The following is a 144,179-nucleotide window of genomic DNA, read 5'->3' on the forward strand; positions in this document are numbered from 1 at the left end:
GCGTGCATCCTAATAAGTCGTTTTTTAAGGTTTTGATTGAAGTTGAAAAAAGCGGTCGGTGTTAAATGTTTCCAATTACTTTTTTTATTCTAAAAATATCAAGCTAAGTAAAATGAGGAGTTTCTAAGCCAGCTTAGAATTTTTTGTTTTTTTTTTTTATATTAATTGATTTAAAAAACTGAGCGAATATCTCAATATATTTCAATATAACGTAAAAATCGTTCATCGAATGCTTCTCAGAATTTCAAATATGTTAACATTAAAAATAAATTAGTCTCAAATAATGGAGAAATTTAATTTTGTTAAGTCCCCGTGGTACGCAAGCAACGTCTCTGCAACTAAACAAAAACGACGGCATCTGTGCGAGTTGTGCGCAGGATAAGCAGATATGTTGGTTAAAACGAGACTGGCATTAACAATCTCGCACCATTTTCTTACATTCCTTTAGTATTTTTCCTAAGTTGTACAGAGGTTTAAGCAGAATTCTTGCCTCTCTCTTCGGTTAATTACAATGATGTGTGTAATTGAAAAACTTTTTGGAAATTTAAATATACAAAGATGAACAAAGAAGAAAGTCTGATAAATAACAAGCGAGCAATGTTTTTTTTTTATCTTGAAGTCCGCAATAATACAATATACCACCCCAGAAGTAAAATGTCATACAAGCGTGAAAAATAACATTTGTAATTTGTAAAAAGAGCAAATTTTTAATTTTTGTGGTCCCCTTTCAAGCAGTCAAGCAAATCTGGTCTGGCCGACTCAAAAAATTTAAAATTCGGCAGTTAAATTTTTAGGAGGATGTAATTTAGTGTAGTGCCTGATACAACGCAGTGCAACATGTTGCTAGTTAATTTATTTTTTTATCTCTACGTATGTCGAAAAAAGAAAATTCTTGCGTGTTTCTCAAACTTTTCGTGTTCATAATAATGTATGTATTACCGTTAGAAAGTTACATGTGGTTATTGAATACATTTTATAGCATATTTAAAAGTTAAAGAAAGCGAATAAAAATTTCTTAACTTATTATGATGAATAACAATTAAAACTCTAGCATAATATCATTAACATGTTTGTTAAAAATAATAATTAATGATCACCATTCATTAATGATATTTTCAGTCTGGTATGTTTTAAATCAATTTTTATTGATTTGACGAAATGTTTCGAGCTTGAAGTCACTTTTATTTCAAACTTCGTTATAAAAGTATTAATGTTTACGCTGGCTTTGTAATTGGCATTTTCTGAATATAAATAAAATTTTCTAGTTTAAATAAACATCTGATAAAGTTGTTTAAACACGATTAAATCACATTTAATTACCTCATCCAGCCATAAAAACTATGCATTCGCATTGAACATTTAAAAATCACCAAATAATTCATCCATTATTTCTAAATGTGCATTTAATTATTTCAACTACATATATAAGGACTATTTGTGCTTGAACGAACCTGGAGTAAGACTAACCTGGTACTATATGATTGATATGTGTGATGGTGATTCTTATGTACATAAATTCTATTAAGGGTCATTACTTGGCTTATCGGCAAATATTAATTTTCTATGCCATTAATATATGAAGCACCAAATAAGGAATGTTCCGTTACATTCTCAGTTGAGTGATCGAACATTTTTTTTTATCAAATTTCAATCTATTTGTCAGTTACAAGTTATTAAAATGTAAAAACATGAATGCAAAAACTGGAAAGAATATCATGGAAGCATACCACTTGGAAGCATGCCACGTTAACCATTACACAGAAGTTTCTCGATGCAGCAAAAGTGATTAAAAAAGCACTTTGATTTATTAAATGCTATGAAAATGTTATAATGTAGCATGAGTGTGAAAAAAAACATTGCCTGAAACGTGTATTAATGAATATTTTTATACAATTTGTTAATCTTACTCACATGCATGCAGATGCATCTATTTCACAACGCGTTGGCTAACATTCAACCTAACATGCCACAACATAGTAAATCCATCCATTTTCATAAGGCCATCATATCTGCGTCATCATCATCACATTGTCTTTATCATTGCAGCCTTGTAGTCAGCATCACCATCATCGTTACACATTATCATCAAATCGTTGTCGTCGTCATCTCCATCATCATATTATTATTAACGTGATGATTCTCGTTGAATATCACAACACCAACTCATCATTTTCAACTTTTTAACTCGTTTTTAAATTAAAATATGAAGCTATCGGTGAATTGAAAAAATGAATAATCAACTGCACTCAGCGGAAGAAACTACTTTCATTAATTCCTAACGATAAACAAGTTAGTCTGCCACATTATTAACAAGCCACATTATTAACAAGCCACATTATTAACATACAAAGAGCTCGCCATCATAATTTTTGTCTAGACGATTTGAAAAATTAACAGAATTAACATAGCGTAGCGTACAAAGTGTAGTGTAAATGAAATTTTAAGAATCTGAAAGTTAAATACTCACGTGATGGCATGCAGCGTAAAAGAAAAATTTGAAAAACGAGTCACCACCATCATCACGAAGTCTACATAACACGTTACGAACGAGTGAAAGTAATTAATGATGATGCACATTTGATATAAACGTATGTAGAGTAGTGATACGTTTGTATGATATGAACGTGTACATGTGTATGTATGTGTATGTAGACATGTATGAATGTGCGTATGTACCATTTTCATCTGAATATATTATGTAAGCAGTTTAAAAATAAACTACTAGTCTAGTGTTAGTTAACGCCAGGCAAGCAGGCAGGCAGCCAGCCAGCAGGTTGGTGGTGATGAATGATAATCAAACGCAGCTTGATCTTCGTCGCATCGTTGCCTTATTAATACTGTAATACTGACTAATGAGTATTTTTGCAGAAAGTTAAAAAATCTCAGGTACTAATAAGTTAAAATTCATAATGGGATTCGCGTTGGTAATGGTAATGAATGGTTGGTTGGTTCGCCACATCAGTAAATATGTTCATAGTGAAAAAACATTTCATGGTTATCATGACATATTTTCCACCTCAGAAATTTGCAAAGGTTATATTGCAGCTGGATCTATGTGCTTCATGCAAACAACCTAGCCTAGCTGACACACATCCTAGGATAATTTATTCGTATTGCCTCCTATAATTGGATTGAAAAAGTGTGTAAATAAACACATAAATTAGGGGAAATAGGGTTAATGGCTAGGCAAAAATAATTTCTCGGTTACCTTTCTTTTTTCTATTTTGTTCAAATGTTTGTGAAATTCAATTTCCTTGAATATTTTAATTTTTGTATATAAAAAGAATTTTTGTGTTCCGTATAAAAGTTTCCGAGGCAAAAATCAATTTGTGTCTAGTAACTTCTGCTTATTTTTATATTTGTCAACACCGTTTAGCGGTGTTTAGCTCTTGAAAAAAGCAGTTTTAAAGACGAGATTCATGCATGTCGATGTTCATTCAGTATAATAAGCTATCATACGTTTTATTCAAACTTGTATCGACTCGCGTTGATCTAAAATGAAAACCATCTCACCTTGACATCAGAACAACTTTTTGTCATTAGACAGAACCATTTTTTCGAAATTCAAATTATCATTGGTAAAAATAAGAAAACAAAACAAAAAATATAAAACGTGAATAGAAATGAAGATGTACGCAATTTTTAACATTGAGATGCCAGCCAGCCAGCCTGAGGCCTGCTTGTTTGGTAGGGACGACAATCCTGCAGACGATCATCTTGAAAATATTTTTTAGGTTCATGGGTTTTGTGAATTTTTTTGTTTGTTTTTTTTATGAAAGTTAATGATATTTTCGTGGTTTCTGGGACAAAAACATTTTTGATGGTTAGTCGAAATTTTTGTGAAAAAAATTGTTCTGTCTAAACTTTTGATAAGCTTGAGGGAATTCACGATAAATGAGTCATAATTTGAAGCGAGTTTCTATCTGTAGATGAAGGATATTTTGTTCAGGATTCTTCTGATAACTTCTGCGTTTGTTTTTTTTGTGAATGACTTGTTATAAATAAAATTTGTTTATGCAAGTTAGAATAATACAATTCTTATTCAGCTACTCAGCATTTTCACATAAGAAACTCGAAAAATTAAATTACTGAAAATTGAATGAAAATTTAATCTTCTTTGATAACTGAACAACACACAAACATTTTATAAACAAAACAAATGATAACACCAAATTTTTAAAACAAACAAAAAGTTGACTAAATTTTTCATTTTAAATCAAATAATATGATAAGTGACTTTGAAGTAACCATCATTAATTATATTGAAAAGACTGGCATACACAATCAATGAAGATTTTTTTAACTGAAAGTTTTAACTTTTAAAGTAATAATCATTGTTGATAAAAAATCTAGCATGAATTAAATCACTATTGATAATTTTTTCATGGTGTTTTTAAACTTGTCAACATATTTGTTACGACACGAATCTTATTTTATTGTATTTAACAAGACCAACATAACCCTGGCTCAGCATGTTCAAAACTTCTCTTGTTATATATTACAATAGTAAGTAGTGAAGCAGTGATTAGTAAACTGTTGAAAAGAGGAAAAAGAAAAAAAAACATCCACGCGTGTTTTCTAATTGTAGTCTGTTGTTTTGAAAAGAAAATCTTTGAAGGATGATAGTTTCATCATCTGAATAATTGATACCGTTACTTTCCGACCTTCTGAAACGTACATTTAAACGAGTGCGGTGCATATTGTATTATAATATTAATATAACTGATTTGTTTAAAAACAACGATATTATTTTGTATTATACATGCATTCCAACGAATGCTTCGTGAAGTAGAAGACAAAAAATAATCTAGAAGAATGCAGTAAAAGATGATAGCAGCACATCCTTTAAATGCTACGAGATTGAAGTGGATAAAAATGCTCTGCACTTTGTTTATTTGGCAAGGTAGGTTGTTTTCACAGAGTCAAAACGTCTTTAAAAATGCGTAACCATGTGCACTGATTGAAGTTGAGGATGTATTAACTTATCCAGCCTCTATTAATATTTGTCTGATATATTACTATGTGGTATTTGTTGTTATCATTATTTCATCTATTCGCTTTTTTAACACTTTATAGAACAGCTGTTCATTTACCCACAGCTGCAAATAATTATTGATTAATTAGTTAACGAGTTAACACATTTTCAGAATAGACAAAAAATTTAATGCTCCGGTGATTTTCAACCTACCTCCACATTTCTTCTTTTAGTACATGGCAAAACCTTGACTATGTCAATATGTCAAACAATTATAGCTAATGACATTGCGTTGAACGTTGTAGCGACTAAAATTCAATTCTCTTCAAATAATCACCGTCGGCCAATCTCTATCAATCAATCTCTAACTTATATGGCGTCATTGATGTTGCTAACACACTGCATATAAAATAAGTTCTCAAGATGAACATTACAGAGATGAACATTAGAAGATGAACATTACAGAGATGAACATCACAGAGATAAACATTACAGAGGTAAACATAGCATCAACAAACATTACAGCAAAAAACCTTGAAAAGCGACATGATGGGTAGCAAACAATTTCGGCAACCGAAACCTTGAAAAAAATTTACAATCTCGAGCTCGAAAGATCGTGGTTTGAAATCTCATTTGGATGTCTGTGCTGTTGTTTTTTTGTTGTTAGTGGGGCAACCGACCAGCATCAACTAAAGCGATGACGACGACGATGTGGACGAGAATGATGGTGATGATTATGACTATGATGAAAATGATGATGGCGATGATGATGGTGAGGATGATGATAATTATATATTTTTTTAGCTTCGCTGTGCACCTGTTTCAGTAATTATGTTTAAATACGTGAATAAAATTGGAGTGATTATGTTTAGTTAGTGGGTCAAAAAAGTTGATTGATAATAATCATTAGAAAAAAATTAATAATTATAACTTTGTTAGATAAATATTAAATTTTTTATAACAGCAACAAACAATTGTTTACTTTGTAACAGCAATAACCACGACCTTGCCAATGAATTATGCTGAAATAACAACATGCATACATACACACACATACAACTCACATATATGTAAATAGGAATAAACAAATTTGTTTTATGTATGCACGCGTGTGTGTGTGTTTTTGTGTGTGTATTTTTTGTGTATGTATGTGTGTGTATGTATGTGTGTGTGGTTGTATCTGTGCATGCATAAGCGGATAAGTTTCTATGCATATTTTTTATTGCAAAGTAAATAAGCGAATCTATCATTATTACAAAACAAATTGTTCGCGATTAGGCGAGCGATGAATGATGAAGGGATGGTTGGTTGGATAGGCTCACTATGTAACAAAGAGTTGTGGTTATTTATATTTCTTTCATTTGTGGCATCATCTGCTCTCTCAACTGAAACTTCTCTGGCAATAGTAAACATGAATCAATTTTTAATTGTAATTTATTGACAAATAAATAATAACATTTGAATTATCGCAAACATTAAAAAAAGCTTTGTTATATGCAATTTTTGTTATTTTTTTGTTTTTGTCTAGACTACAGTATAATGAAATATTCATTGATTGAAGAGAGGTACAAACAAAATTAATTTATATACGTTGTACGTATGTATACTGTTACAACATGATGTGCTTCAAATGCACTTTTGCCAATCAAACAATCACCCACTCATACCAACAGCACATTAAATTTCTGGCGCCATTAACACTTACGCGCCAATTTATTTGTCTTTCATGTTCTACTCGTTTGGCAGGCAATGTTAATCTAGAGTTTTTATTCTTTGTAACAGATACGTCGAAGGAAAGATTGCGCGCTCCATTTGCACATTTGTTTCTTTCTGAGGATGTCTTTCTTTGGTGGGGTTTTTTGTCTTTAGTTCCATTCAAATGCAATTCCCACACTTAATGCAACAGGATGTTTTCAAATTTGAACTGGAATTAAGTTTAAATTGGTGCGTGTGTGTTTTTGTGTGTGTGTTTGTGGTAATGCTAATGTTTGAGATAACAAAGATGGTTATAATATTAATAATGGTTATTAAAGCGGTGATGATGGAGACAGATGATGATTAACAATATCGGTTATAGTGACATTGATGTCACTATATGGTGTAATTATGTTAATGATGATAGCAAACTGTGGACGATACAATGATGATGATGACGATTTAGATGATGCTCAACCACCTGCCAGAAAACGATGACGCAATTGTTGTTAACATGACGATGACCACAATGATGACATGATGATGGTGATGGTTTAAATAATAATGACATTGGCAGTGATGCAGAGGACGATGACGATGACGAATGGAAACCCTACATGGAAGCAATCCATCAAGTAATTTTATTTTAAATTCATTCGTCTCTTAATGAATTCATCTGCTATCTTCAAGTTAATTAAAGTCCTCTCAATTTATCTTCAAATTTAGAAAATTTGTTCAGTTTGTTCATTTTTAAGTTTTTTTAATTAAAACAAATCTTGTTCTATTTTCCTACTGCCGATCCATATATTTATACAATACATCAATTGCAGGGCTGTGTTTGTGTGACAATATAACCGACGATATATAGATTAAATAACATCGTCGACAGCAGATAAATAAAAATAACATAAAAAAAATAAAATTAATTAATCTGCTGTTTTATTCATGACGAATGTGGAAATTGGCGGGGTGAAAATGCAATGCGCTCTCAAGATTTTAATACTTGGAGTTGACAGACAGACGTCATAACCGTCTGCTGTTTATGTAGAATGGTTTCTAAATTTGTTTGAACGTACGTGTGCTTATTCAATAAGATGAAAATCTCAAATTTTTTATTACGTGGAAGTGTAAAAATTTTCTTTTCTATGTTATTAATTATTCTACTCTGAAATACACCATCCTAATACTTATATTTTTTCCTAAATTTTTATCTCCCTCTTCGCATTATCTAACCTTCCTTTAAAACGTTAGCCTATGATTCAGTTAATTTTTAGTTACAGACTTGCAGCTATGTATGCAGCTCTTAGATTTTTGTCTGAGTCCAACTTACACACATGAAAAGTTATGGAAAAAATTGATGTTATTTGCGTCTGAGTAAGATTTCTTAATAAATATTTTCGGTCGTTGTTTTTCTGGTTATATGGGTTTGTTTGAATGATGTTCACTGGTTATATTAAGTACAAATCTCTCCTCCAACTTGAATTAGTTCAAATAAACAATTGAAAAACACTTGAAAAATAATCAAAAGAATAGTAATAATAAGAAGAAAATAACAAAGAAAAAAGGTTTATTTTACGCACGCGCGCCGTTCGTAATGAGCCACACATCTAGTAAAAAGGAGTAAAAAATGTTTAACGTAAACATAATCGTACGGAAAACGATTTAATTGTTAAATTAAAATAAAAATGGAAATGTAATTCTTGTCATATAAATAGCAATATATAACTAAATATAAAAAAATAATGATATAAAAGTGTTAGCATTACCATTATAAATAATGTGTGTAACATAACAACGATAGATATTAACTCTGTTAACAAACGTCGAGTCCTCACTTATATGGATTTTGAAAAGCTAAATAGCATGCAAGTTAAATAGAAATCAACACACAGCCAACCAAAACATCCAAATGTTAATTTGAAACTTAAAAAAATCTGCATTTTCAGGCTATCGAGTAGTTGACGCCAAAAAACATAACAATAACATGAAGCTTAGAATAGAATATAACGCAAGAAAGAAATCGCCAACAAAAACAACAACGACAGTTCTATGCGAACGTTGCAATGCAATGAACAAGTTCTTCATAATTTCAAGAGTAATCGCTACCGTACTTGCGTGTGTATATGCGTCACTGCACTATCTGTAGCTTCGGACTCAAGATGTCTCCTTCGGCCATCAAATTGGCGACAATCATTCATATCAGAGGTATTACTACCTCACTATCTATATACAGTGCTGCCTTTGTTATCTATATTTATTGTATCTATTTATAGATATAGATAAACGCACACATATACACCACACACACATACACGCACACACAAAACACACCCATACATGTTTGCTTGCTTTTCGTTATTTTTTTTCAATTTCATGAAAAAGATACACGATAAATGAACATCGTCTCGTCACGTTTGATATGTCAAAAAAAAAAAAACTCAAACATATTAGTAATTATTTCGTTGAAAGAAAAAATATAGAGTATATTACTCACTAGACGGAATTAGTATCTAGTAGGAACTATTTTTTTCATTTGATTTGTGTTAAAGATGAAAACTGAGAAACTTAATGCACCTACAAGTTTTCAAGTCAAATTTGAAAGAACTAGTTTTTGTGATTGTTGGTAAATATATTCTAAGTTTGGTGGGAGAAGATAATGTCTAGTTGGTCTAATTCGAAGATAACCAGCAGGATTAATAAAAACAAGTATTAACAACCATTCTGCACTGCATAAACTCAGGTTTGATAGGCAGAGTTTTGAATGTGGACAGGAACATCCTGCTAATTTCCTTTGTCCATTTTCCATTAACCATACTGTTTAATGGCGAATTCCTATCTAGCATGCTGTTCAAAAACGTTTCATTTTCTCCAATTTTTTCACAGAGAATCTTATTCCATCTTATTTATCAACATTAAATTTAAAATTACATAAAAATTGAAATAAAATGATAAAAAAATCAAACTAGTTTCAATGTGTAAAAATATCAAACCGTTGTTAGCTAACGAAAAAGGTCTACAATTTACAAAATTTTGTCGTTTAACAAGTTTTTATTCCTGATGAATATTTTTTGTCTCCGGTAGAATCGTTCCCGTTTCTCTATAATATTTCTTACCGAAATGAAAATAAATTCTATTTAGATGTTAATTCTCGTGTCTCATTACCACTCCCCCCTCCGTGTCGTCATTCTCTAGTTCAAGCTAAGCGAATTAAGTTAAATATATAAAACCGCATGTTTTTAACAAATAAATGTTTACAATTCTTTGTTTAACTACAATGAAAGGTTAATAAATGTCTTCATTTTAGTCAAATTTTTTTGTTATCGAGAATTAAGTATCGTGTGAAAACGATAAAGTTCTCTATGTATCATCTAGTTGAGCGGTTTAAACGGCCACTTTTAACGTTGAGTGTTTGCCGTCACAGAACGACTTGTGTAATTAAATTAAAAATACAGACAGGTAGGTATATTCTTTATTTGGTATTCTACGATTCTTCTCGTGCCTCATCCTTTCAGGACATTGGCGACCATTTACCTCCACCAAACACGATCTTTAACACTTTTAGCAGTTGAAATGTGGTGATATTCAACAAGTGACACAAGGACTTCACGAATGTTATTCGTTGTCGACCGCGATCTCTTCTCTCTGCAATCTTTCCAGTAGTTAGATTTTCCATTCCTTCCTTCCGCATGATGTGACCGAAAAACTTTAATTGCCCCGTCGGATTATCTGTAGTAATTTCTTTTTTCATAACCGGACTGTTTTAATACATCCTCATTCGATGTATGAGAGGTTCAACTATTTTTTATAATTCTTCTCAAAAACCACATCTCAGCAGCGTTAATCTTTTTTCAATTTCTTTAGAAATTTTCCAGGACTCAGAGCCGTAAGTTAGCCTAGGAAAAATGTAACACCCTAACAGTTTTAAATTTTTTGATACTCTGATTTTACTGTTGGTGAGGATGTTTTTCATTTTAAAATATGCATCTTTCGCCATAGCAATCCTTCTTTTGATATCCATATCACATTTACAACCTGAGGTAATCAGACTTTTGAGATAATTAAAGCTGTTTACTTGTTTTACCTGTTTACCATTAATGATTATTAAGAAAATTGGAGTGGTTTGGCTTTTATTGATAACCATGACTGTTTTGTTGATGTTAATTTGCAAGCCTTTCATTTCACTTTCCAAAACCAGTTCGGAAACAATTGTTTGCAATTATTCCATTAAATCTGCTATAAGAGCTGTATCATAGGCATATCTTGCATTGTTTATATTAACTCCATCAATGAATATTTCCAATAGATTTTCTATCTTTCTCATGATGAAACCACTTTAGAGATTGTACAAGTCTGGAGAGAATACGCAGCCTTGTCTAACACCTTTCCTTGTTTCGACAAAACTAGTCATTAAAACTGAAACCTGTTACCAACTATCATCGCATTAAGAACTAAAAAATATGATTCGTCTTTCATTTGCAAAACTTTTAAAAACCCTCAACTCCATGGTAGGTAAAACTTGTTTCAAAGAAATTACTCTAACAAATTGCTCAGCTATTTGGAAATTTTGATAGTTGCTTTGAAATTCAACATAATATTTACAAGAATTAACCACCGAATATTCCACATGCCACAGATGGTCAGCAGGTCTTGTTTCTTTAACAAAACACGTTAACGGTTGCCCCAAACTTCAACTGTGAAGTCACAAAATTGCCATCCAATCCAACAATTTTAGAAATAGACTTTTTGTTGAAAGTTTACTAAAAATTTTTCTAAAAAATAGTCATCTGATTATCTTTTATTTACAATTTTATCGTTTTTTTCAATTTTATTTTTATTCACTGTTTTGTATAAACGCTGACGATCATTTTTAAAATCGCATACGTTTATGTGTGTGTGTGTGTTCTACACGCACAAACAAACATATGCATGTGCTAATTAAACGGTGCAATAAAGTGACAGAAGCTGATAAATTCATGATTGTCATATCATATGGTACCAACTGTAACAAAAATGAATTACCTTGCAGTATCTCGCGTACCAGCGTTAACAGTACCAGTAGCTAGTTGTCACCAACCAATTCTTAAGGGCAATCATCATCGTCCAACTACGAAGCATTTTTAAATTAAAACAACAACATTTTTTTTATTAAAATGAACCTTTTTTATATCAATGTACACTCTATAACAGTTGAAAGTAATTAAACATGAATAAAATTGAAACGTGAATGATGAAATAATTAAAAATTAATGTACAATTAACTCCAATTTATAAACAATAAATAAATGAATGAATGTATAAACAAATGATCAAATAGATGAATGAATGAATGAATGAATGAATGAATGAATGAATGAATGAATGAATGAATGAATGAATGAATGAACAAACGAATAATTAAATGAATAGATGATTGAAGGAAAAATAACATCTTAATAATAAACACATAATGGTTTTTTTTTCAAATTATCAGGTGAATGCAGTTTATAATTTGAAGCACCAAAAATGTAGAAATTTCAATTTAATAATAATAATAATAATTAAAAACAATAATAAGAAAAATAACAAAAAAATAATACTAAAAATAATGAAGAAGAAAATCAGTTAGAACTCAAACGAAATAGATTGAAACGTCGTGATGTTGTGTGAATAGATGAAGATTATGTATTATAAAAAACATGATGATGAAAATGATGATGTCAGCTAACTAGAATATAAGCATGCTTATGGCGTGGTGGAGGTAACAAATTGAAGTTAAAACAATCATCATCATCATTCAAAAACAAAAAAAAACACTACGAACTTATTGTTTACTGAAATAAATAATCATAAGAAATTCAGTTAATAGTTAATTTAAGAGCTAACATTAAAATAAATCCGAATAATTTGGTGATGAATAATGAAGATGATGATTAAAGGTAATATTAATTGATGTAGAGAAAATTAATCAGATTAGCGTCTAGACTTTTTTGAGGCTGCAGATGTGGTAGCGACATTGATGTTGTCGCTAGTGTTGTTTGATGATTTTTGTTGCTGTGGTTGCTGCTGTTGTATTGTTGTTTGTCTAGCCATCTGTCTGTCCAGTTCAAACATGGCCTCCTGTATTGCGGCTTCTAACCCAGCGTTCATCTTTCGACCTCTGGTTAAAGTAACAAATGTTTTATGTTGTCACAAATATCACTGAGTTTCCTTCACATTACACTAAAATTTAATGGATATGATGAAATCACAAAATATAGATCTTTGCAGAACTTCTTGGAATTTAATTATAAAAATATCCAATCATTACTTATGAGGAACATTTATTGTCGAGTCTCCCAATTTAGATAAAGGCTTCAGCATTAAAATACAGTGACAAATTTTTTGTCTTGTTTTCAATTTAAAATTTCCTTGAATTAGCAAAAAGAGATTTGATAATAAGACCAAATATAAGAAAATCATAGCAAAATAAATGAAGTGAAGCATTGAAAAAAAGCTATTTTTTAAAAAACCACACAACAATGCTAAAAATGCAAGAAAATAATAAAAATTTTCTAAACTAATGTAAATTTTTGAATGAAACAAACTTTCTGTGCGATTTTCGAGCATTGTGGTGAGTCTCAAGTCCCTCTGATAGCGTCTTCAGTTGGCTGATGTCTGTCTGGGCATACGTGTTGTCTCCGAACCACTTCACCCACACCTGAGATTGTTTGTTATGTTTCGCTGATTGACATTACACATTCATATTATTCACTCTATTTTCTTCCTCTACTACCAACAAAGATAAAAGTAGGACAAAATGAGAACATTTAAGAAATATGATATGCGACACAAAGCATAAACATGGAAGGAAATCAATCAAATCATAAAGACTCATGGAATAAAACTTAGATGATGTTCTGCTGAGATGAATAAGTTTAAAAAATTTCTGACCCACTTAAACAATGTATTGGTGCATTAAATCTCATCTCGCGGCTTAATTGAAATCTAAAATTAATATTAAAAATAGCATATATTTTATTCCATCAACCAAGTCCATGATGACGACAGGAACAAAAACTCGCCCATCCCACCTATGACCTACCTTGCCACATTCGGGCTTGGGGTGGCCCTTGACTTCGACTTCAGACACCAACTTTCCCGGCCAGGATGGAAAGCCTCTGGTTGGTCCCCAGACAAGATCTCCAATGTTGAAGTTGCATGACGATGCCGCGGGTAGAGTTGTCGTTGTTGTCGAGTCTGCGTCATCTGAGTGTCATCGTGGTGTAGTGACGGTTGACTTCTTATTATAATTGTATGGGAGCATTGAGGAATGTGATAATTTAACATTGCTTGCATGCTAATATCTAACACCTTTAAAAAAAATTTGATACCTAATTTAAAATAATATTAAAAATTCACTAAAGTTTTAGATTTTATTTGACTAAAATTTTCGTTTAATTCAAAACAAATGCGTAAAAAATTTCAATGATGAAATTTTTAACTTTAATAACTGTTTAATTCAAATAGTAGAATAAAACAACTGAAAACTGTAAACGCCATAAATGCTTGATTGAATTCATATTACATCAATGAACAACACAAAAATATTTTTTGAAAATTCACAACCCACCAATTGTATCATCCGAACTGATTGGAGATTCGGGCTCCATCTTCCTCATCATCTTCATCCTCATCTCGAGCTCCTTCCTCTGCAGACTCCTCACGTTCCTGACAGACAAGAGTACCGAATTATTATTGTCATCGTAATTTGTCATGCCATCTGCATTGTTGACGTCATTGTGTGACTCGGATGTAGTCACCAGGCAGTCATTATTTGCGCTCATCTTATCACTGAGACTCGTTGCATAGGACGACAACGACGATGATGAAGAAGACGAGGATGATGCTAGCATTGAAACTAACTTGCTGCCATTATTGCTGTCAGTTTTAAGGTTTTTATTGTCACCTTGAGTTAAAAATAATTTTGTCCGAGACAAGGACGAATTTTTAATATTTGAAATTAGATTTGTGAATCTTTTATTTCTTCTTCTTTTAACAGAATGTGCATATTTCAGCAACTTCTTAGATTGCAGTTTACTCTTATCTTTCCACTTGTCATCCACTGCGTCCTCGTTGTCACCATGCCGAGAGAGCACACTCCTGTTGCACCTGGTGTCCTTGTCTCCCACCACCTCAAAGTTCTTCACCAGGGAAGTACCACCACCATCACCACCTCCACAACCACGATGATGATCGAAGGCCTCCGATGCCTGAGAACTGGAATCTTCAACAGATGTCATCTTGTTGCAATGTTCAACATCCGTCATCATCATCATCATCATATCATCATTGTCATCAGTTTCAGATGATGTGCTGTAGTTCATTATGGTTGTCTGTTTATCATCATCGTCAGCAACGACGACGATCGGTGATAATGATTTGTTGCCACCAGTGTTGGTGCTGTTCAAGTTGCTCTCCAGGACATTCATGCTTCGACATTTATCAAACACGGCAGTGCCGCTGGTTGATGTTGGAACATATGATGAAGACGAAGATGACGAGGACGATGATGAAGATGATGAAAAACTTTCATTAACTTTTTCATTTTTGCTGCATTTATTGATAAAATCACCCTCAGCTGTATTATTATTGTTGCCAGAACTGTTTCTGTTACAGTTATTGTTGTCAAGATTACCATTATTATTACTCTTGTTATTGTTATTATTATTATTGTTGTTGTTGTGACCAGACCCGGGTTCGATGACATCTTCTGAATCAACCGTACTATCAGGAGCATCGTGGCAGTACATTGGGGATGTCAACTTCTTGCTCGGTGCTGCCTTCTCACCCCCACCACCACTGGCAGCACCATTAGCGGCACCACCATCCTCACTGACTAGGATGGGACCGGCAGTCATGAAACTGAATGGATTTTGTCCCACAGTGAACAGCGTTGGAGGTCCATTCGGTGTGGCCACCAAGTTGCAAAATGCCATTGAGTTCGGTTGGACTACAGGAACGGGTACTAAGGCAGCTCCAGCAAACGGAGTGAAAGATGAATAGTTAGGGACTAGAATGTGATGTGCTTGTTGAACACCCTGAGATACAACCAACTGGAACAACTGGTTTGCATTGACTGAATTTGTTGCTAGTGACTTGAAATCTGTTGTTTCTGTTGTCGTAGTTGATAAAGTACTATTATTCAGAGTTGCTTTGGATGGATCATTAGGTAGAGAGTTGTTATCAGTAGTTGAATTGTTTTGATCATTATCAGATGAATTGTTGACAATATTTTCAGTACCGCTATTGTTAACATTCAGAGCACCAACGCCATTGAAGTTAATGCTACTAGCATTGTTATTGACATTACCACTGTTGAGAATGTTGACGCCCATTCCAAGAGCCAATCCAAGGCTCTGATTGGATGAAGGCGTGGCTGCAAAGTGCAGAAGACCAACCTGCCCCTGAGCAAATCCGAAACCAAGAGATTGAAGGTAGTTAGCTTGAGCAGTCTGGTACAACTGACTGTCAAAATTTAAATTATTGCATTGTTGTTGGTGCGGTATGAGAATTGCTGTGGATGATTGCTGAGTGGGTACCATAACTACTTGTTGTTGCTGCTGCTGCTGGTTTTGTTGTTTATGTTGCTGCTGCTGAAGTGATGAATCAGCTGTGCTGTTGTTGCTATTGTTGTTGTCAGTATTATTGCTTGTGTGGGAGCTTGTCTCATTATTTGGTGGCGTTACAACTTTGGAAGTTGTTTCTAGAGTTGTTGATGACTTTGTGTTTGGTGATGATGTACTGGCGGTGGATGCTTCAATAACTTTGGTGACTACTGTGCTTGGGACTGCTGACAAGTTTGAAGAGGTCGGTGGTGATGTTGTACTTGTTATTGGAACAGCTGTTGACGTTTTGCTGTTGACAACAACAATTGAACTCATAATGCATTCTGGAGTGTTAACGGATAAAGAAGAATTGGCATAATTTGAAGTGGTACCAGAGGCAATCCCATCAAATGATGTTGAAATGATGTTGAGATTATTTTCAACACTACCACAACAAATTGTTTCTCTAGAGTCACCATCATTATCAACAAATTCCAGTGTCGAGTTAGAAGCAGGAGTGCTTGTTTGTGTTCCTGTTGTCTTGACAACATCATCGACATCCATCTCATCCTTCAGGTCACCACCACTACCACAGCTTGCATTCTTTCCTACATCTTCATCAGCTTTGTTGCACGTTTTGTCATTATTTTCCAGCCAAATGTTGATAATGTTATCTTTGTCGTGGGTGCCACTGTATGCCATGCTAGAACTATCCTCTTCCTCGTCATCTGAAAACATTTCATCGATTGTTGTGGCAGTCGATATTTTGTTGATATCATCTACATTCAACAAAGTAGGCAGTTTGTTACCGACATTTAAAATGTTGCTAAACTTGTCGTTTGTAAAAAAGGATGTTGTGATGGATGTTGTTCTGTTGAAAGACTCTGAATTGCTTGTTGCGGAGCATAACATCGAATTTGTCTTATCAGTTAACTTGCCTGAAGTGAACAGAGAAGTTGTTGTGATTGACGTTGCTGTCTTCAATCCAACAAAAGAAAGTGCACTGGTTAAAGCAGAATTTAATGAAGGCAATGTTGAAAAACTTGATGGACCTGAAGAAAATGTTGCAGCTGATGTAGCTCTGGCAACATTGGTTGATATGTTGTTGTTGTTGTTGTTTGAGGACGAAATACAAATATTGCTCGTTGAAGGAACTGCAGACTTTGCGACATTATAATTGATATTCTTGTTGCTCGCAACTTTGGTGGATGCAATATTTTCAACAGTTACAAAAGATGTTGCAACCCCCCTGTTGCATTCCACATTATGGATATCAGTTACCTTTTTCTTTTTCTCATTCTCCACTTTGCTCATCATCATCATCGTTGCGACTTCTGCCAGAGAATTTTTTGTCGTCATAAGTTCTGAAACCATATTTTCAACAAGCTTAATTGGGCAAGTAGTCTTATGTGATTGGTCTGTGAGATCTGACATTTCCGATTTGGCTTTTAATGACTGGCTCTCTGATTGGTTGTCATTAATGGGTTTACTGGAAGTGCTGAAGTTCTGCTGGCTGTTGATTGACTGTTGACTCTGCTGTGACAATTTGTCAGCAGAGTCAAACTTTGCTCTTTGTAAATTGTGTTTTGATTGTTTTTTAAAATTTTGATAGCAAATTGAATTATCAGTGTTACCATCATAGTCATCATCAATGTGACTATATGACTGAGCATTTCGATCTTGCAAATGCTTTAATTGGGAAGAGTTGTTGTTCGCATTATCAGTGCTATTATTAACAACATTACTTTTAACACTACTGACTTTCATAGTGCAGTTGCTGATTTTATTATTATTTATGTTGTTGTTAGTGAAAAGAAGAAGATCTGATCTGTTAAGTATATCGTCATCATCATCATCTGAGCTGAATGATTCGTTACTGCTGCAGTTGATGTCAGAGGCAGATTTTGTGGCATCGCTGTCATATGGAGACGAGAGACATTGTGTGGATGGTTCTGACGTCATTTGAATTCTGTTGAAGAATGATGATGACGTTGTTGATGACATGTCCTGCATATAATTATGACTGCTGTAAGGTGGGTTGTCATTATTTCTATCGAAGGATGAAATGTTGCTGTTGATGTTGTTGCTGCTGCTGCAAGACATGAATTTATCATTGTTCATGTCATGAGATGGTCTGTAAGTGTCGATGAGTGAACATTCAAGTTTTGATTTTCTCTTCTCTCTACATTTTATGTTGTGCTTGTTTGATGATGAGCAGCTACTGCCAGGTGATCGCTGTCTCCATTGCCTGCTGTTCATATTGCTGATGATGTTGTTGTTGTCGTCCATGTTGGAAATTCCAAAACTGCTGTTGCTGCTGTGGTTGTTAATGTTGTTGATCTGTAGTTTCTTTTGATCGTCTGCAGTTGGAACATTGTTGCTTGAAGCCTCATTTTTGAACTTCATTTTTTTCTTATGATAACAAAGACTAGTTGAATTGCTGGCCTTAATACATGCTTCCTCATTGGTTAGATGCTTCGACTCAACTGTCCAATCAAATATGAACACCTGTTCAATAAAGAGTGGACACAGTAAGCCACATTTGCATGTACCATCAGTCAGCAGGTACTGATAAATTTCTTTCAAAGACTCCAATCTTACTCGACTAGGGCTAAAAAAATACAAAAAGGTTTAAAATTAATATTGAAGTTGATCAGATTTTTTTAACAATTAATGTTGGAATCTTGTTCAAACAAATTATATAATAAACTTTTACAAACTGATTGTAAAAATAAATTGTTTAAGATTTTTTTAACAATTAATGTTGGAATCTTGTTCAAACATATTATATAATAAACTTTTACAAACTGATTGTAAAAATTAATTGTTTAAAATTAATTCTATAATTTCAAATTAAACCATACAAAAATAAACTATATCGTCTATAGGAAAAAATTCGTTTTAAATAATGATAAACTTTTAAACTTAAAATTTTTAGTCTTAGCATATAGAAGTTCTAAGAAAATTGAAACCAATACATTAAAGGGCAAAAACTTTTTAAAGAAATTATGTGATACAAATAAGCAAAAAAGCTACCAGCAAATTAATAACACTGATATTCTTTACTTCCAACTAGAAAAAAGAGCACAATGAACATAAACATTAAAAATAAAAATGGTTTCACTTGGATAAGCTTAAGTGTAACCAACTTTAACCAAAATTAAATTTTTCAGATAATTTGGATGATTGAGTGAGTTAGAGTTATAAATTGAACAAAGAATGAAACATGAATGTTAGCAGCCATCAACATACAAACCTGATATAATAGACAGATTTATTTTCAATGACTCGTTTCCATTTGTAAGGTACGACAATAGTTCGATCATTGTGTTGGTACTCACTTCGAACTGCAACCACATCTGATTTCTTCTTTCTAGGTTTTCTTAGTTGTTTGTTTTTTGTTGTTGTTGTCACTGATGTCGCGGTTGTTGCTATGTTGTAGTTCAAGTTATCGCAGGACCTTGCCATGTTGCTCATGATGGAATTGTTGAATTGGATGTGCTGACTACCGGCTTGAGATTGAGAACAACTAGATTTTGATTGGTTTGACATTTTCATAGTTGAACAAATGCTCTTACTTGCCTGTTGAAACAGGTCTGATGATGAATTTTTAATCTGATAGAAGCTGTCCTTTGATGAACTGCAGCCAGATTCTTTTGCATATGTTGCTAGCATTGTTGTTGTTGCTGTTATAATTGTTGTCGTTGTTGCCATTGTTGTTGTCATTATCATTGCTGTTGTTGTTATCATTGCTGTCGTCATTGATAAGAAAGAAGATGTGCAGTAAAAGCTACTTGACTGAAGAGGATGAAGAGATTTTTGAGGAGAGGCCAAAGATGATGCCGCTGATGGGTGATGTTGTTGATGCAATTGCTGTTGATGCTGTAGTTGATGACGCTGTAGGTGTTGATGTTGCAGTTGTTGATGCTGTAATTGTTGATGTTGTAGTTGCTGATGTTGCTGTGGTTCAACTTTTGATTCAGAAATAGTGGCTAGCATGTGAACATTATGGTCTGGTGCTTGTTTATTATGATCGGCAACAGGTGACTGAATGTTCGGTTTGTTGGATGGTAGTGAATGAGATTGCTGGAGATGGTTTGGACCTGAAAGAAATTTTGAGTGGTCGATGATCTGGTTAGCTGTTGTTGCATTATTTGATGGCTTGCTCCCTTGGTGCTCATGGTGACCACCATGAAGGGTATTATAATACTCCACAGTACCCTTTGCCACAGTTTTATTTTCACTGTCTGGATAATATGAAGATGGTGCAGCACTGCCAGAAAATGTTTGTTGATGTTGAGAGATTGAAAGTTGCTGGCAATCATCCATGTGAGAAAAGTGTTCTAATCTTCGTCCAGGCAAATAAGCTGAAGATTGTTGATGTTGAAAATTTGCAAGTGCTGGCCCTCCAGAATAAAAACTGTCTTCAAAATGCTGTGCAGTTGGTTGCTTCAGCATCTCATTTGAACGTTGTAACATTGGTCTGCTGTTATAAAATCTAGGATCAACTGTTGCTTCTGAGTTTATTTGCTGTTGTGACATAAAATATTTATTGTTGATATGTTGTTGTTGATTGGGAGCATGTGGTTGTTGCGTGTGGTCTGGATACCTCGGAGAGAAGCTATACATATCCACATCTTGTCCATGCTTATGAAAATTTGCATCAAAATTTCCCATCTCCATAGGATTCTTAGCTATTTTCCCACAATAAACGTTTCTTGAAGCATTCCAGTTTGGCTGATCATTTATAAACCTCTGTTCATCAATGTTTGATTCAGGATAAAATCCCATACTTCTTTGATGGTAAAATGCACGCTGTGGAGGCATAGGTTGTTTGTTGTAGCAGTGTAATCCCATTTGTTGGGATGGGTGTGGAATCATGTGCTGTTGATAATAATTATTTGGGGTGTTGTATCGAACCATACCCAGCTGTTCGTTCCGGTAGGGAGCATTATAATAATATCCCTTCTGCATATTATCATTATACATTACGTTCTGACTGACAAAATTTTGTGGCATGTTAGATACTTTTCCATAACAATTTAAAGTTTGCTGTTTAAGTTGTTGGGAATGTTGAAATTGTTGACTGCTGCTATTATTCCTTACTGGGGAAATGAGTGGACCGTTTGCATGCTGTTTACTGTTGCTCATCGGAAGATAACTGTTGCTAGGTATAATCTGCTGATGGTTTGTCATTGGATCATCCATGTTATAATTCATTGGATTCGTTTCGTTTTGCATTTTCAAGCTGAAAGGTTAAAAAAGTGAAAAATGCCATTAATAGGCAAGACACAATTTTGATCCAGTAGTGCAAAAAATAAATCTCTATCTGCATTGCATTCGATTAGGAACTAGTTAAGTTTAAAAATGCGATTTTGTTACACATGATAGATTTTACAGATAATAAATGTAAAGCAAGCACCTGACGATGAAACAACACTACTCTAATTTTCGTTTTTTGTTTTCACTGTTTAAAAAAAACAAAATGTCTTTTAATCTGTAGTCATAAAAAAGCGATAAAATGCATATGTTCATTAATAAGTTTATGAATGTCGATATATACAAAAATTGCAAATATTTAAATCAATACTTAAAATCGATAACGATCGTTTCAGCAACCATCCGATTTTTCATAAATTAAATAAATAAACCATCGCCTCGACTTAAAAATAAAATTCCATGTTGAAATGAAAATTAAAATTAGTTATAATAATTTTTGAAAGGTGAAATTAATTTTTTGTACACCACTAAAATAATAAATTATGTAAACAATTTTTTTAACAAAATTTGTATTTATATAAATTTTTAAATAAAATAAATTATAAATTAATATCTTGCATACGTTTAATATTTTTAATCGAATAAACCATTTTATATGATATACGTTCTTTTGACTTAGGGTATCAAAAAACACCTCGTTGCAATTGAATTGTGCATAGGAATTGAGATACAGTTAACCTAGAAATCGTTTGCGTCATTATACTCTACTTTTTAACTCTTTCTGTCGTTTGGTGTGGATAGAACAGCCTTTGTGGCACAAAAGTTTATTTTAAAGTATAGAATAACAGTAACATGTAATGTAAGCAACTCTGCGTTTCACCGAACCGCAAAATAAAGAAAAAACAATAAGGCAATACCAGTATGAAATACCGTGTGCACTTGCCTATACATTTCTCACAGAACAAATTAAATAATAACAAATGCAAAATGTTTTGAAATGTTTAATAAGTTTTATATTCTTTATATTCATTATCAAATTGCTGCTGAATATTTGCAATGATGTCTGCTGAGTTAAGGTGGTTGGTAAGAGTTAAATCATAGTTAAAGGAAAAATAACGCCAAAGAGCGTTCCTTGTTTCTCATAGACTCATGATTTAGTTCATCACTGCTGTTAAACATACCTTAAAATGGATTAAAAACCATTTAAAACTAAAAACATTTTCATAATCCAAATTGAGGTCGTCTTATCTTAAGCTCAATTTGCCATGTAATCCACATATTTCTAGTTTGCATTGTAAATCGTTCGGGAATATTTAAGAACCTTTTGAAATGTTGCAGGTAGTTTGCTTTGTTAAGTTGAGTTGGTTTATTATCGCACCACAAAAGTGTTTACATTTTCATCCGCATCGGCTCGTGAAAGTTTAATTTTTTGTTATTAGTTTATTAAATTTTTCATGGACGTCTGAAAATAAAATTAAATCAGGCAACATCGAAATCTTAAAATAAGTCAGTGATTGGAAGTGGATTTTTTTCAAAATAGCCGGTCTGTTCTTCTCAGGATCAAATCATCAAATATCAAATTTTTTACGATTAACCCCAGTTTCTTTCTGTGTTGGTATCTTACGTTAATAAACTTCTCAATTAATTTAATATTAAAATTAAATTTTTATTATTCATTTTATATTAATTAAAATGTATTTATGTTTATTTTATTTCATTCTTGTTTTTATTGAAATTAAAAAATCTGTAGGTAAGTGTAGGTTAAATAGTCTACCTACATACAGCAGGGGTGTGCAGCTGCCACATTTAAATGATTTTAAAACTTGAAGCAAGAAATTCAGACCTTTATGGAAAATAAACATCAAGATGTTACATATTTGAACAATGATCATGATTGGCTGAATGATTTTGCATAACTGACTGATGTATAACAAGGCATATCTCAGATTTGAATTCCAGACTCCAAGGCAAAGATCAATTATTTAATCCATAAAATGTTTGAGCAAGTGTGTTCATTTGAAAAAAAGCTAGAATTTTTTCACTCTGTTGTATAGATCTATCGGAAATATTTGTTGTTGACAATGACTAGCCCTGTAGAAGTGGCCCACCATTGAAAAAAGTTGCATGCCTCTTACCTACTTCCTACTCTATTCTACATACACTCTATAACAAGTTTCTTCAAAGTTTAATTTTAAACTAACTACCAACAAAGCAAATAATCATTAACTGATTAACTGTTGACATTGGCCTAACTTTTGAAAGTTTTAAAATATTAAAATTAAACATTTTTCACCAAGACACCATAGCTACCTGAATCTAGCTAAAGCTTCTTTAGCTTCTGCTTTTGATTTATTGATTCAATAAAATTTTTAAATTATTAATAAAATTAAAATATAAATAAAATTAAAGATTTTTGTTTTTTTACACTTTTATGTTATAAATAATCATGCCCTCTTTTATATTTTCAGTTACATGTTGTGTTTTTATATATTTCAGTATCAATAAATACCCAAAGAGATGAGAAAATTAAATGATTCTGAACTGGCCAGAGGTCCCGAAGAAGTGTTTACAATAATTGGCAAAATAGGGAGGGGGTTAGTTTGTCAACTATTTTTTTTAAATTTTTCTTAATTATCATTTATTAATTTTCAGTAATTTTTTTTATTTTGGAAATTTATAACTAAAAAAAATTTTACCTATGCATCCTGGTAAGAAGCAAGTCTTTCTAGTCTATAATTCTAATTGTATTCATGATTTATCTCCTTTTTTAACACATGCCCTATACTACATTATGTTTATGGTTATCTCAAATAGAAAACAATTTTGATTGCAACAAAACCATTAATACCTAATCGACAGCACCATTAGCAACAAACGCCCAAAAAATCTTATAACAAAAACAAACAGTCAAACAATTTCACCACCGCCAACAATAGACACCAAAACAACACCACCACTACTTTATTGAACTCCAACATCGTCGGCACCAGATCGTATGGTAGTGTGTTCAAGGCAGTGCACAAAGAGACGGGCCAGGTTCTTGCCATCAAGCAGGTCCCCGTGGATACCGATTTACAGGAGATCATTAAAGAGATATCTATCATGCAGCAGTGTGACAGTCCTTACATTGTAAAATACTATGGGAGCTACTTCAAAAATTCTGATTTGCTGGTTGGTTGATTGGCTAGGTTGCTCGCCCTTAGTAAATTTAATGATTAATTAGTGATAAATTAATTAATTAATGGTTAGTTAATTAATGATGATTATTAGTGTTGAATCTCCTATATTAGCTTTGAATCTTGCATACTACAACAAAATCATTTTGCTGTCCGCTGTTTTGTTTGACTGCATGCCTTGTTAAAGTAAAGTATTTTATTATCATGGTTTGTACACCTTCCTTAGAGAGGTGCGACATATCATAATAGTGTCACAGGAGTGCACTCACATTATCATTATTTGCTTGTATTTCATATATATCTTTGCTTGTGTGTGTGTGTGTGTGTGTGTGTGTGAGAGAGAGAGAGAGAGCGAGAGAAAGATAGAAGTAGAGTGTATACAATGAATATTTATAGGTTGTAATAGGGTGCGTCTTTAGTGTTGTTTACATTGATTATGAAAATGTGACGCAATAATTACAGATTGTGATGGAGTATTGTGGTGGAGGATCTGTATCCGACATCATGAGAATCAGGAGGAAGACCGTTAGTTGTTGACTACATGCATCTCTTTGCCATTCACCATTTCTTTTATTTTCCATATATTATTTAATTTTAGTTCTATATTAAGATAAATTTATCAAACTAGAATGAATGAGTGAATGAATGAATGAATAAATGAATGAATGAATGAATGAATGAATAAATGAATGAATATTTCAAACTCAATGAATTTTTTCTAATGAATCAGTTAACAGAGGAGCCAATAGCAACAGTTCTGCTGTACACACTAAAGGGCCTGGAGTACTTACACTATCGCAAGAAAATACACAGGTTGGATCAAAATATGAAATTCACACGTCTTCATACAAACAAACATTTTACCAGATTGTTGGCTTTAACCAATTTAAACTTTTCTCATTAGAATATTCTGAAAATTGTTCAATTTATTAACAAATTTCCAGAAATTTCTAGTAAGAAAAATTGAAAAAGACAAACATTAATTGGTTAATGCCAACAATACAGTTGATGAATATTGTATAAAATATACCTTCATATATATTGATACAACATATAACGCATTTCGTTGATGTACTCAAACAATTTATCATTCTATATGATCACACCAGACTAACTCAGATATAGACACCGTTAAATTAAATTAAATGCAATTTACCATGCTCATTAAATTTATCTGTGTCTCAGTTTATAAACAATAATTATGTATTTTCCATAACATTATGTATATTTATATGGGATTATTTGTATATAGTATGTACCTATGTGTATGTGTACGTGCGTGCGTGTGGGTGTATGCATATATTTCTTTCTTTATATACATTTAAATAAATTTCCTTTCTTTTTAAGTAAATTAATTTTAATATGTATATGATATACACTAAGTTGAGCATTGTTTTAACCATTTATATTCTTTCAAAATAATACTTAATAATTGTAATAAATATATGAATAAATGTATAAATATATACAATGATGAGCAATGAACACTGCAGAGATATAAAAGCTGGCAACATACTGTTGAACAACGAAGGGCATGCGAAATTGGCAGATTTTGGGGTGGCTGGTCAGTTGACGGTCAGTATTATTATCATATAGTATTATGTTATTATATTTTTTAATTATATTTTATTATTATTATAATAATTTTCATAATTATTTTATCTTCAGTAGTTTCAATGTAGTTTCTGCTGTTATGTTTTATTATTATCTTTGTAATTATTTTATCTTCTGTCTCACTTCAGTGTTTGTTATCTTAATTATGTTATTATATTTTAATATTATTTTCATAATTATTTCCTCTTCAATTTTCAATATAGTGTTTGTTATCTTATTTCAGCAACATAACATATCACAAAGTGAATGAATGAAAGATCACATTTGTAGATAGCAAGGCATCACATATATAGCTGTTGTTAATTTTTCTTTTTTCTTATAGCTGCTTCATTCATTACAGTATAAGAACAATTAATTATTCAAATGTTTAAGTGGCTTTGTATAAATAAATGAATGAATGATTGAATGAATGAATGATTGCGTAGATGACTGAATGCGTGGAGGTATGTGAATTAACAGGAATGAATAAATGAATGTTGAAATGAGTGACTGACTGACAGAATGTGTGAATGAATAAATGCCATAAAAAATGAATCAATGAATAGATGGATTAATTAATTAATGAATAAACAAGTAAATGCGTCACTGAACAACAAAAACTCCAGGACACCATGGCAAAGAGGAACACAGTGATAGGAACTCCGTACTGGATGGCTCCAGAAGTCATTCAAGAAATTGGCTACGACTGCGCCGCTGACATCTGGAGTCTTGGTTCGTTTTTCTAAATTTTTTTAAGATTATTACAATTTTTTTCTTTAAAATTAATTTATGTACATTTTTTTTAATTTTATTCCTTTCTATTTGAATTGTCTTTCTGATAATATTTATCAAGAATTTTTAATAGAAAAATATTTAAAATGAACCTGTTCTTGTGTAAATTTAAATAGTAATAATAATATTAATAGTAATAATAATAAGAGTAATTTTTGAGTCCGAGAAGAAAAAACGATTTTTATTGAAAAATTGCCAAAAAAAAGTTGAACTGTTGTCTGAGATATTTGTTAACAGAATATGATAGTGGGTTTAATTATCTATCAGAAAACACCCTTGTATCAAAATTAAATTGATAGTTAATTTTTATTTGTATTAAATTAAAAAAACTTAATTTAAGTTTGGACAAACATTCTGGTTTTGATTGTCGCCATGTTCATCGTTTTAAAATTTGCTACTCAAATATTCATGCATGAGAAAAATTTATTATTCATTGATTTGCATTGAGTTGAACGAGTTTTTATTGAAACATTTCGTTACGACACTGTTATGTTATTCATGATGTTGACATTGGAGATGATGATGTTGGTGACGATGACGACGATCTAATGGAAATAACCACACCATATCTCACTGACCAGGAATAACAGCTCTTGAGATGGCAGAGGGCAAGCCTCCTTATGGCGACATCCATCCAATGAGAGTACGTACGCTACATTCTTACCTGTCGTGTCCCTTGTAGGAGCTGTTTGGCTCCTAGATTCATGATTTTATTGGAATTTAAATTCTCTTCAGAATATAGTTTAATCATAAATAAGTAATAGGTGATTAATTTTTTTTGATCATAGCAAAAATGATGATGGTAATGAAAAGTTTATCAATTATTAATTAATTAATCAATCAATCTATCAATCAATCTATCTATCTATCAATCAATCTATCTATTAGTCAAATTAGTTCATAAATATTAATCTCTTAATTTGTATTAAAAATCTGATTGACGGCTGCCCGCTTTCTTCAAGTGAATGTAGAAATGAAATTGAACTACTCCATGATTGGCAGGCCATCTTCATGATTCCCACACGACCGCCTCCGACCTTTCGTGACGTCAGTCGATGGAGTGAGGACTTTGTAGATTTTGTGTCCAAGTGTCTTGTCAAGAACCCCGAACATCGAGTTACTGCTAAGGAGTTATTGCAGGTGAGTTTGTTATGTCGCAGTGATGATGAAGATGATAATGGTAGTGATGGGGGGTTGGATGATGTTGATAATGATTCTTATAGAAAAGTCTCGCATGATAAATGGATGTGATTATGTAACTGTTGATCTCCAACAGCATCCCTTCATCATCTCGAAAGCCAAGTCCAGTTCGATCTTGATGGATATGATTCGAGAGGCCAAGGAGATCCAGGAGGAAAACTTGTCTGGTGGTTCCAGGGACAGTTATCTGGATTCTAATAAGGTAACATTGTTTGGTACTTGCTGGTTGAAATAGTTTATAGAAGATCATTGATATTTAGCTCATATTGTAGTTCTCATTTTCTATTTTCTCTGTGGCTTTTATTTACAATAAATGTGGAATGAAAAGTTGAAAAAGTTATTTGTTTCTTCTGTTATAATCTCAAGTTTTTTCAAGTTCAAGTATTCAAAAGGAATACTTTCTTGCGAAGTGAAGTCTAAGTTTATTTTTGGTTGTGGTGATATTGTTGAATAAATTTTTTTTTCTTATCAGGAGTCAAAAAAGAAATCAAATAAAAACAACAAAAACGAATCTGATTCTGGAACGCTTGTTCGAGGATCAGGTAGGTAGATTGGTTGGCTGGCTGGCTGGCTGGCTGGCTGGCTAATTAGTTGGTTGGCTGGCTGGCTGGCTGGTTATCTGGCTGGTTGGTTGGCTGCCTGGTTGGCCTGTTGATTGGCATGTTCATATACACATGCATTCATGCCTGTTCGTGTACGTAAACCTCTGCAGACACCCTGGTGAGCAAAGGCAGCAACAGCTCTTCAGGAACAATGGTCATCAACAACAGCACATGCAACAGCAACAACAACAACACACTCGTCTCCGGAATGGGAACCATGGTTATCAATGACTCTGACGAGGAGGATGGAGAGGAGGAGGAGGATGCTGCTGATGATGATACAATGAAAAGTACCTATGTTTCCGTGTTATTTCTCTGCTTCTTGACTATAACATTTATTTTGAAACTGCATTCACTCCTCGTGCCAAACATTAAATTACCCAGAGAGCCAAACGATAACATCGAAATCTTTATATGCAACAGCTCAGTCATCATCCTCATCATCTTCGTTATCGTCGCAACAACAAAACAAACCTGCCTTTTTGAATCATTTTGATTTGCCGCCACCACCGCAACCACAACCGCAACAGCAGCCGCAACAACAACAGCATCGACCTCAAATTACAACCCAACAAAATTTTGAATCATCACCTTTCCTACCACAAAATAACTTCGAAAAGGCTGGCCAGTATAACAAATCTTTCCTTGACGGCGATTTTGAATTCGTGAGTGTTGTCCTTTAATGTTTTTATAGTCGACTCATTCAATGACACTTTGACATTTTGAAGTTAGTATGATGATATTGTCACTGAAGAAGATGACATTTTTTACTTATTTCAGCTTCAATTCTAAAATGTGGTATAAAAATTGTTATTTTTATGAATTTGTTTATTGCTTACTTCTAATCTTATATAATTAATTTTTCTATGATATGGATACAAAACAGATCTGTTTAATTCTAATTTCTATAACCTTACGCATACACACAGACACGCACACTTCACTCCAAGACCATCATGACAACAAAACACAAACAGCTGTATAACCTAACATACGAGGAGCTGCAGTCACGCTACTTATCATTGGATCCCGAGATGGAGCAGGAGATAGAGGAACTGCAGAAGAGGTACCAGGCCAAAAGACAGCCGATTCTGGATGCTATTGAGGCCAAGAAAAAGAGGCAGCAGAAACTCTGAATTAGGAGTTGGGATGCGTGTCTTGAGTGAGATTGGGATTTGGAGCGTGTGAATGAATTTTAACAGAAATTGTGAGTGTAGTGTGATATCACGATATAACTGGCGTGATAGCTCAATGGTTAAAGGCGCCTGGTCTTGCTGCTGCAGTGACTGGGTTCGAATACAAAGAGATCCCCGCCTATCATATGCAATATGTATGATGTGGTTTTCGCGCCTATTCATATACGCTGTGTGTGTTTGTCGTTGAAACCTCTGAAGCTAGCGCAAAAGAGAGGGTAGGTAACCTTTTTAACCTTTAACTGATATTGTGAATGGGGAGTGATATCAGGATGTAACAGAGATTGTAAATGTGGAATGATATGATGATGTAACAGAGATTGTAAATATGGAATGATATCATAATGTAACAGAGATTGTAGTAAATGTGGTATGATGTCGTGATAGAGTAGAGTTTGTGAGTTTGATTGCTGTGATAATGTAGATTGTGATGATATCGTAGTGACATGAGTTGTGAGTGTAGTTTGGGAACTTGATTACTTAACACTAGTTGAGATTGAGATGTGTTACTTTATTATTGTAGTATTACAATTTAGTTTTATACTCACGTAAAATCATTCTTATTTTTTGTGAAGAATTTTTAAAATGAATTTATTTTCATAAAATTTTTAAAAAGTTCAGTTTTTTTTTTTATTTAATTATTATTATTTTTGTAAGGGTAAACGGTAATGATGGAGTATGTCTGGGGATGATGTTGATGATGGTGGTGGTGATGATAATGATGACGATGTCAATGATGACGATGATAATGTTGATGTTGGTGATGAAAATTACGAAATTTGTTTATCAACATCATCTGCAATTTGTAAATAACTCTCTGGCATATGATAGAATGTATGTATTCCTATAGTTCATCAATATAATGTTAACAGACGTTCTGACTAGCAGTAAAGTCATTTCTTTTAAAGTTTTTTTTTATTGAAAAATTACCCATAACAATTTTATAAACTTATTGTAATTAGGTAATATAACAAAAATTACATATACTCAATTAATGTAATTTATTATGATTTATCATTTTGATAATTTTAAGTCAACCCAGCCAAATGTTGGCTACTCTGGCATTGACAATTTTTTAATTTTTATTTTCCAAGGCATGCGAAACAATTTGTCGGTAGTTAGTTGAATTGATATTTTTTTGATTGTACATCATGGACATCTAGTAAGAGTTTGTTAGCAGCGAACATTTAATTGTTTGGTCACATATATAATTTATACAATATTGTATGAATTCTACCAAACTGTTATTAACCAATTTAGAGTTTCTGTCAAGAGGATTTCAGTTACTTTTAACTTAACGTTTCGTTTGTTTGCCAACAATTCGGTAGAATTCATACAATGTCGTATAAAATATGGTATCCTTTCGACATTAAATTGTAAATTATATGTATTTGGTAGTTACTATGTTCTTTTCTGTTACATGTTTGAATTGATGTTAATCAAATCTAATCAATGATATACAACTAATATTTTTTGATATAATTTCTTATCGTGTGGTGTGCGTGTATTGAATGGATAATTCAATCGTTTTAAAACAAGAGCTACCATAAGTTATCTTATAAAATTGCCATTTTCAGTTTTAACATAAATTACTGTTTATTGTAAAATGTTAATTTTTTGTTTTTTATCGATTTGTTAATTAATATTTAATTTTTTGATCGAAATATTATTTTTTATCTCATGATTGAATGTTTTTTTTGTGTTAATTAACAGAAATTAATCTAATTATTATTTCATCTTATTCTCACTCTTTCATCACTTCTTCATCTTTTTACCTGTTCTCAGTTGGTTGATAACTTATCTTAATGTGGTACTCTCTTTCAATGTAAACATGTCTCCTCATCTGTATGATATTTATCATAATCCAATTCACATATGTGAATTGTAATACAATTCATATATATGAATTGTAATACAATTCTCATATATAAATTGTAGTACAATTCACATATATAAATTTAACTCACATATGTGAATTATAATATAATTCACACAACTACATATATTTTTATGGATTATAGTTTAATTAAACCATATATATATTCTACTTGTTAAGAGGCTTTCAGTCACTTTTATGTTAATGTTTCGTTTGTTTGCCAACCAATTAAGCTCAATTCTTTTCAATACATTGAGTTTCAAATCAAATTAAATGTTAATGGTGGTATTTAATGGTGGTTTTTTAGTTTTAGAGGCAAATATCTTATAAGTAATTGAACTTTTAAGCAGTTGGTGTTAAAAAGATGCGTTTTTTTGGTGGTTTCGTTAAAATTTTTTATAGCAATAAACATGGACGTCTGATGAATTTGGAGTTATCACTAATGCTACTGTTAAGAATTGATCAATTGAAATCATGAAATCGATTCTGTACAGATTGTGTGCACTTATAAATTTATTTGTTATTTATATTTCATTTTGCATATGACATTTATTACGATATGGACGCGAAAATGAATTCTATTTTGTAAAGTATGTATGTACATCGAATGTCGTTAAACTGACGTTTATACCGAATAAAACGTTTTAAGCTGTTGTTGTTTGGTACTGTGAAAAGAAAAAAAAAGATGCATTAGATTGTTAATTTAATTTTCGTATTCATTTTTACTTTCGGTAAGAAAAACTCAATAGCAGCATGAATCTCTGAAATGACGAAGAATCTAAAATTTAATTTGTTTTCGATTTCAGATGTGTTTGTCGTATTGAATTATTACAAACAATGAAAGACTGAAATGAATAAATTGCATATATGACCATTGTTTAGCTGTTATGTTGTGTTACGTGCTCTGGATAAGTTGTGAGTGCAGACTTGCTTGGCAAACAAACTAAGAACTGCACGGTCTCATGTTGAGTTAATATCTGTGAAATATTAACTCAACGTACAGTTGGCAACCCTATGGTGGAATTGTTGCTGTTTACAAGCTGACAATTAACGCTATAATTGCTCGGAAAGTCAATTATTCGTTCGATCACAGCGATCCGTGCCTGCATATTTAATATTTATCCAAATATAGAAACATTTCTCCTTCAATGTGAATATCTAAATGTGTAATTTTTGCAAGCTTGAATTCTTGCGAGTCTTTGGCCGCTAGATGTCTTTCATAACTTTTTACGACTAAAGTTGCAAAAATAAACCAACTTGACAAAATTATAAAAAAAATTTTTAATTTTCAAAAAATTTTTGAAGCAAAATTTAACAATATAGTATATCTAAGTTTAGTTTTTTATTTTATCCATAGTGTTTATTCAATATCTTTGTCGTTCTCAACTTTTTTTAACTTTCAACTTCAAAATTTTTTTATAATTGATAGAACATTGAAAAATATATATCAACATTGCCACCAATTTATTAACACCTGACGACGAATAAGTTTAGTGAATGGCTGTTCAAACTTGAGATGAGCGTGACCAGCAGGGGATTAATTGACGATAGAACGATAGAATTATTTTTCTTGAATTAATTGCAAATTGATAATAATACTCAAGCAAGGATGACAAGTAGCAATGTACTCCTATATCGTGTCGCATGCACAGTGGCGGATCTAGGGGGTGGGGAGCCGGCCCGCAGTTGGAAGAGTTATTTGTGTTAAAAGTTTGTTAAAGTCCTTGTTTTAACGGAAGAGTAGAATTTTTGAAAGACAGCATAGGCCCAACAAAGATGGTAAGTAAAATTTTGTCCACTTTACCAGAGAAGTTGAGCACCCTGTCAAAATACTGACCACCCTCGGTAAACATTGAAAAATTTTTCTTGAAAAACTCCCCTTTTCGGTCATCAAGTTTGTCTTGAAAATTTTTTCCCCTGCCTAGTGATAACCGTTTTTTTGAAAACTTCCTCCGGTCATCAACTTTTTGTTGAAAACTCTTCAAAATTGTAAATCTTGGCTCCCCCCCCAAAAGTTGTCTAGATCCGGCACTGCGCATGCAAGCTTTGTTAACGTTGTATTTTTAAAAGCTGGTTTTATGAACTTATTGTATCATATATTTAAGCGTTGAATTCATGTCATCATTATACATTACATTTTACAAACCAAATCGTTTATGTGAAAAATATATATGTATGTACCTGACACTTTAACGCATAGTATAAACCGTATTGCCAGCAGGTTGTACCGTACATTCAAGAACATGAGTGTATGTGTTACATTGTTCTCTGTGTGTTATGTGTGTATGTGAGTGTATGTGTTACATTATTTTGCTTGCAGATTAGTTGTTGTCGTATAATGATAAAATGTTCAATCATGCTTTTCAAGCATTCTGCCAATAAGTAGGTGTTATGCCATAAACGAAAAATTTGATAAAACAACTAAAAGAATTTGTTATGGGAACATATGGTTTGACCGTGTTTACTATAGTTGTTTAAATTAGGCTGATCAAATCTTCAGCTGCCGTGTTCTTACAGCAAATATTTGAGTAGCTAACATATTATTTTAATTATATTTTTATAATTCATTAAATGGAGTGACATTTTTTTAATTATATAACAATTAACCTACTAAGCATGCATAACGCGGTGTTGCTGTTTACTTAATATTGCTTAAAATTGATTTTAAAAAAAGAATGAAAGAAATTAAGCTCGACAACAGGAAAGAAATTTTCTAATTTTCTAGAAATTTTGAAATGTTATGAACGCTCTTCATTTTTGCTTCACACACTCTGCCTGCATAATATTCAAAGCAAAGTGGGAAGCATCATGTGTTGTTCCAATGACAGTATGTAATGTTCATAAGCGTTTGCCCAATCACAAGCTGTTTGATATTACAACTAACTACAACATAAATTCCTCTCCTTCTACTTAAATCATCGGTGGCTTCGTTATCGTTGTTGTCATCTTTTTATCTTCATCGTTTCTCATTGTCATTTCATCTTCCTCGTCATATCGTAAACAATCACATCATCACTGACATTGTCACTGACATGACAGTCGCTGACATCATTGAAATTTTTAATCTGCGGAGTGTTACTGCAGATTTGTTACTAAGCCGAAACAAGTTGCCAATTGATAGCGTGCGTGCAATGAAATAAACTTCATTTATTTATACAATCAAACATTCACCATTCAGTAGCTAAGCACATGTTATAATATAGTTCAGGCTTTGTGTAATATTGTATATATATTTTTAACTGCAGCGAAATGAAGTTTTAGTGAATTTTCTGATCATTTGTGACATTAAAAATGTTCTAAATCTGTAATAAAAAATGTTGCTTACTCGGATAATAATTCAATTTTCTTACCTTACTGAACGACTCGAAACAAAGTAAGGATCATCCAGTTTACAGTTATGGCCTCGACTTCTAATAGCAACAACATCAGCAGTAGCAGCAACAACAACATCAACAACAACATAATTAACGATGAAGAACCACATCTTCTGAAAAATTTTGCTTCAACAAATCGTAACTTATTTCCAATTTTATCGAAGGTGATTGATCTTGAGGATATCTCTCAAAATGATGGACGCTTTCTCTACAACCCACTTTCATATCACAAGTAAGTCATTTTTAAAACTTATCAATGTTTATAATTTAACATAACTGTCACGCTACTGACAAAACTAAACTTTTTCAGAGTTCAAACTGGCAGCCTTCTAGTGATGCATGGGTGGACGAGACACCTCAAAGTGCTGGCTAGGACGAGCAACGACAAATATTTCACCATTCCATTAAACTACCAAGGAACTTTTAAAGTGAAATTGAGAGCATGCAACAGCTTAGAAGAATTAATATCCCATTCTAGTATGGTTGAAGGGTGCCAAGATTATTCTAACAAACAAACTTCTAACGTATCCAAAGCAAATAAACCTATTGATAAAGTTAGAGTTGTCGATATTGATAAGAAATTCACTGGGGGACAAATAAAAATAGGCGATATCGTTCGTGTCATTTGTGAGAAAGTTGCCTCCAATGAACAGTTTAAAGCACCTCAAGTTGGAGAAATTGTGTTAGATGACACAAGTCACCAGTCCGATGACGGTGATGATGATTCGGTTCTGATGTTCTACCAAAAATTAGGCAGGGTGAGACTGGAGAAGATGGATTTTGAAAGTGGGAAGGCTATGGAGATAGCTGTTCCTCTGGATTTGAACATAACTTTTGAGGAGGTTAAATTTTTTTTAAAATTTTGTTTACTTTTTCCATTTTTTTAAACAATTATTCAAATTTGTCAAACTATACTATTCTAGGTAATAGAAACGACAAATCCGTCAAAAAGATTGTGGACCATAGGCGAATTGTCAAACCTCATTCAAAGGCATTCGGTGTTTGTGGAAGTTGTGAAAGGAAGTAAAGATCATCAAACATTGCACGAAGATTTGCCTCTGAAAAGCGAAATTGAAATGGTCCAAGTGTTGGCCGAACCTTCGCTGTACGTTAGTGAACTCAATCCTGAAGCTCCTGCTTTCCATGTACCCACAAGAATGAAAATTTATTTAAAGTAAATTTTTTGATTTGTTCAATTTTTAACATTTAACTGAAAAAATGTTTTGATAGTTCAAGTAAGCGATTTATTTTTAAGTCTATTGAAAATTAACGATACAGATCATTTTATGAAAATAATTTTTTTTAATATCAGGTTTCATAAACAACTTTCGAAAAAGAGTAGCCCATTCCTGAGCAAAACATCTCAGCCGCTGATATCGACACTAGATAGATGTGTGGAGCACATTGACTCAACAACCTTCCGAGACCTTCTTCAAAGAAAATTAAATATAGATTCCTTCCTGAAAGTTTCTCAAGCCATCAACAAATCATCGTTAGTGCATGGTTTACTTGTTTTGCTCTAATATAATGAATTATTTAGTCACCCTTCGGTGTTTGCTTTATATTTATATTCATTCAACTATCCGCCACTGATATGTTTGGCCGGTGTACTTATAATCCATCTCAAAGCTGTTAAACTTAGATTAGACAATATATGGCCACGATACTCAATGACAGATGCCAAAATTTAAGAAAATTTGTAGTTACTAGCAGAGTATTATACAAATTATCGTTAATAGTAGAGTATAATACAAGTTAACCGACTCTGTTGAAAATCTTTAAATTTTGCCGCCATTATTATCAGACGGGTTTCCACCTCAAGCAGACAAGACTATAGTGTGGCTCGCAGAGCACTCTCCATTGCCGATTGTTGGTAGTTTTGTAGTGTTGGTAGATCGTATTGTTGGTGGTTTGTATCGTGGGTGGATTGTATTGTTGGTGGTTTGTATCGTCGGTGAATTGTATTACTGGTGGTTTGTATTGTTGGTGTATTGAATTGTTTGTAACCATGGTTAACGTGTCCTAATCTCCAAAATGAATAACCACATATTAGCCAAAAGTAAAACGAAAAGCAAATAATTTTTCAGAACTAGTGAGACACCGCTTGAATTCACAGCATGTCACATACATTTTATTTCACAGTATAATTATTTTTATAATCCTGAAGGATTAACGTAAACTGCATGTGGAAGTAATTTTATCTTGTCTATAGTAAATAGTCTACAGAAACATAATTATAGATTTGTGAGATTAGAGTGTGTCAAAAATATCATCAGCAGTTTTTTTAAGCACTTGACAGATTTTTTCATTTTGTTATAGAATTTTCAAACTATGATTTCTTCTGATCATTGAAAATGAAGAATGAATTGAAATAATCTCGTATTGCAAAGATTATATTATATTACTATACAAAATATTACCAAAGTTATTTTATCAAAAATAAGTTCAAGAAATTAATTATGTGTATATGCTACTACGTATGAACAAATGCGAATCATCTTATGCAGCCAGCAGTAGTTCGAAATCATCGCGGTGGGGGGCGTTAAGTGGATCGTGGAAGAAGCACTTCACGCCATCCCAAAAGCTTCCAAGGTCTCGCTCGTTTACAGGTCATTCAACTTTTGTATGTATTTATTGTTATTTCCTTCGATCTGTCATCATCTAAGGAATTATAGCAGACTCAATCGCGTGCTTGAAATTAGAAATTATTTTTTTGAATATGAAAAAAAAACAAAACTGAATACTTTTGCAAGCAGTAGTTATATTGAAGTTTTACACTGAATGATTTGAAACCAAAATATTGTAAAATGAAGCAGCCGACAGTCGCTCACAGAGATCCTCAATGTCGATGAAGCAGATGATCAGTGCAGTCAGTCAGAACGACGTCCGCTCCATATCCCGCTATCCATCGAGTACGGATCGTAAGAAGAAAGGAAATGTTGTATACCTGGTGTCGGCTTGTTAGTCAGATTTGTAAACATCAAATGTAGTTAAATCATTCAGTTATAACATCGTTAATCATCAATATGATGGATCATACAATAATATTAATAACGATACTAATAATTTACCGTCTGATTACATAACATCCAAATGAACACAGCTTAACGCATAACTCAAAACTTCTTTCAAACTATGCAGTGATTGATTGAGACGCTGTAAAAGAAGGTGCTCGGAAAATATTATAATTAACAAAAGCAAATTTATCATAGCAAGGAATTTGAGTATGATCCGAACGTAAAGAACAGAGATTTTAAATGCTAAAATCATAGATTAAAAATAAAATTTGACAGACCTACATACAGTGCAAGGCGATAATATTATGAAAATAAATTATCTACGTGAGTTTTTTACATGATTTAAAAATATCAGATGCAATATTTTGCAACAATAAATTGATCTGTGAGTGTAAACTTAGAACATTAATTTTTACAATTTTAGATATTTTGACAATCATTGAACAACAAAACTTTGTTATCAAATTAAAGCTAAAGGCCCGTCAAAAGTTTACAAAGTTCAGGCTCCAGACATCACCGTCACCCCTCCAACCCCCCGCATAACAACGAGTCCTTCTTTTGAACACAGAAGCAAACATACGCTCACAAAGCAAAAACACAGAAACTTGCAGACAATCAAACAGCAATCATCCATCCAACTAAAACAGCCAACATATAGACAACAATTCATGAAAGCATCAACAGATTTTAAAGATAAGCAACAATCGCCGCAGAACGCGCAAGAATCTTCAGCCGCAGTCTTAATTGTTGATTCTGACGATGATCGTGATCTCGTTGATAGCAATGCACTGCAAAGTAATTTGTCAATCAACTCACACGCAACCCATCAAGGAAGCAGTCATAATGTCCCATCAAGTAGTTTAGACCTGAGATCGAGCGTTGATGCAATTAATAATTACACCAATAACTATAAAACTGAAATTAATTGCATTAAAAATGAGTTAAACATTGAAGAATACATCAATAAGCAAAATGGCATCCAAAATAACGGCATTCAGAGAATCAGCATTCAAGAAAATAACGTTCAAAAGAGCAACATTCAGAACAACAATAACCTTCAAGAAAACCTCGCACTCAACAATATTCAAATTGACACCGTTATAAAAAGCAACAACCGAATCAGCAACAACCAATCTAACAACAGCATTTCATTGAACAACAACCAATCCAACAAAAACATTCCATTAACCAACAACCAATCCAACAACAGCAACAACCAACAAAACAACAACATCCAAAACAACAGCAATCAAAACATCCACACCCTACCCAACAGCAATCAATTACGAATCAATCAATCAATCCAGCAGTTCACCACTTTACAGAATGGACAGGTCATCTCTCTGAATGATTTCACTTCTCATCATCAACAAACACAACAGCTCCAACAGAGCTACCAACACGCTAGCAATACTAACAACGGCAATTTAATTTTACCAGCAAACTACCATCGTAATAATTCATCTATGCCTTACAATAACTTCGTAAACAGTAGTACACCATATGGGAATGTGATCAACTCAAACTCACCATTTAACCCACACAATCATCATCTCATCGCAAACTCTATCAACGCTCTTAATGACGAACAGTTATTTTCAGCTCGTTACCAGAAACAACAACAACCTCATCAATCATACCAACATCAATTCAGTCCGCATTTTTATGTGCAACAGCCCAACCTGTTTCAATCGCTTAATTCTATAGTAGACAACAGCAATTTGTACAGTTACCACAACTACAACAACATGACCAACAAATTTAACAACATGTATCTGAAACAGAACGAACCTAAAGTAAAACACATAACGGTTATCGATACGTTCGCAGCTAACAACGAATCCACATCTCCGATAGCTGTCCACAGTGCTCCTTCCAACAGAGCCTCGAGACATTTCAACATCACGCACCATGTCGTCACTGATGGAGACTCGGAGTACAACATCAACTACAACAACATCATAAACACTGGCATCAACAACAGTAACATCAATTACAATAACAATAACAGCAGCAACGTCAGCAGCAATGTCATCAGCAAAAACATCAACATGGATGGTAGAGCGAGTGATTGTATGAACGGCACCTCCCAAGTCAATGCAAAACTACAGCAATCAAACTTAGAAAACACTTCTCAACAGCCTTACCAAGGTTGAATTCTTGTTTTTTAAGTTTATATTGTCATCGAAAGTTGTTGAAGCTAAAGTTTAAGTTTTATAATTTCGATAACATTGTTATTTTATTTGGTTTTATTTGGTCATACACATTTTTGAATCAATTAAGTCAATCTAATTACTTATTTAATCAAAATTTAAAAAATTCAGATTTGAATTTCCAAGCAAGCCCAACAACGGCAAAAACAAAACAAGGTTATTATAGCTCAAGATGTTTTTAAAATATGTTAACTTTGAATGTAAGAGCATCAACGTTTATCATACGCGTATGATGCAGTAATCGCACCTACATGCATATTGGTATGTTGTATGGTTACATCATGTGGTATGAATGCACGTTGGGACTTTGGGGCACAAATGTTCAAATGCGATTAAGTAAGGTGTGATATGTCCTGTAAAAAGTTTTGCATTTGTTCCCTTTTAGATAAATATCTTTTTATGAAATTATTTCATTCAGTACATTTTAATGAAAAAGAAACAAACGCGGAATCAGATTCGGAAAATTCTTCGGACTCATGGACAGGTAAATTGGTCATGATTCATGAACCTCAAACAATAACATTTGACCCAACAACGTACCATTTCAGTTGTTTTTGCAGCTTTTAGTAAAATACCCTGTTCTTAGTTTTAAATAATTTATTAAGTAGAAAAATGAATAATAAACAAACTTTTTTCAGATCAATTAACAATACCAAACGACGGCAACTTATACAACTTCGGTGTTGAAAAGTTCTGCACTTTTTTGCAATGTCTGGTGGTTGCCGAAGTAGTTATCGAAAAATGCAGGAAGCAACGTATCAATGGGAGAAAATTTTCCAAATTAACCGACAGCGAAATCGACAGTCTCGGTCTACGTCAGCCCTTGATACAATATTTTAAGAAGAGATCATTTTCCAAATCATCCAGAAAAGACAGGTCTAAGCAAAATGGATATTCGAAGGATAATAAAAATAATACAACAAACGTTCCTCTCAACGCCAGTAACAACAAAATATCGTCTCAAAAGAACGATGAAATGACTAGATTATATAAAATTAATTTGTAGATTTGGCTTATGCCATATTTCCCCGCTTTTGTTACAGATTGTTCAACGTGCATATGTTTTAAATCATGCAAACAGAATAAGGGCAACCAAGTAAAGGCAAACAAATGCTTTGATTCAAATAGAAAATCTGTTTCAACTGATTCTTGATAAAATTTTTATTGTTTTGATCAAATTTTTTTACAAAAAAACTCAAAAACAAATCACATTTTATTTCTTTACTTACTCTTTTTCCTTATTCATGCACGTAAATAAAATCCTGTTCTTTTTCAATTTTTTTACTTTTCTCAACTAGTTTTTCAATTTTCAATTCGTTGTATATGCTTTTGTTTTCTAAGCTGGTTTTGTATTAGTTTGTTTTTTAACTTCTTTCACCAACTAACTCCCAACATATTTTATGGCTTTTCGCTTTACCCTAAATGTTTTCGTTAATTTTTCTCTTTCTGATTGTTCAAATTTTTCATGCATATAATACAGAGAGATCGAACCCTACCACTTGACCTGAAAGCGTATGTGCCATTTTGTTATACTTTATTTTAGTTGTTGTGGATAATTATCTTGAGGTTCCTTGCAACAATTATATGTGACGTCCACGCTGCTCTCACTTACAGAAAATTTCCTGTTCTAATTCTAAGAATATGGGAAGTTCATAATAGGAAGAATACTTTAGAGCTTAAAATAGCATGGGCTTTCCATTGCAAAAATGAAAAGTAGATTTCAATTATTTTTTCTCAGCGGTTTTGCTTACTGTTTATTGAGTCAGTGTTGTGTACTCTCTGCAAAATTAAAATGGCATTGGGGAAGGTTTTTTTTTCATATTTCTTGCATATAATTAATTATTATTAATTATTAATATTTATTAATTGCCAAATTTTGATATTACAAACAAACTTCAATATTACTTTCTATTTAAAAAAATGAAAAACTTAGAAGGTCAAGAACTTTTAAGACCTTCCTTAATTAAGTTTAAATTAAAAACTTACAAAAATTATTAGAGATTAGCATTAGATTTAGTTAGAATATTAATATTAGATTAGTTAGAGATTAGAATTAGATTAGACTTATGAAAAGCTAACAAAGTTCGTTAACTAATGTTCAGTTTTATTTTAAAAGCTATTTCAGAAAAATGAAAAGTATTGTAAATTATAATTTTTATGGAATAGAAAATAATTTTAAATTTGAAATGATATATTTAGTATAAATTTTGGGTTGGCTAGTTAGGGTCAGGATGTGTTAGTTAAACGGATATTTGTTGACTTCAGACAAGTTAAATTAGTAATTGTTAAATTAAATTCTACATAACATGTAGATGAGCTGAGTTGATTGAATTTTCAAAAAGCCAGTAAATTTAGACAGTGAATCTGATGCTGATAATCATAATGCTAAGGTTGGCTCATAAATTTGTAATGAAATGAAAAGTTTTATTTAAAAATAATGCTGTAGTTTATCATTTATTCTAAACTAAACATAGTTTCTGTTAAAATTGTTCAATAAATTTTTAGATCAAATTAAATATTTTACCCAAGGTTAGACCATTGAGGCTGATTTTTTCAAGAATGGCCGGTACTAGCTCCAGCACTTCACCTCCATCAAAACCATCGGCCCAACCTACCAAAGGTAATTTTTATCCACCAACGAAAATTTAATTATTTTGTTTATTCAGATAATAATGTTTTATATTTTAAATTTTCCTAAAGGTTCTTCATCAGATGGTACAGATCCATCTCGTTATAACACTCCTGAATATTTTCAACATAACAAATATTCATTCTATGACATAAGCACTTCCATGTTCAAGCACAGAATTGGTCAACCCAGCAAGTACGACCCTTTGGTGCCCAAAAAATAAACAGTTTTTGATAAATTTTAATTGTAATTGAAAATAGTCAAACATTACGAATGTGAAAATAACATTAAGACTAAAATTGTTGATAACATAATAAACATTATTTCAAAAAATGTGTTGAAGAGTGTGGTTTTGTTTCTTTTAAACTTTTTTATTTTCTTTGCAACATCTAAGATTTTGGCAGGATTTATCGACACCACACTCCATTGAACATTTTTCTAGTAATGTTCCATCGTCTTCCTACGAATAAATTACGTTTTGATCGTTAATCTTATAAATATCGTGCTAAATTGGTTACATACTTCAACAAATTCTGGTTGAATCGTTGTTGAATGAATTCCTTCATCGTGAAAAAAGTCTTTGATTTTAACAGATAATGATTTGTATTCTTCTGCATTCCTGCATTTTACATGTACACTGGCTATTATTCTGTTGCCTACCAGCTGCCAGATGTGCAGTTCATGAATTCCCAAGATGCCATCTATCTGAATTTTTGAATAGTTTTTACGATTATTTTTTAGATTTGTTTGAATAATTATTGCGGAATAACAAACTTCTGAGCATAGTTTTTGTGACAACTCTGCAATTCGTATGTGGTCTGGAACGTGTTGTATCAAAATCAGTGCTGATTGCTTAACTAAATTTAAAAAAATTGTTTTGTTGTGAGCATATTTAAATATAAAGTTTGAATAAGCACGTAATCTCACTTACGTAATGAATATGTCGTCGACAGTATAATTACGACGATGAAGATGCTGAAAAGAAATGTTTCAGGGGGTGTTCATTTATTTGTTGTGAATTGAAATAATTTTGTAAATGTATTAAGAGTTGTATTAAATTACCTTAACACGGGGTCCACGTAAGCCACCCACCCGCCTTCACAAAAAATAACCACAAGAGCACTTGTAATGACCACCAGTGAACCCAGAGCGTCTCCCAGTATATGTAGAAATACTCCTTTGATGTTCATCTGGCTAGCTGTTGGACATTTGTCAAAACTGCACAATGTACGTTTGTGATCGCTAATTCAATGCTACCTGTTTTGATGTTCTGTCCTTTCAAATCGTCCAAATCTGATATTTTCACTTGAGTGTCGTCGTGTACTCTTTCAGTCGTCTTCGATGGCGAGACCATTTGTTCTGTGTAGTTTAATTAGAGTAAAATTAAATTTGGATATAATTTGGGGCCTAGGATGTTAATATTAGGTCTACAGATTTTCTTAATACAGTTATTTACATTTAATATTCTACAATGGACGTTTTCAAAGAGCTTTTAACAACGTAGAAAACGTGAAATATACCTTTGCTTGAAGCGTTACCGGATCGATTTTCAGCAGTCGACACGTTGAAACTTTCAATTTTACCATTTTCTCTTACGTTCTCAGTGACGTTCCCGCTTGTGCTTGGACAGGTTTCCATTTGTAGCTTGATGTGTGTCTCGTTAGCCCGTGTTGTCTCGGTTGAGTTGTTGTTAGAAGTAGCAACGAAATTTTCTTTTTCTTTGATTGGTCTTTCTTGCCTTGCATTCCCTCCATGAGAGTGCCCGTGTGTTTCATTGTAGAAGATAGCGAGACCCAACAGGTTGATGAGGAGACCAACTGATCCGACAATCAACAGCAACTTGGGGTTCTCCAAGTTATTTGGTGTAATGAGCCGCTGGATGGCTTCTATGAAAATGGTGAAGCACAATGCAGCCAAGAACACAGAATTAACGAGTGCTCCAAGGATCTCCGCCCGTGCCCAACCAAATGTATTTTGCTTAGAAGATCTAGTTGATATCTTTATAAAAAAAAATCGAATAACTTTTGCATAAGTCTGAAGATTCATTTTTTTTCATAGTGATGTTACTTATATATGCCAATATTTAATCACTATAAGATGTTAACCGTCATGACGATATGTTCATTACAGTTAAAAGAATTTAACTAATAATAATAATAGTCAAAACAAAAATATTACATCATTCACGTTTCTTAACTATCATCCAATATTCAGAGTAACCATTTATTAAAAGATGTTATCGAGAAGCTTAAATTTTACTATGGCATTGTAAAAAAATCGATCAATTGAAAGTTCTTACCGCTAAACAGGCCAAGCCGATGACAAGAGCCAAGACGTCGGATATCATGTGGTAGGAGTCGCCAATGAGAGCCAGTGAGTTTGTGATGTGTCCCACGACCAACTCGCACAAAAAAAATATGAATGTAAGTCCTATCATGATGGATAGCTTAATGATCTGACGCTTTTGATCCTTCATGGCCATTTTATTTGTGCGCGATGTTATTAAAACTAAAATCTGATAAATATCTTAAATTAAAGTAATTTCTACGGAATTTTAAATTTTCTAAATATTTCCAAGCGTTTGATGTTTGATAAACAACACTTATAAGCCTTTTAGTTCTCCGATCAAATTGATTTTTCAACTAATGAACTTTGATAACTTTATTAAAATTAAGACAATTGGATTTTGCACATAGAAGGATTTGTTTTGTTTTAATACCATATATATTAATTATAATATTATTATAATAAATAATATATGTGACAAATACGTTGAAAACGAAATATAAAAATAAGAAACTAAAGACAAGATTTTTTCGACTTGTTCAATTTTAATATTTTGAATATTTTTATTACAAACAAATGATAGCATTAGCGACGTTCACAACAGCCTATGCAGTACAGGGCAATGAAATATTTTTTTTTAATTTCACCAGATTATGACTTGCTGTATTTCGATGATGTCCAGACATTTGACAAGTGATGTATTTATGTTATGCAGTTTTATAATTAAATACGTATTTTATATTTATTTATACATAAATTTATACTGTACATGATACAAGCATTTCAGTATGGATTTTAAACAATGTATACGCGCATATGTAATTTAAACGCTGAACGAACGTTAGAGTTCAGACCCTATTTTGCATTTATTTAAAGTTTAACTGCGTTAATTTATTGTTAGTATTAAATGTATAAATTAATTGTGTTTTTATTGTTAAATTTTGATGATTGATTGACGTCACCATAATAATTATTCATAATTTTTATAGCGCCTTACTTACATGTTTTTAAAAAACGTAATTTTTTATTACTGGTAAAACTATTCAACCAGTTTCAGCAAGGCGTTAATTTACAAAGATGAACTTTTCAAATGTAATAATAGGCTAATGTGAACATTTCAAAGCAGTTTTTATACGTTAATGAGTTTTTCCACAGGACCATTTGATTTGATTACAAGATCATTGCATTAGTTTTTCCATTTTCTTTTGTACACTCCACCATGAGTCAGATGAAATTTTACGTGTCTCGGTTAAACAGCTTGAAATATTCCTGTTACACGTTTTCACATGTCTGCCTTTAAAATGTTAATGTACATAAAATCAACGTAGTTTTCTTCTTGGATGAACCTGAGAAGTTGTAATTGAATACACGTTATTCACTGCTTGTGTTTTGTTCTTATTAAACGTGTATGTAACATTTTGAATAGCTGTTTCATGACTGATGCAGTTTCTTGTAAGCAGTTTCACTTATCTCAAAGTTCAAAAACTTTTTTATTTAGAACATAATTATGAAAATGACGGCGGCTCTAACTGAAGTGCATGCAGGACTTCAAAAAATACCACAAGGTCTTTCGTCTTTTATTCAAAAATCAACAATTTATACCTATGCGAACAGTGGTTTGCATAGGCCTGCCAGTATATCAATATCATCAAAGTTAATTTAAATAAGTTAACGACGATTTCATTGATAGGGCGTTAGTTAATCTGCATCGAAACTATTCAGATAAATACTTAGCTGTTTAATCATTTCTTCGTAATAAGATTAACTTTAAAAATAATTTTCCCACTTTCGAAAGAGAACATTAAATATATAAAAATAAAATAGTAAAATTTTCTCTTCTCATTTGAGTCGCAACCAATCTCTAATAAATCCATGAAAATAAATCAAAAGTTGAAATATATCTGATAAGAATTATAAACTGAGTAACCTGTCGTTATAATACTCCAAATGATAAAATCAAAATTATACTAATAATTAATGTATATTTTGAGAAACCCATCAAACGGCATGAAATATCGTAAGTAGTTTATCCCCATTCGCAAATGCACGCATTTCATTTTAAACAGTACACGTTTAGAGTAATGAACGGCTTGGATAATAATCAAACTACATGCATAGGCTTCGACATCACGCATACAATCGAAATCTTTGAATTAAAAAAAAACATCAACAAAACTTTAATCTATCTAACCCTTCTTAAATGCACAACATATTTGACAGACACATAAAATGCAAAAATAAGCATTTCATAGAAAGCTTATGTCATTCATTTCGTTATCGCTTGTGAAACATTTAACTAAACATGCCTATAAAACTTACGTCAATTTATTTCCAAACACAACTGGCTATAAAAACGACGTGCAAAATTTTTTTGAGATTAAATTATATGTTTATGCAATTTTTTTGCTTTGATTTTTTTAAAAATGTAATACGTTGCGGTAATGTCAAAACGATTATCTGCAAAGGAGGCTATTGAACAAATTAGTAAATGTGTAACAAACGAAGGCTACGTCGACTCAGAAACTAGTGAAATCTCTAGCATTATTGAGTCAATTAATTCTTATGAAGATATGTCAACTCCTTTACAAGCCGACAGTATTAGTTATGAAGAATATGAGACCGAATCATCAAAATCTAGTGACAATGAGGATGAAGAACAGTCAAAAAAACAGGATCCGCAACCAGGAAATAAACAAAAAGTTCCTGCATCATATATCAGCAAGGATGGTAGTATAATATGGGATGCAAATCCTTCTCTAACCTCTCGAGTGAGAGCCGCAAACATTAGGCATAACAAGGATTAATTAATAATACTATTTCATTCATTTAAGTTAAAGCATGGCGATTTAATTTTTTTTAATATCATTTATTTGAATGTTGTTGAAGTTCTGTTGTGTTGTGTATGTAATATTATGTATATCTAAAAAAATATAAAACATGATATTGAAAACGATTGAAAACGATTGACAACGCAATACCCAACAAAATGCAACTTCATAAATGAAAACATATCACGGTCCACATGCTATGTACTCACCTAACAAGTTTTGAATCATACAATAATTAGCTTATTGATGATCGATACGTTTTGAGCAGTATTTTTATAAAAAACTCAGTTTTTACACACGAAAACAACGTTTTTAAGCTACAAATGGTGCAAAAATTTTGATAGTTTTTGGCTCCCGTCAAATTACAAAATTTTCATGTTAAAATTCTTCTTGTTAAAGTTGTGTAAACCCAACCCTGGTAGTAAAAATAAAAAGTTTAATTTCGTTGCCGCTCCAGTTGTAAAATAATTAAATGTCTATAGTAGCCTCATTAAACCGGGTTGTAAAGTTTAATTAATATTGAAAGCCGATGCTAATTTCAAAACACATTTTTAAATTGCACAATTATAGAATAATATAGGGAACAAAGGAGAATCAAATTCCAACTTCTTAATATTAACATACACTTACTTATCAATTTGTTTATTAATTAAATTTTATGCAAATATTTGCGGTCGCTATTTAATTATTATTCATGAAGTTTGAGATTTCATTTCCAAAAAATGCAAACTGAAGATACAAAATAGTAAGTGTGTCACACACATTCTCAGATAACTAGTTCCTATATCTATGGACGAATCAGAACCCTATATAAGAAAGTGTCCGAACGAGTAGGTCAGTTCGCAATTCGACTTTAGTTCATTTTGGCTATAATTTCGTTATTGAAAAGTTAAATCGAAAAAATGTATAAAACGATGGTTAGTCAGAGTGAAGAGCAATGGATGTGCGCAATGGAAGATGTTAATCTGACTGCTCTTCGACGGTTAGATAACAGCGCTGTTGAGATATTGGATGGACCAGCGTTTGTTGCTGTCTATTATTTCAGCCAAAAATTGTCTAAATGGGTTTGTTTTTTTTATAAAATTATATTACATTATTACCTGTAAAATTTACACCACACACATTTGTAGTTCCGTAGTTATAATTAATAAACATGTTTATTTTTCATTGATTTAATTTCTAGCATATTAAAATGATACATTCTTTACAGGAAAAAAAGAACATTGAAGGAACACTTTTTGTTTATAAAAGGTTAATAACATTTTTTTATACTGATATATTAAATGTGCGCGCGCGCACGCACACGCACACACAGACATGCACACACACTACACACATACATACACGCACGCACACACACATGTATATATATTTATGTTTATATGGATATATGTTTTTGCTCATAGTTAATTTTTTGTTCATCAGATCAGCAGTTCCAGCCAATGGTTTCATGATAATAAATCGCCTGTATTTGCAAGATTTGATTGAACCAATCAATACAAATTTGGAGTTTCAGTTACAAGAACCATTCCTTTTATACAAAGATTCTCGAAATAAATGTAAGCATACAATGCTTTTTGCTTTTAATTTATTCTCTGCAGATCTCTCATCAAATTTTTTTGATTAAATGAAAATACAAATTTATTGTTAGCATTATAATATAACATAGATTGTAATGTTGTATCGAATGTTCACGTTGTAATGCTTTTTAAGTATTTGAAGTTATTATTGGTTGGAAAATTAATTGCATGATAAATTAAGTGCTTGATTTTTTATTTTAAAAATCAATAAAATATAATTTTTTACAATTATTTATAATTAAGTTTAATTTAATTATCTATATTTATTTTCTGTAATTTTAATATTTTCAGCCATCTGCGGTATCTGGTTTTATGATAAAGATGAATGTGCTAGGATTGGTAAGCTCATGAACAGGTTTGGGTGCCTTTTGTTTTATGATTTTTTTCATCTCTCATTTTGTTCAACTAAATGTTGAAATTATTATAGCATCGGTGCTAATTGAGGAAAATTAATTTCGCTTTGTTGTAAATTGAACAGTTTGGTACAAGTAGAGAAGAAGACACATGTTAAAGAACAGTCGAGGCAGAGGAGAGCATCAGAGAGTGACATATATCTGTATAGACGTGACTAAAAAATTAATAGATAATAATAAATTTCAACTTTTTAAATATTAAATGTGTCAACTGTCCTTTTTTTGTTTCATGGTTAAAAAATATGTTTCATTCATTATGTTTTATTTTTCATTAAATGAAAATGATACAAAACTATAATTAAGTTTTTAAGATCATCATGTCTGACAAAATTAAATGAAGAAATTAAATAAAGTTTATTATAAACATTCAAACTGACCATATTATTTCAATGGAAACAAGAATTTTTAAATCGAATAATTTTTCATAATGTTCTGAATTTTTAATTTGTAAGAAGCTGCCGTGAATCGAAGTCACGTCTTGTGGCTTGCTTTTCGTTAGTTAAAATGCGCACCTAAAATATACAATGAAATGTAACGATACAATGTATGGTAACGAACAAACAATTGACAACAAATATCCACAATGTCGACAAAAATAGATGTGATAAAATTAGGCGATAATGTTCTATATTGTTATATTTGTAATATTATGTATATTTTTTAAAATATATAAAAACATGAAATTTTAAAATTGAAAACGATTGAAAACGCAATACCCGCCATCATTCAACTTCTTCATAAATTAGCACATATCTCGTTCCACATGCAATGTATCAATACTTACCTAACAAGTTATGCACCGTACAATTACGATTAGCCTATTGAAGATCGGTACATTGTGGCCTAGTTAGTGAGGGAGTCGGGGCACGTTGTGAGCAGTATTTAAAAAAACTCGATAGAACTCAAATTTGCGCGATAAGCAAGAGAAAAAGGTCGCCGGACAAATATGGGCCACAACAGCACGTAACGTAATTTGGCAGTTTTGCGTTCGTCAAATTTCAAAATTTTAATGGTAGAACCAGTTATTTAGAATCACTATTAAAAATTTTGAAGTATTTTGGTTTGCTAGCATCATTGATATATATATAAATAAATAAACATAAATATACATATACATATAAATACATATATATTTATATATATATGGCTAGCATCTAAATAATGCAGATGATCTGCAATGGTAGAATTAAGATGAAGCTGGCAAATGACGACGGTAAATCTTACATATTGGATGCCAGCGAAATGATGGTTTTGGAAGAAGTGTAGACAGTGCGCAGCTGATCATATGTAACTGATTAAATCGGAAGTGTAGAAGAGGTGGAAAGTCATTATAGTTGGGAACCCTTTTAAGAACAATGACAACGGCTGCCTATGAAAAAATGACAGAAAAATAACTATTCAACAAAGAATGATTGCATTTTTTTTAATTTCTTTTTTTAGATATTTGATATATAAGTTGTATTTTTATTCAAAGTATAAGATATCTCATGAGTGGTAACAAGCCTATAAAACATTAGTTCGCTCTCGTCTCGATTACTGTTCACAGTAATCGAGACGAGAGTGTTCACAGGTTTGGAGTTCAGATCTGCAAAAGGACAAAGACATTCTTGAACGGGTACGACGTAGAGCAACAAAGATGATCGAAGAAGTTGGAAAACTAGAATATAGGGATAGACTGAAAGAATGAGGCTTAACAACACTAGAAAGGAGAAGATGCAGAGGAGATCTGATTCATACATAAAAGTTAATAACTGGAAAAAAAGAAACACCGTTCACCAGGTTCTTTCAACTTGAAAAAGGAAAGAATTAAAAGATCATAGATACAAGCTTTTTCAGCAGCAGTGTGGTAAACGTCCGGAACGAGCTGTGCGATAAAATTTTATCAGTGGATTCAATCAACAATTTAAAAATAAAGCTAGGAAAGCTAGGATACTAGGAAATTTACTTTTTATTGATTCTTACACAGATGCTAGTCTACTGAACTACTTTAAACTTTAAACTTTGTTATGTTAAGCAATGGCAATAAATAATAAAAATGAAAATGCCGATGACTTTCTATATTAAAAAATTTCTTTGCCTTTATTCATTTTTAGTCTGTATTATCATTCATTTGAATTGAGCGTTTATGAGATTTCTTTGTTTACATATTTTTATTCCTAACTGTGAACATTTTAAAGAATAATTTAAGCATGGCAAATTATCCGGTGACAGAATATGATATCAATCTTTCGGTTCTTCAGCAAAAAGACCCATACATTGTAAGCATTGCTGATACAGCTTCTCAAGTTGCAGCATATTCATTCAACAGTTCAACCAATGGATGGGTTAGTAATACTTTTACTATATTAATATTATTATTATTAGTAGTAGTAGTAATTACTATTACTAATAGTAATTAGCTATGATTATTTGTAGTTAGTTTTAGTTTAGAGTTAGGTATTTTAAAATTTAAATTTTAGTTAAAAAAGTTATGTTAGTAATAGTGTGTTTATCTGTTTGTTCACCATGAGTAACATTTAAATTGCAGATTGCTATTTCATTTATTCAATAAATTTTATTGATATCTGAGTTAAATTTGGGTAATGTAAAAAATTTGTTACAAAATTATTTTGAAAATCCTCCACAGGTCATTAAACAAAAATCCTGTCTTGCATTATCTAATAATAATTAATATTAAATTTATTATTGTGCATAATATTAAATGATCATTTTTTAACAACTCAATATTTAAATTAAATTAACTAGGCCTAAAATTATTAATACTTGCCTGCCACGGCTATGCTATACCTAATCATTAGAAACAATAGTTATTTTTTGGTATATCGTTGGTTTGTTGATAGTTGTTTTGTTTACAGCTTAATAATGTTTGTTTATTACTCTTGGGCAAATATTAGTGAAATTAGTGAATTCAGATTTACTTTAATTAAATTCAGCAAACAAGTTCAACAAATTCAACAAGTGTCTCTTAATCCTTTTTTAAACTAATCAACTCACAATTGTTACTAAATTTCATTATAAACTTGGAATTTTTATTTTCTCATAAAATTACTTAATATACTATGTCTGTTATTTTTCCAAAATAGACTAAAACTGAAAGTTTGCTAATGAATGTTTGCTAGCTTTTCCCAAGTGAATTCAGTCAATCCATATTAAAAACAAACTCTAGTCATACATGAGAAATTGAATTTGAATTCTAAAAGCTCTATTTCGTTATTGTGATTAGCACCTTTATTTCGTCAAATCTTCATAAATTCAGTGACATTAATCAGTTGATGTTTTTTAATTTAAACGATTGCTGCGATATAAACCAATAAAAAATTTTCACATTATTTTAAAATTTCATAACATTTTTACACATATTTCTTTCCTTTTTTAAATTTGACTTGATATATTTTGTAAGCATGCATTAAACTTTTGCGTTGACCTTAATTAAAAAGATGATACTTTTTTAACAGGAGAAAACCAACATAGAAGGGACACTTTTTGTTTATACAAGGTTAGTAATATATTTTTATACTTATTATATGCACACACATACACTAGACACATTCATACACGTACATACATGCATACTCATATATATATATATATATATATATATATATATATATATATATATATATATATATATATATATACTCATATATATTTATGCTTATATTGTTATATATGTTTTTGCTCATAATTAGTTAACTTTCTGTTTATTAGATCAGCAATTCCAGTCAATGGTTTCATGATAATAAATCGTCTGCATTTGCAAGATTTGATTGAACCAATCAATAAAAATTTGGAGTTTCAGCTACAAGACCCATTCCTTTTATACAAAGATTCTCGAAATGAATGTTAGCATACGTACAACACAGTTTGTTTTTATTTTATTCTCTGCAGATCTCTCATCAAATTTTTTTGATTAAATTTAAATATTATAATATTATAATGATTATGTAGCATCAAATTGCTAGTGACAAGTTATAATGCTTATTAAGTATTTGAAGTTATTATTAGTTGAAAAATTAATTGTTTGATTTAATCAATTAAAAGTTAATCAAATTATATTTTCAATATTTCATGTGAATCACATTTTGTCTGAGGTAATAAGTTTTTTGAATACTTTTCAGCCATCTGTGGTATCTGGTTTTATGACAGAGATGAGTGTGCTAGGATTGGTCAACTCATGAACAGGTTGTGTGTGGTAAATTTTGTTTTATGATTTTTTCATCTTTCATTTTATTCATTTCAATATTGGAATTTATATAGCATCGGTGTTAAATGATGAAAATTAATTTCGCTTTGTTGTAAACTGAACAGTTTGGTACAAGTAGCGAGGGAGACACACGATGAAGAACAGTCGAGGCAGAGGAGAGCATCAGAGAGTGACACTAGCGTGGTCGAGAGGTTTTCTGGGGACAGCTTCAGTTCAATTCATGCTGCATCATCTCAAAAACAAAACATTGACATTTTACAGTTGCTGTCGAAGGCTCAAGATGAATACGACAAGGTAAATTCATATGGATCAGTGCGATTCAACATAAGTTATACTTTTTTTTATTTCAAATTGGCATTTAAAATGGTAGCATTAATAAGAGGTGTTATTTTATAATATAATCTCATTGCTCCTAACCTTCTGATGTTAAATAAATTTTTCTTGACGCTAATAAATTGCATCAGATGTTATCAGCCAGAGGTACTTACCAGCACCAATCAACAAATGGTGATGCAACCTTGTTGTCACATGTGAAATCATTGAGGCACGAGTCATCTTCAAACAAATCACAACTCATTGGCAACATTGTCAGTTCTTCTAAATCTGATGCATTTGAAACTCTTGCATTTAGTAAGCTGAAAATGTTTTTTAGTTTTTTGTGTTGATTTCTGCATTTTTTTGTTTTGTTTATCCATGGTTAAAATAGATATAAAACTGCAATGTGCATGTTGCATGACAGGTCAAACCCAACCAGCCAGCAATGTCCAGCACCCTACTGCAACACATATAAGCTTGGAGACTTTGTTCAAGAGGGCAAGTCTACAAAACAGAGATAACAAACTCGCTGATCAAAAGTATTTCATTTTGTTTCAATTTTTTCTCGTTTGTTTATGCCACCTCTCCTAACTTAATTTGCGTTTAAAGGAAATGTTATTTTGTTTTTGTTGACTCACCAAATGCATGCAAGCAATAGAATTATCGCATTGAATGCACTTGTCTCATGTACTGTTATACGTCGGCCTGGATTAAATAATGTCACTTTTAATTTCATGTTTTATATCATGTATGGGCTACATACATCTTTTATAGAGGCACATATATGCAAACGCCCGCATCACAGACACACACAAGCAATTTTCTGCTAAAACTTTTAATTTTTTTTTATCTTTTATTAAAAAAATATAAATATTTTGTTTTTTGAAGCTTTCTACAAACCTCTTTCCAAATAATTTTAAAATCTAGATTCGCTAACGTTGGAGGACCTAACAGTGCTTTCCACCTACCTCCTCCTCCCCTTCCCACCTTGGCAACCCCGACAGTCGAAGAAATTGAAAAAGCCCACCGTGAAAATATTCTTGTGAATAGTGCAAGCAGTGGGAAGCTCGGCAGTGGTGGCAGTGCAGTGGTGGGGAGTGGCGGCAGTAGTAGGAACGATATGGTCATTAGGTGTGGTAGTGACAGCAGCTTCTCCGAAATCAGTTGTGAAGGATCATCTCTAAATGCTTCAAGGGCTAAAGGCAAGAGTGAAAGTGAGTTGGATTTGAAGGAGTTGCACATGCAGCTCATGGGCCAAGGACATCATAAAATTCTGGAAAGTCCAAATACTGCTTTGAAAAGAACGTTGAACATAGCCCCGTTGCCTTCAACTTCAAGCAAACAGCTCCCTGATTTTTCTCAGGTTTGTCATAGCGTGAAACCTTTGCTGCAGCAGCCACTTGTTAAGGAAATGAGTACAACGAACAAGCAAACCACTACAAACACTCTGGTGCAAGCATTGTTTCTGAGAGAACAGCAACAGCGGCTATTGGCTCAACAGGCAGCAACATCACAATGTCAAACAATTTCCTCATCTGAACAGTTCAATGTATGGAACAACAAAACTAATTTTCCATCTGCTCCTAAAACATTCAGTGATGTTCTTTCTTCCACAACACCTGCTATATCGAAGTTGATCTCACAAATTGATAATGAGCCACAAGTTAGCCTTCCCGTGAAAGCCATTCCAAAAACTAGTTCTCCAAGGTTATCAACTCATTCGTCACAACCATCGTCTCAAAATACTGACATGATCATCACCTCTGTAGGTATAAGTACTGCACCTCAACTGATAAATAAACAAAGACAAATCTCTAGACCAGTTGCTGATATGCTATCGAAACCTAATAATTTCTTATCAGTCACCAAGGTAACTTACACTTTTTTAACTCTATATTCTTATGTTTGTATCGGTTACTAATCATTTCGGTACTATTTAATTTCCAATGTTAAAAAATAATTTTTATAAGTCTACTGGACCCTCCCCAGTCCCTGCCACCACTCTTCTGTCTCCCATGGTTTTTCAAACTGCTCGAAACAATGTCATTAGTCAGAAACGTGGGTATTATTTAACTTTCAACTAAGCTTATATACACAAATGTTGATGAAATTGTAGCACCTTAACTTGTTAATAAAATGAGCAAATTGCAAATTATAAGCGTTTTAATGATCTGAGATTAATCACAGTAATTTTAGTTTTCTCAAAACTTAATTTTACATTCAACAAGTGTCTGCAAGCCAGCAGAGCACGCCAGTTTCAACGCAGAACGGCACATTGGTAAGCACTCTTCTTGCACCACTGACCACTCATCAACTGCACACTTCAGCCAATAACAACCACATGCAAAAATCAAATGAAAATGATGATCCAGATAAAAAAGATGCCGAAGTCAAACTGACACCACTCACAAAGGAACAGCTGAAACAAGCACTGATATCACTACTCAAGGTGGGCAAATTTTAATCAATAGATTTATCCAATTGCATAAATATAGTCATAGCTAAAATAAAACACGTTGCTTTTCATTCAGTTATACCACCGTAAAACATGTAAACTTAAACGTTTCTTTCAGAATGATGTTCAATTCTTGACTGCCATCCATGAAGCGTACACAACCAGCCTCAACAGAGGACTAGCATCTCATAATTAACTCGATATGAATATAAATTAATTATTTGTTCATCTAATGGCAGTCAATTTTAATAGTTTTCAATGAAAATTGTACCTGATCTAAGATTTTAACATTTTGATAAGTGCAAAAATTTGTTTTTGATTTTTGAACAGTTTATAAAACAACATTTCAAATCAAGATGACTTTATTTAATTGAAGCAAAATGTGTTGATATTGCTAATGTACTGCATCTACAACATGGTCAATTGTTTCACTTTTTGTTCTCCTTGTCACCACCAAGAAGATGAGAGTGTTTCTTGTTGTGCTTCTTGGCAAACCTCAAATTTTTCAAAAATTTTGGATCAACCTGATGGAAACATTATGAAATAAAATAAAGTAAAAAGATAATTAACAAATAATTTTGGTAGTTTAAGAAGTTAAACACTAATGTACTAATGAATAAAAATTTTACTAGAATTTTAAAATTTTACTAGTAAAAGAACATTTATCCATTAAGTTTGATCTTGCACTATAAATATCCCCCTGAATGACCAACAAGATTTGATCATTCAGGTCTACTAAAAGTGCTTATAAATTTATTAATTATACAAATAAAAAATATTTATTAATTAGACATTAAAGGTAAAACATGAGATCGATACTCTTATGGTATCGTCCATGTTTATAAACTATCGCAATGTACTTTTAATAAATTGACTCCATCCGTGTTGAATTGTCTAGCGCTTGACTATTTATTTATATCAAATTGAATATAATTTAGATCATTACTTGTTAAATATCAATGGCTTATGAAGTGGTTAACAGGGTTAGGGCCTCCATTTTAAACAAAATTTTTAATCATTTCACAAATGATTGAAATTTTAACCACTCCATATTTGTGAAATGATTGGAAATTTTGTTTAAAAGAGAGGCCCTAACCCTGTTAACCACTCCATAAGCTATTGATTGTTATCAAAACAAAAATTTACTCATATTTTAACTTTTTTTATTTAATGTTCACTATTTCAACTATTTGACAAGTAATGATCTAAAAAACTTACCTAATTAAATTATTTTCAATTCAACACAGGCAGAGTCAATTAATTAAAAGTTATTACGATAGTTTGTAAACATGGACGATACCATAGGATAGGAGTACCGATCTCACGTTTTACCAATATTAAAACTAAAAAGTTCACAAGCTAAAAATAAAAACAGTACCCCTTTCAAAGATGGATATCTGTTGGATTTGGGTTTTTTGATACCATTTCTATGTTGCTTCTTATCTGACAAAAATTAAAATTTAATTTTTTATATATAATTAATAAATAATAAATATTTAGTTACATTTCAAAGGACAAAACAAAAATTTAGCTGAAGAAAAGAGTATCAAATTAATTAATGTTAAAAAAATGGAAAAGCTTGAATCACAACTAAAATATTTATATTTTATAACGACAGTATTATTAACGAAAATATGATTTATTCATTTATTGACATAACACATAATTAACAAATTGAAATAAAATATAAATAAATGTTCAAAAATTACTTTGATTGTGATTAGTATGGTTTTTTGACTTGGCCATCGCAGCGATAAATTTATATGCCTTGAAACAAAATAGATATTAATTATTTAAACAAATAAGATCGATGCGACGAGATCTCACGAAAAATTACAAACCCGCAGCAAGACAACGATCCAAAAAGAAAAGACGGAAGTCGAGTTTGTTTACATTTTCTCTTAAAACAAAAATCCTAAATAATAAATATAATTTAAAATTATTAAATGTATAGAATGTTTAACATATACATATGTACATATTACATCTACATGGTTTTAAAAATATACATTAAAGGATAACGCAGATAAAAGTTGTTAAGCACAGAAAGGATTAAAAAATGCAAACATTCACTCATTCTAATTGGCGCAGAGAAACATTAAATGTTTCCAGGCTTTATGCTCATTAGTCAATAACATTAGTTTAAAACCAGTTGATTGGATTTAAAAAGGACGTTTGTCAGAACAGCATAATGAAAAATCATTCGATTATGTCTTGGGACAAGCAGACCTGACCTGGTTTCAAGGTAATCTCTTCACTCCGGTGAAAATTACCCATTTAGTGCTTTACGAGTTTTTATCTTGACGGTAATAAAATGTGACTAAAACAATTTTTTATATTCTAAAACATCAACATGAAAAATAATACTGACAATCGTTAGTAAAGCAGTTATGTAGGTATAATAAATATCAGAAACGAATAAACGTGTAACAAACGTATCATGATCGCACATGTGTTGTCAAGTTTTGATTATCAATGTCTAAACATCTATGAATAAATAAATAAGTAACAAAGATTTGAAATAATTCAAATTGAAATATATTTCAAAATAATTTGGCCACGATAAATAAATAAATATATATATATATATATATATATATATATATATATATATATATATACACACACATACATATATATTAAAACAAAATTGTCTGAGAAACTGTACGTAACAAAACCAACACAACTTGAAATTTAATCATTTAAATAACCGAGTCAACTTACAAAACAATTCGATATTTACTCAAATCAATCTATTTAATTTCTATCAGTGAGGCACATTAAGATAGAAAGACAATATGATATAATTAATATTTATAATAAATTTGATCATCATCTTCATCGCCATGGTTTAAAGTCCGCTTAACAACAATCTTGTGCGCGATTATTGCTGATAAGCAGCCAAGTTTCAAACTTCTCCAGGCATTTGGTGTAACCAGTAAAGAACATTTCAACCAAATTAGACACGAAAACACACTAAATTAGAAAGATTATCAATACCTTAATTGTTGATGAATACAAAATTTAACGTTCGACTAATAACGACGCTGAAGTTAATAACGAATTGAAAAATATAAAAAAAGCTGCGTTGAAAATACTGATGAGTCGTTTGAATGTAACAAAATAAACAAATAAGTAAATCAATAAATAAATAGCTTTTAGTAATTTATATCGAAAAAAAAAAATATATTATGTTTGACTTTACTGACACGTTTCAAGTGACTAGCAACGTCAAATAGCCCTATAAACTTATAAACCACGTTTCTTATTTGTATAAATAAATAAATAAAAACACAATTTTTATAAAAAGTTCGTAGTATCGAAATTTTACGTAAAAAACTTTCGAGTTTGTTCGTTATAAAAATGAGATAATTATTTCGTATAACAATCTTTAATCTAACTATAAATCCAACATCGAATCAATAACAATGAAACAACAAACGAAAATTACAGTGAATGAAATGAACGAATAAATGAATGAATGAAACAATCAATGAATGAATCAATTGATCTAGTAATTAATAATTTAGCAATTAATTAACCGACAGACAAGTTAATAAATTGAATCAAATATATTTCACAAGTCATCTGCTTCAGATAAATTGGCAAAACGTCGGATGGTAAGATGGAGAACGGCTTGTGTTGATTGGACGATATTTATAGCATCACGGTGAGTCATGCCTTGCGTCATTGCATCATTTATCTTCAAAATTTCATCGCCGACCTTTTGACAAAAATTTAAAAATGAAAGACATGATCGTAAAATTAACAACATAACCATATGAAGCAAACAATTAGCTCAAGGAAAAAATTATATCACAAATGATACAACACGAACATCACATCATTAAAATGCGAGCAACTACAACGAAAGAAATTGAAATATTTTGAATGGACCTGCAGACGACCGTCCAACTTGGCGGCACCATCATCGGCGATCTTCAGGACATAAAGTGGCATGAGGTTGAACTCTTGACCGCCACGAATCGAAAAACCAAATCCCTTGTTGCTCCTGTGCAGGTCGATATCAATGATGGCTACTTCGCTATCCGCGGTACCTTCGTCTACGCGGAAATTTTTTTGATTTAATTTTTTTAAATTTCCTCCCCGCTTTTTGAGAAATAAATATTTTAAAAATATTCATAAAAAATCTAAACAAAAACAAGTGGCGCAAATAAAAAAAATTATAAGAGGTTTACTTAAATTTAAGAATGAATATCAGCTAGGTGATACCGAAATTAGGCAGTCATAAAAACAAAATGGGACAAACTCTTGAATTCAGTAGCTTGCATGATCATGCGATCGATGGAAGGTGCGCTCGGAGTAGCATCTGTCAGTGTCAGCTTGATGCTGGTTCCAGAGGATTTAATTATGTCAACAATTTGATTGTGGGACATGTTGTTCAGGATGAGATTGTTGTTGATGGCAATTATCTGCGAACCAATTTTCAAGTTGGCCGCACGACTGGCTGGACTGTTCTCAACAATTTGTCCTGTCCGGTGAGGATCATTTAAAACGATGTTGTCATGAATGGAATAAATTTATAAAATAGAGGTTAAATGTAATGTTTGAAGGAAGCAGAGGTGTTTGACGTATGTGAAGATTGATTGCCTACCGATGACTGGTGAAGATTTGATGGCAGACGATAAGATGTAGAAGCCGAATCCTTCATTCTCGTTCCTAGTGAGTACAACGTCATGTAGTTGCTGTGACAGGTGCATACTTTCCATTTGATTGTTGTTTAGGAAATCTTTATTTAAATTTTTTTTTAAATTTTCTCATTATAATTGCCGTTGTTGAATATCTTTAATATTAATCAATTAAGTTTTCACAAAAAAATTAAAGCCTGAAAATTTGTCTAAATGTTCAAAATTTTAAATAAGTGAACGAGAACCTGTTGGATCTCTCACGCTCAACATGACCTCCCCCTTCTGAGCAGCCATGTTGATGAGGTCAACGACATCTTTGTGCCACGCCCCTTCCACATTCAACCCATCAATTAACACAATCTCCTGGCCCACACACAGGTTGCCATCCAGGTAGGCGGGGCCTCCAGGAACAATGTGGCCAATAGTTGCCTTCAAGTTTTAAATACGCAACAATAATAATAATAAATAATAAATTCAATTAAACTTCACAAAATTAGAATTTAAAAAAGTTAAAAATATAAGCAAACACGGAAAAGCAAAGAATTCTCTTTAAACACATTAACATCATCTGTATCCAAGGATTTACGGAGTGCCCTTATTGAATAGCTTCAGAAAAAAGCCAGCTTCACTTGAGAATGTCAAAACAAATGACATGTCATGAAATGTCAAACGTTTCTTGAAAACACGTCGGCTCATGTTGTTGAATATCTTCAAATCTACAGGTAGTGACTTCCAGATTTTTTGCAGATGAAACAGAAAATCTTCTCTTTCAAAAAAAAAAACGAATTGAATTTAGAAAGCACAATTATCGGAGAATCTCAGTCGACTCCGATTAACAATTTCTGAAACTAATTGAAGTTGTTCTTTCAAATAAGGGAGCGTCTCCAGCAAGATAATTTCTGACAAGAAGAGCTAGTTTGAAAATGATTCTTTCTGGCATGCGGAGCCAGTGTAGATCATCCCTGATGTACAATGATATGGAATCGAATTTCAAATGACAAGCAACAAATCTCACTGCAGTGTTCTGAACAGACTGCAAATCATCACAAAGGGATAAGTTGACCCATACTCATTATTATTATCAACAGAAACATCAGCATTAGCAACATCACCACAAACAACATCACCAACATCGCGATCAAGGACACCAAAGACGACATCACCTCATAAACACCATCTCCAACAACTTGTAAACTAACTTGTGAGCCTTCTTCTTTGCCACCAACAACTCGAAAGCCGAAGCCAGTAGGACTTTTCTTTAAGAAGACAGTCTTGATGACCATGTTGTTGTTGGCACCAGCGTTGATGTTGGCATTAACAATGTTGTTGTTGTTGTTGATGCTGTCTAAGTAGAGATTATCGGCGTAACAGCTACTGCAGAATTCATTAAAGCAATGATGAAGGTTGTGGGGTTCGACAGCAGAACAATAACGATAAGTTTGTGGCTTGGATGTTGATGATACACTTCCAACATAACCACTTTCGTTTGCTGTCAACTTGGACTCTGAAGAAGTGGATGAACTGGTGAAGACGTTGGCGGGAATGAAGTCTGGAGTTTGCTGTGGATAAGTGAGTGAATCGATGATGAGCGTAGACGCCGACGATGGAGAAGAGAGTTGCTTCCTCAAATGTTCATGAACCATGCAGGGAGACTGCTTGAACGATCTGTTGTTAGATTCGTATTCTTTTTGAAGAGGCAGGTACAGATTGTGTTCCTGATGTTTCATGAGTTGCTTGCTGTTTGTTAAAAAGTGTTGCTGATGTTGCATCTGAGAACCGGCCGAGTACGGCCTGAAATAGTAAGGACTGTTAGGCATGCAGCTGCCACCATTCAAGGTGCATAACTGCAAACTGCTTATGCTGCTGCTGTTCACGTCGTTCACGTTCAAACATTTACTCTGCAATACTGAAATTTTTAAATTAATGATTGGAAAAGCAAAATTCACCAGAAGATGATAATAATTCTCAGTGAATAATAAGATCAAACTTTGCAACGATAAAAAACGCGATACCAATTAAATTTATAAAGCATGCTTACATGTAATTAAAATCCCATAGAATTATAGATACCATTATAGGTACAAACGGTCAGTTCTAGCATTTCAAAATCATGGATATAAGAAGGGGCATTAAAATTCTTTCAGAAAGAATCATACACATAGATGAATGTTTGATTATGTATTGTAAGCTTATTACTCTTGGTTTAAAATTCTAAATCTACATCCCCTACAGAATACAAGGTATCAATTTAAACTATTTTATATTATAAATATTTGAAAAAATTCTAAAAAATATCAGAAATATAAAAGTAAATACTTGTAAAAAAAATTTAATGGATAATGCCATGAAAGATAAATGGAGTTAAAAATAATCATCTCTCTCTACTAATATTTATAAGTCCTCAGGGCACTCCAACTGATATGCAGACAGACTATATTTCTATTTTTCAAAACAACATGACTATTCATGTTGCTATTTATTAGAACAAAATTGCACAGGCAAGTTGAAATAAAAGAATGTTCACAGCAACAAACAAGTGAATAATTTAGAAACAAATAGTTTCCAACAGCAACATTCACCTTTCCTCTCCACGAGAAAGAGAGCAGGCTGGTTGGTTGGACACAACTTCAGCATTTGCACGACCTCAAGATGGCTGAAGTTTCTGATGGACTGATTGTTGATCTCCAGTAAAAGATCATCTTCCGACAATCCCCGACATCTGTTCATGTCCACGAGTTGTTTCACCTGAATAATTCATTCATTGTAACGATGTAACGATAATATAAGGAACTGAACATAAATTCAAATGTAAAATAAAATTACATAGAGCTGAGCTAACCTTTTGTCCTTCTGGTCGATCGGCCAGAGTAAATCCAAAACCTGTCGGCCCTTTCACGATGATCAGTTCAATCTTTTTCACTCCTACCAGGCCCTGGTACTCATAATAGGGACAAACCCCTCCGATATCTTGAGGTCCTCCGGAAAAAATGCTTCCATTATTGTACGTCATGCATTTGTGGTAGTCGTAGACAACTCTTGCATTGCCAACATCTTCACTGTAGTAACTGCTCTCACTGTCGTCACCATCAGCGTTACCTACCGCCACTGTGGTTAGAACTTCTACTGATGGATCGTTCACTTCTCCGTCGTACAAGTCAAAGTTCAAGGTCGAATGATGGCCACGGATGACCTCAATTTTCACCTCTTGGTTGATTTCCAGCTGGCGAAACATGTTGACCACATCGAAATGCGTCAAGCCACACACATCATGGTCGTTGACGCTCACCAGCACGTCACCTAAAAGCAAACACGTCGCATAAATGTAATAACCCTATAACAGAATATAATCAAATTAATATGAAATAAATAAACAAATGAATGAATAAATAAATAAATATAAAAAATAAATAAATATAATGTGCATATTTGGATGTGAAGCATAGTAGAAAAGTAAAGGATAATGGTTGCATGCAACATGGATTCGTCGTTAAAATATGAAATAATGTGAAAGGAAAATCAGGCAGCATGGCAAGGAGGAAATCATTAAACTCATTTATCTGGATAGACTGAACGTGAACCTGTTTCGCAACTATGCTTCTGCAGATTTCGAGATTGCTTCTATCTTCTAGATTGGCTATTGATATACACTTTAGAGTATCTTAATATATATCCATTTCTATTTTTAGAGGCAACTTAATGTAATGGAAGTTCATTGAAAGATACAAAGCACAAATGTAATAGTGCCCAAATAAATATCCAACTGTAGATAGCAGCCGCAAATACACTTGTTGACGCTGACACCAACACATTTGGTCCTCATGGAAGCATCACAAAAACTATTAATGACAACATTATGACGACCTGGCTCTATTCAAGGTACTGGATGTCATTGTGTGCATGGAGTAGAGAGGTGCAGCATGATATAAATTAGACATATCATTCGCTATTTGCCAGTTTTTCAGTTAATTGTATGTTAATTAATATATACTGCGCGCATTTCAGGCATAACATTTTTTTTTATTCGCAATAGTGAAAATTGGACAATGTGAAAAAAGCTTGAAAGATGATTCTACAACTACATAAAACAAACAAGTAAAATAAATTCTTTCACGAGGAAAAGCACCATAGCATGGCGAATGTATTCAATAACACCAATGCATAGCCTTAATCAGAGCCACAATAAACATCGTGAATGCATACAGCATGAAATATCAAACACACGCTTTTCTGTATAGGAGCTGTGTGATCGGGATGATAATTAATAATCAATCCTGTCATTCATGTACATCAGGGCCATTTTAATTATTGCATATATAGGAGCACAACACGCTGGAATGCACATGCGTTGGAATAAACATTGGCAAGCAAGCAGACAGGCAGGCAGGCTACATGTTGGAGAATGCAACATAGCACGCGCCGTACGTATACAACAAAATGACGTCATTATCGTCATCAATATCAGAATGATTGTGATAATGAAAATCGTCATAGTCATCGTCGAAATGATTATTACAATGATCATCGTGAACACATCGTCATTATCATTGTCGTGGAACGTGCTGTTCGTGGCTTCACACCAATGTTTTCCACTGCATGCAATCAAAAGCATGATATTCATACGCAATATCTACTACATCGGCATTTACTTTTTATTCATTTTTTGTTGAAATAAAAAAATTAATCAAAAATTTAAACTACAAAAAATGTTGAAAAATCGAACAAAGAACGGAATAAATTCTAAATGAAAAACTGACCACATGTTGAAAAACTCATTAAAACACAATCATTGAAAGTTTCCATTCAAAGACGAACAGCACAACAACAAATGAGCATTGAGATTGGCTAGATATTGAACATGCAGAAAGAAAACAGATGAATACCTCTTTGTAACTTTCCATCCATTTCAGCTGGTCCAGCAGGCAGGATAGATTTGATGACCAGCCACACGCCTCCACCATCCTCGTCTTCCAATCCTCTTATGGTGAAGCCCAAGCCTCTCGAGGTCTTCTTCAACATCGTCGTAATCAACTGTTGCAGTGGCTGTTGCGGTTGAGGTAGTAGCAGTTGTTGTTGTCGATGCTGATGCATTTGTTGCTGATTTATTGCTAGAATTTCGTTGTTAGTTTGATTGGAACTGTTCATGAGTTGGTTGTTGTTGAGTGAGTTGCTTGAATTGTTGTTGATGTAGTTGTTGTACAGGTCACTACTGATGCTGTTGGCATTAGTGACGACACTAATCTCATGGTTTGGATCATTTGTTGTCGGAGTTGTTGAGTACGCCCTCTTTTGCTGAGCAGCCATGTTGCCTTTGTTGTTGGCTGAAAAATTAAATATAAAAGAATATGTAAAAAAAATTGCATAATCATTTAATCTCATTTAATACATATGGAATTAAGTGGGAAAATGAATTAGCAATCGCATCAGCCTTCCTTTATGTAATTAGAAATAAGCCTTTAGAACAAACGCTTGAACATTTATCATCTGTCAGAGAAATAATAATTCATCTGCCATCGCGCCATTCAACAAGGGGATTTATTACATATCAAAATAAAAAGCACATGAAAATAAAAAAAATCATGCTTACACTGCAAACAGCAACTTAAGAAAGCCCAGAAATACAAAACAAATAAACATAGAGCAATGACATGTTTTCTACATTAATTATTTTTGATTTAAACAATCTGCATAAAAATTACCTATAGATAAAACATCAAATTTGTAGTAAAATACATAAAAGTAAATGCACTTGTAACATAAACGCACGCACACACACACAGAGACACAGACACACACAGACACACACACCGACAGAAACTGCACTGCACACCAACAAGCTCTCTTCACATGATAACCTTTGCTCCAACAATTTTTCAACACACATTCAATGGAAATAAATCTTACCAACAACAGAAATTAGAAATTCAATTTTTTCAGTGCAGCAACATGTCTCTGTGGAATGAAGTTACAGCATGCACAAAAAACATTCATGCTACATCAATTCTTTTGTTGGTCTTCTTCTTTATCATAAATCTAATACCCAAATCCAATATTTCTAAATTTCTATACACAGTTCTTCAAATGAATCTTATTAAAGCAACCTGCTTACAATGGTGTCAATCGTTACAAAATTACTATCACACTTTCATCACATTCGTTATATATTGGCACTATCATCTTAAAAATGTTCAATGTCATTTTATTGTAATCTAAACCGCCATAGGTCACGTCATCATCATCATCATTATCATCATCATCATCATAACACACACACACGCACGCATGCACACACACACAAACAAACAAAAAACACACAACACCACCAGCAGGAACGTAAATTATTTTTTTATTAGATATTTTTAGAGAGGGAGGAACAAGGGACCCCAGAGCAACTAGCACATGAATGAATGAATGAATGAATGCAGTGAAAGAGAGCGGGCAGAGGCACAAAGCAAGCAGAAATAAAAGTTGCAAATCAATGGAACTCTCACGAAACATCGGAACTAGACGGAGAAAGGAAAAGGAAACGTGGGCACACACACGTTACATGTAAACACATACACATGAAAAAGTACCATCACACATACACGTGAACAAACACACACACACACACACACCAACAAACACACACACAGAAAAACACGCACACAAACACGCTCATCACAACGAACGTATGGAATGCAGGCTGGCTGGCTCGGAAAATTGCGGCACGTAAAAAAAATTATTAAAAGTCGAGCAATCAACAAAATGCAACTCATTGAGAATCATTCATGCGAATGAGCCATAAACCAAATCATGATGAAAAACTAGCGGCAACATACAACGAGATGTAATAACTCTAATACATAATAAAAATATTTCTCACCATTCATTCTTCCATCACAATGGGCAGACCACATAAACTCACTACTACTACTACTGCTGCTGCTACTACTACTACTACTACTACAACTAATAATAATAATAATAATACTATCATTCTTACTACTGAAGATGCTACTGCAACTATCATTACTACTATAATGATAACAAAAAAACCACCACCACAACTACTACATCAACACTCAACAACAACTACAACTACAACGACTACAACTACTGCAACTACTACCTCTGCTATTTCTGCCATTGGTGCTTCGACGACACTCATTCTAGCAAATTGATGGGGTGACAGAAACAAATATATTCCATGCGAAACGTAAGGGGAGGAAAAGAAAGTGAAAAAAAGAGAGAAAAAGAGAGAAACGGAAAAAGAGAGAGACAAAAAAGTAAGAGTGAGAGAGGCTGGACAGAAAAAAAATGAAGAAGATGAAAGAAAAAAGTAGTGAGATAACAAAAGCATAAAAGTGAGAGAAGCTAATTTGAAGCAGCACTATAAAGATGATACTTTATTTGAGAATAACAACGCGGAAAATGTTTATTGCCACTGATAAACATCGCCAACATCATCATCCTTGTCTTGTCTACAGTTAATAACATACAACTAGATCAATAAAATTATCATCAACATGAAATTCAAGACCACACACCTCCATCATCATCATCATCATCATTATCATCATCATCTCATCATCTTGGTTATTATCATTATGGTCATCATCGTAAACCTAATCACCTTTATTAATATTTATGTTTAAAACATAAATAACTATCATTACCCAGAGCCCTAGCCATTAAAAGGAACATAATTTTCACCACAATCGTCACCATTACCTCCATAACGACCATCACAATCATCACCACCACGATCATCACAATCATCACCATCATAGTCATCCCAATCATCACTATCATGACCACCACCACAATCACCATTTTCAATAGTGGATTCCTTTCTGAATAGACATAGATTGGATGATTCCACAAAAGAATTCCTCATCCCTCATATCATCAACTGATTTTTTTCATTCAATTTGTCTCCTCCATCAAGAAATAATTTAGAAATTTTTTCCACTGTTACAAGATAAGATGAATGATCAAACTAATGACAATTTCACCATCATTAATTTGAAGCATACCAGCCAGTCAGCCAGCCATCCACTCATTCATTCATTACACCAGATGAAAAGTCGTTAAAATTAATACTGCCACTAGAAAAAAAATAGAAATTATTAAAACCGTAATCTCATTTGCGTTCCTCATCACCATGTTCAATTTTACTCCATCACTGTTATACTTTTTTCCACTAGGCGGTTAATGAATGTTTAACCAAAAAACTTCTTTTTCAATCTGCATCATTATCGTCAGATCATATCAAGAAATTTTTCATCGATCCATTCATTTATTTTGATTGTATCAAGAGTTTGTTTGTTTGTTTGTTTGTGAGAGAGTGTGTGTCAGTGTGCGTGCGTGCGTGTTTGAATAAATGCGAATTACTTCAATCATTGTAAAAGCAGATTATTTTTCATGTAAAATTATTTACGTATACCATTTTTCATAATTTACGTATTGTAGTAGATAATTTTTTCCACTGTAAATATTTTCATCTCACTAACTCGGCAACAAAAACCTAAATCAGTTGACAGAGCATGAAATACACATTGAATCAAATCAGCGAGGAAAAAATAGTGGAAAGAAAATAGTGGAAAGCAATGAAGTAACGCAGCACAGATAAACAAACAGCAAAAAAGCACCAGCAAACAAACGATAAACAAACAAACAAATGATAAACGAACATACAAAAAACAAACGAACGTACGAGCGAACAAACAAATGAATGAAAAACCAAAACAAACAATGAACACTAACTAAGGTGTTTGTCGATAACAGATGATGGCCTCTCAATGGGAGATTCTCTACATTCCCTGCAATGAAAAAAATTTAGATAACATGAGAAAATTTTTTAAAAAACCTTAAATTTTTTTTCAAATAAGAACCCAAGGACGAAGAACGTTTGTAACACAGATGCAACAGAAACTAACGGCATGGCAATAAAAAGAACTGCAGCAGAAAAGAACGTAAAACATTTATAATTAATCATCAGTACAGAGGAGGGAGGCATGTTAATGGAAAAGTTTTAGTTTTATTTCATACTTAAATGCGTGCTGTGCGCAAATAAAAGCCAAATAATTCAGCCGTCAATCTCTAAACCACAGCCTTCCCTGCTTTTAAGTAACAAAAAAAAAAAAAAAAAATAAAAATTCAAACCAACATAAAGAACGTTTATATTAATAAACTTTAATTACGTTGTAGTATTCTTCAGTTTAACACGTGACAAATGAAATTTGCATCAAGCCAATGTTGTAACTTGTATGGCAAGTAAATGATAAAACGACGACACTCTTGTCATAAACCACGCCATAAATGGGAAATATGCATGTCGAGGATACCTGCTGCTGTGTTGCATGCAACGACAAGATGATTAGTTGAAGGGGATCAGAATGATGTGACGTGTAATGCCTGAACTGTAATGCTCAATCGAAAATTATGTCAAACAAGAAATCATTTGTGGAATCATATCACATTCTACTCTACCTATATTACAATTTCATATGTCACCACATCACAAATTATATCACATTACAATACATTAAAGATCACGTCAAATCACATCACATAAGGTGGAAAGCCATTTAACAGTACCAGAATACAAAAACTCAAAGGACATAAGAGAATAATAAGCCCGTATTGTAAATAAGCATGAAACAAGAAGCCAGATCAAAGTTGCAACAACGGTCCACTATTTAAATTATAGTATTTAAACAGAGGAAAAACAAACAAATAGGCAGCATTACTCACTCACTAGATGGTCATGTTATCAGTCAGATAGAAGAAAGAAGGTAATTAGAGTTAAACAAGGTAAGTAACCTGCCATTAACATCTTGATAAATTCACTATCTCTTTAGAAATTAATGAATCAAACAAGAATAAAAACAACTTTACAACCATGCAGGTGATGATATAAATGATGGTAGAGGTGATTATGATGTGATGAAAAAAATATACGATGAAATAAGTAATGATTAAAACTGACATAAGCCAAACTGATGATGAAGATGATAATATCAATATTTTTTAAAACGAATATAATATAATATAATATAATACTGTACGTTTGTTAGGAACTACAATATTTATACAGCCGTTTAGAATTAAATAAATAAAATATATTTTCCATTAGTTTACAACGTATTCGAGTAGAATTTTATTTCCTTGGTAAAATTATTCTTGTTAAATTTTTAATGTAGATTTTATTTTGTAACTGGCTTCATTGCAATCTAAGGGAACCCGTGCAATGGAATTTTTCGTTTCATCATTATTTCATAAACTTTTATGAACAGATAAAAAATTAAATGAATAAAAAATAATTAAACTGTTCACAGAATGAAGGATTAATAGAAATAACGGAAGTAAAAACGCATTCATCTTTTATTCTATGCTACGAAGAAAGAATTCGTTGCAGGTGTGTAGTAAATGAGTAACTGAAATATTAACATTGAATTGAAGTTGACTAAATTAGTTGCCCGAATGGATATAATTGAATAACAAATAGATGAGCCAACATTCTGTTAATTAAAAAAGCTTATATATTCTATATTTAAAAATAAAACAAAAATTAGAATGGATTTTTTGAAAGGTAAATAAACAACTAAAGCATAATTTTGAGAGCATTGCTAGAAAATGTGATGAATAAAAAAAATATATATTAAAAAATTTCAATGTAACGAGAAAAACCTGTAGTTGTCATAGTGTATGACAGTGTTGAGAGATGTGGATGAGTAGGGAGAGGAGGACGTGGTAGATGACGGTGTTGAACTGTTGGATGCCTGTGCAACTGACGATCCTCTGCTTACATCAACTTTGAAATTTCTCGATTCAACACTTTTAATGGCGTTGCTGTTGTTGACGCTGTCGTTTTTAACACTTGTTTTGTTGTTATTGTTGTTGATGTTATTTTTGATGCACGTTTTGAAATTGTTGTTGTTGCTGTTTGCGGATGAGAAGAGTTTGGAAGTGGTAGAAGTGTTGATTGGGAATGATGGATGCTTAATGTTGATGCTCACGTTAGTACTCGATGCTGATGACGACGACGACGTTGTTGTTGCTGTTGAAACTGTTGCCGTCGTTGAAGTCGAAGTTGAAGAAGCATTGGTTTTGTTGACAAATGAATACAACTGCTCGGGCAGGCCGGCCCACGGAATTACATAGTTGGCTGATATTGTTGAGGTCGACGGCGATGCTGTTGACTCGGGTTTGGGCGTGCCATAAAAATTGCCTGAGTGAAAACAATAAAGAAAAGAGATTTTCACTATGTGATAATGAATCACTGAAGTTGATTAAGATGAATGGAAGTTGTTTATTTTTAGGCAGTAGCTATGATAACCTCCTCAACATTCCCGGTCCAGCCTTCATCATTCTCCTTACCAAACATCCATCTTCCCTAACAACTCCCATTTAAATCTCTAGGGCGATTTTTTCAAAGCATCAGTAATTTATAGCTAAATTAAATTTTTCTTGCATGTTCAACGATACTACTTGTAATGAAATTCTAACAGTAAAAAATATGCATAGAGAATTCGTTATATACATAAACTATCGACAAAAGAAACAAAAAGAGGAAAAGTAATTTAATTACATTTCAACTGAAAAGTCATCCCCTCTTAGTCCTGATCAGTTTATAGCACATCTCCAACACTGCTCATTTACTATTATTGCCATTTGCTGTGTTACCCATGCATGCTGCACCACATAGATTCACTTGATCAATCAATCATTTACTCATCCATTTCGCCCATCCATCTATTATGCATCCATGTATGCATCCATCATTCAACGGATGAATGCATGTTGAGAATCTAAATAGACAGCAATTGTGATGCTGACAGCTCTCTAATTGATTTTAATTGATGGAGATAGCCGGCAAGCGAACTGCAAAAGTGGCCAGAGCTCGCCCCATGTTGTCATCACGTGATCACCATTACTACGTGCGGATATCAATGAGTATAACAGTAACGATGATGATGATGATGATCTCGGGTATAATGACCACGAATACAATAAGTTCGATGGTGATGTTAATAGGCAAAGTTTAATAATGATTATTTTGATGATTACAATAACCACAATGAGTAAAGCAATGATGATGATGATAAGCATAATAATATGTACAATGATAGAGGCACAATGGAAGCGGAAAGATGAGCTAGATGAAGATGATGTTCCCATTAGTAAAGAATGGCACGTAACGGGAATAATCAGACAATGAGCTCCGAGTTGCGTGTAGATCAAATGTAGAAGAGTGCCTGTATTAATTTAATGGAAACCATTACAAATTAAAAGAAGGTGGGAAGAAAAATGAGGAAAAAATATTGACAATGATGGCGATCGATGTTTTGTGACGCCATAAACAAAACTTGTACACGGAAATAACAAAATTTCGCAAATGAATGAAAAAAAATTTCGCAAGATTATTAATTCTCCCCAAACATTGCAGATTAGTAACACGTTAGTGAACGCTGCTCCATGGTAATGCAAACAAATTGATTGATCACAATGGATACCAGTTATTATTGCCTATCTACACCGTACTGTTCGCATAAGCACCAAGAAAACTAAGAACAATGCTTTCAAAGAAGCAATGAAAAACTAGGCATACATCAACACAGCGTGTTTCTGTATTTCTGTGAAAAGCAGGATTTTTGTCAGAGTTGGAATTTTATAAGCGACCGGAATCGGATTTTTTTGGACTTGAATTTTTTTTGAGGGTCCGGAGTGGGATATTTTTCATCCGACTTAGCCATCCGATGCAATATTAGCCAGCTAACTAACTATAAAGATACCTGCCAACAAAGTGAACAGATATAACGAGTAATGACAAGGCTAACTAAATAATGAAACATTGTCATTTAAGAATAGACGTATATACATTTGTAGTTACAGCATGAAAGTAGTAAAAGCAATTATATTAGTTAGCTACATGAATGAAAATAATTATCTTCACTTCAAAATAGTTACCTACATATCACACTTATAGAAACACACACTCAAGCAAGTACACGGAAACACTCCTACACAAACACGCGCGCACAAATTAGTCTATTAAGCCAGCAACATGAAAAGTGAGGAAACAGGCAAATACTTGCAATGCAAGTTAATCAATAGAAACACTGACGAGGCGTATAATGTAGATGAATGATATAAATATGATTGTAAGCACTCAACTCATGCAAAGCACAAGTACGGTGACATCATCAATATATTGCTCCCGGAGGTCCTGTTATTAAATGTAAATATTGACTCTGTAAATAACTCGGCACGGCAGGCGACGCTATTTGTAGCTCTATAATCTGATGATAACCGTAATAATAGTAATAACGATGGCAAAAATAATGGTATTAATAGTAATAATGCTGATAATAAAAATTATGCCAACTTTTATTCAAGTATGATGCAATTTAAAGGCAGTATGACCAGTGATGATTGATTGTAGCATCAACATCCAGCTTATTGTCGTCCTCACCATCATTGCCACTCGAACACATCATAATTAAAGTCTAAATGCTCAACATTGCCAATGTGACCGCGCCAGTAGAAAAATGGCCAAATTTATATCAAATTATCTTTTGGATTCTATGTTCGCGTAAATCACGTTCATCTTTTAGATATGTGTAATCAATGGAAAGATGAGCGCATAAGAATACTTGTGAAATTATGAAATCCTACATAGCAAACAACCAGTACAAAAGAATTAAATACAACATACATTGAATTTATTACAAGGAAGAGTAAACAAAATCCATGTAAATAAGCATTGATGACGTTTTTAAGCATAACATGCAACAGATGATGGTGGGTTACAGATCTTTATAAATAACAATAAGAATAAACGTAGAAATAGTTCAAACAGGCAACTTTCAAATGTTAAAAGTTATCAACTCGCTAAACGAACTTAATTTTCTAGTGACCGATTAGATCGTATTCCATGAGTGCAGTTTGATTCTACCATAGAACACCGTAACATTTAGTAACCACATACGACACCGTATGTAGCTAATGTTGAGTGGAGCACACGAAGCATCAACTGATCAATAGCAGGATGAACCTTGTTTATATACTTCATCAACCTAATCTTCCTAAGGACGCCCCATTAGGATAATTGGTTAAAACGAGCCGATGATGAGCATACAGGTTGAGGATATAATTCACATCAACCATGAGCCGATCGACGATGGTGACGATGATGAAGTTACTAGTTCATACCGGTATAATGGTACAAATGATGACGATGGTACTATTTTTATGGTACAAACAAAAATAAGAGTGTACTGGCAAAAAGTTTTGGACTTGAATAGAAAAGTGCATGTCGCTGTCGAAACACGGTGAACAGGCAAAGCAGGCAAGGCGTCATTTTAACAAAGACCGATTGTTAGAAATGTTTAAAGTGTTTAGTATGGTGCCTCAAAATCCATCCATCATTGCATTTAAAGAACCAGACAGAACATCTGCACGTTTCGTAGTAGCAATTACAAAAGAAAAAAAAGAAGCAAAACAACACAAAACAAAATAGTATTGTATGTGTAGGAATAAATATGCAATAGAAAAAAAATGATATCTTGTGCATGAAAGTTTTTGTTCAATTTATCATCCCACTTACAATAACTACAAAGTAATAATGAAAGATTCCGTCTGGCAGGCAGAGGCAACCAAAACATCACAACAACAACAACATGTAACCACAACAGGCCACACACAGCCACTGGAAACCACGCAAGACCACAGCTGGACCAACACCACCAGTCAGCCAGAGCAACCCAGCCACATGCTATCTCATCATTACCTCCCATGTGGTTTTGAAAATGATGAATGGGTAGATATTCCACCAATAGTAATTAAATTATAACAGCGTAAGAATAATAATGAATTTAATAATAATAATAACGATAATGAAAGAAAGTTGCAAAATACAATAAAAAAGATAAAAATAACAAGAGAAATAATTAAAAATTATTATGAAATTGTGACAATCAAAGTTTTTCAGTCATTGCAAATGATAACACCGGTTCCCTCCCGCAGGCAATGAATATAACTAAGGCTATTTTTCATTGAAACAACAATAATATTATTATTATTAAAAACAAAACATTATCTCACATCACTTGTCCTAACCACCTGTGCAATTCTAGCCATGACAACTGCTTTCATTGTTGTTATCATCCTTAATCAGGTTAATAAGCACGTCATCATCATGACGTCATCATCCTTATTATAACAACTGTAACCATCATCTTATTATTGCAATCATCACCTTATCATCACCACCACCATCATAATCATCATCGTCCTATCAGTTACTATCACTCCGCATTATTGGTTCCATCATTAACAACTAATAAAATTTATGCTTAAGGCCATGCAATTTATCAACTCCATCCAACTGCATGTTTTAAATTATTTCGTAGTTTAAAAATATTTAAACGTTTCGAAATTTCATTTCGATGCATTTTTGTATTTTTTGTGAATCAATGACTTTCTATAGCAGAACAGCAAAAATTGATAATTCCCATTTACGAGAAAGTGAAAAAACAAAAACGAAACTGCCTAAGATAAAAAACAAAACCAAAAGCAGCCCCAATTGTTTGTGTGAGGTTTGTTGTAAGCATGATACACTGCTGAATTGAAAAAAAAGTGGTGTTGTGTTAAGTTATAGATACCCCAGTTTGCTATGAAAATCTCTATCTGCACTCAACTCAACTCACAAATCTAAAACCTGCCGAACCATAGTAGCGATAACTTTAGCTTTCTCATAAGATTCTGCAGTTGGTGTGCGTATATTGTCGGCAGCAGATGTTGTATTATGGTTTCGTTTATATGAATTATAAAATGAAATAAACATTAAAATGTAATGAAAGAGTAATAAAATAATGTTATGAATGAACAGGAACAGGCAACCATAAATTCAACTAATATGAGAACGGAAATGCTCAAAAGCACGATGCGTAAAACAAACAGGTCAACCCTTGCGTGAAAAATGCGCCTACAATCTGTGATAATGTACATACATAATCTACTTTCTCATCATTCAGATTAATGTTCTGTCGGAATATCATTCCATAAATTTCGTTAGATCTCATTTGTTATCATTATAGTTACTGAAAAATGAAGACCTAGATATAGAAAAAATGTAAAAAAGTAAAAGAACATAACAAAAGGGATGTACCGAAATGGATGATGGGAGCAAGAAAGAGGCAGGCAGGCCCAGACTAAACGCCAATAAAGTTGTACTTATTCATTTTATTCCATGCGTTAAGCTGTAAAAACAGCATATAATGGATGACCGCAGATCATTCTGCTGACGTTATAAACATTCTTACATTCATTCATTCATTTTCATTCATTTATTTTCATTCATTCATTCATTCATTCATTCATTCATTCATTCATTCATTCATTCATTCTTCCACTCAACTCGTTACACAATAACTCAATGCGTAACTATTCAAATACCAAATTGGATAATAAATTAATTCCTAATATTTTTATCAGAGCATGTAGTGAGTCAATATTATTAAATCCTTGATTATCTTAACCAAATTAACCACATTAACTTTTATTACCACCACTTGCCAAACATCATACTCATTCTCATCTCTAATATCGTCTTCATCATCGGCGTCGTCGTCATCATCGTCAGGAATAAATGACTGAAAAAATAAAAAAAGAAAGAAGTAAGGACAATAAGGACAATTACGCAAGAAACAGTAGTACATATGTCCTTAGGTCATATGTTAGATCATTGTTATGTTCATCTCATCCTACTAGCAACGTCATCGTCGTCGTCTTCGTCGACATCATCCCAATCATCATTACCATGAGTCATTATCATCACCATTTTCATCCTTATAATCACCATCGCTAACATCATCATTACCCTCATCATCGTTTTCATCATCATGACCAACCACTTTCATCATCATAAGGCTGCTAACAAAGCAGTTATAGAAACTAATCACTTATCTTTTATAACCATCATTGTTATTATCAAAGAATTTTAACAATAAGAAATAATAATAAAAATAATATTAATATTATTATATAATAATAATATTATTATTATTATATTATTAAAATTATTATAGTCATAACAAAAAATATATAGGATACAAGCAACACTATTAAAATAAAACAACGATGGATAACCATCAAAAAAAGATTATTCCCATCCATTGCCAGACTAATGGTACCATAAAATAACCCACAGGCATCATCCTAACAGTATTAACTGTGGACTGAAACACCTGGTACGACAGAAAAAAAATCAAATTTGGCAAATCACTTAATTCAATTAAAACGTGTCTTAATTGTTATCAGCATGAAAAAAATAATGATAATTATTATTACGTTATATAATAATTATTATTATTATTATTACAATATTAACTCATTACATTATTACCATCATCATTATGCTTTACCGCATTACTATTACAAACCATCATTATCATTCTCCTCTTCTTAATCATCCTCATCATCATCATCATCCCACCCATGACCATCTTTGAAACGCAATCATCAACATCGTCGTTGTCATCATCGTCATCCTTATCATCATTGTACTCACTACAATAGTGTTAATCTTCCTCACCAATACTATCTCTGTTGTCATCATCATTGTTGCATGCATCATCATCAATATAACGGCATGATCATCACATTAACATCACCATCATCATCGTAAATGAGATCACGAAACATAAGTTTCACCCCCGACCAAGAAAGAACATAACAAGGCCAATCATCATGCAAAAAAATCATCTTACTCCTTATTGGATTCAACAACCGACTTCCTCTTCTCTCTCCTCCTCATCATCATCAGCATTCTCATCATCGACATCAGCTTTATTTATTTTCCAAATCTATCATCATTGTACTCAATATAATAGTGTTAATCATAATCAAACTAAATCACCATCAACAAAATCATCATCACCATCATCTCATCTGTATTAGCATCTTCCTCTCTATCTACATCACCACGGTCTTCCAGAAATGATAATTACGTAAGTAATCATCATCACCATCATTATCAAATTATCACCACAATCATCATCGTCATAATCGTCATCACAACCATAATTTATACCATTAAATCATCACCATCTCAACACTATTACACCCGTCAATATGTTATGGCCCATAAAAAGAGACAAAGCATCACAACAAACAAACAACAAACAAACAAACAACAACAATAATAATAATAATATAATTAGAGCCTGTCTGCCTGCCATGTTGGACCGGCCACATTCTAACTGACTGACAGGCATTCATTCCCTCTCACAGATCTGTTATTAAGAAAACTGTCATCCAGCCACAACCTTGATATTAATATGAGAGTGCTGCTACTACTTGTCATAACACCAGCATAGTCATTGTCATCCTTCTTCTCAATATCACCGTCAACAATGATTATCATTTTCATTGCTATCATACGGAGGAATTGGTTCAAGTAGTGAGTCAGTAGCCTGCCTTCTACTGTTGCTGAACGGAAAATAATAGCGCAATGATCAGTTTCAAACGCAATCTACCTAAAACAGTAATTATATTATTAAAATATTGAGAATTATTAAAATATATTGTAATATAGGCTTCAAGAGTTGATGAAGCATAAGCAGGTACACCTTAATGTGTATGTAGCCCTTATAGAAAATGAAATGGGACAAATTTACCAGAGAATAAACAGATTTTGTACTATTTCACAAAAAGACACGAACAAAAATCATCAGTAGGATTTCCATTTTAATATCATCGTCATAAGCAGTAGCAGCAACAGCACATCCTCTCCATCAGGAACGCCATCATCCTCATCATCAGCATGAGGCAATACAAAAGATAGCAGAAAGCAGAGAAGGATGAATAAATGATTTAAAGAACTGATGATGATGATGTGCTGGCTGGCTGGCTGTGGGTCCCAGCTCTTATTTGATTCTGTTAATTAAAAATCTCCCATATTTAAGATTGCTGTCTTTTGAGCTGGTTCCTCTCCTCCCAATGTAAAGTGCTACTACAATTCTGATTACTTCAGTTGCTATCATGATACGTGAATAGTATATTTAGCTACTATCGTTGATACTACATCCATCGCAAATAATCCGTCACTACGCAATCATTTTATAATGATATAAATTACACATTTTTGCAAAATTTCATTAGAAGTAGCAAATAAAAATATTTCGCGTCAGTGTTTACAGCAAATCAACAAAATGCAGCATTAAAACTGAAATAATGGCAAAAACGCAATAACATAAAATATAACATTAATAATGAAAGAGTCATGAAATGATCTTTATTGCCTCATCAATTTAATATCTTTCCCCACATCCATCATAGAGGTCTCATCACCATCATCATCGTCGTCATTACACCAGCATCATCATCATCGTTGTCATCGTCATCATGGTCATAATGACGTCATGGATATCTTACAATGTGTATGCAATTCTAAAGACATAATTTTTTTGGCTTAATACATTTTCTTTAGTGTAATTCCATAGACCACCAGCAACAAATCATTTTATATTCAAGTTCTTCACAATAATAATTTAAAATCATTATAAATGATTATCAGTTGATAAGTTTAATACAAATGCACACTCATCATTCAACTTCACTGGTAGTAGGATTTAAATTTAATATTTACGAAAAATTTTCTTTAAAAAATATGAACATGGAGCCTGCAAAAATACATGAGCCTAACGACACATTAAAATGAAAATAACTACAATCTCTACACGACACCTCTTTTATAGAGCTTTTAAAAATTTCATTATTGGCGTAAAAAGGTATTTTTGGAACAACATAACAACAAACAACAACACACATTTAGACGACATTTTCCCCGAGATCGGGGGTTGCCGTTTGGCTACTTATGATGAATCCGAAATACCCCTCGACGCCATTCACATCTGTCACTCGCCTCGGTATCACGCAACCCCGCTTTCACTCTGTCCTTCTCCACCTGCTCTCTCCATCCCAATCGCGGACGACCCCTTCCTATCACTCCTTCAACCTCGAACTCAAAACGCTCGCCTAATCCCGACCCTTTCATTCCTTCTCAACACATGTCCATACCACCGCAATCTCGATCTCCTTATCAATGTCACAATGTCCTCATTCAGTCCCATCATCGACATCAGCTCTGTACTACTTCTCCAAACCCACACATCATCCTCACCATAGCTCTTTCAGCCCTCTGCAGTACACTTTCTTCCTCTCTTCTCAACACCCAAATTTCACCACCATATATTCACCACTGTATTTTTTGAACAACATCTATAATAATAATAATAATAATAATAACAAAAGCAACAATGAAAAACCAAATAATAACAATAAATAACATCAGCAGTAGAAACAAAGTAATTCTGAGATTTTTCAATCAGTCCAATCAAATGAAATAATTTTTTACCACATTCATCCATTATCTGTCATCTCGAAGCAATCACTCACCTTCATACAATCCCCTCTCCAGAAGCTTTCCGGATCTCTCCAGTTCCAGAAACTCATCCACAGTTAGAAACTTGTAATCCACTCCATCCACTTCATCATCTCTAGGTGGGCGTGTTGTGTCTGTTGGTGGTGACATCAATGTGGATGATGACGTCAATGTAGATGATGACGTCACAATTGATATTAATGATGTGAGATTGACGATGATGTTATAATGATGCTAATAAGATGACGTTGCTGAAAATATCATTACTTGAATATATCGTCAATAACAATAATGATAATAATAAATGTTAATGATTAAAAAATGTTATAGAGGAAAACACAATTTGAAATAATGATAATATAGTTTGACTAATAAAGATGATGAAGTGATAATGAAGTGATAGGATATTGATAAAAACATTAAGACCGTCTACAAAAAAAAAATAAAATTTATAACGATAACCTCATTATATTTATAGCAATAAAAATAGAAATAATCAACAATTTACAGGCTAAAAACAACCATAAATAACACAATTTTCAAAATTAAAGCAGTCTAAATCAGTTAAGTGACAATCTGTGTCATGAAGCAATACATCAAACTATGAGATTCAGATAAGAATAAAATTGTTGCGTCATAAATAAAACAGAAAACAACATTGCACAGTGGTTTTTTGATAAAGAAAAACAATTTTGTAAAAAATAAACTCATATCAAGAAGTATCCATGCATAAGAAATTGTTTGCATGAAGATGCACAGTATTAATGTTTGCACACTTCACACCTTACAGGAATATCTGTGCGAGTGTGTGTGTGTGCGTGTGTGTGTGTGTGTGTGTGTGTGTGTGTACATAACTCGTACAGTACATAGTGTGATGCAGACACAAGTGCATGGCGATCATGATGTACAGACAAGCAAACTCAAAAGCGAGAGTTATTCATTTTCTACTTTTAATTCTTCTTGCAGAAGCAATACTATGCGAAACCATTTAACTTTATAATTCTCAAATAAATCGAAAAAAATAATTTATAACTAAGTGAAACATTAATAATATTAAGTATACATACAGCACATGAAGTAATGAAAATTTAAACGTCCCAAATTATAAAGCATTATACGCAATAAGTTTGTTAATCACTAAATAATTAAAATAAATAATTGATATTTTTATCAGCACTTGAGCAGATCTATTATGCTCATGCAGCATGTCATGGCTTGATTAACTCTCCTTCTATATGCAAGTATGCAATTTTTACTGGAACTGGCATTTTAAACATAAATATTTCATCGTTCAGATAAAAAAGACACTCAAGTAGAGAACCTTAACCATTATCTGACACGTTTTTTATACACTTTGGAGAATTCATATAATTGTTGCATAATATTTCATTTGCTAACCAACGTTAATACATGCTGAAATTTCAATTGCTAACCAATGTTGGTGAACAACGTTTTAAATGCAAGTCCTAGGTTTTTAATTATTATTACGATGTGAAAATATAGAAGAAACTTCCTAAGGTCAATGAATAAAATTAAATAAAAAATAGCAAGATCTGTAAAATGATCTTAAAAATAAAAAAGCTAATCAAGTTGATAATTTATAAAAGTTTTTGAAGCTACTATAATGATGACATTGGACAACTTTTAAAAGAAAGCAAATAATGACTCTATATTGATAAGTTACTAAAAAATTTCAACATATATTTTAATAAAAGCACCTCATTCATTTACTTTTTACATTCAAATGAAATATAAAAAGAAGCGGGCAAGTTGATTCTGAAAATGGCACATGCAATCAAAAAACTAATTAAAAACAATCAAGTTCAGAAATAACAAGTGCACTGGCAAGCTTTTTGATCAAAACATCGTGCACTCATGTAGAAATATAATCTCTTTGAAGAGCAACAATTTAATTTCATCAAATCAACATCACACAAAATACAACAACTTGAAAATTTTGCAAAAAAGAGTGTGAGTTGTGTTTCTACAAGTCTAAAGATCATCTGGAGAACTTCATAGCGACTTCCATGCTACTGTTTCAGCTGAAAAACACTCAAAGTATATTAGAAAAAAATAACAAAAAAACAAATTATTTTTTAAAAATTTACCGAGTTGAGAACAGAAATTGTTAGACATGTCAAGACAAAACAAGTGCATTTGTTTACACTAGCAACTAACCAACTAACTAACAACAACAACAATACCAAACAACCAACAGTAATAACAGGTAAAAACAAGTTAGGAAGTATGCTAAAAATAAGTTTCAATAAAATTATGCCAACATCTATCAACTTTTAAAAGAGAAAACCGAAATTTGAAGAAACAAATTCTAATTATGACCAGGAAAAACTTGTCACTTACTGCTATCAATGAACATTTAGATAAACTAAGTTTAATGGCAAGTACTTTCAATGTTGAACATTTCAGCATTTAAAGATTTAAATAGCTTGCGACAGATGCATAAATTCGGATGCTTAATAATTTTTATTTATATGAATGAAAATTTTAAAAAAATATAAAATTAAAATCACAAATTGCCACTAATTAAAAAAGATACTTATAAAAAACACAAAAGCAATCTTCCACATTTTCGCAATAGCTTTTTAGTTGTGCGAAACTGCTAAAAAATTTAAAAGTCTCACTCGCACTTTCACACATTTGAGAACAAAACAAAACAGTTGAGAACGCCACTCAGAGAATTTCACAACAAATAAAAAAAAACATTAATTAAACGCGTAGGAGCTTAAATTGTCAACAAGCTGGCTACATTATAAAAATTTCCAATATAATTTCTAAAATTATTCCAGAAAAAAAAAACATTGGTCGTGCATTAATGCTGTTTTCGTGTAAAATTTTGCCATATAAATAATTCTCACAGAAAACAACATCGAAAAAAGGTCAAATTCGTAATAAAGAAAAATAACTTACCTACTTTACACAGACATGATAACAAATGTTTATGTAACATATTTACGCTCACAAATCATCAAACAGCAAAGTTTGAATTTGTTTGATGAAACTGAAGTAGTTAATAAATTAATAAATTATAAATAAGCAATAGTTTGAAAAACAAAAAAACAATTATAATAACCTTTTTGCTTATATCTCTCTCTGATGAGCATATAAACGTGCCTCATTGTCGATTCTTTGTTTGTTTGTTTACTTGTTTGTTTGTTATATTTATTCTTTATTGTACACGCATCAGTTAAGCATTAAATAAACAGGTGAACAACAACAGTAACCCCTATAACTGAAGGAGAACACACACAACAACAGCATCGATCAAAACAGACCATAATTAATAATTATTATCATCACTTAAATAGCAATATAGGAGAGTGTATTAATAGAAAATTAAATACATAAAAATGACTAATTGTTTGAAATGAAGTATAAAAAATTTGATGGAAAATATATGCAATGCAAACACACTCCAGCATGCACCTGCAGTTGGTTTATATTTCCATGAAGTCTCAAAGCATGCATGCAAATGTACGTACAACATACCAATGTAGGTATAAAAGACTATACATCAGGCCTATCTACTTTGGACGTATTTATCTAAATCTATTAACATTATATATATAAATGCAATACATATATATATATACTTGAAAATGGCAGTGAATTTAGTGCTCCACGAACTTTTGCCATAAATGTTTGATTGTGAACCAAATATAGGTAGTATTCACTATCAAAACCAAACCTAAAGGCGATTCAAGTAAGATATTAGACCAAAAAAGAATTTTTCAGATCGGCAATATGACCAAGTGTTTTACGGCGAATGTAGTAGTTGAGCTTCTCAAATCGAGGGGATATCGTATATAAAATCATCAAAAACGTGAGAGCGCCTGTGAGAACGTTTCAACAGGCAATATATAAAATTTTCTAATTATATATATATATATATATATATATATATATATGCATAGATAAATCATATATATATACATGAAATGGGTGCGTGCATACATGCAATGAGATTTTTTTAAATAATTGGCGCTATAAAACATATAGATAAATAATATAGTTAAATTATCAAATATATATCGATTTATATATTTATAATTATATATACATATATATGCGTGCGTGAATGTGTGCTGCGCGATAAACAAAACACTACCACTGGTTAGCTAGCAGCAAAAGCAACAGCAATAACAAAAAACAACAATGACTACTCCGCAGTCATTGTTGATGCCATAAATCTGACTAACCCTTAAACAGTCAGTTTGCCTGCATTCCATTTTAACATGGATTCTTCCAGCATTGTAATAGTTCAGCAATGAAAAATAAAATTTTTAAGTTATTGGACTGGAGTTTTTAACAATACGATTTAAAAATATAAAAGATAAAAAACAGGTATGCACCCAACATACATATTTCAGAGACAATTTTTTTCGAAATGAATAAATGAATTTGTCTAGTCTAGTATGGGTGTCAAGCAATCAACTGACAAAAAAGTTCACGAGATTTGAGAAGGATGGTGTGACGAATTTGCCCTGTAGAGAACTTCTCACAGTGTATCACTATTATAGTTAAAGACATTTTTATAGTGCTAATGATGCTAAGGTAATATAATGCTATAATGTATATGGTAACGTCCTACCTCAGGGGAACTGGGTCTCTGGACGCTAAACAAAGATTGATTGACATTTTTATAGTGCTAATGAAAACAGAAATTTCTGCAAAGTGCTAGTCAGGAGTCATTGCAATACATCACTATAAACTAACTAGAAAGAAATGGCTCAAGGTTGTAACTCAGTATTACAATGCTCCTTAGTTAAAAACACGGGAGTGCAACTGGTGGCAGCCTAAGAATGTCCGGCTACACAAAAGAAATATACATGCTCATTAAGTAAATCTGCATAATTTGCCAAATAGTTCATTTAACAGGAGCCATGTGAGAAGTAAAAAAATGGATAAATGATAAGGTTGTATATTATGCTTGGCCAACTTGAAATGTATCCATTCTGATCTACAACTATGATTCACATCTGCCTTTTCAAAAACGACAAAAACGTAAAAACACAAAAATATTAAAAAAGAAGACGTTAGAAAGATAGCTTTGTTTAAAAATTTTGTGTTCATCCAACGGGAATAAAACACATTACCATATTGAAAATGAGGTTTGCATGGTTTTTCTTTTAAAAGTTCTCCTCCCACCATCTATCCATCCACCCATTTATCAACTTGCACCAACACATAGAACGTGGATGACTTTCAAATTATGAACATTTAATGAAAAAATTATAAATAATATCTCAATAGAGACGAAATATCGCGATTGCACATGCTCACGTGCATAAGAACACACAAAATGACATTTTATTTTGAGATTTCATTCCTAAGAACATAACATAAACTTATAACAACACACAGACAGAACATGAATTCATGATTTTCAAATGTGTAAATATATATATATATATATATATATATATATATATATATATTTTTATATATATATATATATATATATATATATGTATCCAATCTATAAATTTATAAAGGTATGTAGATGAATGAATGAATGTTAAAATTGTTTAATGCAGAAATAATGAGAGGATAATTAATTTTCGCAAATGGGAGGGTTGTTTGCTGAAGCAAGCATAGGTAGGGATTCTAGGAATGAATTAGAGAAAAACAAACCATTGAAACATTTTCCAGGAAAAATTATAACAACGACAATAATATAAAAAATAACAACAACAACAATAACGATAACAAAAACTACAACAACAAGGATTTAGGAACCACAGTCTTAATCAAATAATAACTCAGTGCCACAACTCAACAACTCTAATTCTATCCTGACTATTGCAGCTTTTATGATTTAATAAAATATTAAGTTAAAATACATCAATGTAATTATTACTTGTTAATATTTGCCATATAATTCATTATTCATCAACCAAAAATATTGACATATGGAAATTAGTTTATGCTATGACAGTTTTTCAACCAGGCAAAAACAAAATCAAAGGACATTTTTCTGAAGGTAGTTATAGCCTAAAAAGCTCATAAACTCTCACACAGGCATGATTTACCTAAGAAAAAAAAGATGTTGCAAGTGCAGAAAAAAAATCGTTGCAATACCAGTGCTCTGGAGATTGCTGCAATGAATCAGAAATAAATTGAGAAAATATCAGCTATCCATTTAATATTGATAGGAATATTTTTTAGCTAATACCCTGAATTTTTCAACAATTCAAAAACAAAATAATGGATTAATAATAAAGTTAGCGTCTGGTGAAAATTTAATGAAAAGTGCAAATATTTATGAAGCTAATTGAATGCTCTTTTTTCTTGAAAATGAAGTAACCTCCTAACAAAAGTGAACTTTCATGTTGTTAAAAACTCACCTTGGTCAAAATAATTAGTCAAAGTTTTGTTTTCAATATTGATATCTACAGCAACAACATCTGTTATAAATATTATTCAACATCTTAAGGGCTGCAAAAATCATACCACATAATAATCATCATCACCAATGTCATCATCGTCGGCGTCATCATCATCATAATCATCACCGTCATCAAGATAAAAGTCATTTATTGAATGTTCATCAATTACACAAATGCATCCCAGCTGGAGAGTTAGACAGTCTTTGCACTACTGTAATGAAGTTCCTCTCCGTTTTGATCTATCTCCTGGAAACCTGGTGAGAATTCTGCCATCATGCACCGTTATTAGAGATACCAAACTTAGTAGAAATGCATTTCACACAAAATCTTCATTCATTTGTCCACCCCACCAAATGAAGCAACAAACTGAGATGCAATCATATTCACAACTTAAACTGTTGTTCTTATTTGCGAAAACAAAAAAAACTCTGAATTATAAAACAACAAAAAAAAAGTAACTGAAAAAATATTGTAAAAGTTTTTAATAACTACTGAAAGTGTTTTCATAAAATTTTTCAATCAAGTCATGACAGGCTTCACATTTTTAAAAGAAAATTGAGTTGAAGAAAAAAAACCAACTCATTAAAAATGAAGAATATTCTTGACCGATGTCATTGAAGATTGTCATGAAAGTGCAGATACCTTTGATGTGCACTTTTGGCTGCCGTGGTTGGTGCGCATGAGATAAGACTAGAGAGGCAATTGGCTAATTATCCAATGAAGGATCATGTAGCAGAAACTTTTTCGTTAATTGTAAGAAAAGGTGACCAACATCAAATAAAAAAATTACTTTACTATGGCGAGTATATTGATGATAATGATGGTGTTGACGATGATAATATGATGATAATATGATAATGACTATGATAAATTCAACAATTTTTAACCAAAGAATATGAAAAATGTAGGAATTAAAAATGACTGCCATGTCATGCTCTACACATAATGAAATGAACAAAATGCCTAATTAATAATTTACTTGTTAGATGCAGGTGCTGGTTGAATGAGTGAAAAAAAAATGAATTCAAACAATTTTTCTACTCTTCCGCACACATTAGTTTCATATGTTTTAAACAAATAAAAATTATAATGAACGTTTGTTTGAGAATTAGCAAAAGGCATGGGATTAATAAAATTTCCATGAGAATTTGAAACTGTAAATAAAGCAATAAATGAAAATATCAAGTCAGACAGTGTACATCTCAAAAAAATATTTAAATTTTTGCAAAAAAACAAAAGTTTTTTTAACATTAAAAATAGTAAGCCACTTCAACAAAGTACTTCAAAACTTCTAACATAAAAAAAAATCTCACAATGTTTCAGTTCTTATTCTTTCCTGCATTAAATATGTAAGTTTTAAAACAAGCGTCTTCATCAGGAATGCGAAAATAGATTGGAACAAACAAACTCTGCAAAGAATAACTTTATTAAGCTCCTCATAAAACATAACAATACCCAGACATAAGAAAATTTAAAAAGCATTCTTAAGACTCTTTTTGTGTTTTTTATTTTTCAAAATTTTAAGAATTTTTATTGTCTTTCTAAAATGTTTGCATTATTTTTGGAGCAGAATTTTAAAAACAACAAATGCTTTAATGTGTAATATCCCTGCTTTTCTAAAATACAAAAACAAAATCACATAGAAACATGATAAGTTCTCTGTAGCACTGCAGAACAGAGCATACACATAATGTCTCCCTATGTTTTATAGAGATAAAAACTTAACAATCAAAAAATAGAAAGAAAAAACATCTAAAAGCGAAAATCACATAAAAAGTTTTATGGCATATTGAATAAAAGAAAACATTTTAATATCTCTATTCTGATAATTTTATTCAATTTTTATGTGGATAAACTAAATAAAAATAATAATTACAAAATGAATGACAAGCAAGAACTAACATGGCAGAGACGTTTTGTAAATATTCCTCCGAATAATTTGCTGATGTTGATGGTCCACTGAATCTTTTGCAAATCTTTTATTTAAATATTCTGAAAGGCTAAGCTGTAAGGCACCTGATTCAGTAGAGAAAAATTGAAATACATCCTTACAATTTAGAACTAACGTATATATAAAACTACATTCATAGCTAACAAAGTTATGTAGCGAAAAAAAACCAAGTTCTTAAACTTGAATGTAAAATAGATCCACACAATAATAATAAAGAAAGTGAAAAAGTAGCAAAAGTTTTATACTTTGTATTATATTTAAAACAACAATAAATTTGATAAAAAATAAAATTATTTTGAGTTATTAAACTACATGGACACTTTAATAATTTTGCCCTATGTAACATGTCACCGACCCTTATAGGTACCAATGAAATTAATTAATGTTGTTAATTTATTTGCCATTTTAATCTTATAACATTATTCAATTAAATGCAGGCTGAAATCCTGTCAATATAAAATTTTTGACGAATTTGAAATGATGTTTGAAAAGTGTTTCATGAATATAGATGGAACTGAAAAACAAATACGAGTAAAAAAAAACAGTTCAACATGACAAAATGACAAAAAAGTTATACCTTTTTTGACAGCTTTGAAAATAATTGGCTTGTTATCCTTGGCTAAGTCTGCCAACTTGTCAAGGAAAGATTTCAGGATGTAGCCCGAGACTTTTTCACCTTCAACTTCGAGGATGATGTCTCCTTCTTCCAAGTATCCACTTTTGTAACTTTATAATTTTTATATTAGATTATATCAAACAAATTTTAATGTTTAAATAAAACAGATTTAACTGATATACATGTAGGTCAATAATCATTAAGATAATTAAGAGTAAATAAAATATGTAATAAGGATGTCACAACACTGTCTCATTTTCAAAATTTCTTAGGTGAAAAAACATTTTACATGTTTATTGATAATTATTTTTTGTTCAAAATAGAAATATGCTAATTATAACTTACAAGATTTTATTTAAATCGTAAGAAACAAGTTTATTAATTCATATTTTTTTAATACAATCTGCCATGGAATGTATCTGTTCTTTAGAAATATTTTAAATAAAATACATGCATGAAAGTCAATGCAAATACGTTAGCAACATATAAAAGATGCTTATATAAATTTGAAAAAAATGGTTTTGACAGTCACATTATGAAAAAATTTATAAACTTTTATTGGTTCTTTTAATTAATTTGAACAATATTATTTTTGATTTGATTTTATTTACATTTTGAAATATGACATCTCATGTCTAATACTTCTTGTAACAATGCCATAGTGAACATCTATTTACATTGAAATTGACTTTCTAAAATTCCATCTTTTATCATTAACTCACAACACTAACGACTAACATTGAAAGTTTCAGGACCCATCACAAAACATGATTAAAAATTAAATTAATCTTCAAATTATGATAAAATGATTGAAAGCAATGATGAATTAAAAATCAAATGCAACTCATCAGCTATTTTAATTTTAATGGCGATTATAAGTTATTTTAATTAATTAAATTAATTAATTAATAATAAATAATAAATAAAACATTTCAGTTAACAAAGTAATGGTAATCAATAGAAAGATGTAAGACTAAGAGAGAGTAAGTAATGCAAGTACTGTTATAAAAATTATCTGTTATTTTAATTTATAAATAATAGTAAAAATAAAAAGTAAAGTAATGTAATAAAAAAATTAAATAAATTTAATTAAATTACTTGACGTTCTTGTGATCGATGGATGCAACATAAATGAAGCTGGCGTCACAACTGCCACCAAGAAAAATGACGTTCAACAATTTGTTGGACCCAAACGCCACGGACACTTCCTTAATTGAAGATGACCAGTGATGTAGCTGATGATGTTGTTGATACTGCTCATTGTTTCTGCTCTGATTTTTGTACATCCGATTTGGATTTACTCCTCTATTAATTGCGGCTTGATTGCTTTTGAATGTTGACAGATATTCATTCGAACTGTCATCCCCATCCATCCCCCAGGAAAAGAAGGCACTTTTGACTTTGATGATTAAAATTCTAACTTTTACGATCTACTCATATTATCGCTCATAAACAATGACAACAAAAATGTTTATATAAAATAATGTAGACAAAATCTGTTCATAGATATAATGTTAGAAATTAAACTAGACAAGGATTATTATTTTACCAAATGCATATAATTATAATATATTTGCTTAATTATTTTGCCAATTTTTTCACTTTTAGCAATGACATTCACACTTCCCTTTTCTATTCTCATACTGTGAGATTAAAAGCTTTTCACTCAAGCATCAAACTTAATGGTCCGAGGGTATGGGATACTGTATTGCCACATGAAATTAAAACAATCAACTCATTACACTTATTTAAAAACAAGCTAAAACTTTTTTAGTTAAAAAAAAACACTTATTTTAAATAGTTTTACACTATTTTACAACTTATTTAATTTTGATGTTCTTAGTAAGCGAATTTTCAGTCTCAGTTGTGACTATACTGTCACCTTTAGGTACTATATGAAACATGACAGTATTCATAGAATGATGTACGTGTGAGCATGTGTTTGTGTATATGTATTTATTTGACATTTCTATTACATTTACAGTAAGAATTTGTGTGTATGTATTTATTTTACATTTCTGTTACATTTATAGTAAGAATTTGTGTGTATGTATTTATTGACATTTCTGTTACATTTATAGAAAGAATTTGTGTGTAAGTATTTATTTTACATTTCTGTTACATTTATAGTAAGAATTTGTGTGTATGTATTTATTGACATTTCTGTTACATTTATAGTAAGAATTTGTGTATATGTATTTATTTGACATTTCTGTTACATTTACAGTTGGAATTCTTAGTTAAGGGTGGCCTATCCACAATTTTATCTTTTTTTGGTTATCCTTTAAATAAATAAATAAAATAAAAAAAATAAATATATAGAGCTAATGTAATAAACAGTTGTATCGCATTTTGTTAAATTGGGAACAATGTACAAAATCAAATATTTTAAAATATTCGTTAGATGGGATGAAAATGTCTATAAATCTCTAGATGCATCTGCAAATTATATTATTTCGTGTTACAATAATGGTCGTTATCGTCATTACCCAATCACTTAATTAATTGATCAAGATTTTCTGGATGATTGATACTTTAATCATTTTACACCATATGATGTATAACACTGCACCACAAACGTATTGATCGAATCGCATGAAACTCTCTGCCTCGGGCAATAAGAAGAACTCTGGCCCAACTCCGATCTGGCCACAGTATCATCTTAGGCAGTTTCAGGGAAGTTATTGATGGCGGTACAGATAATATGTGTCCTCACTGTCACACGCACGTGGACGACGTGGCTCATCTCTTCTCTTGTCCTGCCAATCCTACGAATCTCAAGACAATAGACCTGTGGCAAAACCCAACCGCGGTTGCTGATTGGCTCAGGCTTCGCCTGTCCAATAGATAGGTGGTCGTGAAGGGGCAACAACAACAACAACAATCGCATGAAACAGCAGCATTGTGTTAGGCGTTACTTGAGGGCATCTGATCTGATAAGATCATTCGATGATTGATCGTTGCACATGGATAGTTAAAAGTGACGAATGATCGAATGCAGAGAATTTCTTTCGCTGCCTCAATTTTTATCCGAACTTCAACGATATGTTCAGTGATTTGTTATTAATTAATTATATTCAGAATGATATTCTTGATAGGTTTACTAATTATTCAATGAAAATGACAAAAGCACTATTTTTAGTGCTAATTCACTAACTAAACAAGTATCATATTAATTTGTAATTAGTTATTAATTAGGTTGATCGTTTAATAGAAAATTTTTTAAATTGCTAAACAATGGTTTAATTTTCATTATACTGTTAAAGATAATTAGTTTCAAATGAATTCAGTTGAGTTTGTCAGGTGAGCATTCTTTATTGTATTTCATTGTTGATGATTCGTTTCGCCAACTGATTCGGTATGGAATCGAAATTTCATCGAATTAAATGTAGGGTGTTGTAATCAAATGCTGTTATGAAGTCTACACGACAGTATGTAAGGCTGCAATGTTTGTCAGAGCCATGTCTCCGGAAAAACAATGTTAGACCACTTTGAATGATTTATTAATATCTTAAAAATTCGCGGGAAACATGTCCCGTTACGAAAGCCGTTTTAGAACTAAAAAAGTAAATGTGAAATTGTAACTTCTTTTCATGAAATTAGATAAGTATGATAATAGTGGTGGTAGTATTTGTAGTATTAATTTTGGTACTAGTAGTAGTATCAGCTGTATTAGTAGAAGTAGTAGTAATAGTAGTAATACTAGTATGAGTAGTAGCAAAAGTAGGTAATAATAATATTATTATTGTTGAAGATGATTATTACCGTAGGTGATAACAACGGTTGTAAAGTTCTACGCTGAGAAAAGTGGTTGAGATGGCAAAATCAATCTATATATTAGTTTTGTTTAGTTAGGACAAATATCATTTCACACACCACACACACACACAAACACACACACAATTATATATTATCTGCAATGTAATCGTCCGTTGTGTGTTCACCGACAAGTGAAGGAGGGATGAAAGAGATAGATGAAGGATGATAGACAGATGAATTCATTACAAAAGTGTTGATCTGTCTACTGTCTACTTATCCATCTATTTATCCCACTTATGTAAATTATTCTAGCTTCAATGAAATTTAAACTGTGTGTGCATCCAACTTTAAGTCTACTTTTATCTCACTTGTAGGACGTAATCTATCTAATCTCACTTTGTATATGTTTGAAACCAATCATGTTCAAATACACAAATGCACAAATGCATCCTCCTCCTCCTTATCACCATAATCTCTCTCTCTCTTTCTCTTTCTTTTTCACTCATTTTTTGTTTCTGAATTTGATTGTTTTTTTCTAGTGTTTTTTCTGTTTCGAATTCATGCTGAAACAAAGTGAACACACCATATATAGGCAGTACAAATCCGCGTTATTGAGTATATCATATGATGGAATGTGTAGCGCGCAGTTTACTTCGTTTGAACAACAGTTTAAAGAAGATTCAAGTATGAAAGGTGGGGAAGATAAGAAGGAAGCATGTAAATGAAGCAGACGAGATGATGTATTAGTATTAGAAGTCCGTATTATACATGTTATATATTTATTCATATTCTTCGTTTCTTTTTGTTGTTGTTTGACATCAAAAACAACCGAACGTATTTAAGCGGCTCTGAATGCAATGAACAAAATGTAAATTTGGTTCAAGTATAAGACGACAAAATTACACTAACTAAATAGTTAAGAAAAATACCTGATTATAGAAACAACTTTATTGTTTAAATTTTTGCGTTAACAATTTCATTTTGCTGGTTCACTCATGAACCTAACTCATTTCAATTGAAGAAAGAATAAGAAAGAATGGTGACATTGGTGTTTCCTATTTTTTTTTTTTTATCTCTTCCGAACCTGAGCCAGAAAGACGAAAGATACAAAATAAGGTAATAAAATATCGAGATCGCCGTGTATTAGATTTAAACTGGTGAAAGAAATTATTGATTTTTTCTGTGCAGATTGTTGAAAGATGGCAAATGATGGAAAATATTTTGTCATTGATCCTCTTACTTGTGTTTGTTTTGAGTTTTTTTCAATATAGAACAACATACAAACATTAACTCTTGCAAGTCAATCTTACAAAAAACACAATGCCACATTGCAATTTTATATCTAAACTCAATCAAATATTAAAACTAACTCGTTAATGTGGCTAATTAATTAATAAAAAACAATAATAACAATTAAATAATAGTAAAATAATAATAATAATAATAATAATAAATATCTTATATATTAATAATGCCACGTATAACCAATATGATCAGTAAATGTTTATCTTCTTGCATTGATGTCATCTGATATAACATGACAAGCTTTGACTGACATTTAATAACATGGGAATATTTTCGAAACGAAAAAATTTAAATGAAAATGATCTCACGAATAAATGATGCCATTTTCTTTTCATAAACATTTCAACCAGTCATCTAGACGTATGCATATTATAAAATTCACATTCGAAAATACACACACGTACTGGCACATATTTAGAAAGAAACAAGCATTAAGACAAAGACTACTAAATATGTAGCACGCGGACACCATACACACACCACACACATACACAGACACAAACACGCATATTCACGGTAACACGGTGCGACAGTTTGAACGACAGACGAAGGAACATTAGTTTTATATAATCATCCTCCCATTCTTTATTACATCGCATCTCATCTCATCTTTTGTCATCATCACTCATCAGCGTTATGTCCTTCATACCGTACGAGACATACCAACACACACACATAAAAACACACCCACACACACACACACACACAAACATCATACCACACAAACACACACACACACGTCACACACGTACATGTATATACAGCACATATAGCTGTATATTGATAGCTAGTCTTCAAACTATTTTCATGACCGGATAACTAATCCCCTGTCGATGAATACAGAATACAATACAATACTTTTTAAGTTTTGTTAGCTCCTATCCTTAACATCATATATTTATCGATTGACTGATAGGCGTTTTTTGAAATTTCATTTCATTCTAATTTGAAACAGATTTTATATTGTTATTTATTTGAGTATAAAAATATTAATAATGAGATTAATAATACTGAAAAAGGATAATAGTAACAACAATAATAGTAGGTAATTTTAAAAATATTAATAATAATATTTTTATTTGATTGATACTAAATCAGAATAAATCTAGGTAATGGATGGGATGCCTTGATTCGAAATGAGAAAATGTGTGTGAATTCTTTAAAAAATTAAAAACTGTTTCAAAAAAACATACGATGAATGAATGAATTAATGAATTAGTGAATTAGTGAATGAATGACTAAGTGGATAGATGGATGAAAAATTAATAGTTGAATGATTGATTAATTGAATGTATGAATGAATAAATGAAGTTTTGAATGAATGAATAAGTAAATGAATGACTGAACGTATGAACGAACAAACAAATAAAGAGATGAACGAACAAACAAAGCAAACATTGAATTAAAATAAATAAATAAACAAAACAACAACCTAAGAAGGAAGTGTAATGAATGGAAATTAATGTCAATCTCTTCACTATACTTTGAAAAAGTTACATCACACACACGTTCACATGAATTTCATCGGTAATAAAAAATAATCTTTCTCATCATATTTTGCCAATTACAATCCTTTTCATCATCATCGTCATCATCATCACCATCATCATTGTCGTCGTCGTCATCATCATTATTATAATCAGCATCAACGTCACCCTCTGCATTGTCATCGTCACCACTATTAACATCATCATCGTCGTAGTCATCTTCATCATCATTATTGTGCAGTTGTTGCAAGATTTTTCTATAAGGATAAAAATAGTCACTATAGTTGAAATTCAGTAGTAGAATGGATTTCCTGTTTTGTTTAAGAATAGAATTTTTCATTAAAATTTGCCGGATGTTCTGAAAATTTTTTCAAGTCTACGAATGCTGATACCACCAAATAATTCATTTCATTGGTCGCAATAAAATATATCTCATTAATGATAACATGAATAGCAAGGATTTGAATAAAATAGAAGAGCATGTTTATAACCACACGGGATCAACAAACAGCCAATACACGTTCATCCACATCATCATCGTTACGGACAACACGGACACCATCCACATTATAACGTCATCATCATCATCATCCACTGTTTGACATCATCATCATCTTGACGGACAGTATTTTATCGTCACCAAGCGGAAGCAGATGCAACGTGTCACATTAGTCACATGACTTACGATTATCTTGCTGATAATATGAGCTGTATATATATATATATATATATATATATATATATATATGTGTGTGTGTGTGTGTGTGTGTAATGTAAGGATTCATACAACCAGGAAATGCACATTTGTATGTGTGTGTATGTGTGTTAATGTGCATGTATGTGTGTTTGTCTATGTATGTGTGTATGTGTATATGCTTCTGGGAGTGTATTTATAAATCATAAATCTACGCAGTACGCAAAAACACATTCACACGTTCGTTTATAAATTTTTACTATATATACTAACATGAAAAGAAAATTTTAAAAAGTTTATTTGCCAAATGAAAGACGATCCTGTAGAATTATTTTGAATTATGGACTCTCCTGCCACCTATCCATCATTATTATTTTTGTGCTTCGTGCCGCTTATAATTGTAACATGACATTTGTCGGCGTTCAATAGTTTTCAATTTAGCCATTGTTTATGTTACATACATTAATGGTGTTATCATTTTATATCATTCTGTGAAAATGTCGAAAAATAATACTAAATTGTTTTGAGCTCGTTTATAAATTAAAGTAAAAATTAAACTAATTAAATTAAATATTTAGATTTTAATTGGAATAAATTCCTCTGAATAAACATTGGGTTGTCCAACACAATTGCATGCTGCTCTTAGAAAAATGCCTGAAACCAAAGCCAGTATTGAACACGTCTACTTGGTTAAATTTCTCCATATGAGAAGTACATGCGTTTCGTTGAGTAGTTAGTGTCTGCTGTTCTTAGAGAATGACGGGTTTCCAAATACATTTCCATGCAGCAATCGTCCATGTTAAATTACCAATTAACCAATTTTTCAAATAAATCAAAATCATTGCTCCTGAAATATGCTGAAATCGATATCTCAAAAACTGACGTAAAATAATCAGAGTGGATAAAAGATTGGATGCGTACTATCTTTTATCAGGTCATTATTAAGATATTCATTTTAAAAAATAAATTATGATATGAAAATCATGAGCCGGGAAAAGGCAAAATTAAGACTGGTGATAGGCAATGACTATTTGCATATATGTATTACATATATATATATATATATATATATAACTAATGTATATATATATATGTATATAATATATATATATAATATACATATACATTTATGAACCATATGTGTGTGCGTTCAATCAGTTGAAGTGAAGCGCCTTTAAAGAAGCCTTTGTACGATTTCAATTAAATTATTTTTCGAATCTATTGCTTTTTTTATAATTTTGATATTTGATTTGGATTACATTTTAATTTACTGTAAATTTAAAAATTGTTGTGTTATTATTAATTAACTACCAATATTTTTAAGATATTATATTATAACAACTGATATTCATTCCACAAATATGCATCTACCAAAATCATTGTTGGATTAGAGATAATTTTTCAAATAAAATTAAGCAACAACATTAACATAACACATCAATCTGAACAGTGGCAACCAGAACAACTACAGCAGTAGCAACCACAACTACTACACTACAGCACCGTCCTACGACAACAAATTTTCTTTTTCATCAAATAATTGCAATCAAATAAATTTTAATTACTACAATTCTTAAACTGTTGTTGTTGAAAAATCTCTCGAATAAACAAAACTGTAAGTTTATTTTAGAGAAAATTGTGGAATTTTTGCATTAGAGAGGCATCATCATCATATCATATCCATATCAAGACGTTTAATCTTCAAAGAATCATTTCGAATTCGTCAAATTGAAATATATTAATATAAATCGAACCATTCTAAACAAACTAATGTTGTTTTTATTTCAAAAATTTGCAATTTGATGGTATTTAGAAGGCATTTGTGATAATTTGATGGGGCGGCATAATGTATTACTGCCAGGCTGCTCTGCAACCAGCCAATGAGCATCGCCCACCAGATGCTTTCATCCTGTCTTGCATGTTTTAGTGAGGATTAAATCGAAAAATAGAAATAATTCTAAACAAAATTATTTAAATTTATTTTAAATAATTTTCCGCACTGTTAGAGCGTATATAGCTCAACAGAATTTTTTGGATAATTTCCAAACTTCTACTCCCCATACATTGATACTTTGCCTTGGTTAGGAAATATTTTATATATTTTAAAATAATTTTGCGTAAAATTAAATCATATAAAATACGTTTTTAAATATTAATTTAATTTTCATTTGTTGAAAATGTTGCTGGCATGTTGGTTGCTTGTATGCATGCATGTATGCAGTGAATGCTGGCGAACGATGATTGAATCTTTTGATGAATTTTAAATTAATACACTCGCTTTGATCATTTCGGTCTGCTGATCTCATCCGTCTAGAGTTCTTTTACTTGATTGAAATCTTATTCTTCATTTTTACTGCAAACATAATTCATGTGAATTAATGTGTTGTGTATAATTATATAATTCAATATACTATTATGTAGATAATAATTTAGGTTAGGTGGTATAAACAAATATGGGCGGTTGTATATAGATATATGTTAAAGTAGGTAAGCAATTAAAATGATAGTTCAGTTATAAAAGTAGTTCACGACGGGACATCAAATTTACAGACATAAAGAATCTTTTAATATAAGAAAATATAACGTATAATTAATCAGAGCTTATAATACTTTGTATAATAAGAATGAGATGACATACAATAGGAAGAAGTTAGACTACTAGTTAAGCTCTAGGGAGCAAGGTCTCTTAGTATATACGTGAGCACATAAGTTAAAGATAAAGCTGAGAGTTATCTTAGTTATTTAAGAGTTATCGCAGTTATCTCTTAAACACTTTTCAAGACTTAACAAACTCTAACACCTTTGAACACTTTTTGATAATCTAAAACTTAATTTTACAATTTAAGTTTTGTTATAATATTAAACAGTAAAAAATATTATTAGCAATATTGTGTGAGTCGTTTCTCGTTCGATTTCGATCATTAAACTTTAAATCTTTTTAAACACTGACTAATACTCAACACACGTAAGTCGCCAATTAAAGCCAACTCTCGTTATTTCATGTACATGAACAACATCGAGTTATTTAACGTTGAGCGAGCGAGTTTACAGAAACAGAAAGAATTTCCCCAAGAATAAGCTATGTTATGTTGTTCGTTCGGTAACCGAAGAATGGTGAAAAGCGACCAGTATAACAATATGTAGAAATGTATGACCTTATTTTATGTCCAGTGACGCCAATTACTTGATCTAAATCACATTACGACCAGATTTATTACATTTTTAGCATAAGTCTTGCACATTTTGGCCGATTTTGATGTTATGTGCAAATTTATAATTTTGAAAAAGCCGTCTGTAACAAGTAAATTTGTTACATCTTTAAGCTTGAAATTAACAAATTTGTAAATTTTTCTTCCGCAAGAAAAAAATTGAATTTGTCATTCACCGAACATGTAGAAATATTTTTAATGCTAATAACGCAAATGCAAATTGCCGTAAAACTCTGCCCAAGTAACTGATGCATGTGCTGTACACTCGACGATATGCAAAATTTTGATGGCTTGCATAGCTATATAGCTGTGCAATATTAACAATCCATCCTGTTATTAAATGTTAACAAGTGAAGACAGAGAAACACACATGCATACAAGCAAGCATATGCTTACATACAGATGAATATCAATAATTACTCATTCGTTCGTATGCATAGAATGATATAAACTTGTACAGCACCACATGTTATTATTGTTCATGGTGCACCATTATCGAACGAACTATAAAATGAAAGGACTGAAAATGTTTTTGCTTTGATGCGATCGATTGATTAACTCAGGAAGTTGTTTTGTATTTGCCTCTCAATGCTAGCTGTTGCTTACACACAAGTACATACATCTACACATACAGATATTCATACATACATGCACACAAATGTACATACTGAACTTGTATAGTAGTTGTAATGTTTGCACAGTAGTTCATGTAGGGATGCACTTGTATATAAGAGTGGTGTGCCTTGTTTTCATATACAAGTATGTTCAATGTTTCTAGTAAAAATATAAAACGCTGGTATCAAACATTGCGGTAGTTTTTTTCACCCATATAATCCATATAATACTGGTTGGATTGTTCAACATTTCCATAAAACTTGAGCGTTGTACAATGATTAAATATTATTTCTTTGATGTATAAGGAGATCTATTGACAACTGAATTTAAATGAAATTATTGTCGTTGAATAAATGGAAAAAATAATTTTTTAGTGGTGCTACAAACAACATTTTTCTGTCAATTTGAATGAATGTATGATATTTTAAAATTTTATTCTACTTTAAATTAACTATATATTTGTAGGTGTCTGTGCTCACGAAATAAGAGCTAAAAAACATTCATTTATCATTCATTTCTGCAGTCCTTACAAAAAACTTCAAATCGAACATATCTTCAAAAACGCTTATATGATGATATGCATACCAACCACACGGACACAAAATAGATCGGTTCCAATACGAAACGAAATTAGAGAAATGGAGAGAACAAATTCAATAAAGTTCCCCGAGGCACCTCTGTAAACATCCACGAGCACCATGCTCTTTAATTCTCTGTTCACATTTGCACGGACCGCTGGGATTAATGTACCGTCAATTCATTCATTCATTCAACTGTTTTCCATCCATCTATCCACATTCCACCTCTATTTATCGATCTATCTATCGCCCTACATTTATATGTTTATATAAAATAAAAGAACAAAAGTTTACACATTCCTTTCTTCAATCATATATACTCATTCTTTTGTTCAATTATTCACTAAAAATACCGCACATCTACTTAATTAAATGTTCATCTCCTGTTACCCATCAGTTCTTCAATCAAAACAGCATCTTCCTTCTTCATACCTTCCATCCATCCATCTTTATATTAGTCAAGAGTTAACTCCTCTATTAAATTATGTACGTGCTGTATCGTGTTATCAATTTATCTACTTTCGTTTAATATATTTTATCTCTTTCTTTATGTTTCTCTCTTTTTATATATATCTCTCTCTTTTCTGCTCTCTCTCTCCGTATATATATATATTAGTTCAACACAAATGTAACCATTAATTATATAGCCCGACTCGATGATAATGATGGTAATTGTGATGATGAGGATGATAATGATAATAATAATTATTATATTAATTAATATTGTGAATAAACATAACACAAGATAACGATGATAATAAAAATAATCGTTGTGAGGTCGTTGATATGATACTCTGACGGTGGACGATGTTAAGTCATATTTTTCGACATGTTTGTGGTGATGACGCTGGCGATGATTAAGAGATAAAGTGACATTGGTGATGAAATGAGCAAGACATTGAAATAAGATTACTACATAAGATGAAAATATTATGATTAATTTTTACAATTTAAAATTGGCAATAAATTTTGTTTTGCCAAAATCATTTAGCGCAATAATGATAATAGTGATTAAAATGATGATGAGAATAATGATGATGGTGGCTGTGATGATATCGTTAAGACGTTGAAAATAATGATGATGGTGAGTGTGATGATGAAAATTATCGCCGAGATTGCTGTCATTAGATGGTATAATGATTTTCATGTACCGACCAACCGCCATTGTTCAGTCTAATGACGACGATTATGTTGAGGATATCAGTGATGATGGAGATGAAGATGACAATAATGAGAAGGATGATGATGATGATGATGTTTATACTGTAGATAAAGATGATCAAGATGCTGTTATTGTCCAAATGAGAGTAATGTGAAGATGTTAATAATGACATTCTAAGTTCTGATTTAAATTTTAATAGAAACAATGAAAGGTTTTAAACGAAACTTTACAGTAAATCTATGCAAAAATTAAAAATAAAATAAATGAGGATGATAAAATGGATATTTTTTTACGCTAAATTCACGATACGTTTAATCTTCTTGCTGAAATAAATTAATGTCACATGATGCTGTGAGATTAATTATAAGATAGGTCTGCCTGTGCGATTCATCCAAGCTTATGCAATCATTCATTCATTCTCTCATTCATTTATTCGTTCATTCGTTCGTTCATCTCTTTATTTATTTATATCTTTTCGTTATTTCTAATTTCGATCGTTTGTCTCATTAACATAAATTCACTTTTTATTCGGTAAGTTATTTTAAAATTTATTTATTGATCTTCTTCCTTTTTTCAAATATCCATTTTAATAATTTTATTATTCACTGCATTCTGTTTGTTTTTCATAAAATAGATTGCATATTTCTGCTAGCATTTACAAACCATTAAAACATTCAAAACAACATTTTAAATACACTATTCTTTTGATGAATAAAAACACAAGAAAGACCAGAAGTTTATACAAAGAAATTTATATAAAACAGAAAAAGATGGCAAGTGGGATGAAGGAGAGAAAGAGAGAGACAAAGAGAAAGAGTTAGGTAGAAGAAAAATAGTAATAATGAGAGGGAGGATATGTCTGTGTGCCCTTTCTTATCTCATATTCATCAATTCAATCGTTCGTGCGCGCGTGCAAGCCTGGCTGCCTGGCTTGTTTGTTGTTGGCACGTGTGTGTGTGTGTGTGTGACTGTGTTTTTTTTTTTCTCATCTCATGTGGTTTGCTGATGTGATGATGATGAAGTTCGAATGTTGTTCATGTTTGAAAGCAATTACACGTAACATATTTTTTTAATTGCTGCACTTCTAATCTAATATGAATAAATATCTTCACATCTTATTGATAGAGTGTACTGTACAACCATACTTCATAGCTCACTGAAATGAAATTCGACTTTGTCTAATTAGAAAAATGGCTTTTGATTTTATAGTTTTAAATAAATCCCATTTGTCAGCTTATTTTTTTTTATTAATAATTAACTAAAAAGAATATAAATAGTGAATAAACATTTAAAAATTTTAAATATTCTTTGATAGATGTTGTAAGACATATGATTTAATTCCAGATGAAAAGCAAGATGAAATAAGATGTATTGAAACATGACGCCGTACATTATTCACCAATCCATTATACTGTTCGGTCTTAAATTATGTTTTTGATGTTAATAATTTTATTTAATAATTTTAATACATTTGTTTCCGACTTTTGAATTTAAAATGAATAAATAAGAGGCCTGTTGGATAAAATAATTAATTTGTTTACGCTAGAGAGGAAGGCTGTTTGATTCGTTTGAGAGATAATAATTTAATTGGGATCAATTAGGTTGATGGATGTGTGTGTGTTTGTTTATTCTGTGCTGTAGTCGACGATGCTTTCGTTGAGAGTTTGTCTGTTTGTGTGTTCGTTCAGTTCTGAATTTTAGGAATTAAATTTTACTTTAATTTTGTCTCGAGAGGAAAGTTACTGATTCTGTCGTCACTAAATTTTAATCAGTGGCTGTTGAGAAATTTATAATTTTCTTTTTATTTTATGATTGATTAAATAAGGAAATATTTACAATATGAAAAACAATAACAATTTCATACTAACGAAACAATATTTAAACAGAAAAGAAGAGTTAGACTCAGAAAGGACAGCATCATCGAAGCCATCTGTTATCGGTCATTGATCAGAAACTATCTTCAGACATCAAACACACATAAAAAATTAAATCCAGTAAAAAGTTGTTACACTAACTGTTGAAGAATGTCTCGAGCAAAAACAGTAGATTTTGAGGAAGCCATTTTGAACTGGGCAGAGCGGGAATACGACAGGACTGCAACTAGGAATGAGAGGAAGTTGAAGGAGAAGCAGCGCAAAACGTCGACAAAGTACATCAACATTGTGATGGATTGGTCCAAGGTGCGAATCATCGATGAAACTAAGTGGCCGACGTTGAAGGATCTCACCGTTGAAGCCTCTGCGTCAGCTGCAACTTCGCTCTTACAAGAAACAGCAGACGATAGTAAAAAGCCAACCATGTCTGTGCTCTTCCACACCTGGTATGCTTCGTGCTCTTTCTTTTATTTTATAACATGTTAGTTATAAATGATTGCGTGATTGTAAATATATATTTTAAATAATTTGTTTATTAAAACTTTTAGGAATATTAAATTATTTAAAAGTTAACAATTCACAAATTTTTTCAAAAACGTTTCCAAAGTATCAGCTTCTTTAACAATTAGCCTATTGATTTTCTAATTACTTCCAAAACTTTTTGAAACACCAGCTTCACGAACAACACAGACGACAACCAAGAGTACACGATGAGAACAGAGAAAACAACCCGCAGCAGTTTGTGCACCGAAGTTGAAACAGGATACACGAAAGGAATTGAAATGGCGGTGAAGTTGACGACGCCCTGTCAGATCTTCGAGTCCAACGTTGGCTTCAAACGTGAGTTCAGCCTGAACAAAGTTGAAGGCGACACATTCGAGGAGGAGATCACGTGGGGAGTGGAGTCGGTCATCCAAGTGAAGCCGAAGCATGTAGCTGAAGCCTTCCTTGTCATCAATGAGAAGAAATTAAGCGGAGAGTGAGTTGCATTATTTCAATTTCAGTGCTCTCTAGCGAACATTTCTAAATTCTCTTTCAAAAGCTTAGAAACATATTTTTGATATTTATTCTTATACTCTGTCCTCTATAACGAAATTATATAAATAATTTTCAAATAATATTTTAAAATTAAATGACTTGATAAAAATTGACGTAATGAAGGTTCGAAATAGTATCTCGGATGAAAGGTTTCATATACGTGACGTACCACAACATAAAGGACAACAACAGCATGATCAAGGCCACGGGACATGAGGTGAATTACAAACTGTCTTGAATTTTAAATTAAGTAAAAACTTGATAAAACGTTTAGATTAAAAAACATTTGTCAGTTTTTTCAAAATTTACGCAATTGAATTTTTGACAAACAGAACACAATTTCTCTCAAATAAACCAACATTGAACGAGTATTTTAAAAGTTGGATCACTTGAATTTAAATAACGTTTCATACAAATAAACCAAACATCGCAGCTGGGTGCGATAGTTAAAGAGCACTTGGATCGCGAGAAGAGGAAGGGCCGGGATTTTACAGGGATCGTGGAGGTGGAAGATGATGGGACCGTTGTAACTAGGACGACTGGAACATGCAACTTCCGGTATGGAGTCAAGCAGGAAACTATCGTCAGCCAGAAACCGCTATAGGAAATAACTATTTTTAGATTTTTTCATTTTTAGATTTGAATTTTTTTAATTATTAGCTGATAAATTTATTATTGAAGTTATTTCACGTCGTAAAAGTTGGCTTATTTAGTTAATACTAAGTCATCGTCATTGATCAGCAAAAGAATTAAAATTAATACAGTGGAAACATTTACTTAATAATAACATTTTTTATTTGCAAATAATTTTATTTTTCTACTTTCGACCAAAACATTTCGCTAGTTGTCTCAACAGCTTCTCTATTTTGTAAACTATTCACTAGAAGAATAACGATTCAAACAGTTTCACCGTTTTTTATCGAAAAGTACTGAGTAAATAATAAACTGCTTACTAATAATTATTAAGTACTAACAAATAATATTTTTTTCAACTTCAATCGTTCAGCTTTAGTTAACAGTTGAAAACAAATATTTAGAATTTGTTTTCAATTTGGAGCATAATACTGTTGTAGCCCTTGACATTGTAACTACCAGCACCAATGTCATAACTTTAAAGATCTCTATATTTCCAGCACCAGTCTTGTAGCTTCCAACGATCGTCAAGTTTTCGTTATTCCGTAGATTCACGATTTCCGATATATGAACACAACTGCTTCAACCCTCTTTAGTTTACGATCCAAAGATTAAAAATCTAGCAAAAATAACAATAATCAAATAATGAATAATATATCGCAATTTGATCATTTCTGTGGTTATAACAATACATTAAAGCAATTAGAAACGTGTGGTATTACGACGATTTAAAAAATCGGAAAAACTATGCATTTGCAACCAAGAAATATTTTTCGCTTGAGCTACCTCGAAGACAGTGGGCAAAGTAACTCACAGACCTAAGCGAGTAACCAAATCCATAACAAAATTAAGAACATAAGTTTCGTTTGTTTGCAATAGACGCATTTTAAAGTGTTTTAAATTTAGTAACAACTAGCGAGTGAAAAAAATTTATTTGATGTAATGCTTTGTTATTTTCAAGATAAAAGTTAAAGCAAACATTAAAGGAGTTGCACACTCTTGCTAGGTTCAATGGAATCAACAACACACAAACATTGTATATGAATGCATGCTTAACGATGCATCACACACGAAGCATGTCATAGGAGGCAGGCATCTATCTTTTTGCCGCATTCGAACCCGGCACTGCATTCACTGCGAAACAGCATCTTGTGAAAATAATTTTAATGGCCCTGCAGGCAATTTGCTCCTTAGTCCCTTCCTCTGGGTGATACCTTGATAGTTGATGTATATTTAACAGTTGGGCAAACTAAAACATTGCAGGTGTGAGTTTTAACGAAAAAATTTCGCATCAGGTTAAAAAGAAAGAACGAATTTTTTTGAAGCAGTAAGTCTTTTGTTGGTAATATATATGTTTATGAATTTTCGCTGCTAAATAAAAAAATACCAACGAACGTTGATTGTTCAAAACATCTCTCATTGATGCGGCGCTATGAAGTTATTGCTGCTTGGAAGTATTGGCTATTTTGTGCGTCTTTTAATGTCATTCCGAAATGTTAAAATTTTTATCAAGAATATCTCATATGTTTCTGTTCTGTCACTACCTTGAAACGATAATCAACGTCTTTGCAAAGCGTCAAAATGCATCAACACACATACACACACACACACACACATACACCCTCACAATGCATTGACTTCAACGAAATAATTGTATGCAAAATAATTGTGACACTAAAGCAGTTAGAAACATAACACATAAACGTCTCAGAAAGTACAGCACTTATACAATAAATAATTGCGTAACCAAGATGCGAATGCACATAATAAATGTGAATCTCAAGCAAGCGATTGTAGCGATGAATCAATTGTCGAAATAATTGCAATCTCAAACAATAAGTATAACAGGATGACGATAATGATGGGTGAATAACAGTTCATCATCATCGTACCGATTTTAAAACCGCTATTGCAACTATTCAAGTATATAACGAAAGACCCAATGACTTAGCAAATGCGAGCGGTCATTAATAAAGCGAGGATAATGTTATAAATGCTGTTTGTCCAAACTTATATTAACAGTTCAGGCATTTGGTTTTATAAAACATGAACAATACGCCACAAATGTGAATTCATAAATCATTTTATATTGTATTTCAATATTTTATTGAAATAATTCTTGTTTTGAAAATAAATAATTTGGTACTACTGAACCTTGTCTATACGATGGTTTTGTAAAATAATTTCTTCATGCTTTGTATCCAATTGTTACCCAAGTTTTTAACAAATTTGTTGATTTACGAAATAAAATAACCGAGTAAAAATTAAATGAACCTGGGAGTCGTAAATACGATCACGTAATATGATAGAATACCTGAGCGATGCTCGCATAAAGCGAACCAATGGAGAAACTGAATGAAAGCCGATGGAACAACTGCACATCGTACGGAAGGATGCAAGTCTCTGTTCTTACTGCTGCTGTTGGCAATGTATCTAACATTTGACTTTCTAGAAATCTCAATTGTCTTCATGCCCATCACAAACGACATGAAACGTTTTTAAGGTCACATGATATTTCAAAAATGTTGTTTTGCAGCTTTTTTGGCACTGGTAATATTCTTAAAAATTTTGTCTATATGAGATTCACTAAAGTTTTAATCAAATTGAATGGTTCTTAAGAAAAAACAACATTTTAAAATTAAAATCTGGCAAAGTATTTTTAATTTTTTTGCAAAAATAACAAATGATTAAAGTTAACCAAATGATTGAATCACGTTATTTGCAGATGATAAAAATATATCTGACACGTACGAACATGTCGGGTTTCATAGAACGACACCAGCAGAACCAAAAAAATAAACGTGTTACACACATGGAAAAGTAATAACAAAATTTCCTTCTCTTCAAAATGAACTGAGATGCAAATAGATGAATGTTTACTCAGCAGGAGTTTTGAGAAGAATGAAAAGGAAAGATGAAGTGGATGGTGACTGTTTTGAAGAGATGCCAGGAAGTAATGCATCAGGTATGCATGCTGCAAGATGACATTTCAAAACGAATGCATGCAATTTCCTTTATATAATTTTTTTTAAAGTAAAAAAGTTAGATTTTATTTCATGTAACTGCTGAGAAAAATGTTTACGTCATTTTAGATAATCAAAAATTAATAAATATTTAATTGAAATAAAAAATAATAATTACGATTTATCTTGAGGTTTTCATATCATTGCATCAAATTCGAGATTGTAAAAGTTCATTGTTCTGTCTAGTAAGCAAAATTTGTTTGGCATGCGGTCCTAATTCAGCAACTGTTCACGACGAACATGCTTAAATTTTAAATTTACACGAATGCATGCACTTAGAAGTGTTTGCTTGTCAACATGTATGTTTACTTGTGTATCTGTCTGTAGGTAGGTCTGTGTGTTTGTTTGCATGTAGGTCTGTGTGTTTGTTTGCATGTGTGTGTGTGTGTGTCTACGTGTGTATGTATGTATGTATGTACGTAAGTATGTATTTTTCAATTTTGAGAAACAAATAAAATTTCGTTTCGTATGTATGTATGTATGTATGTATGTATGTATTATTATTATTATTATAACTAATGAAAAATTTAATAAAGCGCTAATTCAAAGGATCTCAAAAGCGCTATCAAAAAAAATATCATGGCATAATCAACGAAAATAAAGGGTTATCAGTTCATTTCAACGAAAAAATTATAAGGAAAAAAACACAGTCTTCATTATTTCCTTAATCTAACATGGCACAATAAACAAAATAAATCACTCCGTTATAACTAAAACAAATAAGTTCAATGAATTACGACGAAAATAAGTAACTTTTCAGTTTTCTTTTGAAATCAGGCAGGTTCAACTCCGGATCTCTTAGAAAGGCAGGCAAATTGTTCCAAACAGACGGTCCAAAGACGGCGATGTTACGAGACCCCATATGAAGACACGAAACTGGGACTAGCAGCAGGTTCAGATCATGAGACCTCAGATGCGTTCCAGAAGGAGGTGCCAATTTCTTTGCAAATATTTCGTAAAATAAGATGGTGCAAGACGACAAGATGTATGTATGTATGTATGTATGTATGTATGTATGTATGTATGTATGTATGTGTGTGTGTGTGTGTGTGTGTGTGTGTCTGTGCAATGTGCGTGTGAGTGTGTGTGTGTGTAAGTGTGTGTGTGTACACACACAATTTGTCATTCGGGCGGACACTCATAAATTGTTTTTGAACGATCAATCCATCAAACATATTGAATCCTTTGTTAGTTCTTTGGAAAGGATGTCGATCTAAAGATGGAAGGATGAATGAATGAAAGAATAAATAAATAGATGAATGGATGAATGTATGAATGGATGAATGAATAAATTAATACGTGAATGTGTAAATGGATGAATGAATGGATAGATGGACGAATGAGTAGCTGGAATTAAAATACGAAGCAATTTGTTTTTGTGACTTAACCAACCTGAAACGAATATATCAAACATGCTTAAGCAGCACATCAAAATGTAAAATGTTAACACAATAACCATAGCAGCAACAATGAGAATTATGATGTGTAACAATACTGATAACAATGAACAGCGATGACGATGATGCGAGATCATTCTTCAATCTTATTTCCTGAACGATTTTTTTTTCTGGTCACGTACTTTAAACATTACAGGAACGGTATTTTTCATTGAGAATGTGTGCATACTCAGTTCATTATTGCGAAAACGTGCCAAAAAATTGTTTTCTTTCATATTTGTTTTTATTTTTTTTTATGTTGTTTGTTAACAACCATAAGAATTAACAGAAAGTAGAGTATAATTTTAGTTGTTTACAATTTAAAAGCAGTTTATGATTTCAAATTGTCTTTTTTTAATGAAAATTTTGAGTAAAATAATCGTCAATCAAGTCATTTCGTTAATTAATCTCATGAAAATGATCATCTCAGCTTATTTTTCACACTTAGACAGCCTTGCTTTTTATCACTGTCACTGCAAATGTAATTACTGTTAATGAAAGTTTAGTGGCCGGTTGATGTCATTGCAATTGATGGTGGGTCTGTCATTTGGTGTTGTTGTTGTTGACGTTGTTGATGTTATTGATGTTGATTATGTTGATGTAGTTGTTTGTGATGCTACTACTATTGTTAAGGTTGATTTGGCACCTGTATTTTTGTTTTCAATGTCCTCCGTACGCAATGGCGGCAGCAATATGTATTTATTAGATTTGGTAATATTGAAAATAACCTTTTCGATAATCAAAATTTCAATGAATGTGTTGATGTTATCTGCTTTCGAGTTTAGAAAAATAATAAAAAAAAATGATTGACTATGTTGCCAATGAATATTTTCTATCTATTTTTACGATAGAGACAGCAACGGACTATTACTTTCAACTATTGTTTTTCTTCCTCTTAAGACTGCATCTCTCGTTGTTCTGTGCTTTCACCTCAAGTGATAAGAAATTCTTTTCAAATGGCAATATATCTAAAATAATTATTTCAAAAACTGGATGTCAAATTATTTTTATCTAAAAATATTTTAATAAATATGGCGATGCGGGAAAAAAATTCGCATTTGCAGAATGGCACGGACAGGCCACAAAAGCGTTTGCTTGAGTCGCGAAGCAAACCAATATTGATGGACTAATCAACTTTACCCTTTTAGCACACATTTTAAGAAGGCAACCAATAAAGAACAAGCTACCATATTATTTTTATCATGGAAAACCTTCGAGCACTTTCATAACGTCTCATAAAATAATAACGTGAAATTGAAAAATATATTTTCTAGTTTACTTCCATATTAAAAATGGAAATCTCATTTCTTACCTGAATACAAAATTAATTATGTTGAGTTGAATCACCAACATCTAATTGTTCCTCAGCCTACAACAAACCAATAAACTGCTTGTAAATTGAATCGTTTGGTCGCAGAAAGTTTGCATGCTTCTGAAGGCTGACGACGTTAAGATAGCCAGCCATTCATTTGATAAACTCAAGTTTATAAAACTAAAAAAAAATAAGTTGAACATTTCAAAAGCACGACAGTTTATAAAAGTTTTTTCAATTAAATCAAAATTTTGTTCAATTAGTTTCTATTACTAAGCATACATCAATAACATTTCTTTTTTAATATATTTAATTAAAAAGAATTTTATGAAACAATGTATAAATATCATTATATGTTCAGATCAACTGCCTATGATTGAAGCAGGTATTAATCTGTAATGTTACACGACTCTATGAAAATCGAGTGTATGTATACGTATATATTAAATGCATTCCATGTTTTTTATATAAAATTTATGGTACCTAATGTAAATCTATTGCGATGCGGAATGATAACCACGTAAAGGAAAACAGAAAGCAATCAATCAATTCATAACAGCAAAGAACACTTAGCAATCAGAATGAACGATAAGAAAGAACGATCGAGCGGTGGGTACTCAACGCATACGCAGACGAATTCATGAAACTATTTTTCATGGCAAACAAAAGCTTAATGCACTAAGCTCAGCTATAAATAAGAACTATATTTTTTAAAATTTTTATTGAGAAGAATTCTGATCTGAATTCTGAGAATCACTGATTATTATTTTTGTGTATTTTTCTGCAATTTGAGTTAAATTATTTATAGAAAATAAACCCCTTAAACTTGTTGCCGATGCAATAAATTATATGAAATTACCCAGTACACAAGGAAATTTTAAATGAAAAACAAAAACAGCACAGAAAACTCACCACATACGGTGTACAACACAAAAAATATACGGTCTGATACTATTCCACTTTTAAATATTCAAGACGATGTGTAGAAAGTTGTATACCTCTCATCTTAGCGGGAATATTTTTCCAAGTGCAAAGCAGTAAAATCTGGAATGCTACACTACACAACAACACTAAAACAACAAAATCATTCCAAACGTGATAACAAAAAATGGCAATAGTGTTAAACATTTAATTTATTTTGCGAATCTGCACTTTTTCTGAATGTACATGTTTTTAGAATGCTTCAACATTCTTCTAAAGATTGGAGAGATGTTTAAAAAAGCATTAAAAATCAAGTGGAAATTGGTGATTGTTAAGAGATGCTGTTTAAGCTAAGCGATGGAAATACAAACACTTCAAACTAATATGTAATATTATTAATAACAACGGTATTTAAAGTGTATAATTTAAGTCTCGAAATTAGCTCATCGTATAATTAAAAATAATATTTTATACTAATCTTTCTCATTCATGCATATACGAGATATACATATAACATACATACAAGATACATGCAAGATACAAACAACATACATGTGGCTTGTGTCTTATGTCTCACTAGTCTGGCTTGTAGCAGCATTGAGTTATAGAATAGAATGAGCCCTCTTTTTAGGAGTCAACGAAATATCATACGTGTTAATATTAACGTGATATAATTTACAACATTATCAATATTGTTGTTAATAGTTGAGTGGAAACGTTATATTCATGTAGAAATATTTTGAATTAGTAGTGGTGGATTTAGGGAAAATCGTTTTAAATAAAAAAAAAGATTGGCGTGATAAACAAAAAAGAGAACATAAATTTTTGTAAATTTTTTTGGCCTAACTCATCAAATTTCAGCATCTTTCAAACTTTGGCACCCGTCAAAGCTGTTTAGACCCCTAAAGTTTTGAATAAGGCAAAATTGCGTTGAAACCAAACTTTTAAAGTAATGAAAACACACAAACTAGAAGAGAGATATCAATATGATGATTGTTTTATGAGCACATTCCATCAAAAACATGAAAACACAGCAACAGCGTGGAAAGTTTAAACAACTGCACGTTTAAGAGCAAACTCCAACAAACTCATTTAATCTTATGCAAATAGTTTATCGAACAAACAAAACTAACGAACAATATATATTTCTGCATGAATATAATTATAAAACAAACGACTGCAAATACTAAAACACACACAAACACACACACAAAACTGCAGGGGTTGAGAAAAAGAAAAATTGTTAACTGTTCACACGAAGAAGAGTTGAAATTGAGACGAATGCACGCTGAGAGGAAGTGAAGAGGCCATTAATTCCAGGCGCGTAACGATTATATCATGCAATCTGACATCAACCATTGTTTAACGCCTCCTACCCATTCAAGTTGTTGTTTTTTATTTTTTGCTTTTTCAATTTTTCCACTTAGCTTCGCGTTTTTATAATGTTTGCAAACTAGTTTATCTGATGTATGGCATTTCTTCTTATCAGAAAATGCCTCTCATTATTTGAAGTGTTTACAACAACACCATGAATGAATCAACATGCATGCAATAAAAAAGTTGTTTTAGTGGGATCAAAACTTATGTTTTCATTTGTTTTTATTTTCCATAACACGCGTACTGTACATGTACACACACAGGCAGTGCAGAATTGTGACGTTGTATGAACGCATGCATGATGTATATCTCCCTCATCGTCATCTCCATGAACCAGATGTTCGGTGGTGGGTGTTCAGCCAGCACCTGGTTCACCACCTCCTTTCACGCACCTCCTTGTTGTGGGAGGAGGGTGTGGAGTGCATGGATAGGACATAGGCAGGCATTGTATCACGGCTTCCTATGCTAATGTTCCATTCTCGTTTGCTTTAATTTGTACGAGCGCGTTTAGAAGTTAAAAAAATCATAGGTTATCAACCAAATCAACTAAATTTTTATTTTATGGTGGTACAATTGTTATCAAATAATTTGAAACAGTGCACACACACTAAGGTATATGAACACTTAATTCTACAAACATTCATAAACAAACGAATGTACGCACATGCTCAAACATATGTACAAACACGATAAACATCCAAACAAATGTATGAACGAACATATACAGCAAACATTAAATTATCTGACAGTTTATTGTTGCAATCGGAGCAGACGCAGATGAGTTTGTGAACATTTCGTTTACAATTGCGCTATATGTGCGCAGAATTGGGTGTACGTTTTGTATGCGCCCGCCCGTGCGTACGCCTACATTTTGGTACATCTGAATCATTGGCAAAATTTGTGAATGTTTGCAAATATTTACATTTTAATTTAATTTGTGCAATTTAAAATATGTTGAAAAACTTCATTCACTGCATAGCCCAGAATAATTCAAATTTCAAAAACGAAGAGATGTAAACTTTAAAAAATTTTAAAATTCAGTTTTCAACGCTCTGAAAGTTTTTTTACGATACGTCGATATCTTTTATTTAATTTTTTCAATTGCACTAACAAATTTTTAAGTTTTCAGTTGTTGTTGAAAAATTTATTTAAAACCCGTCCATATGAATAGATGGATGTTGTTATGACGTACACTTCTTTGCAAGTAACAAATTTAAATTTTCTCAGGCACCTTCTCACGCCATCCGCACATCAGTTAACTTTTTTTTAATTTTCCCATCACGCATTTTTTGCTGGCCTGCTATTGGAAAATGAAAACAAAATTTGTTACCGTCTGTAGGTTTGTTATTCATTTTGTTGTTGGTTCACATTTCGGTAATTTTCTTGGAGGGATGACGACGCAAGAGGAGTTGCAATTTGTTTTGCTTAAAAAAGGACCCGCCAGACAGTGTTTACGTATTTAATTTATTGCTTAAATTACGAGGCACGTAGACGGAATGCGTCATTGCAAAAACAAAAAACGGAATTTATATCGTCCAGATGAAAAAAAAATTTTTTTAAAGTTTCAACTTAAAATAAATTTATATCGTTTGTAATATACGATGACAAATATGAAAACCTAATATTTACAAACAGATGAAATTTTTTAAAATGTTCAAGTGACCTTATGAAAACTTGACCTTTTGGTCTGAATCAACAATTTTGAGATGTGAATTTATGGCGATGCAAATTGATGAAATGCACTAGTGAGTTTTCAAAGCACGGTTTGGCTTTTTAAAACATCAAAATTGAGTTAATGTAATGTAATGTAATGTAATGGGTGTTTCAGATTTCCATATATTTATTTTATTTACGCGTGTGCTCCAAACAATTTTCTACAAAGATTGTTTTTTCTATATATGAAAGTACATTTGCTTATATCGTTATAAAAATTGAGTTAATCATCTGCTTCATTGCGTCAACTAACAACAATGGCTGTGGCTCTACGTGTTATTGCATCGATTGCAACATGCATTACGCTCTCACTAGTATACTACATTCAATGGATGCGCTTGTTGTAATAATAATAATAATAAATAAATAAAAAAATATCAATAATAATAATAATAATACGTCCTATGTAGATGTTGTGCTTCATGGATTGCATCAGATTATAATGTGCGTTATGTAATTTTCTATGCATCAGAAGACTGCACGTCGCCTGCAAAAGCTTGCCGTCGTCACTCAACCAACATAACATTTGCAAAAATTGCAAAGTAGGAGCACATAGTGTATCGTGAGATCAGGAACATGTTTGTATATAAATTTGAAAACTTAATTTGCAATCAAATGTGCTATTCATTACGCAGATTACTTATATTTCTATATGAACGAAACAAACTGTAGAAAAAAAATAAATTAAAAAACCGTAAAAGCACTAAGTTGTAATGGATATGTACGATCTTGAAAATAATTTTTAAATTTGAAAAAAAAATTTTAGCAAAAACGAAGTTTTTAAATTTATTTTATTTAAAACATCATATGATCTTTACATCAGCATAGGTTTTTCAAATAAAAAAATACTCCGATGGATGCGGTGAATTTAAAAATTTTTGTTCTGTAAAGCAAATGTGTTTGTTGAGTAAACAAGCTGTTTTTTCATGCCACACTGCTGGCAAACACTCATTCCAGCTTCTTTTTATATTCAAGTATTTGACGTTGAAAGTTTTTTCAGTAAGGAAAAACATTCACCCTTGGGTTTTTTTATTGAATTTTTATTCAGTGCGAAAACTCATACCAGAATTTTTTAAAAAATATAACTTTGGAAAGAAATTAAAAAATAAAGGCAATTAAATTGTAAGATACAAAATCGATTGCAGTTCATAAATTAGACTATGAAGCATTTTTTCTTAAATTTTATATTTTTCAACTTTTGTCAACCCACTTTAGAAGTTGCAAATCGGAACTAACGCTTTACATAAATCAAACAACGCAAAACATCACACAAACATCACATTGGAAAGATTTAAACACACACACACACCACACACACACACACACACACACAGTGTAAATCAATCAATGATGATACATATTTTCAAATTTATCGTGTGAATAATATTGTTGACGCTATATACTTGTTTTGTTGTTTCTATATTAGACACTATATATATATATATATATATATATATATATATATATATATAGTGTTATATATATATATATTCGACATAGTATTATATATATATATGCTTATATATATATAGATGTGTGGATATGTATATATTGTATATATATATATATTATATATATATACAGATATATATGAACGTATGCATTATAACAAGCGCATTGAGAAAAGCTGCACTGTGGTATGGAATGAATGGATGGTTCGACACGATGTGTTTCTACATTTTTTTTCCAGAAAATCGAACTAATGAAATGTAATGATGATGTGATGATTTGATGATGCGACGGTAGTGATATGTATGATGATATTATGATGTGGTAATGTTATACGGTTATAACTTGGGTTGTCCATTTCGGGAAGACGTTATTTAAACTTTATATTAATGATGAAGTTATTACAGCGAATAATCAAATAGGATAACTAAAATGATTAGGAATGTGTATAATATACCCACTGAAAAGATGATTCAACAGTTTTATAAGTATACCAGTGTAATGCAACGTAATGTGAACATTCTGAATGGCGTAATTTAACGTTCAATCGATCTTATAATTACGTTGACCAATCGATGCTAGCGATATAATCGGCTGCATGAAATAAATGCGAAAACATCAAAATGTATCACATCTACAGTTAGTACGGCGCAGCTACTAAGAGGTTGGTGATTGACTTGTTACATTTTATTACAATCATATTTTGGTTACTATGTGATTGTTTTATTCAAATTTTTCATTATCATGTTACTATTTGAATATTTTAATCCATATTATTATTATTATCAACTCTAGCGTAAAGGATTAGCTTAATACAATTTAGACGTTTTTCTGTCATTCGTGATTACTGCACTTGAAGATTCATTGCAGTTTATAATGGAAATTTTTTTATTAAGAACTTTAATTAATACTTGCAAAGAAACAGCATCATTGTTATTGTTAACTGTGTCTTTGTCAACAAAGTTAACTAACATTATAGAGAATAGCAACCATACATTAGAAAATAGCATTTTAAATAGCATCACACATACGCGCACGTATGCACACACACACGCACACAAACACACACACACGCACACTTTACAACGTTTAATATTAATCATCTTCTCCAATTAATCATTGTCCCCACCCAACCAGTACGCCACTTTCTACGCAATCTTCTACTACAAACATTCACTTTCTCACTCACTTTCACTCACAACACACACACAAACACACACAAACACACACACAAACACACACAGCAATTAACACACACTCATACACGTGTAACACACACACCCACTTTTCTCCGTTCCAACGTAATGCAAGCATGTAGTAGGGGCAAAATAGAAAAGTGTTCTGGGCATATAGTTTGGTTGGCCTAAGTATTTGCTATCTCGCTTCTTTCTAATTCATAAATCACAATTTTCTTAGAAAATTAAACCACTTTTTGGTAGTTACAATCATTGAAATGAAATGCATTCCTTATAATACATGCATACAATTGTTGCTTTTTATTTGCATGACTGAATTTTTTTTTTAAAAACATTTGTATGTTTGTGTATCAATTTTAAATAGAAACTTCCTTATATAGTCGTTTGCCAAAACGTAACCTTGTAAAAAACTCATTTATGATAATTTTGAATACAATATAATTGTTAAGAACGGATCTTATGAAAAAATCATCTCAATAACATAATTCAAGTTTACAAATTTTTAACTCACGAATATTTCTCATGGTCAAAATTCTCATATTCATCGTCATCATAAGCGATCATCATTTTTTTGTGTTTGTCTGGGATCGGATTTTGTTACAGAACGACATGATCCGTACAAAAATAACAAGTTTTGGAGAGATAACTTTACAGAAACGTGCTTAAGCCTTGTTAATACACACAAAATTATAATATTTTAGTATACCTATAAGATATTATAGATGAATATCATATTATATAATTTATACCACATAGTATCGTGATATATACCAGTACAAACAAATCATTTTCAACTCGATCAATGATAAACACCATCCTAATACCCAGATAAACAACAAAAATATTTTTATACAAATATCGTCAAAGAAAGACTATTCAAGCAAATTGTTGCTTTTACATAATATACAAACATAATTAAAATGTACAAGCACATACATTGTATAGAAACAAATATAATGTACAAACAATTACAAAATATACAAATTTACAAATTTACAATTTAAAAATTTACAGAATATACAAACATGATCATTATAAGCAAAGATAATTCAACAATATACAAACATATAAATAATAAACAAACACAATCAATTAAAATATACAAATATAATCATTGAGTGCAAACATGTACAAACATATACAAAAAATACAAACATATACATATTATACAAACATGTACAAATATACAAACATATACATAATCTACGAAATATACAAAATATGCAAACATTTACAAAATATACAAACATATACATAATCTACAAACATATACAAAATATACAAACACGATCATTATAAGCAAACATAATCATTATAAGCAAACAAACACAGCATTAAACGCATTAAGGCCGATGTTATAATCAAAAGCTTCAACAAAACCACATCAATACCGTTATCATTACATCATCACAAACATCAAAAAACTGGAAAACGTTTCCACCATCACGGTCGTCATCACTATAGCAATATATCTGTTTCGTTATCATTCTTCTTCTTACTCTCATTTTCATCATCGCATACATCATCGAGGCCATCTTCAGCGTCGTAAAAACATTACGATCGTCATTTCCTTACTAAGTAGAAACATTAATGTACACCGACGTTTCTGTGAACTAGACCTCAACAAATGTATGAATAACTACGAAAATAAATATATAAATATAATTGAATAAAATAAATAAATATATATATATACATATATAAATTTAAACAAATTCTAAAGTCTTAATTAGTAATATTTATATATATTACTTCGATATATCGTAAAATGTTTTAAAATGTAGTTATGTAAAAGGTATTTTTTTGTGAAATTTAACGTAAAGTGATGAAGATGCAAATAGTGTCGAGTGCAGTTCTGAGTGCATGCACATAACATTTTTTTTATATTTAAACATGTCCATTAGTAAAGATTATGATGTTAGTATAGTTGTTTGTGTTGTTGATGTTGGCTACGGCAGTTGTAAATGGGGGAGGACCAAGTGTTTTTTCGCTGTGAGCCATATTTGTATCATAACATATTGTTAAAAGTCATTGTTTGAAAAAAGTATTGCTTTGGTACCAAAATAGACATTTTAAGGCGAAAAACCCGGAAAAAAGTCACCAGTCTAGTTGTGATTACAAAAGGACAAATTTTGGCAATGCCGTGAAAATTTTGGCTTCTCCCGGTAAAAAATATATTTGAACAACAATACTAAAATTTTTCATGAAATTTTTCTTGAAAAATTTCCCTCTCTCTGGTTAAAAGATTTCAAAAGTTTCAGGTTCCCTTCCCCCGTAAAACTTGGTGCTGTCATTGCTTAAATGTTCGTCTTCAATTAGACAATGGCTTTATTGCATCATTTATTCATCATTTATTTCTCAAATCATTTATATCAATTTTTTGTCAAAAATTTTCAGAAGTTATTAAATGGTTTGGCAGAATATTTAAAAATATAATTTTGAATAGTTTCTTATCTGTGGCTTTCATCAGATGATTTGAAACATCACGGTACGGCAACTGCGTTCCATTCCAAATATGCTATCGTTCTCCTACCTCATCCATTTTATATTATTATTATTATTACTCTTATTATTCGTTATCAATTGTTTGAGTAATGCCAAGACTGTTTATATCGCAGAAAGTAAGATAAAAATGTTAAGTGTGATATAAATAAATTAATTAGACGGAACATACATGAAGACTGAATGTACAGATTCTTTATAAATATACAATCAATTTTTTTCTGCACAGCTATCAAAATGAAGTTATTTCCATTGCTTAGAAAAAACTTGGGAGCAATAGAGTTATTTGTCGTTGTAATATTTCAATAAAATTGAAATGGATTTGTTATTCAAATGAAGAAAGACTCGTTGATATGAGAATGAAAAAAAAAATAAAAAAAGATTATTTTCACGACAGAGTTTAAATTTTAATAATGATTAATTAAAATATGTCTGATATTTTATTACATCTATTTATCATGTTGTTTGAAAAATGAACGAACGAATGAACAAATAAAGGAAGGAATGAATAAAAGAATGAATGAATGCATATTCTGATTTGTTTGTTCACTGGTTAATAGCATTGCTTTGTTTGTTTGGTTTGGATGAGTTGACGTTATGTTGATTTATTGAGAAGAAATATTGGGTTGCAAACGTGTTTTATTAAAAACTTTTGGACTGATAGAGGAAGGTTTTCATTTTCAAAGTCTTTTTTAAGTTGGAAAGAAAGAATAAATTCTTCAGGAAGTCATGTGTGACTAAATAAGTATTAACTTGGTTGAGTTTCATAACTTTTACAATGTAAATAAAATATGCAAAAAGCGGTTATTGTGTATTAAGTTTAGCGTTATCTGTTTGTTGCTGATACCTTTGAGAAATATTAAACGGAGAATTGTTAAAAAAAATGAAAGCAGAAAAAAATTGATGTGTTTTTGAGTGCAGTCGGTACTTAAAATTCTTTTAGCTACGTAAATCAATTAGTGGTATGATAACGTGATACAATACGGTAGAATGTGATTCTGTTTCCATCATGTAGAGGAACAAAACCATTTGTAAACAACCAGAACAGATCGTGAGAAAAACAAAATAAGAAAAATTTTGTTTCAAAAAAATAAAAAACTATTTGTAAAGGCTCTCGATAGAAAACAGTTTTTGTGTGCGTGTACGCGTGGAACCTTGGTCGGAGCAAGAATGGAACAAATCGATAAACAAGTCTATGTGGAATCATCGTTCACGAAATAAAAACAACTTCTTCCTACCTCACTTCTCTTACTTTAACTCTCGCATTCGTGTTTTTGTATGTGTCTGTATGAGTGTGCATATGTATATGTATGTGTGTAGGTGTGTGCATGCATTGAAAGTATGTATGTATCATGTCTATCGTACAAGAGTGTATGCTTTCATCTGTTTATTGTTTATTTATTGGCTAACATTCCATCCATTGTTGTTATTTTACATTTTATAACCGTTTGAAGTAAAACGTTTTTCAGATTTGCTTTATGCTGGTGGTTATTTTAAACAGAATAAATAGATTATCTAAATTTAACTGAAACTACTTCATTTTTTACGCTTCACTTAATTTTCTATTAATAAACTCTTTAATGTTTAACATATTGTTTATAATATAGATGCCTATAATGTATATTTTCAGAGTCAATTACAAAATTAATAAATTTTCATTGTTTAATATATTAAATGAAAATATTTTTTGGCAGACATTTTATTTAGATATAAAGATGACATGCATTGAAGTTCTCGAAAGGTTTTATCAAGCGCTGAATAAATTTTATCCTCGGTAGATAGGGAATAATCTTCACAGCAAGAATGTTCCTTCTGTTTCGGCGGTATGAATAAACACTTTAGATTAACGCATTCTTTATATCTTTATATCTTTATATGTTAGGTTTTCATTGTTTTAAAGTCAATCATTCCATCATGACTATCCAATCAAAAGTTCACAATTTCAAAGCACGGTCGTATAAAATCTCCAATGTGGGAAAGCATAGGTCTGCTAGTTAATGCTTTCTGCAATCGCATGCCCTGCCTTCTTTCAGCCTCCCATTGAAGTGAACTTTTTGAAATATTTTTCCCAACTGAAGCTAACGCACAACGATAATCATTCACTTTCTCTTTCGAGCCTACATTTTAAACTTGAGATTATTTATTGGAGACGACAAGATGATCATTTATTGAAATTAACTTTGAAAATATCATTTTTTGTCTTCAAAACATTTCGATCCACAAAATATTTATTAGAATTCAGCAGGGGGTATATAACAAGCAGCAGGGGGCATTTCGTTTTGTCCTCGTTGTCATCACGACTAACTCTGTTGAACGCAAACTCATTTCCACTGGCAAATGACTAGATGAAGGCGTTCTTTGCATGGAAAGAACTGGAGTTCGCGTTGGCATCGATTAAATATACAATAAGTTGAGCTATTCCGCGACCGCGTAGGATGCGTGCACGAACATTGGAGTAGTAATGACAACAATATGAATGTAATAAAAAAAATCTAATGATGTAACGCTTAGTGTTAACGAAAATTGTAGTTAAAAGAACTTTATGTCGAATGCGGCTCATGAATAATTAATGAGAATCTTGCTATTGTGGGACCTACGTGCGATCGTGCCTCCAAGTATGTACAATATAGATGCGTGCATGGATCGCGCGCTCATTCAGTGCTCTCCACTGCCTTTAATCACTCTGATGTCATTAATTCTTTAATTGTTCAGTAACTTGATTGATTGCATGTTGTTGGCGTTCTCTTGCATAATGTCTGCTCATCTCATCAATGTGTTCTTCGTTTTCATTCTTTGTTGCTTTCCATTCTGCTTTCAGTTTTTTCATTTCAGTTTTTTTAATTATATTGCTATGTTTTTTAACATCCTTTGTCTCTAAGTTTTAAAGTTAAATCCAGCATTAATTTTTTCTAAATAACAAATGTTTGTGCTATTTTAGATAAAAAATGTTTACGTTACTAACTGTAACAAAAGATTTTTTAAAATACTTAAAGAATTGATAAAAAAGTAAAAATTGTACTTCGATAAAATTTTTAGTTTTGAAAAAAATTGAATTCTATTTTATTTTTCATTTGACGCTGTAAATTTTTGTATGAAACTCTTTAATATTTGTTTTTTCAAATTTTAATATCTAACATTTACCAAAATAGCTCGTCAATGTCATAGAACCAACAGAAATGACAAACATCAAAGATGAATAAACAACAAAATTCAACATATTCAAATTAGAAACAACTTAGAAAAGCATGAAAAACAAGCCAGCAGCAGCAGCAACAGCAGCAGCAACAGTAGCTGCAGCAATCACAACCACACGTCAGACATGAACCTTAATTGCAATGGTTAGCCATGCAGTCAACGGGATATAAATCTTCCTAACAAGACCATTAATGACAATATGGCTAAACACGTTTGCACACAAAAAGCATTTGCTTAAAGTTAACGACTGTTCAGCGAAAAAACTGACAAATGCATCTCCACGGCATTGCGAACTGAAAAGTTTCTGATTTATAGACAACATTTAGACAGAACGTTCGTGAACATTTTTATACATAACATTTTTCAAGAAACCAAAGTGAAAAAATTCAATCTTATGAAAAGTTTCTGATTTATCGACAACATTTAGACAGAACGTTCGTGAACATTTTTATATATAACATTTTTCAAGAAACCAAAGTGAAAAAATTCAATCTTATAATAGAAATTAAACAAGTAACTTCCACCCTGTCGACATGGCAAACATGGCAAGTGCATGCGCCCTCATCCTGTCAAACAGCAGTGACTACCAGCGTAACATCTTCTACTACATGCGCTCCTGGCGAACGAAGGATGCTGTGAGCACCTGCGTGTTGGTGACTGTCAGTGCCATATCCATCTGCGTCATGGTCGTCTGCGGGGTCTACATTGGCAGGGAGTATGCGCTCTCCACAGCCTACGAACCAACCAACTGTCGGGTGATCAACGTCAGCATGATCGGCAACGAACCTTGCAACTATTGCAACAACCCAAAAGAAGTAAACCGACCAAGTTACAATCAGATTCATCCTCCCAAGAACGATAACGTAAACAACGTCCTTCCTAACAAACCAGCATGCGACGAACGGAACAATTCGGATCACAATAGGAACGCAACGAATAAAAACATCCACACAGTTCACCAGCAACCAGCATCAACATTAACATCGTCGTTGTCATTGTCGTCAGTCTGCAGCATTTCCTACTACCCTTGCTACCAGGTTATGGTTAGCTACAGGGCCCACAATGCCTCCCACGAAAGTGTAGCCCTCATGCATCTAACCAGTCTCGATTCATTGGGAAATCACAAAAAGGTTGAAACGTTTTTATTGTTTTTTTTTTTTGTTTCAATTAATTTATTTCAACTTGAAAAATAATTTAAAAATTTATTTGTAAAAATTAATATAATTTGTAATTGTAAATAAAGAACAATTACTAAAGAGTGCAGGTTTGTGAAATGTGGTTCATAAAACATTGAAAATTAGAACTAAATAAAAGCAATAACAACAAAAACCATACCATAAAATCAACAATAATAATAGAATCGGCATCACAAAAAAAAAAATAAAACAAATCATAAAAACCAACCACGCAGTGTTCCTTCTATTCGTGTCACAAAGAAAGTGAAAAAAACAAAAAAGAAATCGATACATCTGCGTTGGAATATCAAAATATGCTGCTGCCACAACACGATCAAAAACATCGACAACACGAACAGCAACAACAACAACAACAGCTCTACAATGAACGCCATCATCAACAAAACATACAGCAGCAACAACAACAACATCAACAACAACCTCATCAAAAACATCATGACAGTAACAGTTACAACAGCAATTTCAAGCAGCAACAGCATGAAAACCGATCAAGAAAAACTTCCACTGAAACAAACAGTGAGATGTTACATGATGTAGGCAAGGACGTGAGTGACGCGATGACGAGTAGCACCTTCATTACAGGTCATGACGACCAGCATGTCATTCCATTAATCTCAACGCCATCTTTCTTTCCGTCATCATCCTTGTTGTCATCATCTTCATCTTCATTGTCATCTTCCACATCGTCGCCGTTTTCTTCCTCATCGCCATCGCTCTCTGCGACTTATTTGTCGTCGTCAGAGCCACAGCAGCAGCACACATTCCCATGTTATTACAACAAGGTCAACAGAGATGACGTCATCAGAACAAAGGTCATTCGGTTGTTTGTCTGTTTCTTTAATAATTTCAATAAAATTTTTTGTATTACTCTTTATATGTTTCTCTATTTGCTTTTACTACTGTTGGTAATTCTACTAGGAATGTTTATTGGGTTCGGAAATGATCATTTATTTGCATTTGGAAAATTATACTTTATTTGCTGCAATTCTATCTTTAATGTTCTTATTATTTTTTCTCACGTTTTTCCAAATTTGTTTCTGCTCTTAACCACATTCTTTCTTTTTACTCTGACTATCTCAATTTTTATCTCGATATTTCTCGCTACATATCAGTTTCCAGAACGCAAACATTACAAAGTTGTTGTGTCGATTTTTTGAAATTTTATCCATGACATAAAACTTGCTAATAACTATTTTCATTCTTATTAAAATGAAAATTTTTATACAAACACAAAATTTGGTAAAGAGACAAACAAATTTTGTAAGATCAAAATGTGTACAACATTTTTGCGTATTAATTCAATATAAATGACCCGGATGAAGGAAAGTGTACAAATGTGTGCTTACAATAGAAGAAAAAAATATACACCCACTTCTGATGTCCACTTAATCATTGTTATGTCTGTACACTTTGTTGACCGCTCATTCCTGCTTGTATGCTTGTGCGTGCGTGCGTGCGTTTTGATGCGTCTACAAAATCTTTTGATATGTATAAATGTATATTTTGTCAGATATTTTTGTTTTTCCAATATTAGTTTTGTTTGTATGTATGCAACTTTTAACGTACAACCGGCGTGTGTGTTTGTTTGTTTGTTCATATACTTGTACGTGTTTGCGTTTGCGTGGGAAGTATATTGCATACGTACGCATGGATGTTTGTATACAATCTGATGAGTCAAAAAAATTGCGAATGAATCCTCGCTTCATGATGACTCATTGATGAACCTTTAAATTTAAATTTTACTTACTATCTAGAGGGTTCTTAAAGTATTCCTGCGATCCCAACTAATACAAAATTTATGAATTTTTGCAAAACTATAAATAACAACATTAATAAAAGCAACAACTTATAGTTGCAAATGTTACATTATCTGAATTTCTATGATTTCATTATTTTATCCACACGTATGAACGCATACAAATGCATGAATGTATCACACGTATGACTGTAACCACGTGTATGAAAGTATCCAAATGTATGAAAGTATCCAGTGTATGAAGCTAGCAAACCCTGATTTAGAGAGACTCTGTAGTTTAACATATTTCATCTTGTTAATCAAACACGCTCAAGTGAAACTTATTAGAAAGACGGGTGTGCTCTGCTGTACGTACGTGTGTGGCTAATGGTAGCTGCGTGTACGTCGGTCGTTCGAACACATGGCATCATTAGCTGTAACATTCATGCGTCGATATCATACCAACTAACACAGTCGATGAATGAATGAATGAATGAATAAAGAAAGGAATGAATGATGGAATGAATGAAAAAATTATTAAATGAATGAATGGAAAAGGAATGAATGAATGAATGGCAGACAGGTGAAGCAGCCATCTCAGTTTAAGATCACATCAGGTGCATATATGCGTCTATGTTTGTACAGAATATTTTATGTATAAAGTATAAGGATGTTTGCGTATGTATCTTTGTATTATGTAAGCATGTATGTAGTTATATATATATATATATATATATATATATATATATATATCTATATTTTATGGTATGTATGTATGGTGATAAGTAAGTATGCATGCATGTATGTATGTATGTATGTATGTATGTATGTATGTATGTATGGATGGATGTATGTATGTATGTATGTATGTATGTATGTATGTATGTATGTATGTATGTATGTATGTATGTATGTATGTATGTATGTTAAAACCAAAACATGATGAGTGACACTGAACCGTCAAACATAAAGTAACAAATGGATTAACACTTTGATTTGTCGTTAATTGCACATGTCGGCATTCAGCTGGATATTTTCAAGCACACAGACACGCAGGAACCGCTGCAACAAGCACGAAATGTGGTTAGTTGCGAAAAACAGTTCCCTGCTGTCGCCTGATCTGACGCTGATCATTTTACATATTGCCTTAAAAAATTTAAGGGTGTTGGGGTCCATCGGGCCAAGAACTCGATACATATTGGCAAGAATTCCATCGAGGGGAGGGCGTTCCCATATTTTTTCATTTTTTCGTCCGCTGTCCTGGCCGCGGCCAAACCGCATTCTTTACTTGTTAGATTTACATATCCTTCGGCAAGGGTGCCAGAGACCGTAACATCCCACGCCATACATCTACCGGTTCTCCAAGGTATGTATGTATGTATGTATGTATGTATGTATGTATGTATGTATGCATGTATGTATGTATGTATGTATGTATGTATTGCTGATTGCTCTAAACATATCAATCTTGAACTCCAAAAATACTCTAACTGGTTATCCAATAACAAACTAATCATAAATTATTCGAAATGTGCATACATTATTTTTGGCCCAAAAATACTCACCAACCAAGCTCCTAACCTAAACCTATTAGTTAATGGTGTTCCTATAAGCCGCACCCTGTCTACCAAATTTCTTGGAATCACCATCACATAAAATCTTTCATGGAATTCTCACCTACAAACTACCTCAGACAAAATCAACAAACTCACAGGCATCTTCTACAAAATCAAATATAAACTCTCTCTTTCTGCTCTTCGCACGCTTTATTACACATTCATCTACCCTTATCTAACCTACTGCATCACACTATGGGGAAATAGTTCAAAAAGCCACCTGAATAACCTAATACTTTCCCAAAAAAGATCAATACGTTTAATTTTTAACCTCAAACCCGATTCTCATACTAAACCCTTCTTCCTAGCAAAAAAAATTTTACCACTTAACTTCATCTGTCTTTACTACTCTGCTTTATTCGTTTTTAAATTTATCAACAATCTTCTTGCACCTCACTTTATCAACTTCTGCGCATTAAGTAACTCCGTTCAATCTACAACCACTAGACACACCCCTCTCTTCTATATCTACAAAACTCGCCTCAAATTAATCCAGACAAGCATAAAAATAACAGGTCCTAAAATTTGGACAGAACTTGTACCTCCCCATCTAAGAGCCATCATAAACCTACAACATTTCGAGTCAAAATTCCGTGCTTTTTTATTGACACTGGATCTCGACTCCACCACCTAATATTATATTAAGAATACGTTAGAACAAATGATGCGGATGAATGGTCTTTATGAATGGTTAAACATTTATGTGTTTATATATGTACTGAGCAAACATTTACATAGTTATATGTCTATATATGTATGACACGAACGCCTCAAATTTGACAAACATAAATGCCAACTAAAGTGCCTGTCTTCATAACAATTGCACAAGAAAACGTACAATTAAACGATGAAAAATAATTTTCCAAGATTAAATGATGAACAGACTGTTGAAACGATCCTAGCGTTGGCAAATTTTTAACATGCATTGGTAAAATATTCCATAACCGACTTGATACATGAAAAACAGAATTAATTATGAAATTTGTACGAGGTTTCGGTAAGTAAAAATCCGGGTTATTTCTTAAAACTATGGAACGGTGATTTAATAAATGATTGATCTGACGGTTTAATGAGGGGCAGTAATTTAATTTAAATAATTTATAAAAAAAAACAATAAAGTAAATAGAATGTGTTATTGACAAATTTTAAAAATTTTTGATGACGCATAAAAATGACTAATGTGATCAGATTTAGTTAAACCAAACAGTATACGAAGAAAAAAATTTTGACAAACGTTTAAAATATGGATATTTGTCTTTGTACTAAAACCCCAAATAGATATGCAATATGTAATATATGGCAAAACCATTGAATAATACAATGGTCTCGGTGCAGAGCATACAAAGTTATCTTCCACGTTGTCGCGTTGAAGCGTACAGATAGAGTCAAAAAAATGTACAAACAAACAAACACACACACACACAAACATCGGTGTATTTTAATAATTATATACATGTGTGTGTGTGTTTGTGTGTGTATGTTTGTGTATCTGACACAGGTGTACGTTTTCTTGTGCAATTGTTATGAAGATGGGCACTTTAGTTGGCATTTATGTTTGTAAAAATTCAACGTTAACACGTAAAATGAAAAACAAACTAACAAGTCGTGGTTGATTGGAGTGTGAAAAATGTTCTCCATCCTTCATACACACTTTTTCCACCACAATTATTTCTTATTTTTCACATCATAAAAAATATAATAAGCTGATAAGCACACATTGATTTACATGGAAAAAAATCAATTCTACAGTTGCGTTTTTTGAAAAAAATAGAATATGCTTAATTGGTTTTCAACTCCTCAACATTTATATTAAGCACATCTAGTGTCATTGAACAATTAAAAACTTTTTATTGCAAAACCATTTTTTCACAAGCATTCACCTAATATGAAACAAACAAATTCTGCTAACGTAAGCTGGTTTGCTTTCAAAGTTTCAACTTTTGTGTTCAATGAACCGGTGTCTGATGTCCAGTATAGCTAATGATGACAAACGCTGTACACTGCTTTCTCGGTTAGCTAGTTCTAGTAGAGGCCTAACCCAGGTGACTATTGTTTTGACACTTTGACTAGAAGAAAAATACGAAAAACAAATTTTTTATGTTTTACGTCAAAAGCTTTTAGTCGAGACGCTCTTCACCATACAACAAATTGGAAAGAAACTAACTACCAGTAGGTGAGTTGACCTTCAGATGGAGTCACTTGCAATGAGTTTCATACATCATTCACAGCGACGATTACGATGAGCCTCTTTATTAGACAACGTGCTAATAAATCCCGACACCCGCAAAAAGCAGTTTTCATCACCTATATATACATTTATACACACATATTTATATACACACATACTTGTAAGTACATACACAATCACGAGTACGTGCATTCATACATTCATACATACAATCATGCGTACATATATTCATTAGAAACGAAACGAACTTTCATTTGCTTATCATAGAAATAATTATGAAGAGGCAGGATGACAGCGATCGAGCTCAAAAATGTGCTCATCTAGCTCAATCACCTTGTTACATGTGTTCAATATTCAATTAAAATTAATTAGTTCATACATACATACATACATACATACATACATACATACATACATACATACATACATACATACATACATACATACATACATACATACATACATACATACATACATACATACATACATACATACATACATACATACATACATACATACATACATACATACATACATACATACATACATACATACATACATACATACATACATACATACATACATACATACATACATACATACATACATACATACATACATACATACATACATACATACATACATACATACATACATACATACATACATACATACATACATACATACATACATACATACATACATACATACATACATACATACATACATACATACATACATACATACATACATACATACATACATACATACATACATACATACATTTTAATTTTTCATTTCAAAGTTTTATTCATAATCAACAACATATCAAATAAGTGAATAAAAGTTATGAAGTTGAATAAGCGGAGACCGAATAAGAATGTTTGTCTTGTGGTGGCCACCGCTGGTAGATACATGAATAGTTAATGAAATAAAATAAGGAAAATAACTGAAGCAGAAAGCTAATTGAAGATAAATAAGTAAATGTTCGTGTCATACATATATAGACATATAACTATGTAAATGTTCGCTCACTACATATATAAACACATAAATGTTTAACCATTCATAAAGACCATTCATCCGCATCATTTGTTCTAACGTATTCTTAATATAATATTAGGTGGTGGAGTCGAGATCCAGTGTCAATAAAAAAGCACGGAATTTTGACTCGAAATGTTGTAGGTTTATGATGGCTCTTAGATGGGGAGGTACAAGTTCTGTCCAAATTTTAGGACCTGTTATTTTTATGCTTGTCTGGATTAATTTGAGGCGAGTTTTGTAGATATAGAAGAGAGGGGTGTGTCTAGTGGTTGTAGATTGAACGGAGTTACTTAATGCGCAGAAGTTGATGAAGTGAGGTGCAAGAAGATTGTTGATAAATTTAAAAACGAATAAAGCAGAGTAGTAAAGACAGATGAAGTTAAGTGGTAAAATTTTTTTTGCTAGGAAGAAGGGTTTAGTATGAGAATCGGGTTTGAGGTTAAAAATTAAACGTATTGATCTTTTTTGGGAAAGTATTAGGTTATTCAGGTGGCTTTTTGGACTATTTCCCCATAGTGTGATGCAGTAGGTTAGATAAGGGTAGATGAATGTGTAATAAAGCGTGTGTAGAGCAGAAAGAGAGAGTTTATATTTGATTTTGTAGAAGATGCCTGTGAGTTTGTTGATTTTGTCTGAGGTAGTTTGTAGGTGAGAATTCCATGAAAGATTTTCTGTGATGGTGATTCCAAGAAATTTGGTAGACAGGGTGCGGCTTACTCACTCACTCACTCACTCACTCACTCACTCACTCACTCACTCACTCACTCACTCACTCACTCACTCACTCACTCACTCACTCACTCACTCACTCACTCACTCACTCACTCACTCACTCACTCACTCACTCACTCACTCACTCACTCACTCACTCACTCACTCACTCACTCACTCACTCACTCACTCACTCACTCACTCACTCACTCACTCACTCACTCACTCACTCACTCACTCACTCACTCACTCACTCACTCACTCACTCACTCACTCACTCACTCACTCACTCACTCACTCACTCACTCACTCACTCACTCACTCACTCACTCACTCACTCACTCACTCACTACTCAATTACTCAATCATTCATTTTTCTCTTCATTTATTCGTCCTTCTCTTTACTCACTTTTTTTCCTATCTTGGATAAATATACGGATATAAACAAGAAGATATCATAAATAGAAAGTATTGTATATGTAGATTGTACACTGGAAGTGATTGTGATGCTGTCATGTGCGATGATATTTCTTTCCGTGTTATTGTGAGCGAGCACCGCAGTGAGCCATGCACGGCGATGTACACTACCCATCCAGCCTATTTGATCTCTCTTTCATCTTACGATGCACACGTGTTTGTTTGTTCAAGACTTCAGTATGCTTTCTTCCTACGTGAGAATATTTTGTAGAAAAAATAAACCCGCAACAAATTATGACGTGATTTCTGCTAAGAGTTGAATAAGAGTTGTTGTAATGATAATAATGAAAAGCACTCACAGCCATTCTAAAATCAACATATTAAATGCATCTAGTTAACCTTATGACCCCCCCCCCCTGTTAACGCAGCATATGCTTGCGCGTAAGCTTGAAAATTTACATGCGTTTTTAAGGCTTACATTCTAACATGTTTATGTGTCTCCTATCTTATGTTCAAACATATTTTTTAGTTAGGTCAACATTTGTGTGTGTGTTTGTGTGTTTGTTTTTGTGTGGATCATTCTTTGTTCATATCCGACATTAACTATGTCGTTTGGCGTTTATTATTATATTCGTTCGGAGACATTTCATAGGGTTTTGTTATTATAGGCTCGCATACATTCATACATTATAAATACTTTATTCAAAACATCTTTTTTATGTTTGTAAACAATATTTTTATATTATGGGCTAAAATTTGGAAAAAATTTATAATGTATATTTATTTTATTCAAGTAAATTTTGGTAAAAGACCATAATTTTTACAATGTCTTATAAATTCTACCGAATGTTTGGCGTTAATAGTTTTTTGTTTTAATTTAATAGTTAGTTAATAGGCGTTAATAGTTAAATGTTTGTACTTCGTTTTAGAATATTATATTTATTCATATATGTTCATAAATGCTTGTACATTTATAATGAATGAATTTATTTACCTTTATTTGTCTTATAATCAGTCAGCTGTATCTTCATACCTTCATGCATTCCATATTTGTAACATGTATTTAGGTACTTCGGTAGGTTTGATTAATGTTCGTTGAGGTAAACTTGTTCGCACGTTGGTTTGTATTTTTTTATGTTTGTTTGCATGTTTGTTCGTATGTTTGTTTTCATGTTTGTTCTAATGTTTTTTATGATGCGAATTAATTAACGTTCCCACCTCTGTCTAGTCTGACAATGTTTGCTGCTAATTTTTGCACTTCTTGATTTCATATTGTGCCGATAGAGACACACCTACACATACTATTAACACACATAAGTTTAAACTGATAATTATACACAATACCGACGACAAATTTTACAAACAATAAAAAAATGAAGACAAAAATGAATCAACAATAAAATCAATTGCAAAAAGGAAAAAAGATAGATTGGTATGTTTATGTCTCGGAGGGTCAGACATTCATATTTATTTTTTGTGCAAAATGCGCAGACAAAACATTTTAAAAAGTCTCAAAGATAAGCACATGACTTATTGGCAAATGATGTAACATCTGATGTATGTACGTTTGTATGTATGGTATGCATGCATGTTTATTTGTCTGTATGCTTGTATATTTGTACATATGTATGTATGTATGCATGTATGTATGTATGCATTATTATTATTATAATTACGGAAATTTATATACAGCACTTTTTAATTGTTGAAACTCAAAAGCGCTACTGAATCATACACAAATAAGACGGACGTTTATCGTGCAAATAAATAAGTTTTAAGCTGACTTCGAAATTGTAAATATGATAGGTTAGGGTCACGTAAGTAAGGAGGTAAACCATTCCAAACAACTGAGCCAAGAACCGCAAAGTTGCGGGAACCCGTCACTAACTTTGTAGTCGGGGATAAAAAATAAATTGCGCTCGGTTGATCGGAAGGAATATTTTGAAAAATAAGATTTGTATGATTCCAATCTATCAATGAGATAGGTAGGTGCTGCATTATTGACACATTTAAACATCAAAACAGCTAACTTGAAAGAAACACGTTTCTCAACCCTCAACCAGTGCAACTTATTAAAAATAGGCGTAATGTGATCGAACCACGAACCACCCAAAACCAGCTTGGCCGCACGATTCTGTATTGACTGAAGCTTAGAAAAAGACCTTTTGGTGCCACCATAAAAAAGACCATTGCAATAGTCCAGTCTGGAAAAAACGAAAGAGGAAATCAAACTTTGAAGACCTGTTTAGTGATTTTTTGAAATTGCGTAATATGCATTTATGCATATATGTATGCATATATGTATGCATGCATGTATGCATGCATGTATGTATGTATGTATGTATGTATGTATGTATGCATGTATGCATGTATGCATGTATGTATGTATGTATGTATGTATGTATGCATGTATGCATGTATGTATGTATGTATGTATGTATGTATGTATGTATGTATGTATGTATGTATGTATGTATGTATGTATGTATGTATGTATGTATGTATGTATGTATTTATGTATGTATGTATGAACACGTTTTGATGAACAAGCCATGGTTAGGCATGCAATCGTTTCCGAGTTCAACTTTTATCTATGTCCCTGGTCTCGCACAGTCAGGTATCTAGCAGCTCCATCCAGAATGCAAAAGGAATTAAATTTTTGTAATAAAAGTGAAAGAGTTTGTTTTAAGTAATTGCCTTCGTTAGGATCACCCGTTATATTAACTATTTTTCTTGTTAATTCGTTAATAAATAATGATGTGTGCTTATCTGTTGGTCCGAACGTTTCAATGCAAATGGGTTGAAATATTTTGCTTAAATTGTTTAATGAAACGTATGTATTTTTCATTTTTGAAATCGGACGCTTTAAGGGCAGCAGTGCCCGCCTCCACTGAAATGTAGCCGATATATCGGTCAGCCATAGTGTGGGGTAAGGTAACGTCCCAAGCCAGGGACCGTCCCTGAGCCCATGGGGTGATAGTGTAACCATCAGGCCTAAAGGCTCCTTTCTCTATCAAACCCATGGGTTCTTTTATAACCGGGATACCAGCCTTTTGAAAACATCGTACCAGGTATTCGTTGACAGCCGTATGTCTGGCTTTTCTTCCAGGACCTAGACGACTAGAAAGGCTATGGTATCCAAGTTCATCAACCCTTGCTCCACATGCGCATTCGTATTCGGTGACGATCTGGGCTCCGAGTCTCAAACCAAGGCTCACGCGAACACAGGAGTCATCCAATCTAGTGCCGCAGGAGGTGTTGGGTAGCGCTCTCAACCAGGAGGAGCCCAACTCACTTTTGACAGCCATAATTCTAGTCTTGTCAAAAGTGGAGCCATTCAGTTGCAGCCATCGATCAACTGATCTATTAAGACAGGGAGCGATCCAGTGTTTTTGCGAGGGGTTTTCGAGCGCAACCACATCTCCGTTGGTGGTGCGCCACATGTCGTATACTTGCATTCTGAAGTTATCGACATAAATCCCATCCCTTGGCAACATCAGATTCTGGAGGGCCACCGTGGCAGCAGCAGAAGCCAAAAAGGCAGAAGGTGCCAGCTTAGCCGCGGAACCGAAACCCAGGCCACCAACACATATAGGCAGCGTCCCCTGCAACCAATAAATGTATGTATGTATGTATGTATGTATGTATGTATGTACGTAAATTTTATAATAATAAAATTTAAAATGGGGCGATTTTATAATAATAATAAAAATGAGGAGTAGGATTTTTTTTAAAGGATGACAAAGCCCCAAGTTGGGCGCTAATTGTCGGAAAATTTATAAAATGAAAACAATTAAAACAGCTGGTGGTGTGAGGTAATCTCCTCCTCTATCTTTCTCAGGGAATTTTTGTATGGTCCGACAATAATTTTTGTGTATATTTTTATCGTGAGTTCGACCAGTCCTGTGTGGCACTGGGCTTTTTCGAATTATATGATTTTACTGAGTAACACACGAACGCGTAAAAATATTCGATAACAATTTTATTAATCGACGGAAATAAATAAAGGAATTGAACTAATGAACTCAATAATAATGTAAATGTCAATGAACAAACTGGAATACAGGAATTAGAACTCTTCTTGTTGGGGTCTTCAACTTGGGAAATGTTTCTTGCCGTTTAATCGTACAACCTCGACGTGTGTATCCGATGGTGATGTCGATACAACCCCAAGAAATAAATAAAAAAATGAATAACAAAAATCGAAGCCTATGGAAATTCCAAGCTGCGTGTGAAACTATACCAATGAGTATAGAACCCAGCAAAGAACCCTAGGTCGACAAATAGCACAAGAAAGAAAAGAAGGAGGCGGATTGGTTTTCACAGAACCCAAGGCCTGTTTTCACTGGGCCTGTCAGTCAGTCGGTCGGCTTTCGCACAACCCCGGCCTGTTTTTACTGGGCCGTCAAGTCTGATCGGCTTTCGCACGACCAACACAAGACAACAAGAGTCAGAACAACACTGGTAACAAATTGTGTGTCTTCAGTACGCGTGCGAAACTATGCCAATGAGCATAGAGTCTCGTACTGAATCCACTTTTGAGAACTTAAGGCGTTTCTGAAACTATGCCAATGAGCATAGAATCACGCGTTAAGTCTCTTAGATACCAGAACAGGCACTGATTACTCGAAGCTGCCTAACTGGTGAACCCAAGGCTGACTCTTTGAGAACTTAAGACGTTTCTGAAACTATGCCAATGAGCATAGAATCACGCGTTAAGTCTCTTAGGGACCAGAAGAGGCACTGATTATTCGAAGCTGCCTCACTAGTCAACCCCCGTTTTTCTTTTTCACACCCTTCGTTATCAAGGCAAAATTAGATTTTGTTTCGGGTGTTTTAAAATATAAAAATTTACAAGGCATGTCCAATTAATCAGAAAAAGTATTAATTAAATTTTAAAATAATTTGTAATAATTTATGACGTCATCTAAATTGCAAAACAAAGAAAATCGTCATCACCTATCGAGTAAATTAACTTGCACCATGCCCCCTATCGAGTGAATAAATTTCGCGTTGAAAATTTTGCAGTATTTTTAGTCAGCATTATTTCATAATTCTGACAGTATGTATGTATGTATGTATGTATGTATGTATGTATGTATAAATGTATGTATGTATGTATTTATGTATATATGTAAAGATGTAAATATGAACAAACTTTTTGTCCGCACAAACAACACCATAAAACACCAATATTAAAGCATGTATAAATTTTATAACCGGATTTTCAGTTTCTTCTGAATTACAAAAATTTTGCAGAAACAAAAAAATTCAATTTCCTTTCTGAATGTTCAGTAAAATGTTTAAGGAGAAACTTATGAAGCAGTATTTGAATTTTAATTTTTTTAATTTTGTATAATGTGAAGTCGCAATGATTTGATTATGAAAACAGACTCAATATGATTCACAACAGCGTGTTCATCTTCTTAATGAAGTGATTTAGTGTTGTTATGTACTTGAGATGATAACATGCTGAAGAGATTAATTACCTGGTTATTCATTATCGGCCCGTGAATGATGGCAGGCAAGAAATTCGGAGACACGCTTAATGTTTGTGATACATCTGTCAGTTGGAGTTTATGTGTGTGTGTTTGTGTGTGTATGTGTGTCTGTGTGTGTGTGCATTTGTGTGTGAGTTTGTGTGTGTGTCGCTATTAAAGAAGTCCCGGTTTTGCGAAATTGGTGAATAAGAAAAATATAATTGTAACATTATTATTAGATCAAGATAGTTAGATGTTTCATGTTCGTCAATAAAAAGTATGAGAATATAAATGGTTTTTTATTTATGGTTTTTTGTCTCCACAATAAATTCCTATTTATCAGCTACAAATATTGTTAAAATTTGCTTATGGACAAAATTTTGATTTAGTTTTTAAATGTATGTGTGGCCACGGTAATCAACTTCTTGGTTTATATTTTCAGCTTGAACAATGGTAAAAGCTTTTATTGCAACCTTGTTCTACTATTTCGAAAGTAAATTTATTCATGTTGTGCACGATTTAATGTATTACAATTTGCTTTAATGGGTGCTTTCAAATTGTTGTTTTCTAAAATGTAAGTCAAGGTTCATATCATTTATGCTGTTAAACACTGACGAAATGGAAAAATATAATTAGTTCTTTTTAAATGTGTCGACTTTTACGTGTCAAACCATTTACAAGATGATTGGATTGTTGAATTGTACACTTAGAGTTTTCCATGTTTAAATCAATATCTTTCAGTACATTCTTTTAACTTTTGGAAGATGCCTTTCTATTTCTTGTTGACTTTGATAACAGAAATAAATAAATTAATAAATAAATAAAGTAAATCTTTCAATCTTAAAAATATGGCTTTAAAATACTCTGAAACTGAAATATTTTGAATCTTGAACATTAAACCAATAAAATATTGAAATAGTTTGGTTGTGGATGAGCGCTATTTCATTCATTCATGTACGCATTTCAAAATTTTTCAAACACTTTTGAGTATTTTTTTATTCTGAACAACATAAAAAATGTGATTAATTTTGTTAAATTTAAATATTTGTTGTTGAAAAACGCTCAGTGTCTCGGAAACAATCTTTCAACCGCCTCTTCACTGACACGTGTTCAAATCGATATTTGTATAAGATATTTTGTATCGCCTGCTTCTAACAGCTGAAAACAACAACTTCAATCAGCCTAAATGACAGCAAAAATAAATAACAACAACAAAACTAACAACTAATTAAATTACACGTTTACGTTAGAATCAACTCAGTGGTGAAATTGTTGAAAAACTTACATTGACGAAATGAATTCAGTTCAATGAATTCATTGATTTGCAGAATGAAGTGCGAATTTGAACTATATTTTTGAAGAATTATCCATTTTACACAATATTCATGTGCATTTCCGAATCAAAATTAAAAAAATTTGTTGATCATGCTGATTTTGAATTGTAAATAATTGCATCTAATTTCAAAAACCCAAAATAGATAGAACTTAGGTATATCAAAATGTTACTGATTGATTTTTTTAAATGAATGTTTTATTGAAAATGAGCAAACTTGTCATTAACCACTAACAGTTGTACAGTTTGTCAGACGTCGTTCACAGCATGTTGTGGCCTGGTCTCGTCGTCTTTATCTGTTGCGCTGTCTTCCTCCACCTTGAAACAAAACGTCGCCACCTAACATTCTGCGGTCGTAAGTCGGAAGCAGATGACGTTCAGGAAGTTGAGGTGGTCACTAACAGTAATCGCCACCATTCCACTCATCGAGAAAGTCACGTGTATCCGGTTTCGACGACATTGACGTTACTGGATCAAGCGCGTGGGGGCTACGGAAGCATCCTCTGCAACGTTTCACACCAGTCTCAACTGCCAAAACTGCTGCATAAAAACGCGAACCACGAGACCAGTCAACAAATGTTGATGCGCTATCACAGGCCTCGGTGTAGTTTGAATCTCGCAACGACGACAAAGATAGACAGTGATATACATTGCTACAACGATAGAGAATGCATTAGAAAGTTGACCCAACCGAACTGTCGTTTCGATCTTCAAGAAGATGGCACAGTTTACAACAAAACTAATTTGCCGAAAGATCATTCATTACCCGTTGCGTTCGTTTACATTTCAACCGACAACATCAGAAACGATAACATCAGAAACTCTAATAATGACATCTCGAACAGACAGCAAATCATTTCCAATTTACAGCAAACAAAATTGACGAACGATCAAAACCAGTTTTCTAGCAACCAATTTAATTACCACCAACATCACCACCTACGTCAGCACCATCAACAAAACTACGATCTTCAACACCATCATCTGCAACAAGACCAGCCGCATAAACATCTTCATCACTCCTCACTTTGGAACATCCAAACAAACCCTCTTTACTTAACAACAACACAACCAGCCAACAAACCAACAACAGCACAACTAGTCAACAAACCTACAACAACACAACCAAACAACAAACACATAAAAACGATATCAGAGTCACACAACAAGCAAGCACCACCACCAACAACAACATTAACAAAAAAAATACAGTTGGAAGCGACTACACTTCACAGAAACTATCCATCTGCTGACAATATTTTTTGGCCACCAGTCGAACAAAGCGGAAAACCACATAATGACATATTCATGAACCGTCAAACTCAAACAAACCTCTGCACGAAAGAAAACAAAAAATAAAACCGAGTGATGAAAGAAAAGTGTGTGTACGTGTGCACCTGTGTGCGTGCGTGCGTGCATGTGTATTGGTGTGTGGATTAGTGATGAGTGTTGGGGCGAGTTAAGAGCGAACACTGTTTTTCTGTTTGTCCATGCCGTCATTCAATATTTATATATTCTTTAAACACTTTGAATGAATGAATGAATGAATGAACGAACGAACGAACGAATGAATGAATGAACGAACGAACGAACGAATGAATGAATGAATGAATGAATGAATGAATGAATGAATGAATGAATGAATGAATGAATGAGTGAATGAATGAATGAATGAATGAATGAATGAACGAACGAACGAATGAATGAATGAATAAATAAATTACAGTATAAATTAAGAAATAAGTGAATGAATGAATAAATGAATCAGATATATGTTTATTATCATTTATATATTTTTAGCCAAGTACCTATCCATCTTTAATTTTTAAAATATCCGATAATAAATATATTTTGGTTTGAAATTTTGAGGCATTTTATTATGCGCACAACTTTTAGTTTTTATTAATACATAAATCAATCATTCAATTAATACATATAAACAAACAAATATTTCAAAATATATATTTTAAAATTGTAAATACATTTTGAATTATTAATATTTATAAGTGGCTTCCCTTTAAAATTTTATTTTTATAAAAGAATTTCCTATAAAAAATCTATATCTATATTTTCTAGACAACTATTTCAAATCAACTTTTTTTAATTTTAAATGCTGTTGAGTGTAGACCTTTAAAAATATAGAGGTTAATTTATTTTTCTCTTTATATAATTAATTTTTTAAATATAAAAATGAATTTAATGTATATTTCAATTTTCTTATCATTTCATTCGTTTTGCCATATTTCTCAATCAATAAATTATTCTTTATTCCTCACTAGTCGTTTACAATCTTTAAAATTATGAAAAGTTAGAAATATACAAAAAAATTTCACGTCTGAATACAATTTTTATTAAAAATCTATATCCGTCTTTGAATTTTTTTTATGTTTAAATCGATTCGTTCAACTAAAGGACCTTAGCATCATCCTACCTTCTATTTACTAATCTATCAGCAATAGTTAGATTAGAAATTTTTATAAACTTTATTTCAATACTTCCTATATAGGTAGCCATTAAAAAAAGATATAATATTTTTTAATTAATTCTTGAGAACAATACTCTATTTTTATTCTTGTAAATTACCTTGACAAACAATTCCAACAAATGTCGGTTTTTTATGTTTTTTATTTTCCAACTATATATATTTGTAAACTATAATTTGAATTTTTTCTGACGAACCAGAAGTTTCATTAATGTTAAATGTTAGTGTTTTTCATATTTATTCTGATAA

At 32.1% G+C, this 144,179-nt stretch overlaps 18 protein-coding genes across 18 annotated transcripts; 9 read left to right on the top strand and 9 right to left on the bottom strand.

The window, feature by feature from the left end:
• Window positions 1-7,596: 7,596 nt before the first annotated feature.
• Window positions 7,597-10,358, bottom strand: HELRODRAFT_160628 (hypothetical protein; the record flags this gene model as incomplete). The annotated part of the gene is made up of 4 exons (XM_009017576.1): window positions 7,597-7,706; window positions 7,953-8,082; window positions 9,388-9,568; window positions 10,186-10,358. The coding sequence occupies 4 exons, from the start codon at window positions 10,356-10,358 to the stop codon at window positions 7,597-7,599; spliced, it is 594 nt and encodes a 197-aa protein (XP_009015824.1).
• Window positions 10,359-12,619: 2,261 nt separating this feature from the next.
• HELRODRAFT_160629 (hypothetical protein) lies at window positions 12,620-21,441 on the bottom strand (the record flags this gene model as incomplete). The annotated part of the gene is made up of 5 exons (XM_009017577.1): window positions 12,620-12,806; window positions 13,234-13,346; window positions 13,731-13,894; window positions 14,259-18,844; window positions 19,490-21,441. The coding sequence occupies 5 exons, from the start codon at window positions 21,439-21,441 to the stop codon at window positions 12,620-12,622; spliced, it is 7,002 nt and encodes a 2,333-aa protein (XP_009015825.1).
• Window positions 21,442-23,967: 2,526 nt separating this feature from the next.
• HELRODRAFT_64347 (hypothetical protein) lies at window positions 23,968-28,449 on the top strand (the record flags this gene model as incomplete). Its single annotated transcript, XM_009017578.1, has 9 exons — window positions 23,968-24,047; window positions 24,444-24,624; window positions 25,092-25,154; window positions 25,360-25,442; window positions 26,123-26,204; window positions 26,849-26,954; window positions 27,596-27,657; window positions 28,017-28,154; window positions 28,291-28,449. Coding segments are annotated over 9 exons (954 nt in total), but the record flags the coding sequence as incomplete, so codon positions are not given.
• A 6,833-nt stretch (window positions 28,450-35,282) lies between these two features.
• HELRODRAFT_160631 (hypothetical protein) lies at window positions 35,283-40,432 on the top strand (the record flags this gene model as incomplete). The annotated part of the gene is made up of 8 exons (XM_009017579.1): window positions 35,283-35,491; window positions 35,570-36,101; window positions 36,183-36,433; window positions 36,572-36,751; window positions 37,064-37,128; window positions 37,767-37,868; window positions 38,076-38,219; window positions 38,748-40,432. The coding sequence occupies 8 exons, from the start codon at window positions 35,283-35,285 to the stop codon at window positions 40,430-40,432; spliced, it is 3,168 nt and encodes a 1,055-aa protein (XP_009015827.1).
• Window positions 40,433-40,740: 308 nt separating this feature from the next.
• Window positions 40,741-41,495, top strand: HELRODRAFT_160632 (hypothetical protein; the record flags this gene model as incomplete). The annotated part of the gene is made up of 3 exons (XM_009017580.1): window positions 40,741-40,825; window positions 40,908-40,973; window positions 41,128-41,495. 3 exons carry the CDS (start codon window positions 40,741-40,743, stop codon window positions 41,493-41,495), a joined length of 519 nt encoding a protein of 172 aa, XP_009015828.1.
• Window positions 41,496-43,589: 2,094 nt separating this feature from the next.
• HELRODRAFT_155708 (hypothetical protein) lies at window positions 43,590-45,600 on the bottom strand (the record flags this gene model as incomplete). Its single annotated transcript, XM_009017581.1, has 7 exons — window positions 43,590-43,823; window positions 43,893-43,975; window positions 44,050-44,093; window positions 44,181-44,316; window positions 44,639-44,762; window positions 44,823-45,116; window positions 45,418-45,600. The coding sequence occupies 7 exons, from the start codon at window positions 45,598-45,600 to the stop codon at window positions 43,590-43,592; spliced, it is 1,098 nt and encodes a 365-aa protein (XP_009015829.1).
• A 2,245-nt stretch (window positions 45,601-47,845) lies between these two features.
• Window positions 47,846-48,208, top strand: HELRODRAFT_160634 (hypothetical protein; the record flags this gene model as incomplete). The annotated part of the gene is made up of 1 exon (XM_009017582.1): window positions 47,846-48,208. One exon carries the CDS (start codon window positions 47,846-47,848, stop codon window positions 48,206-48,208), a length of 363 nt encoding a protein of 120 aa, XP_009015830.1.
• Window positions 48,209-49,182: 974 nt separating this feature from the next.
• On the top strand, window positions 49,183-50,384 carry HELRODRAFT_160635 (hypothetical protein; the record flags this gene model as incomplete). Its single annotated transcript, XM_009017583.1, has 5 exons — window positions 49,183-49,296; window positions 49,443-49,483; window positions 49,658-49,791; window positions 50,104-50,167; window positions 50,291-50,384. 5 exons carry the CDS (start codon window positions 49,183-49,185, stop codon window positions 50,382-50,384), a joined length of 447 nt encoding a protein of 148 aa, XP_009015831.1.
• A 2,030-nt stretch (window positions 50,385-52,414) lies between these two features.
• On the top strand, window positions 52,415-54,825 carry HELRODRAFT_64880 (hypothetical protein; the record flags this gene model as incomplete). The annotated part of the gene is made up of 5 exons (XM_009017584.1): window positions 52,415-52,549; window positions 53,681-53,721; window positions 53,934-54,067; window positions 54,317-54,417; window positions 54,583-54,825. 5 exons carry the CDS (start codon window positions 52,415-52,417, stop codon window positions 54,823-54,825), a joined length of 654 nt encoding a protein of 217 aa, XP_009015832.1.
• Window positions 54,826-57,627: 2,802 nt separating this feature from the next.
• Window positions 57,628-58,945, bottom strand: HELRODRAFT_64261 (hypothetical protein; the record flags this gene model as incomplete). Its single annotated transcript, XM_009017585.1, has 3 exons — window positions 57,628-57,723; window positions 58,578-58,642; window positions 58,909-58,945. 3 exons carry the CDS (start codon window positions 58,943-58,945, stop codon window positions 57,628-57,630), a joined length of 198 nt encoding a protein of 65 aa, XP_009015833.1.
• A 564-nt stretch (window positions 58,946-59,509) lies between these two features.
• On the bottom strand, window positions 59,510-67,149 carry HELRODRAFT_188365 (hypothetical protein; the record flags this gene model as incomplete). The annotated part of the gene is made up of 9 exons (XM_009017586.1): window positions 59,510-60,923; window positions 61,097-61,263; window positions 61,470-61,691; window positions 61,815-61,949; window positions 62,094-62,277; window positions 63,048-63,754; window positions 64,428-64,593; window positions 64,688-65,145; window positions 66,729-67,149. 9 exons carry the CDS (start codon window positions 67,147-67,149, stop codon window positions 60,777-60,779), a joined length of 2,607 nt encoding a protein of 868 aa, XP_009015834.1. The 3' UTR covers window positions 59,510-60,776.
• Window positions 67,150-70,915: 3,766 nt separating this feature from the next.
• HELRODRAFT_160638 (hypothetical protein) lies at window positions 70,916-73,239 on the bottom strand (the record flags this gene model as incomplete). The annotated part of the gene is made up of 3 exons (XM_009017587.1): window positions 70,916-70,946; window positions 72,520-73,060; window positions 73,215-73,239. The coding sequence occupies 3 exons, from the start codon at window positions 73,237-73,239 to the stop codon at window positions 70,916-70,918; spliced, it is 597 nt and encodes a 198-aa protein (XP_009015835.1).
• A 5,084-nt stretch (window positions 73,240-78,323) lies between these two features.
• HELRODRAFT_160639 (hypothetical protein) lies at window positions 78,324-83,177 on the bottom strand (the record flags this gene model as incomplete). The annotated part of the gene is made up of 5 exons (XM_009017588.1): window positions 78,324-78,485; window positions 80,099-80,322; window positions 82,291-82,391; window positions 83,060-83,072; window positions 83,138-83,177. The coding sequence occupies 5 exons, from the start codon at window positions 83,175-83,177 to the stop codon at window positions 78,324-78,326; spliced, it is 540 nt and encodes a 179-aa protein (XP_009015836.1).
• A 7,880-nt stretch (window positions 83,178-91,057) lies between these two features.
• Window positions 91,058-92,623, bottom strand: HELRODRAFT_160640 (hypothetical protein; the record flags this gene model as incomplete). The annotated part of the gene is made up of 3 exons (XM_009017589.1): window positions 91,058-91,080; window positions 91,212-91,360; window positions 92,349-92,623. 3 exons carry the CDS (start codon window positions 92,621-92,623, stop codon window positions 91,058-91,060), a joined length of 447 nt encoding a protein of 148 aa, XP_009015837.1.
• Window positions 92,624-99,723: 7,100 nt separating this feature from the next.
• Window positions 99,724-107,967, top strand: HELRODRAFT_184932 (hypothetical protein). The gene is made up of 5 exons (XM_009017590.1): window positions 99,724-100,113; window positions 105,947-106,378; window positions 106,606-106,912; window positions 107,095-107,188; window positions 107,405-107,967. Exons 2-5 carry the CDS (start codon window positions 106,084-106,086, stop codon window positions 107,573-107,575), a joined length of 867 nt encoding a protein of 288 aa, XP_009015838.1. The 5' UTR covers window positions 99,724-100,113; window positions 105,947-106,083; the 3' UTR covers window positions 107,576-107,967.
• An 18,294-nt stretch (window positions 107,968-126,261) lies between these two features.
• Window positions 126,262-127,720, top strand: HELRODRAFT_160642 (hypothetical protein; the record flags this gene model as incomplete). Its single annotated transcript, XM_009017591.1, has 3 exons — window positions 126,262-126,858; window positions 127,140-127,440; window positions 127,521-127,720. 3 exons carry the CDS (start codon window positions 126,262-126,264, stop codon window positions 127,718-127,720), a joined length of 1,098 nt encoding a protein of 365 aa, XP_009015839.1.
• A 9,701-nt stretch (window positions 127,721-137,421) lies between these two features.
• HELRODRAFT_160643 (hypothetical protein) lies at window positions 137,422-140,622 on the bottom strand (the record flags this gene model as incomplete). The annotated part of the gene is made up of 4 exons (XM_009017592.1): window positions 137,422-137,663; window positions 137,931-138,240; window positions 140,125-140,198; window positions 140,589-140,622. 4 exons carry the CDS (start codon window positions 140,620-140,622, stop codon window positions 137,422-137,424), a joined length of 660 nt encoding a protein of 219 aa, XP_009015840.1.
• A 1,093-nt stretch (window positions 140,623-141,715) lies between these two features.
• HELRODRAFT_160644 (hypothetical protein) lies at window positions 141,716-142,760 on the top strand (the record flags this gene model as incomplete). Its single annotated transcript, XM_009017593.1, has 2 exons — window positions 141,716-142,347; window positions 142,661-142,760. 2 exons carry the CDS (start codon window positions 141,716-141,718, stop codon window positions 142,758-142,760), a joined length of 732 nt encoding a protein of 243 aa, XP_009015841.1.
• Between the last annotated feature and the right edge of the window lie 1,419 nt (window positions 142,761-144,179).

The sequence above is a fragment of the Helobdella robusta genome (genome assembly GCF_000326865.2).
Source record: "Helobdella robusta unplaced genomic scaffold HELROscaffold_2, whole genome shotgun sequence".
Taxonomy (NCBI): Eukaryota; Metazoa; Annelida; class Clitellata; order Rhynchobdellida; family Glossiphoniidae; genus Helobdella; species Helobdella robusta.

What these genes read in the sequence shown, in the direction of transcription:
- HELRODRAFT_184932 (XM_009017590.1), top strand. Translation starts at nt 106,084, where the DNA reads ATGTCTCGAGCAAAAACAGTAGATTTTGAGGAAGCCATTTTGAACTGG. An exon ending in GAGAAGAAATTAAGCGGAGA is followed by an intron (nt 106,913 to 107,094) that starts GTGAGTTGCATT and finishes GACGTAATGAAG; the next exon opens with GTTCGAAATAGTATCTCGGA. An exon ending in TCAAGGCCACGGGACATGAG is followed by an intron (nt 107,189 to 107,404) that starts GTGAATTACAAA and finishes CAAACATCGCAG; the next exon opens with CTGGGTGCGATAGTTAAAGA.